This window comes from Oncorhynchus mykiss, chromosome 11 (assembly GCF_057628025.1).
Source record: "Oncorhynchus mykiss isolate SJ-2025 chromosome 11, ASM5762802v1, whole genome shotgun sequence".
Taxonomy (NCBI): Eukaryota; Metazoa; Chordata; class Actinopteri; order Salmoniformes; family Salmonidae; genus Oncorhynchus; species Oncorhynchus mykiss.
In genome coordinates, this window is record NC_143032.1 from 30,123,419 (window position 1) to 30,267,597 (window position 144,179).

A 144,179-nucleotide genomic window follows, 5' to 3' on the forward strand; every position below is an offset into this window, starting at 1 on the left:
CAGCTCTGTCCTCCATAGAGGCAAAGCAGGAGTCAGGTTAATACATAGAGCAGGGATTTAGATTGGAGAAACCATGTCAGATGATATCAGAGTCTCCTTGCTTTGTAGTTTGACTTTTTCTCCAAATGTTCAGCATTGATAAAATATTAATCGTACACTGAGACATGCATGATCATAACTAGTAGTTTAGTGGAAGGAGGTTTGTAAATGTGGGGCACACTGAAAAAACTACACTGAAAAAAATAAAGGTTCTTAAATGGTTCTTCCTCAGGTCTTAAAGGGATACTTCAGGATTTTGGTCAATGAGGCCCTTTATCTACTTCCCCAGAGTCAGATGAATACCATTTATATTTTTCTGTGTCTGGTATTAAGGAAGTTAGAGGTAGTTTCCTGAGCCACTGCTAACTAGAGTTAGCACATTAACTGGAAGTGTATGGGTATCTACTAGCATGCTACTTGAAGAACGCTTGCCTGACAAATCACTTTTGAGTTAAGTGTGGGGTTATTGATGTGGCATCTACAGTTCATCAGAATTCTGAAAGGTTCTTGAAATGTATAAAAGCCTACAGATGTGTCCCTTTCGTAGCACACAGCAAATTTGTCAGTGTAGATTTTTCAGTGTAATATTTCTAGTGTTGATTTAAGAGTTATATAACACTGTAAATAGTTCAATTATTACTCAGTGGTTTAATAAAAAGCAGTGTTGGTCTTAATAACCAGAGTTGAACTAAAACCATACCCATCATTATCATATTTCCCAGCATGCTCTATTGCAGATTGATTTTTAGAATAATTTCTTACAATGTCTATGTTTTTGCATTGATTTAAATAACATACATTTTTTTTTACTAATTCCAATCTGTTACATGCACCCATTACTGAAATGTTTTTTTCCAGGATAGATGTTTAAGGTATTCTCATATCTTAGTCTTCCCAACCTTGGTAGTCATCTGGAATGAAGTGTGTGGCTAATCCAGGTTGTGATGGAACTTCCAAATGTTGGAATTCCCCACTCTGGCTGGATTCCAATAGGAATTGCACATCAGTTTGCAAGCCAGCATAATGTGACTTGCAGGCCTGATGTGTCCCAAAAATTACGAGTTTCCGGCCACTGATTTAGGCTAAAACTAGGCACTCAAAAGAAGGCCTTAAGAAATATGTATTGTGTTAAAGCATTGTATTGTAATGACAACGTATGATTACATTTTTTTATTTCACCTTGTGGGACATTTTAGAACAAGTTCTCATTTACAACTGCGACCTGGCCAAGATAAAGCAAAGCAGTGTGACAAAAAACAACAGAGTTACACGCAGGATAAACAAAAGTACTGTCAATTACACAATAGAAAAATCTATATATACAGTGTGTGCAAATGGTGTAAGGAGGTAGGGCAATTCATAGGCCATAGTTGCAAACTAATTACAATTTAGCAAATTAACACTGGAGTGATAGATGTGCAGATGATGTGCAAGTAGAAATACTGGTGTACAAAAGAGCAAAAAAGTAAATAAAAACAATATGGGGATGAGGTAGGTAGTTGGATGGGCTATTTACAGCTGGGCTGTGTACAGCTGAAACGATCAGCAAGCTGCTCAGATAGCTGATGCTTAAAGTTAGTGAGATATAAGTCTCCAACTTCTGCGATTTTTGCAATTTGTTCCAGTCATTGGCAGCAGAGAACTGGAAGGAAAGGCGGCCAAATGAGGGGTTGGCTTTGGGGATGACCAGTGAGAGAACGTGCTACGGGTATGTAGCATGTACATAAGGTGTCACATGGTGAAGGCCACAGAACAGAACCACATCTCTGTCACTAACAAAAACAGTTATGGGTGGTCCTGGTAACTCTAAAATGCACTTGAAATGCATCAGGGGAAATTTGCAAAAATGCTTAAAACCCAGCAGCAAGGATATTAAATTCCTGGAAGGCCGAAACAGCTCTGGTTTTGGATTTTTGTGATGTTCTTCAAAGAACCATCACATTTATGGTTCTTCATAGACCTTAAATGGTTCCCCTATGGTATCGCTCTCAAGAGCCTTATTATCTTCCAACTTGCACCTTTTATTTTTAAGAGTGTAGGTTAAGCATAAAGTTTTGATCAATTTGATCTATAATCACTTAGGTGAATACATGCAAGCAGTTTCAGGCATGGTAAAAGGTTTTGGAAAATAAATATACTATTCTGTGTACTATGGTGTATAATGTTTGTGCAGTATGATTTGACTCTGATAAAGTGTTCTATAACGTCATGTGGAGTTAGTAGCATACCTCCCATGAAATATGTCTTTATCTGGTCCTCGATTTTGTGTTGTAGATATGTGGTAGTAGAGTAGAGGCCTGAGTGCACACACTTAATGTGTTGTGAAATCTGTTGTCAATGTATTGTAATGTTTATAAAATTGTATAACTGTTTTTTTGCTGGACGCTAGGAAGAGCTAATGGGGAAATCAATAAAATACAAATATTCCTCTTGGTGTGAAACTGGTAAGCCAATGCCTTATATTAGGAAAATACAATATGTATAAACTTCAGTATAAATGTACCAATGGAAAACACATAGAGGATATGAAATGGTAAACTAGGAGGGAAAAAAAGAAACAGTGAGTAAAGAAGGGTATGCCTTGTTCATTAAGTTACGTTACAGTTGTCAATGGACAAATCTTATGTATTTATTTTTTGACCTGTCATTGACTGCCATCCAGTGTTTATCATGGTGAACTGCTGGGATGCAAGCAAAGACAAAGGCATTTATCAGCATCATTTCCCTTGTTTGCTTTCACTAAAGGTTGCTTTTAATATTGTAATATTATGAAAGCAGAATAAATAACATAAACAATCACGGTTGAAAATCCTAGACCTAGCCCTAGGATCAGGTTGGCCCAGAACAGAGGGTTGACCCCGTGTGTCAATACATTTTCAGTCAATAGAAAAAGATGTCAACCAATTGATGCTTAAGTCAATACACTCAAATCAATGGGAAAAGATGAGACTTACAGACAGACAGACAGACAGACAGAAATGTATGTCTCTATCGCTATACGGTATTCTCTAATCCCCCACCCCCTGTCTCGCTCTTCTTTCTCCCACCTCAACAGACAGGATATTGATGCAGTCAGGCCGGCTGACCTCTCTCTATTCCACCTCTCCATATTCCCACAAGGAGTTGAGTCAGCAGTTGAGTCAGTCTCAGTCGGAGTTGCATTAGCCTAAGTAGGAATTTCCTCAAAGACTCTTCTTGATCCCTTGTATCCTCATTCTATCCTAACTCCCTGTCTTTTCATTGTTTCTTAGCTTCCTTTGATACTTTCCTAGATCCATTTCATTTCTTTCTATCCTACCTTGGTTTCATTTTCTCATTTCCTCCCCTCTCTTACCCTATTGGTTTTAGTGACAGGGTAGTTGGACTTGGGGGGAATCTGCATGCAATTATTGTATGGTTACATGGGGCAGCAGTGTAAAATGTCCATATTCTCTTCTCCTAATCAAAATAGTGATTCAGAGGTGAAGACCGACATGTGCATACTAAACTGCCAATGCACACTTTCTGCCAATATGAAAGTGATAATTATCTAATGTGTACAACTCTTGTGTACAACTCCTTTCAGCAAGAATAGGAGTAGCCTATCTGTAACCACACCTGTTAGCATATTCATCATATAATTATTACTCACATTTTCTAAATAAAAAAACTCAGCAAAAAAAGAAACAGCCCTTTTTCAGGACCATGTCTTTCAAAGATAATTTGTCAAAATCCAAATAACTTCACAGATCTTCATTGTAAAAGGTTTTAAACACTGTTTCCCATGCTTGTTCCACTTCCTGTCTGACTGACCTGCCCCAGGTAAACTGCCTGTTACTCAGGCCCAGAAGCCAGGATATGCATATACAGTGCTGTGAAAAAGTATTTGCCCCTTCCTGATTTCTTATTTCTTTGCACATTTATCACACTTAAATGTTTCAGATAATCAAACAGATGTTTGTATTACACAAAGATAACCCAAGTAAACACAACGTTCAGTTTCTAAGTGATCATTTTATTTATTAAGGGAAAAAACCTATTCTAACATTTATGGCCCTATCTCACAAAGTAATGGCACCCACCCCTTGTTAAATCATGAATATGCTGTGGTTAATCAAATTTTTTGGAAAGCTGAGTTCAATTTCACTAGCCACACCCATTACTGCCAGACCTGTTGAATCAAGAAATCACTTAAATAGAACCTGTCTGACAAAGTGAAGTAGGCCAAAAGATCTCAAAAAGCAAGACATCATGCCACGATCCAAAGAAATTCAGGAACAGATGAGAAACAAAGTAATTGAAATCTATCAGTCTGGAAAGGGTATTATAATGGTTAACCTTCCCAGGAGTGGCCAGCCTACCAAAATTACCCCAAGAGCGCAGCGACGACTCGTCCAAGAGGTCACAAAAGAACCCAGAAACAACATCTAAAGAACTGCAGGCCTCACTTGCCTCAGTTAAGGTCAGTGTTCATGATTTAACCATAAAAAAGAGACGGGGCAAAAATGGCATCAATGGCGAAAACCACTGCTGATAAAAATAACAAAGGCTCATCTCACTTTTGGCAAAAAACATCTTGATGATCCCCAAGACTTTTGGGAAAATATTCTTTGGACTGATGAGACAAAAGTTGAACTTTTTGGAAGGTGTGCATCCTGTTACATCTGGTGTAAAAGTAACAGAGCATTTCAGAAAAAGAACATCATACCAACAGTCAAATATGGTGGTGGTAGTGTGATGGTCTGGGGCTGCTTTGCTGCTTCAGGACCCGGACGACTTGCTGTGATTGATGGAACCATGAATTTTGCTCTCTACCAAAAAATCCTGAAGGAGAATGTCCGGCCATCATTTTGTGACCTCAAGCTGAAGCGCACTTGTGTTCTGCAGCAGGACAATGATCCAAAACACACCAGCAAGTCCACCTCTGAATGGCTTAAAAAAAACGAAATGAAGGTTTTGGAGTGGCCTAGTCAAAGTCCGGACTTGAGATGCTGTAGTGTGACCTTAAAAGGGCGGTTCATGCTCAAAAACCCTCCAATGTGGCTGAATTAAAACAATTCTGTAAAGAAGAGTGGGCCAAAATTCCTCCACAGCAATGTGAAAGACTCATTGCCAGTTATTGCAAACTCTTGATTGCAGTTGTTGCTGCTGAGGGTGGCACACCCAGTTATTAGGTTTAGAGGGCAATTACTTTTTCACATAGGGCCATGAAGGTTCGGATAGCTTTTTTCCCTTAAATAAAATGATCACTTAAACTGCATATTGTGTTTAATTGGGTTATATTTGTGTAATATTAACATTTGTTTGATCTGAAACATTTAAATGTGACAAATGTGCAAAAAAAAGATATCAAGAAGAGGGCAAATACTAAGTCACAGCACTGTAATTGGGGCTAGGGTCCTTTTTTCAGAACTTCTGCCTGACTGACGTTCCCAAAGTAAACTGCCTGTTACTCAGGCCCAGAAGCCAGGATATGCATATAATTGTAGAAATGTTAAAATAATGTATGAGACTATAACATAATTGATATGGTAGGAGAAAATCCAAAGAAAAACCAACCAGAATTTAAAACATTTGAGAGCCCATGCTTTTACAATGGAACGTATAGGGTCATATCCAAATCCAGCTCCTAGATTGCACTACCTATGGCTTCCACTAGACGTCTACAGTCTTTGTTCCAGGTTTCAGGCTTGTTTCTTCCCAAACGAGGAAGAATTCTGAGTTTAAAGCTTTTAACCGATATAAGACACTTGTATGTACCTAAATGTTAACTTCTTGGATATAGGGATCGCTATTTTAATTTTTGGATGAAAAACGTTCCCGTTTTAAACAAGATATTTTGTCACGCAAAGATGCTCTACTATGCATATAATTGACAGCTTTGGAAAGAAAACACTCTGACGTTTCCAAAACTGCAAAGATGTTGCCTGTGAGTGCCACAGAACTGATGAACTGACTAACCCTAACCCTAAACTGATAAACTGATGTTACCCTGAAAACCCTGATAAAAATCCAATCAGGAAGTGCCGCATTTTTTGAAACCGCCTCATGGCAATGACTCCTTATATGGCTGTGTAGGAGCTAGGAGTCAGCTTACGTTTTCCACGTTTTCCCCAAGGTGTCTGCAGCATTGTGACGTATTTGTAGGCATAGCATTGGAAGATTGACCATAAGAGACTACATCTACCAGGTGGTCGCTTGGTGTCCTACATCCTTGAGGATTGATTCTAAACAACGTTTGCCATGTTTCTGTCGATATTATGGAGCTAATTTGGAAAAAAGTTTGGCATTGTAAGTGACTGCATTTTCCGGTGTTTTTCTTAGCCAAACGTGATTAACAAAACGGAGCTATTTTGTCTACACAAATAATATTTTTGGAAAAAATGAACATTTGCTGTCTAACTAAGAGTTTCGTCATTGAAAACATACGAAGTTCTTCAAAGGTAAATTATTTTATTTGAATGCTTTTCTTGTTTTTGTGAAAATGTTGCCTGCTGAATGCTAGGCTTAATGCTATGCTAGGCTATCAATACTCTTACACAAATGCTTGTGTACCTTTGGTTGAAAAGCATATTTTGAAAATCTGAGATGACAGTGTTGTTAACAAAAGGCTAAGCTTGTGTTTGAATATATTTATTTCATTTCATTTGCAATTTTCATGAATAGGAAACGTTGCGTTATGGTAATGAGCTTGGGGCTATGATTACACTCCTGGATACGGGATTGCTCGACGCAGAGGTTAATATCCATCATTTTTATGATTATATAAAGTGGCATTGTTTAAAGTGGCTAGTGATACATTTTTATGATACATATATTACATCAATATTTTCAATATTGAAGTGGCTAGAGATGAGTCAGTATGTTGGCAGCAGCCAATCAATGTTAGTGATGGCTGTTTAACAGTCTGATGGCCTTGAGATAGAAGCTGTTTTTCAGTCTCTCGGTCCCCGCTTTCATGCAGCTGTACTGACCTCGCCTTCTGGATGATAGCGGGGTGATTGGTTGTTGTCCTTGATGATCTTTTTGGCCGTCCTGTGACATCGGGTGGTGTAGGTGTCATGGAGGGCAGGTAGTTTGCCCCCGGTGATGCGTTGTGCAGACCTCACTACCCTCTGGAGAGCCTTACAGTTGTGGGTGGAGCAGTGTCCATACCAGGCGGTGATACAGCCTGACAGGATGCTCTCAATTGTGCATCTGTAAAAGTTTGAGTATTTTCGGTGACATGCCAAATTTCTTCAGCCTCCTGAGGTTGAAGAGGCACTTCTGCGCCTTCTTCACTTGTCTGTGTGGGTGAACCAATTCAGTTAGTCCATGATGTGTACGCCGATGAACTTAACTTTGCTCCTTCTCTACTACTGTCCCGTCAATGTAGATAGGGGGCTGCTCCCTCTGCTGTTTTATGTAGTCCACAATCATCTCCATTGTTTTGACTTTGAGTGTGAGGATATTTTCCTGACACCACACTCCGAGGGCCCTCACCTCCTCCCTGTAGGACGTCTCGTCGATGTTGGTAATCAAGCCTACCACTGTTGTGTCGTCTGCAAACTTGATGATTGAGTTGGCGATGTGCATGGCCACGCAATCATGGGTGAACAGGGAGTACAGGAGAGGGCTGAGAACATACCCTTGTGGGGCCCCAATGTTGATGATCAGTGGGGTGGAGATGTTGGTACCTACCCTCACCACCTGGAGGCGGCCTGTCAGGAAGTCTAAGACCCAGTTGCAGAGGGCGGGGTCAAGACCCAGGGTCTCGAGCTTGATGACGAGTTTTGAGGGTACTATGGTGTTAAATGCTGAGCTGTAGTCATTGATCAGCATTCGTACATAGGTATTCTTCTTGTCCAGATGGGTTAGGGCAGTGTGCTGTGTGATTGTGATTGCGTCGTCTGTGGACCTATTGGGGCGGTAAGCAAATTGGAGTGGGTCTAGGGTGTCAGGTAGGGTGGAGGTGATATGATCCTTGACTAGCCTCTCAAAGCACTTCATGATGAAGGAATTGAGTGCTATGGGGCGATGGTCATTTAGCTCAGTTACCTTCGCTTTCTTGGGAACAGGAACTATGGTGGCCCTCTTGAAGCATGTGGGAACAGCAGACTGGGATAAGGATTAATTGAATATGTCCATAAACACACCAGCCAGCTGGTCTGCGCATGCTCTGAGGATGCGGCTGGGATACCGTCTGGGCCGGCAGCCCTGCGAGGGTTAACACGTTTAAGTATTTTATTCACGTTGGCTGCAGTGAAGGAGAGCCCGCAGGTTTTGGTAGCGGGCCCGCAGATTTTGGTAGCGGTCCGTGTCAGGGGCACTGTATTGCCCTCAAAGCGAGCAAAGAAGTTGTTTGGTTTGTCTGGGAGCAAGACTTCGTGGTCCGCGACTCGGCTCGTTTTCCTTTTGTAGTCCGTGATTGACTGTAGACCCTGCCACATACCTCTTGTGTCTGAGCCGTTGAATTGCAACTCTACTTTATCTCTATACTGACACTTAGCTTGTTTGAATGCCTTGCGGCGGGAATAGCTACACTGTTTGTATTTCGTGATGTTTCCAGTCACCTTTCCCTGATTAAAAGCCGTGGTTGCCGCTTTCAGTTTTGTGCGAATGCTGCCATTAATCCACGGTTTCTGTTTGGGGAATGTTTTAATAGACGCCGTGGGTACTGTCACGGCCCCTCCTCTGCACTGCAGGGGCGGTTCCTCCTGCAGGCAGAGGAGGGTCGTTAGTGATTGGAGTCACCTGGGCTCAGGGTATTTAAACTGCTTCACTAATCACTCTTGTCTCTCTCTCTTTCTCTCTCTCCTCCTCCTCTCTGTTTTGTTTGTTACTTTGTAGTTTTGCATAGTTTTCACTCATTCATTCCCACGCACAGATTCACGCATCCCTGCACTTTACATACACCTTACATTAGGATACTTTCACACCTAATTCCTTTTTCTTTGTTTAAAGTTAATAGTTTGGTTTATAATAAATAACCTTTTTGATTGGCCTATACCTGTTCGTGTCCCCTCATTTTTGCCACAGGCTATGAGCTGGCCTGTGACAGTACTACATCACTGATACACTTTCTAATTAACTCGCTCACTGAATCAGCGTATTCATCAATGTTGTTGTCCGATGGTATGGGGAAAATATCCCAGTCCACGTGATCAAAGCAATCTTGAAGTGTGGAACACACAATCCCTTCATCAGTTCTCAGACTGTCCACAATAGGCTGAGAGGGGCTGGACTTGTAGGCCTGTTGTAAGGCAGGTCCTCACCAGACATCACCGTCAACAACGTCGCCTATGGGCACAAACCCACCGTTGCTGGACTAGACAAGACTGGCAAAAACTGCTCTTTACTGACGAGTCGTGGTTTTGTCTCACCAGGGGTGATGGTCGGATTCCCGTTTATCGTCGAAGTAATGAGCGCTACACCGAGGCCATATTCTCTAGAGCGGAATCGATTTGGAGGTGGGGGGTGCGTCATGGTCTGTGGCAGTGTGTCACAGCATCATTGGACTGAGCTTGTTGTCTTTGCAGGCAATCTCAAAGCTGTGCGTTACAGGGAAGACATCCTCCTCATTCATGTGGTCCCCTTCCTGCAGGCTCATTCTGACATGACCATCCAGCATGACAATGCCACCAGCCATACTGCTCGTTCTGTGCGTGATTTCATCAGTGTTTTGCCATGGCCAGCAAAGAGCCCGGATCTCAATCCCATTGAGCACGTCTGGGACCTGTTGGATTGGAGGATGAGGGTTAGGGCCATTCCCCCCAGAAATGTCCTGGAACTTGCAGGTGCCTTGGTGGAAGAGTGGGGTAACATCTCACAGCAAGAATTGGCAAACCTGGTGCAGTCCATGAGTAGGAGATGCACTGCAGTACTTAATGCAGCTGGTGGCTACACACATTATTCAATTTCTGTTAGTCACATGTCTGTGGAACTTGTTCAGTTTATGTCTCAGTGGTTGAATCTTGTTATGTTCATACAAATATTTACACATGCTGAAAATAAACACAGTTGACAGTGAGAGGATTTTTATTTTTTTGCTGAGTTTGTATTGTAGCATATTCAGGGAGAAGGATCCGACTGCGACCCGAATCCAGAGAAACTCCAGGGAAGAACCACTCAGGGAATCTAAGCCCCCTCTTCCTTCTCTTTCTGCAACACGTGTCACCCCTAACTAAACACACAGATGTGTTTGAGCATTTCTAATTATGCTAATCATTTACAAAATTGTTGATTTGGAGCTGTCAACCTGGGTACATGACCAATGGAAACAAATTAAGGTCATTAAGAACTGCCCAATAATGTCATATACTCATTATTTAGGCTGTGGGCTTGGTTTCTGGAAATATGTTAATAGAACATGCAGTGAGGCTGTTCAATATTTACTCAAGCATATGTTGATATGATTGTCTGAGGAGTTTTGTGAAGGGGTCCTAGAGAAGAATGGTACTTTTTAGATTGGGCCAGTCAGCATAAATCCTGCAGGGTGGACCTTCGAGGCTCTGAATGACTGCATTTAAAGAAATCAATGTCAGCAAAGATGGCAAGGAACACACATTCAAATAAAAAAACTCTTTGGTAGAAAATAAAAGCATAGTACTGTATCAACTTTAGAGGGAAGCAAAGTTAATCTTAATGATAAAATGACCTGTTCAAGCAGGTTTGCAGTTAGTTTACCATACCTAAACAGCTAAAAACTTTAGGTTGGACTCCGTGGGCGAAAATGTGACTTGCATCACTGATCCAATTTGTATTAATGGTATCATTAATATTATGAATAAATGAATGAATTTGATTTCATTAATCGAGTGTCAACAGTTCACCCATCCAAAAGCTAACTTGAACTGCTTACTTTGACATACATGCACATTACTACTACTACTACTACTACTACTACTATATCCTGGAATTACATTCCTGAATCAGACTTGACCTTTCCTTCAACCCATAAAAGAGAGCCCTTTTCCAAACAACCGACCAGAGAACACTTATGTCAGAGTACGAGTGCTCACAGCCTAAGGGAAAATGTCAACATCTATCCTGCCTCATCAAAACTCATACCGCCAGTGGTACACAAAAGACTCAAGTGTGTGGTGTGTGTGCATAGGTGCAGACCGAGTGTTAAGATCACAAATTCAAATGGGGATGAAAGAATTACCCCCCCACACATTAAATTCTGAGGTGCCTTTTTTATGATGCCAGTGTCATATATTAGACTACACAATGACAAAGGGTTACCACCCTCTACAGCTAATGCCTGCAACTACACCTTCTGGCCATTACCAGCATATTGTGTTCCAGAGGTTGACTCTGATTCCATCTCTGACAGTAGTTAAGCTTCATTCTCATTAGCGTATCCAAATAGGGCCATTATGTGTTCAATTAACCAGGCCAGACAGAGCACAAACCACACAATATCACTGTGCACAGAGCTGGCAGAGCTGAGAGCCATCAATTATATAGACACTGAAAACAGTGGACAATAAGCTGTCATATGCCCCTCGGTATGCACCTTTCAAGGCCGTCACCGCAATTGACTTGAGCCAGTGATTCCCTCCACCCCCCACCATTTTGAATCGAGCCAATAACCCTAACCACCCCCACCCCAACTCAAATCAAAGAGGCTATCAACCCGTGCACAAAATAACCTGCCACCCTTCTGTGTAAGCTATTTTATTGTGCGGCTGTCCTTAACCTATCATGAAGCCCACCTCCTACAGACCAAACTGAGCCAAAATGAAGGAACAGATTGACTGGGGCACACAAAGAACTGCAGTGTTCTTCAGGCAACTAGCCAGTGCGAGCGAGAGGCAAATGAGAGTAAGGGAAAGAAGGGGTTTGCATGGGGATAAAAAGGATTTGGTGGGAGAGCCAAACCGAGAGGAATAAAAGACTGGAGGAGAGGAGGGGGGGGGGGAGTGGGGGAGAGAGAGAGAGAAGGGGACAATAGAGATAAAGAGAATAAGAGCGAGCGAGAGAGAGAAGATGGAGGGAGAGAGCTTAAATAATGAGAGACAGAGGGAGAGAGACAGAAGGGGGAGAGAGAAAGAGAGTTTGGTGTCTGCTGTGGGGAAGCCAAATGTCTGTGGGCCAGCAGCCAAGAGGAGAGGCCAGTCATGTGGACAGAAAGCCAAGACAATGTTGCCTTCCTGCCAGGCTTTAATGCCAGATAAAGAGCTCTGCTGGTCTCCAATAGTTCTGAGGCCTCCATGTGTGTGTCCAAAATTGTATTCATTAAGGTAATCTGATTAATTTGAAGTTTCCCTTTTATTTTTTTATTTTTTTATTGCACCTTTATTTAACTAGGCAAGTCAGTTAAGAACAAATTCTTATTTTCAATGACAGCCTAGGAATAGTGGGTTAGCATTTGCCATAAGCCTATTTTTTTTCTCATGTTTTTGATGTCAACACTTTGATATCTCGAAAATGTAAGTCTGTTTAAGTCTATCAAAAGTGTACGCATTTGAGCATGTGTCTATGGAACTGCGTTAGGTCTATGGATTTTTTTTTAAACAGCACAAATTAGATTGAGCAATAAAAGCCCAACTCATTGTCTTCTTAAATAAAATAAAATGTTTTACCGTTTGAGGTACAACACCACGGAGGAGTTTAGCAGGCAGGAACTCCCTCAAACATTTCCATAGGCTGGAATCTGCACTATGCAGCTGTTGCAAGAGCGCATTTTTTATTGGCTGTCCATTGTTCACAAAAACAATGGTTGTTAGGGAGTCTAAACTTTTTCAATTCTACCATTATTGGGTTAAAATACAAGTTTATTCAAGTTGAATAATCTTTGGATGTTTACAGCATTTGCACCATTGGAAGACATATCTTACACAGAACTCAATCAGGCTGAGCGCGTGCGCCATCAGGCATACATTTATTTTGTCCCCCCAAACCAAACGTGATCATGACACGCAGGTTAAAATATCAAAACAAACTCTGATCCAATTGCAATAATTTGGGGACAGGTCGAAAAGCATTAATAAACAGTTATGGCAATATAGCTTGCACTTGCAAGCTAATTTGTCCTATTTAGCTAGCTTAGCTTGCTGTTGCTAGCTAATTTGTCCTGGGATATAACGTAATTTCACCCCATTCCATACAAATGTGCGCAAGCGCGACATTCAAACGAGGCTGCAAAGAAAACTAATCGGACTGTAGTGACTGTGTTGAGTTCAAAATCTGGGATGTGAACTACGTTCCTATTCAAGCATTGATCGACATGGCAATGGCTCTATAGTATTGGAGAAAAGTTGAAAAAACTGACCCTCCGTTACATTGTGACGTGTCATGCTGTAACATACAGCACGCATAAAGCAACTATTTCTGTCTTACAATCTCTCTCCACTTCTCTCATTGTTTAAAACAAGAAATGGACAATGACGGGGTAAGGTGGATATCTAGTCATTTTTTGCGTCATCACTGCAAGCGATCGTGACTCTCAAAAGCCTTCTGTTTACTTCTGAAGATCACTTTAGCAACGCCCTAAAAACCCGATTCAAATTCAACAAACCTTCAAATAGGTATGTAATGACACATTATATAAACTCTTTATAGTGTTTTATTTACATTTTAGAGGTGATAAGGTGATAAGTTAGACAGATCGAGGGAAAAAAAGCCATTTCCCCACACTACGTCTCTCCTTCTCTATCACGCGTTAGTTCCACTTCCCCATCCGCCATTTAAAAAAAAATACCTGACAGAGCTCATTGCCTTCTTGAATCATGCAGAAACTGGCAGCGTGGAGCTCTCGGCATGGATTTTGTTGGAAAGAGGAGAAATGATGCTGATGATACGTTTTTTGGGCGCTAAAATAAGGTCAATTGTACGGACCAAGGCGATGTACAAAAGTGTGTGAGTTTACGTTATAAACATTGAGTTGTTATTTTACCTGAAATACACAAGGTCCTCCACTCCGACAATTAATCCACACATAAAATCGTTTCTAGTCGTCTCTCCTCCTTCCAGGCTTTTTCTTCTCTGGACTGGGATTGGCAACTTTCATAAATTAGGTGCATTACCGCCATCGACCTCGTTCGTCTTTTCAATCACCCACATGGGTATAACCAATGAGGAGATGGCACATGGGTACTTGCTTCTATAAACCAATGAGGAGATGGTAGAGGCAGGATTTGCAGCGCAATCCGCATCACAAATAGAACTGACTTCTATTTTAGCCCTTGACAACACAGACGCTCTTGAGCAGTGTGGGTGCAATAATGAATAATATAGATTACAAAATGTATTTTGCAATGCTCGCGCACACGATGCAATCTGTGTCGTAAGGGTATTACTTACAATGTAGCCTACATAAGCCTACTCCAGCTCTTTTCCCATGATCCATCATACACATATGGTGTGTCATCATAGTGGTCTCTGATCAGACTCGCTCAAGCAGAACAATTTCAAACGTACACCTTTTTATGTTGATTTGAATGTCATTGAGAAAATTAAAAAGGTGTCAAATAATTGTTGCACAAACATCCTTTCTAAATTTGAAAGTAATCCTGCAAGTAAATATCTCATTTTTAAAAAGTATCTGTAATCGGATTTAAAATATTTTTCTTGGTAACATAACTGATTACAATTTTTTTATTGTTATCGATGCCTCCCAACCCAGAGTGTGTAGGCCTCGAGTCATGCATTAGGTCGCATTACCATGGGAACGCGCTGGCGACTAGCAAAAAAACAATTTGCAGGGTCAATTTTGATTCTACATACGGGTGTTGGGTCGATTGTTTAAATCATGATATTTCATTTAACTTTTTAAATAAATAAATGTGTATATATATATATATACATACACACACACACACACACACACACACACACACACACACACACACACACACACACACACACACACACACACACAGTACCAGTCAAAAGTTTGGACAAACCTACTCATTCAAGGGTTTTTCTTTATTTTTTATTATTGTACATTGTAGAATAGTAGTGAAGACATTAAAACTATGAAATAACAAATTTTTTAAAATATTTTTTTATTTCACCTTTATTTAACCAGGTAGGCCAGTTGAGAACAAGTTCTCATTTACAACTGCGACCTAGCCAAGAGAAAGCAAAGCAATGTGACAAAAACAACAACACAGAGTTACACATGGGATAAACAAATGTACAGCCAATAACACAATAGAAACATATGGTGTCATGTAGTGACCAAAAAAGTGTTAACAAATCATAAAATATTTTATAACTGAGATAATTCGAAGTAGCCACGTTTTACTGTGGATATAGATACTTTTGTACCCATCTTCATCTTCACAAGGTCCTTTGCTGTTGTTCTGGGATTGATTTGCACTTTTTGCACCAAAGTATCTTCATCTCTAGGAGACAGAATGCGTCTCCTTCCTGAGTGGTATGACGGCTGTGTGGTCCCATGGTGTTTATACTTGTGTAATATTGTTTGGACAGATGAACATGGTATCTTCAGGCATTTGGAAATATCTCCCAAGGATGAACCAGACTTGTGGAGGTCTACAATTTCTTTTCTGAGGTCTTGACAGATTTATTTTAATTTAAGCATGATGTCAATGTAACGGTTGTCGTCCTCTTCTTCTGAGGAGAAGGAAATATCGGACCAATATGCAGCGTGGTAAGTGTTCGTCATATTTATTTAATGAAACCAAGCGAATAAAGAAAAACCGAAACAGTCCCGAAAACAGGCTACCTATGGTTCTCAATCAGAGACAACGATTGACAGCTGCCTCTGATTGGGAACCATACCAGGCCAAACACATAGAAATATAAACACAAGAACAAAACATAGAATGCCCACCCCAACTCACGCCCTGAAAAACCTCAAATAGAAACATACAAAAGGAACTAAGGTCAGGACGTGACAATCAAGCAAAGAGGCACTGAATTTGAAAGTAGGCTTTTAAATACATCCACAGCTACACCTCCAATTGACTCAAATAATGTCAATTAGCATATCAGAAGCTTCTAAAGCCAAGACATCGTTTTCTGGAATTTTCCAAGCTGTTTTAAGGCACAATCAACTGATTGTATGTGAACTTCTGACCTACTGGAACTGAAACACAGTGAATTTTAAGTGAAATAATCTGTCTGTAAACAATTGTTGGAAAGATTACTTGTGTCATGCACAAAGTAGATGTCCTAACCGACTTGCCAAAACTATAGTTTGTTAACAAGTCATTTGTACACTCAGTGTCCAGCATCTTAGGAATCTGCGTCCCATCAACGGGACAGTTGTAAATCATGCAGTGTCTTATGTCAAGATCGCGGATTTTAGAGAAACATCAAATGTCGGTTCATATAGGTGTCTTATACTGCCTTAAAGTTTAAATTCTTGTTAATATAACTGCACTGTCCAATTTACAGTAGCTATTACTGAGATAAAAAAAGCCATGCCATTGTTTGAGGACAGCTCCTAACAACAAAACACTTTGTTCACCGCAATAGGTTTGATAAATTCACCTCTGAAGGTGAAATGTGTACATACATTCTGAAATCATCCTCTGATTTATCATCCAAAGGGTCCTGGAGATAACATGAAGTGTCATTTTTTAAATCAAATCCTTTTTCATATCTTAAAAAGGTCCATATTGCATGCATGATTGATTTTGTATTTCCACTCTTTCAAAATGCTAAGAAAGGATTCTGTGAAAATCTCACCCTAAACGTTGTTTCAACAAGCCAAATCATGTCCGTATGTATTCCTCAGAGATCCTAGAACGTAACAAGACTTCACTACATCATTAGGGGTGTAGTAAATCTTATAAGACACCATATTTGGTCAGAGAGCAACGCCTTCATGGCACGCCGTTGACGCGGACGGTCATCACTTGAATGACTATCTTTGTCAAATAAGCACCAATCGGGAGTATCCGTAAACCATGTATATGTCGTAAAATGTAGCTAATAAACTTGTACAACAGCATTCCTTTTCATTTGACAAAAATAAGGATATTCAGAGTTATGAAAATTGGTTGTTTTGCAAATGTTGAACTTATAATATGGCTACTAATACTTGGAAAGCTAAATCAAAGTCCAAGTATACAGATTTGATGATATTCTTGCAGAAAAAAATGTAATATGAATGCGAATGTCTCCTTCACGATTGCCCAAATGTACCTGGGGACTTCACACTAAGTCTTGTAGTTCACTCATAGTTCAAGTTATCTGAAAAGTTGCATATACACTGCTGCCATCTTGTGGACACTATTTGAAATACAACTAGAGTGATGGTTAGAACAGACACCTTTCTATTGCATTTCAAAGATGGTGGTAGAAAAAAAACTTTTTTTTTTTTTGTATTTTCCTCTACCAGATCTATTGTGTCATATTCTCCTACATTCAATTCACATTTCCTCAAACTTCAGTGTTTCATTTCATATGGTACCAAGAATATGCATATCTTTGCTTCAAGGGCCTGAGCTACAGGCAGTTAGATTTGGGTATGTCATTTAGTTTAAAATTGAAAAAAAGGGGGCTATCCCTAATAAGCAATAGCATGTCCTTCCCAGAAGATGGTGCCACATACTGAGCATTGCCGTTATTCCCACACTGTAAACTGTGGTTAGGCCTATCATCTGATAGAAATACCAAGTATTACTGAGATTAGTACAGTATAATTGTGTTACCTTACCATAACAAAGAAAAAGGCAGGCTGTTAGGCATAGGCTATATGTGTTCACCTAAACACATACAGTAATTTACAATTAAGGTTGTTGATTTTTCTGCAACAAACTGCCTGTCATCAACTTGCCAATGACGGGCTCTTGCTATTGGACCAGCTAGTGATATTTGCAGCTGTGGGACTAGATATGGAGGTTGCATGGTAATTTGTGCCAAGCAATGTTTTGGCTATTTAAACAGCAATTTCATTATTCATCCATTTGCATCTCTCCCCCATTCATATTATATTCCCTTTATTTTCTTGTTCCCCCTCTTTTTTTTTCATACACTTTCAGCATGACATCCTCCCTGTCAAAATAATGTGCAACCAGCTTTAGCTGGGAATGGCATGATTGGCATGTAATTGTCTCCGTAATCATCTGAAATGCGATGAATACATATCACTCCTGCATGGAGAGCAGCACACACTACAAAAACAGCAATTACAATCTTCCCCCTAAGAAAATTGCCCAGATGGGCACCAATTGGTTTGGTAACTAAGACGCCTATTCAGAAGTTTCTTATGCCTGTAATTATAACAAACCACTCAGTGTGCCCACGATTGATATAGTCCCTCTGTATTGGAGAGTAGTGTCTTTTATTTATTTTTAGCGTTCTCGTCATGTCCTTTCCACACGCACATACCTGAAAGAATCAGGTGATTTCAATGTTAGTAATGTTTGTACATGACATAACCAAAGATACGTCCCAATTGGCACCTTATTCCCTATATTAGTGGACTACTCTAACTAGGGCACATCGAATGCAATAGAGTACTCCAAGGGCTATATGATTCATACAGTTACTTCAGATAGAGAATTAGCTCAGTGTCAAATACAGGGGATTCATAATGTAATAGGGTTAATTTGTCGGAAATTACCACTTTCAATTACACTGAATGAGGATTATTCCCAATATGGCGTAGCAGTGAAGACGTGTTTTGTTCGCGTCTTGTGTACTTTTGTATTTTTCGTATATATTTCAATTTTATTTTCCATCTCTTTTTGATTTTTAATTCGATTATACCTTCCGGTACCCTGCCTCACCCAATGTGATACGGTATCGCTATTATTTTAAATTTTAGAACACATTCAAGAACCTCCAGAAGCTAACCAGCTAATTAGCTATTCAGTCATTGTTAGCCACTGCTAGCGGCTTTTACCTTCTGCACAGATACCAGCCCTGTTCTTAGCCTGGATAATTCCCTACTGTTAGTGTTCAAATACTGGAGAGTTGAGACCAAATCACGGACGCTGGACAGAGTGGATTTCAGTTGTAACGAAAGACAGTTTTAATGAGTCAGAGATATCTTGTCCCGCAGTTTTACGTGCACGGACCTAGTTCACATAACTCGGCAAGGAGCCAGGTGAAAAAGAGACCTATACAATGGTTACATACATTTTTATACATAGAATAAAGTAGGTGGAGTCTTGTCGTTTCGGTCTTCTTGACTGGTCGGAGGGTTGGAGGCGGGCCTTGCTCTAGCCAGAGCGGGCCCCATTGGTGCACAGCAAAAGTGCTTTGCTCTTGGGACCGGCCAGTTAGAGGGAGATGAGATGTGTGTTTATATAAGGAAGAGGGGGTCAGTCTTATGGCTGGGTGTATGTGTTCTTACGACGGAATGTCTTTGTTTATATGAGCTATGTGTATGAATATTTATATAACAAATCCCCCTCTTCACGTCTATTAGACGTGAAAACTATAGCAGAAAGGTGGCGGTTGCAATCGTGGGTATACATAAGGTGGTGCTCCTAACCTTGTCTGGTTTGCATGGTGGGTCTGTAGGTGTAGTGCTACGTTTGGGACGGGAGTGATTGGAGGGAGTGATATCAGGAAAGGAGTTAGGGACATGTGTAGGGGTTGGTGTATGCGATGTGGCAGGGTGAAATAGTTGTTCAATTAACCATGTGAAAGTCCTAGGGTTACTCCAAATATCAGTAGGAATATCACAAATAAGGGACCAGATATCCCCAGCCTCACCCAGAGAGGGAGAAATTTCCCTCTAACTGGGCGAGGTTCCCTTCTCAGGGGAGGCGGAGTTTGATGCCGCATCACCTGAGGAAGGAGTGTCTTCATTTGGAATCGAATTTAGGCCGCTCAAATCAGCTCTGACTTCAGTCAGTGTTCTAGAAGGAATTGGGGCTGGGGTGCAATGTGTAAGGCGGTGCCAAGGTGTGCCTGATTTACCTTTGACCTGGACTGAGTGTGAAGTAACCTCCTTCACTTCGTACGGTCCAGTCCACCTGGGTTCCAGCCACTTTCTCTTGTGGACTGTAACCCACACCCCGTCACCAACCTTTACCTTCAGTAGTGGCGTGTCCCCCGGCAGCTCCCCCTCCTGGACCTTGTGAACCTGGGTAGAGAGTGCTGCAGAGAGAACCGTCAGTTTTTTCACATAATTAGACATTACAATTTGTTGTACATCAAGTGCGGGCATATGACCTCCCTCCCTTGGTGGACCATGCATGACTCTACCAGTCATTATCCCATGAGGCACATACTTTAGCTATCTTAGCTTTTGCTTTTGGTTTGACGTTCCACCAGATTTTGGGATTGGGGCCTGTACACAGATCCAAATCTGTGGGTTATGCCAAATCTTTCTTCCACCTGTCTCAGGTGTTTGTTAAATGTAAGCCATTTGTCAAAATTGATTTGTCTTGGGATGCCATACCTGGGTATTAGTCTGGTTTGTAGCCACTTAAAGACTGACCTAGCATCCTCCCCTTTTGTTATTATTTCCTCTACCCATTTGGAGAACCTATCTACTATGACTAGGAGATAGAGTTTGCCTTTAGATAAATTTTCGGGGCCCATGTCGGTGTAGTCTATACTAATATCCTGAAAACATGCATTAGGTATTACGTATGAGCCCATTGGTGTTTGATATGGTTTCTTTGGGTTGTGTCTGTCACAACCATTGCATTCGTCACAAAATAAATCATCGTCATAAAATAAGTCAGTCATATTTTTTATGTGAGGGTGCCACCAGATGTGCGAGGCCTTTTTGGAGGGTCTTTAGTTTGCCTTTGTGTGTGGGGCCATGTGTTTCTCATAAAAGTTCTGGGTCCATCAGTGTGGCCTGCTTCATGGGCATGGGCTGAGTCTGTATAGATATTCAGTCTTTCCTTTTCCTCTGATGAGGACCTGCGTCAATCCGATGATTTCAGCTAATTTGGCCGATGCTGGTTGAGGGATGATGGCTGATTGAAGGGTGACATCACGAGGTGAGCTGTTTTTTCAATAGCTTTTGCTACTGCAGCAACGTATCTGGAGCATGTTGACTGTCCTACCTCAATGTGGTCAAGTTTGAAGAGTAGTACATCAAGACCCTTCTCTCCCCCTCTTGTTTCTGGAATAGGACGGATGAGGTGAATCCTTCCCTTCCAGAAACATCCAAATGGAACTTGTTCTTGTAGTCAGGTGCCGTCAGAGCTGCTGCCGCTGATAGATCTGTTTTCAGGAGTGCTATGGCTGTTGATGCTTCAGCCGTCCAGGCCAGGGGTGCATGGAGGTTCCTTGATCGTAGGATGACCGGTGCTGCCACCCCCTCTGGGCCACACCCAATGGTACAACACCTGATAGGTGGGGTCAGGTGCATCATGTCTTCGTCCCAGTCTGCAGTGTAGAGGCAGTCATCAGTTTCTGTTGCATTGAGTGTGCAATGGATCTCAGCTTGGGGAGTCTTATATGGGTGCAGAGTGTAGATTTGAGCTTTCAGTTGGTTGAACTTAAACTGGATGTGAGGGGTGGCAGGCCCTGTGGGTAGGCATTTTAGCCAGTACACTTCTTGGGCTTCAGACAGTGTGGTCATCGGCAGGAGTGGCATCCTCATCATTCTTACTGGGTGATCAGGTGTTGAAGTGGGAGGGTTGGTTGTAATCTTGCTGCTCCTGCTGCATGTGTCTAGGAGAGGGTCCTCTTCCTCTTCCTGGTGCCCCTCCACGTCCTCTTCCTCTTTCTCTCCATTGCTGTTGCTGCAGGGAGAGTGGTTTCGTGCAATATCTGGCATAGTGACCGGGAATTCCTCAGTTATACCACTGGTAGTTTCCCCCTCTGTATGGTACAGTGTAGGGGCCTCGTTGAGCCCGTTGCCGTTGCAGGATATACCGCTGTGGGGGAGGGTAATGGGGTGGTGGGGCTCCCTGCTGTTGGATCATCTGAGAGACAGTCTGTGCCACGATCTGAGTGTTATCTGGCTGCTCCCCTTGGTCTTGAGTTTCTACTGCAATCATTTGTTTGGGCGTGATGGCTGCAGACATTTTATCTAAGTCGTCTGATAATGTGTATAATGCGTTATTTAGGTATATTCAATCCTTACTATGTGGTGTTTATTTCTATCGTTGTATGCTTAGCCTGTCCCTGGTCGAGACAAAGGGGGTTATCAGTATGTGACGCCCGCCACGTGTGTATTTCACCGGTATTTTATTTGAATTTGTTCAGCGATTCGTTTAGGTATTTTCTATAAATGATTCTGCGATTTCCTTTTGGAACAATATATCAGTGAATATATGCGGTTCTATAACAATTTTCAGAGTAATTCTAGCTCTTTAGGAAATATAGATAGAATAGAAAAACCCAAAAATCAGTGTGTAGCTTTTAGCGTCTGTCAAACAAAGTCTGTACTAAGCTCGGCGGCTTATTTAAATACTTTCTAGAAACAATTCAGTAAGTTCCTTTATGAACTTATATCAGTAAATTCCAGCGATTCTATAGCAATTGTCAGAATAATTTTAAACTTTAGGCAATATCAACAGGAATGAAAAAAAACGAAAATCAGTATTCCATTCGATACTAAGGTGGCTTTGTCTACCAGCACGTGTGCATAATAGCCCAGTTACGTATCCCAACCTACTCCGCGACAAACGTTTCTTTCAATTTAATTTCCCCCATCTCCAAATCATGGAATGTCAACTCTGGTTCATCTTATGTTTATTGTTTGATGTGCAATAGCCACATCATTCCCGATCTCTGTCTAGTGGAAGGCCAAACTTACATATCCTATATCTATTCGACTACACCTCTAACATAACCAATTAAACAGTTTACAACTCATTCAATAGGATCTTTTACATGCAGATTCAGTCGATCTATTAATTAACTAAATCTCTAAACACAACCAATTAAACAGTTTAGAACTTATTCAATAGGAACTTTTACGTGCATACTACACTTCTAAACAAAACCAATTAAACAGTAAGCACTTATTTAATAGGAACTTTTACATGCATACTACACTTCTAATAATAGGCCAATTGATAAAAAATAAAAATACAAATAAAAAATAAAAACGAGCAAAACAAGATCTCCCCGATCAATGTCTTAGGTTCTTATGTAAAAAATTTGGGCACCGATTCATACTCACGCCCAGTACTTTCTGATCAAAATTTGGTTTAGGCTATAATACAATATGCAGATTTCGATATAACGGGCTCTGCTCACCTTTATATAGAGCGCTCCGATCAGATTTCCTGAGGCAAGATGAATGGCTGGGGAAGTCACTCTTCCGTCTGATTTTTTAGCCGTGATCAGTCTCGTCCTCTCACACTAACTTATAATAGATCGAATTCAAGAACAACCATCCTCTGCTACCAATTCTGTTAGTGTTCAAATACTGGAGAGTTGAGACCAAATCACGGACGCTGGACAGAGTGGATTTCAGTTGTAACGAAAGACAGTTTTAATGAGTCAGAGATATCTTGTCCCGCAGTTTTACGTGCACGGACCTAGTTCACATAACTCGGCAAGGAGCCAGGTGAAAAAGAGACCTATACAATGGTTACATACATTTTTATACATAGAATAAAGTAGGTGGAGTCTTGTCGTTTCGGTCTTCTTGACTGGTCGGAGGGTTGGAGGCGGGCCTTGCTCTAGCCAGAGCGGGCCCCATTGGTGCACAGCAAAAGTGCTTTGCTCTTGGGACCGGCCAGTTAGAGGGAGATGAGATGTGTGTTTATATAAGGAAGAGGGGGTCAGTCTTATGGCTGGGTGTATGTGTTCTTACGACGGAATGTCTTTGTTTATATGAGCTATGTGTATGAATATTTATATAACACTACCAGTATCGGACTGTCTCTTCACAATAACGCCGGATTCCTGCCGTAATCCCTGGACCACTACTTCTGATCTTCACAGCTAGCTTGGAGCTAGCTAGCTCACAGCTTGCAGCTAGCTAGCTCACTGTGGCACCCAGTACCGAAGCTATCCCTGAGGCCCACCTCCCGGCCTACTCAGCTGTTCACCCGAAACCCATTCATACATGGCTAGAGCCCGATACTCCACCGGATCCTTGCTGTAAACTCAGGACCTTGGCACCGGATAACCACTGCTACCGATTGGCTATAGTGGCTAACGCCACTGCCACGAAGCTAGCACCAGTCAGCCATGAGCCAGGAGCATCTCCCGGCCAGCAAACTAAATTCTACAATACCTCTTTCGTCATTTGGCTTGGATTCTCTGTCGACACGGCGCCCCACCGCACCACCACGACTGGTCTGCCGACGAATACTCCATCCGCTGTGCCTTCAACCGGCCTCCGTCGGAGGGCTACTAACTTTAAATGCCTTGTCGCTTGCTAGCGTAGTGGCGGGTTCCCTGTTCCATCTACTGCTGTCCCCTGGACACTATGATCACTTGGTTACATAGCTGATGCCTATTGGACTGTCCAATAATCACGGTACTCCATTCTGTTTATTTATTTTTTATCTGTCGGCCTCAGCCGCGAACTCAGGCTCTGTGTGTAGTTAATCCGACCCTCTCTGCCTAGTTAACGCCATTTTACCTGCTGTTGTTGTGTTAGCTGATTAGCTGTTGTTTTAGATAGCTCTCCCAATCAACACCTGCGATTACTTTATGCCTCGCTGTATGTCTCTCTCAAATATCAATATGCCTTGTATACTGTTGTTCAGGTTAGTTATCATTGTTTTAGTTTACAATGGAGCCCTTAGTTCCACTCTTCATACCTCTGATACCTCCTTTGTCCCACCTCCCACACATGCGGTGACCTCACCCATTACAACCAGCATGTCCAGAGATACAACCTCTCTTATCATCACCCAGTGCCTGGGCTTACCTCCGCTGTACCCGCACCCCACCATACCCCTGTCTGCGCATCATGCCCAGAAATCTGCTCCTTTTATTTTTTGTCCCCAACGCTCTAGGCGACCAGTTTTGATTGCCTTTAGCCGCACCCTCATACTACTCCTCCTCAGTTCCGCGGGTGATGTATAGGTAAACCTAGGCCCTGCATGTCCCCAGGCACCCTCATTTGTTGACTTCTGTGATCGAAAAAGCCTTGGTTTTATGCATGTCAACATCAGAAGCCTCCTCCCTAAGTTTGTTTTACTCACTGCTTTAGCACGCTCTGCCAACCCTGATGTCTTTCCTTGTCTGAAACCTGGCTTAGGAAGGCCACCAAAAATTCTGAGATTTCCATACCAAACTATAACATTTTCCGTCAAGATAGAACTGCCAAAGGGGGAGGAGTTGCAGTCTACTGCAGAGATAGCCTGCAAAGTAATGTCATACTTTCCAGGTCCATACCCAAACAGTTCAAACTACTAATTTAAAAAATGAATCTCTCCAGAAACGTCTCTCACTGTTGCCGCCTGCTACCGACCTCCCTCAGCTCCCAGCTGTGCCCTGGACACCATTTGTGAATTGATCGCCCCCATCTAGCTTCAGAGTTTGTTCTGTTAGTTGACCTAAACTGGGATATGCTTAACACCCCGGCAGTCCTACAATCTAAGCCAGATGCCCTCAATCTCACACAAATAATCAAGGAACCCACCAGGTACAACCCTAAATCTGTAAACAAGGGCACCCTCATAGACATTATCCTGACCAACTGGCCATCCAAATACACCTCCGCTGTCTTCAACCAGGATCTCAGCGATCACTGCCTCATTGCCTATATCCGCTACGTAGTCAAACGACCACCCCTCATCACGGTCAAACGCTCCCTAAAACACTTCTGCAAGCAGCCCTTTCTAATCGACCTCGCCCGGGTATCCTGGAAGGATATTGACCTCATCCCGTCATTTGAAGATGCCTGGTCATTCTTTAAAAGTAACTTCCTCACCATCTTAGATAAGCATGCTCCATTCAAAAAATGCAGAACTAAGAACATATTCCTGCCCTTGGTTCACTCCAGACCTGACTGCCCTCGACCAGCACAAAAACATCCTGTGGCGGACTGCAATAGCATCGAATAGTCCCCGCGATATGCAACTGTTCAGGGAAGTCAGGAACCAATACACGCAGTCAGTCAGGAAAGCAAAGGCTAGCTTTTTCAAGCAGAAATTTGCATCCTGTAGCTCCAACTCCCAAAAGTTCTGGGACACTGTAAAGTCCATGGAGAACAAGAGCACCTCCTCCCAGCTGCCAACTGCTCTGAGGCTAGGTAACACGGTCACCACCGATAAATCCATGATAATCGAAAACTTCAACAAGCATTTCTCAACGGCTGGCCATGCCTTCCTCCAACAGCTCCGCTCGGCCAACAGCTCCGCCCCCCCCCCCCCCCCCCCCCCTCGCAACTACTCGCTCAAGCCTCCCCAGCTTCTCCTTTACCCAAATCCAGATAGCAGTTGTTCTGAAAGAGCTGCAAAACCTGGACCCGTACAAATCAGCTGGGCTTGACAATCTGGACCCTCTATTTCTGAATCTCTCCGCCGCCATTGTCGCAACCCCTATTACCAGCCTGTTCAACCTCTCTTTCATATCGTCTGAGATCCCCAAGGATTTTAAAGCTGCTGCAGTCATCCCCCTCTTCAAAAGGGGAGACACCCTGGACCCAAACTGTTACAGACCCATATCCATCCTGCCCTGCCTATCTAAGGTCATCGAAAGCCAAGTCAACAAACAGATCACTGACCATCTCGAATCCCACCGTACCTTCTCCACTCTGCTATCTGATTTCCGAGCCGGTCACAGGTGCACCTCAGCCACGCTCAAGGTACTAAACAATATCATAACCGCCATCGATAAAAGACAGTACTGTTTAGCCGTCTTCATCGACCTGGCCAAGGCTTTTGACTCTGTCAATCACCATATTCTTATCTGCAGACTCAGTAGCCTCGGTTTTTCTAATGACTGCCTTGCCTGGTTCACCAACTACTTTGCAGATAGAGTTCAGTGTGTCAAATCGGAGGGCATGTTGTCCGGTCCTCTGGCAGTCTCTGTGGGGGTGCCACAGGGTTCAATTCTCGGGCCGACTCTTTTCTCTGTATATATCAATGATGTTGCTCTTGCTGCGGGCGATTCGCTGATCCATCTCTACGCAGACGACACCATTCTGTATACTTCTGGCCCTTCCTTGGAAACTTTGCTATCTAAGCCTGTTAAGGATATGGCAGACATACGCCCCCTTTGGAGAGATTGGGTACCCCTAGTAAACTGGAAAAAAAATCTGTCAAAAATGGCTAATATATGCAAATAAAAATCATTATTGGATAGAAAACACTCTAAAGATTCTAAAACCGTTGGAATTATGTCTGTAAGTATAGCAGAACTCACAGGGCAGGCATTCTTCCAAACTAGTTTTTGTGGCCATGAAAGTTGGAGCAACTTTGACGTCATGGCCCCCACCCTTTCCAACCAGTTATGATTCTGGGGACACTTTCTATCTCTTCCGCTAGATGTCCTCTTTCATTAGAGCTTTGAATCGTTCAAATCCCGCGAGAATTGACCCTATGGGAGTGAAATTAGTGCGTGCCACGAAAGAATAGGCTGTGCGTATGGGCGCGAATTGGTCCCAGCCATTCCTTTGTTCCAGCACTCAAGAGAAGGGCAGACGATGGCCGATTGAATTGAAGTTTGTTTTGCGTGTCTAAAACATCATAAAGCTTGCTTCTGCACTTAGTTTGACCCGTTTAGTCGACATATAATATGTAATTTTGAAGTTTTGATGCGCAACTTTTCCGGACCAGAGGACGTTTTGGGTGCATTTCAGCTGCTGTTATTAGCAGTAGCTAATACAAAGACGCAAGACTTGAAACCAAACGATGTATTGGTTAAGTATGAAGCCTTCCAGAACATTCTGAACGAAGACCATCGAAGGTAAGGGAATATTTATGCTTAAATCTGTGTTTCTGTTGACTCCAACATTACGTGGAAATGTAGCTTGGAACTGAGTGCTGTCTCAGCATATGGAATAGTGTGCGATTTCTGTAACGTTAAAAATAAATCTAACACAGCGGTTGCATAAAGAAGCAGTGTATCTTTCTAACTATATGTAGAACATGTATATTTAGTCAAAGTTTATGATGTCTATTTACGTTATCTTGCCGCGCTACATAGATTTCCTGCGGGCATTTTTGAGTAATTTCTGAACGTGAACTCACTGTAAATGGACATTTATGGATATAAATGGCATATCATTGAAAAAAAAAAATATGTACTGTGTAACATGTCATATTACTGTCATCTGATGAAGATTTTCAAAAGGTTAGTGAGCGATTTATTTTTTAATCCTGCGTTTGTTGATTGCATGTTTTGGCTATTGAAATGAGCTGTGTCTGGTGGTGGTTTTACATATATATGTGCTATTGGGGATCAACCCTCCCACGTTCAGCTGAAACGGCGGCGCATGGAACGCAAAAATATTCTTAAAAATATTTAACCTCCACACATTAACAAGTCCAATAGCTCAAATGAAAGATAAACACCTTGTTCATCTAGCCAGCAAGTCAGATTTCTAAAATGTTTTACGGCGAAAACATAGCACATATATATGTAAAACCACCACCAGACACAGCTGGTGTCAACAAAACAAATGAGCTGATCATGCACTTGAGGAAACAACAGAAGAGCACACCCCTTTCCACATCGATGGGATCGCAGTAGAGCAGGTGGAAAGCTGCAAGTTCCATGGCATACACAACACTGATCTAAAATGGTCCACCCACACAGACAGTGTGGTGAAGAAGGCGCAACAGTGCCTCTTCAACCTCAGAAGGCTGAAGAAATTTGGCTTGGCACCTTAAACCCTCACAAACTTTTACAGATGCACAATTGAGAGCACCCTGTCTGGCTGTATCACCACCTGGCACGGCAACTGCACCGGCCGAAACAACAGGGCTCTCCAGAGGGTGGTGCGGTCTGCCCAATGCATCACCGGGGACAAACTACCTCCAGGACACCTGCAGCACCTAATGTCAACACCCAGTGTTGCGAGGGTTAACACCTTTAAATGTTTTACTCACGTCAGCCACGGAGAAGCGACGGTGGCACTGTATTATCCTCAAAGTGGGCAAAGAAGGTGTTTAGTTTGTCTGGAAGCATGTCCGTGACATGGCTGGATTTCATTTTGTAGTACGTGATTTCCTGTAGACTCTACCACATACGTCTCATGTTTGAGTCGTTGAATTACGACTCCAACTTGTCCCTGTGCTGCCTCCATCCACTGTTTCAGGCTAGGGTAGGTTTTAATAGTCACAGTGGTTACAACATCTCCAATGCACTTCTTTATCCTGTTAGTGATCCCTTTGCGCGCCAATCCCTTTAGCAGGATCGAATTGACAACATCAAGTGAAATTGCAGAGCGCCAAATTCAAACTACAGAAATATCAATATTCAAGATTCACGAAAATATAAGTATAACACATCAAAATAAAACTTAACTTAATCCAGCCGCAGTGTCAGATTTCAAAAAGGCTTTATAGCGAAAGCAGACCATGCAATTATCGGAGGACAACGCCCTGCATACAAACACATGAAAATCATTTGCATCCATGCAGATGGCTACACAAAAGTCAGAAAAAACGATATAATAAATGCCTTTGAAGATCTTCTTCTTTTGGCACTCCAAAATGTCCCAGAAACATCACAAATGGTCCTTTTGTTCAATAATATCCTTCTTTATATCCCCAAATTGTCCATTTATTTGGCGCGTTTGATTCAGAAATACACTGGTTCCAACTCGCCCAACATCACTACAAAGTATCTAATAAGTTACCTGTAAACTTGGTCCAAACATTTCAAACAATGTTCCTAATCCAACCTAAGGTATCCTAAAATGTAAATAATTAATCAAATTGAAGACGGAATAAACTGTTTCTAATACCGGATAAAAACAACGTGATGCACGTTCCAGTTCACGCGCACCAAAAGACTAAAGCCCTTCAGAGTGACACCTACAAAGAACAGCCCTACTTCTTCATTTCTCAAAAGAAAAACGTTGAACAATTTCTAAAGACTGTTGACATCTAGTAGAAGCCATAGGAACTGCATCAGATTCCTATTAAATAGGGCTTCCCATAGAAACCCAATGGAAAACAGTGACCTCAATTTTTTTCCCCTGGATGGTTTGTCCTCTGGGTTTCGCCTGCCAAATCAGTTATGTTATACTCACAGACATTATTTTAACAGTTTTAGAAACTTTAGAGTGTTTTCTATCCAAATCCTAGCTTCTGGGCCTGAGTAATAGGCAGTTTACTTTGGGCACGCTTTTCATCCGGACGTGAAAATACTGCCCCCTATCCGTAAGTAGTTATAAACGCACTCACCTAGTCAGTGCATAGGTTGCTGTTGTTCTCTGAGGCTGACCGGAACATATTCCAGTCTGCGTGATCAAAACAATATTGACGCTTGTCTTCCGATTGGTCGGACCAGCATGGAATGGTTCTCGTGACAGGTACATCCTGTTTTGAGGTTTTGCCTGTACAACGGAAGGAGCAAGATGGTGTCATGGTTGGATTTGCCAAAGGGAGGGCGGGGGAGGGCTTTGTATGTATCACAGAAGTTAGATTAGCAGTGGTCAAGGGTGTTGCGCAATATGCTGGAAGAATTTAGGTAGACTTGTTCTCAAATTTGCTTTGTTAAAATCCCCAGTTACAATAAATGCAGCCTCAGGATGTATGGTTTCCAGTTTGCATATACAGTGCCTTGCGAAAGTATTCGGCCCCCTTGAACTTTGCGACCTTTTGCCACATTTCAGGCTTCAAACATCAAGATATAAAACTGTATTTTTTTGTGAAGAATCAACAACAAGTGGGACACAATCATGAAGTGGAACGACATTTATTGGATATTTCAAACTTTTTTAACAAATAAAAAACGGAAAAATTGGGCGTGCAAAATTATTCAGCCCCTTTACTTTCAGTGCAGCAAACTCTCTCCAGAAGTTCAGTGAGGATCTCTGAATGATCCAATGTTGACCTAAATGACTAATGATGATAAATACAATCCACCTGTGTGTAATCAAGTCTCCGTATAAATGCACCTGCACTGTGATAGTCTCAGAGGTCCGTTAAAAGCGCAGAGAGCATCATGAAGAACAAGGAACACACCAGGCAGGTCCGAGATACTGTTGTGAAGACGTTTAAAGCCGGATTTGGATACAAAAAGATTTCCCAAGCTTTAAACATCCCAAGGAGCACTGTGCAAGCGATAATATTGAAATGGAAGGAGTATCAGACCACTGCAAATCTACCAAGATCTGGCCGTCCCTCTAAACTTTCAGCTCATACAAGGAGAAGACTGATCAGAGATGCAGCCAAGAGGCCCATGATCACTCTGGAGGAACTGCAGAGATCTACAGCTGAGGTGGGAGACTCTGTCCATAGGACAACAATCAGTCGTATATTACACATCTGGCCTTTATGGAAGAGTGGCAAGTAGAAAGCCATTTCTTAAAGATATCCATAAAAAGTTTTGTTTAAAGTTTGCCACAAGCCACCTGGGAGACACACCAAACATTTGGAAGAAGGTGCTCTGGTCAGATGAAACCAAAATTGAACTTTTTGGCAACAATGCCAAATGTTATGTTTGGCGTAAAAGCAACACAGCTGAACACACCATGCCCATTGTCAAACATGGTGGTGGCAGCATCATGGTTTGGGCCTGCTTTTCTTCAGCAGGGACAGGGAAGATGGTTAAAATTGATGGGAAGATGGATGGAGCCAAATACAGGACCATTCTGGAAGAAAACCTGATGGAGTCTGCAAAAGACCTGAGACTGGGACGGGGATTTGTCTTCCAACAAGACAATGATCCAAAACATAAAGCAAAATCTACAATGGAATGGTTCAAAAATAAACATATCCAGGTGTTAGAATGGCCAAGTCAAAGTCCAGACCTGAATCCAATCGAGAATCTGTGGAAAGAACTGAAAACTGCTGTTCACAAATGCTCTCCATCCAACCTCACTGAGCTCGAGCTGTTTTGCAAGGAGGAATGGGAAAAAATGTCAGTCTCTCGATGTGCAAAACTGATAGAGACATACCCCAAGCGACTTACAGCTGTAATCGCAGCAAAAGGTGGCGCTACAAAGTATTAACTTAAGGGGGCTGAATCATTTTGCACGCCCAATTTTTCAGTTTTTCATTTGTTAGAAAAGTTTGAAATATCCAATAAATGTCGTTCCACTTCATGATTGTGTCCCACTTGTTGTTGATTCTTCACAAAAAAATACAGTTTTATATCTTTATGTTTGAAGCCTGAAATGTGGCAAAAGGTTGCAAAGTTCAAGGGGGCCGAATACTTTCGCAAGGCACTCTATTCCAGTGAAGTTCATGATGGCCGTCATGGTGTCTGCTTGAGGGGGAATGTACACCTCTGTGACTATAACTGACAATAATTATCTTGGTAGGTAAAATAGCAGGCACTTGATTGTAAGGATACTTTAACAACTGTATTAATATCTCAGATGACGTACAAGTTTGTTATTAAGGCACATGACAGTTAAAATGTTCCAGAAGGCATTTTTGCCAAAAAATGCATCCCCTGTGAAGTTGTGATTTGCGACATATGCCTAGTTTTCTGAAACGAGTCACAATTTGTAAAAATTTCCAAACATAAATCAGTTGTACAGTTAACTGCCAAAATGAAGGAAATTAAATAATTACAGGGTCTTTAGAAAGTATAAAGATTTTCCACATTTTGTTACGTTACAGCCTTATTCTAACATTTATTTAATAGTTTTTTCTCCTCGTCAATCTAAACACAATACCCCATAATGACACTGCAAAAACAGTTTTTTTTAGAAATGTTTGTAAATGTATGTATGTGTATATATATATATAAAATGAAATCACATTTATGTAAGTATTCAGACCCTTTACTCAGTTGAAGCACCTTACAGAATCAAGTCTTCTTGGATATTGTGCCACAAGTTTGGCTCACCTCTTTTGGGGAGATTCTCACATATTTCATTTTTTACCTTTATTTGACTAGGCAAGTCAGTTAATAATAAATTATTATTTACAATGACAGCCTACCACGGCCAAACCCGGGAAACTGTGCACCGCCCTGTTGGACTCCCAATCACGGCCGGATGTGATGTAGCCTGAGATGCAGTGCCTTAGACTGCTGCAGATCCTGCAGATCCTCTCAAGCCCTGTCAGATTAGAGTGGGAGCATTGCTGCACAGCTATTTTCAGGTCTCTCCAGGGATGTTCGTTTGGGTTCAAGTCCGGGCTCCGGCTAGGCCACTCACGGACATTCAGAGACTTGTCCCAAAGCCAGTCCTGCATTTTATTGGGTGTGTGCTTAGCTTCATTGTCCAGTTGGAAGGTAAACCTTCACCCTCGTCTGAGGTGCTGAGCACTCCGGAGTAGGTTTTCATCAAGGATCTCTCTGTACTTTGCTCTGTTCATCTTTGCCTTGATCCTGACTAGTCCCCCAGTCCCTGCCGCTGAAAAACATCCCCACAACATGTCACAACCATCCTTCACCGTAGGGATGGTACCAAGTTCCCTCAAGACGTGACACTTCACCTTTATTTAACCAGGTAGGTAAGTTGACAACAAGTTCTCATTTACAATTGCGACCTGGCCAAGATAAAGCAAAGCAGTTCAACACATACAACAACACAGAGTTACACATGGAGTAAAACAAACATACAGTCAATATTCAATAGAATAATAAGTCTATATACAATGTGAGCAAATGAGGTGAGATAAGGGAGGTAAAGGCAACGCCTTGGTGGCGAAGTAAATACAATATAGCAAGTAAAACGCTGGAATGGTAGATTTGCAGTGGAAGAATGTGCAAAGTAGAGATAGAAATAATGGGGTGCAAAGGAGCAAAGTAAATAAATACAGTAGGGGAAGAGGTAGTTGTTTGGGATAAATTATAGATGGGCTATGTACAGGTGCAGTAATCTGTGAGCTGCTCTGACAGCTGGTGCTTAACGCTAGTGAGGGAGAGTGTTTCCAGTTTCAGAGATTTGTGTAGTTTGTTCCAGTCATTGGCAGCAGAGAACTGGAAGGGGAGGCGGCCAAGGGAGGAATTGGTTTTGGAGGTGACCAGAGAGATAAACCTGCTAGAGCACGTGCTACAGGTGGGTGCTGCTATGGTGACCAGCGAGCTGACATAAGGGGGGACTTTACCTAGCAGGGTCTTGTAGATGACCTGGAGCCAGTGGGTTTGGCGACGAGTATGAAGCGAGGGCCAGCCAACGAGAGCGCACAGGTCGCAGTGGTGGGTCGTATATGGGGCTTTGGTGGTAAAACGGACGGCACTGTGATAGACTGCATCCGATTTATTGAGTAGGGTTTTGGAGGCTATTTTATAAATGACATCGCCGAAGTCGAGGATCGTTAGGATGTTCAGTTTTACGACAATCCTACAATACCATAAAGGCCTGATTGGTGGAATGTTGCAGAGATGGTTGTCCTTCTGGAAGGTTATCCCATCTCAAAAGAGGAACTCTAGAGCTCTTTCAGTGACCATCGGGTTCTTGGTCACCTCCCTGACCAAGGCCCTTCTCCCCCGATTGCTCACTTTAGCCAGGCTGCCAGCTCTAGGAAGAGTATTGGTGGTAGCTAACTTCTTCCATTTAAGAATAATGGAGACCTCTGTGTTCTTGGAGGCAGTCAATGGTACCCTTCCCCAGATCTGAGCCTCGACACCATCCTGTCTTGGAGCTCTACGGACAATTCCTTTGACCTCATGGCTTGTTTTTTGTTTTGCTCTGACATGCACTGTCAACTGTGAGACTTTATATAGACAGGTGTGTGTCTTTTCAAGTACATTCCAATCAATTGAATTTACCACAGGTGGACTCCAATCAAGTTGTAGAAACATCTCAAGGATGATCAATGGAAACACCTGAAACACCTGAGCTCAAATTCGAGCCTCATAGCGAAGGGTCTGAATACTTATGCAAGGTATTTGTTTTTTATTTGTAATACATTTGCAACATTTTCTACAAACCTGTTTTCACTTTGTCATTTTGAGGTATTGTGTGTAGAATGCCGAGGAATTTTAGAATAAGGCTGTAATGTAACAAAATGTGGAAAAGGTCAAGGGGTCTGAATACTTTCCAAAGGCACTGTAATCAAACTACCATGGCTAGTGGAAGAGATCTCAGTGACTTTGAAAGAGAGGTTGCAAAGCAGCATATGAGGTTTAAACAGTTGTGGTGTGTGAGTATGTTTTTCTCAACCTGGCACAGATTCAGTCTTCAGCTCTCTCGCACTGTAAAATCCGAAGGTGACCGTAGAATTGCTGGGGCTATTTTTCATCAGGACACTGAGTATCTTCATCCTGACTGTGCATCCCTGGGTGTTAGAAAATTGGCTTAGCTGAGTCATGGGGTATGAAAAGCACTGAGAAGGCACTGTGAAGTTTAGAGGGGTAGCGTTAGGAAAGAGTCAATATATGTTGCCTATGTTTTACTAGTGCGCCATATCCCTAAAATGTGACAGTTTAAAGTATAAAGGGCTACCTCAGAGCTGCAAATAGAAAATAAAATGTTCTATTCTCAGAATATTGAAAACCATGGTCAATGCAAAATGCAATAAGGAGAGATTAGACTATCCACCAAACTGATAGCTAATGCTTGTGCACCTTGCTTGCAAAAATGCCCCCTTCCTAGTAAACCAAACGCTTCTCTTACCTTGACTGGTCCTTCTAAAAACCAACCAACCTCAGAAAAGCCCATAACTCAACATTCCCAATGACTAGCACGGCAGTGTCTTTAAGAATGCATTTATTCTTATGAACAGATGAGTCTTGCGTTTAACAGGACCATTGGCTTCCATGATGACTCGCTTGATTCATCGTTAATTTCCTCCTCCAGGACGCATCGCTGGACGCACCTCTTAGCTCCACTCAAGTGTGAGTTCAACCTCTTAACAGGGGGAACAAAGGTTGCATCCCAAATGACATCCTATTTTCTAAATTGTGCACTACTTTCGACCAGAGTCCTATGGCCCCTGGTCAAAAGTAGTGCACTAAATAGGGAATGGGATGTAATTTTTTAAGTTACCACTGACGGAGAGAGGCATTCCCACTCCCCATAGGACCCCTCCATGCCTCAGGTGGTCCGCCTTACCTGACACAGCCTGTCACATCCCGTCCACATGCCAATACTTTACCTGAATTATTGATAAATATGGCCTAGGGGGTCCTTACCCATCTCTGAAAACATTGTTTCCCTCTGCCATTCTTGAACCTGATGTATTATACAATGTGACATGGAAACTGACAATCGCTTGTTCTCGTCAACTTCACAGTAGGTATAATAGCATCCCAAATGAAGAAAGTTTTGGATGTAGTTATTTCAACGTGCTTGTGGTCTATTGTTTACGCTGTGTAAGGTAGGTCAAACTGTGAGAAAAAAACAGGGGAGGATAACACAGAAGAGGAATACCTAAGCTGTTCATCAACATTGATTACAGCTCAGCTTTCAACACCATAGTGCCCTCCAAGCTCGTTACTATAAGCTCAGGACCTAGAGACTGAACTCCTCACTGTGCAACTGGGATCTAGACTTCCTGACAGGCCGACCCCTGACAGCTAGAACCTAGGTGGTCAGAGTAGGCAACAACACCGCCTCCACGCTGATCCTCAACATGAGGGCCCCCCAGGGATATGTGCTGAATACCAACAACGACGAGACAGTTTACAGGGAGGTTAGAGCCCTGACGGAGTGGTGGCAGGTAAATAACCTCTCCCTCAAATTCAACAAAACAAAGCAACTGATCGTGGACTACAGGAGACAGAAGAGGGAGCATGCCCCCATCCACATCGACGGGGTCGCAGTGCACTGAGGACCTGAAATCACTGAGGACCTGAAATGGTCCCACACCGACACCGTGGTGAAGAAGGCACTACAGAAGGTCCAACACCCCTAAGACCCTCACAAATTCTACAGATACACCATTGAGAACATTCTGTCGGGCTGCATCCCTGCCTGGTATGGCAACTGTACTGCCTTCAACCGCATGGCTCTCCAGAGTGTGGTGCGGTCAGGCCAATGCATCACAGGGGGCACACTGCCTTCCCTCCACTCTGCTACCATCTAGTGGACAGAGACAGTACAGGCGCATCAGAGCCAGGAACACAAGCCTGAGAAACAGCTTCTATCACCAGGCCACCAGACTGTTGACTGGACCTACCTGCACCTTGAGACTAATTCCCCATATATATAGACCAGTGGTTTCCAAACAGTTGGGAAGCAGTAGGGGTGTGGTATTCCCGCTCCCCCCTTTTTTAAAGACCTCAGTTGGGATTTCAACCTACTCTTGAAAGTTGTAATAGTAAAATGCACAATGTGATGTAAGTGAGGCCAGAGTGAAAAAGTTTGAGAAACACTGATATAGTCATTGAACATTGGTTACTTGATATTCTGTTTATATACTGTTGTCTACTCACTGTGTATGTACAGTATACAAAAAAAATAGGGGTTCAACAATGAACCTTAGGGTTCTTGGCACTGAAAATTGCCCCCAAAGGGTTCTTCCAAGAACCCCATAGGAGGTGGGGTTCTTGCAGGAGCCTAACTGCCCAACTGAAACATTTGGATTTGGATTTCAAAGGTCAGCAGGTGCAGGCACAACTGAAAAATGAAAAGATATCATCAATTTAATTTTTGTCCCTTGAATGATGTACATTTTTACCTTTATTTAACTAGGAAAGTCAGTTAAGAACAAATTTTTATTTTCAATGATGGCCTAGGAACAGTTGGTTAACAGCCTTGCTCGTTTCACCTTGTCAGCTCGGGGATTCGATCTCGGAAACTTTCGGTTACTAGTCCAATGCTCCACATTTATCACAAAAACCAAGATACTAAATCTGTTGTGTGCATGTTTTGTTAAACATCTGTATAATTACTATTTTTTGAATTCACAGACTTCACCCTCCCTACACCTGTTATGAAAATAACAGGAAACCTGTTCTATCACCATGCACTGCAAAATCATTCTGGCTGTGGAAACGGAGAACATCAACACGCTGGGAGTTCATCTCATCTTTGTCTTTTTTTTATCTGCTTTGCCACTAAAATCATAATAAATACTGAGTTGTGTAATTATTTGTGTAATGTTTTACCCCTTTCATCTGTGTCTGGTGTTATCTAGTTACTGGCTAGCTAGGTCTTCAGTCAGCACGGAACAAAAGAAGGGGCCACGATGTTCAAAACTCTAAAACAGTAACGTCAACACATCCGTCAGTGCTGCTGTGAATTGTATCACAAGAGACATGTCAAACAGATGCATACCTTTTTATTTTTATTATAGGTGATATTATAGTTACAAAAAGGCTATTTTACTTGGGAGTCAGAAAAACAGTTCATGACATTTAGTTTTAATGACATGAGTGTAGCAAAATGCTTGTGCTTCTAGTTCTGACCATGCAGTTATATCTAACAAGTCATCTAACAATTTCACAACAACTCCCTTTTACACACAAGTGTAAAGGAATTAATAAGAATATGTACAAATAAATATATGGATGAGCGATGGCCAAACGGCATAGGCAAGATGCAGTAGATGGTATAGACTACAGTATATACATATGAGATGAGTAATTTGGGGGGTGCTCCCGCTGCTGTTTCCTGTCCACGATCATATCCTTTGTTTTGTTGACGTTGATGTTGAGTGTGAGGTTATTTTCCTGATACCACACTCCGAGGAGGGCCCTCACCTCCTCCCTGTAGGCCATCTCGTCGTTGTTGGTAATCAAGCCTACCACTATAGTGTCGTCTGCAAAGTTGATGATTGAGTCCTTATCTCAGGTACAAAAATTGTCTGAGTTGGTTTCCCTAGACTGCATATCTAACTAGCACTAACACATTTGAAGTCTTTCGTTAATGATATCTCGCATGTACAGAATTTGTTTCATGTAAGATTTGGTATGTGGAGTAGCACTGTATTCATTAATTAAATGGCAACTTATTTCTACATGTCTTCCTCAGTCATTTGCAGAAAGTTAAAGTGGATTTAAGTGGAATGCAACACATTGAGTAAAAATCAACAAATTTTTTTAACACATCTGTTTGTCTAGTTATTGATGACACATGTGTTACTTTTAACGTAATGATTGTGTTAAAGAATGTACATAAATGCAACACAACATACCGTCCCTGACTAGACACATAGATAAAAAACACAACATATGTTCTAAGAGAGTAGATGCATGATGACTTTGGATCTGCAATTTGACTGGTTGATACTGTATGGTTTTCAGCTTTTAACACATTAATTCCAGGAATTGACACGAAATGTGTTGAAACATTTATTAAAATCATGTTGTGCCAACACAGTGATTGTCTTAAAAGTAACACAACATGTGTCATCCCTAATTAGACACAGATGTGTTAAATTTTTTTTACATATTTTCCGAAGGTGGATTTCCATCGCTATTTGAAAATCAAGCCATGGACAATTCATTGTGCCCCATATTACCAGGGTTGTGTCCCAAATTTCACCCTATTCCCTTTTGTAGTGCAATACTTTTGACCTGATGTGGTAAACTATACAGTATAGAGAATAGGGTTCCATTTGTGACTTAGTACAAATCTTAAGGTAATGGCCAGTAACCGTGTGTCACAAATATCACCGAAGGTGGCTCCCCTTCCCGTTCGGGTGGCGCTCGGTGGTCGTTGTCGCCGGTCTTCTAGCTGCAACCGATCCCTTTTCGTTTGGTTTTGTCTAATTTGTTTCACCTGTTCCTTGTTGCGGTTTTTGGGTTGGGGTTATATAAGTTCGGTTAGCCCGCCTACGTTTGTGTGGGCTTGTTACTGTTTACGTTAAGAGGTGTTATTGATTATTGTTGGGTTTTTCCGCTGGCAGGTGAGGTACCAGTTTGTACTTGGGTATGTGTATTTACGCCTGTGTTCGGTGTCACCCATTGTACGTTTTCCTGTTGGACATTAAAGTATTTTTCCCAAAACCTCTGCTCTCTGCGCCTGACTCCACACCCATCACTCTTCCAGCGTTACACCGTGTTAAGTCTTTGAAGTCACCTTGGCTTGTCTCTCTGCCCGAACATACTCTAGTATGGTCCGGTCTCTCAGTAGAGTCATGGAGTCCCCCTCTTTATCCTGAGCCTACACCTCAGATTGTGCTACAGAGATAATACATTCCTGGATATAGCAGTCATCAGTTCAATTTAAAAGGCAAAGGTAGATTGTTACTTGATTTTTACTCACTGTGTTTACAAGTAAATGAAACACATTATAAACTCAGGACCCTGTCTTTCAAAGATAATTTGTAAAAATCCAAATTACTTCACAGATCTTCATTGTAAACGGTTAAAACTCTGTTTCGTACGCTGAACAATGAATGAACATGCACCTGTGGAATGGTCATTAAGACACTAACAGCTCCTTGCTGCAAGGAGGCATGAGGAATGCAGATGAGGCCAGGGCAATAAATTGCGATGTCCGTACTATGAGACGCCTACAGGGAGACAGGATGGACAGCTGATCGTCCTCGCTGTGGCAGATCACGTGTAACAACACCTGCACAGGATCGGTAAATCTGTACATCACACCTGCGGGACAGGTACAGGATGGCAACAACAACTGCCCGAGTTACACCAATCCCTCTATCTGTGCTCAGACTGTCCGTAATAGGCTCAGAGAGGCTGGACTGAGGGTTTGTAGGTCTGTTGTAAGGCAGGTGCCTTGGTGGAAGAGTGGGGTAACATATCACAGCAAGAACTGGCAAATCTGGTGCAGTCCATGAGGAGGAGATGCACTGCAGTACTTAATGCAGCTGGCGGCCACAGCAGATACTGACTGTTGCTTTTGATTTTGCCCCCCCTTTTTCAGGGTAACATTATTCCATGTCTGTTAGTAACATGTCTTTGGAACTTGTTCAGTTTATGTCTCAGTTGTTGAATCTTATGTTCAAACAAATATTTAAACATGTTAAGTTTGCTGAAAATAAATGCAGTTGACAGTGAGAGGACATTTCTTTTTTTGCTGAGTTTATATGACTCCCACAAGGTCCATAGCAGTCAACATGTGTATGCTAAATCAATATACCATCTTGCTGGAGGAATAGTGTTAGCATTAGATGAGAATGTTATCTACCCATGTTGTTTTTATTTTACCTTTATGTAACTAGGCAAGTCTGATAAGAACAAATTATTATTTACAATGACAGCCTGGCAACAGTGGGTTAACTGCCTTGTTCAGCAGCAGAACAACACCTTGTCAGCTCAGGGATTTGATCTAGGAACCTTTCAGCTACTGACCCAACGCTCTAACCACTAGGCTACCTGCCACCCCATAAGCAATGGCACTTCAATAGGATTACAAATTATTCTATTGTGAAACTATCCATGACCAACCTCACAGATAACCTTCAAAGTTTCAGATTGTGGCTGGTGTAAGGGGATGATTGAGTTTGTTACTGGAGTGATTTATGTTTGTAACTCTGAGAGCTATACATTGGATTCATCCCAATTGGCACCCTATTCTCTATCTACAGTGCCTTGCGAAAGTATTCGGCCCCTTTGAACTTTGCGACCTTTTGCCACATTTCAGGCTTCAAACATAAAGATATAAAACTGTATTTTTTTGTGAAGAATCAACAACAAGTGGGACACAATCATGAAGTGGAACGACATTTATTGGATATTTCAAACTTTTTTAACAAATCAAAAACTGAAAAATTGGGCGTGCAAAATTATTCAGCCCCCAAAGTTAATACTTTGTAGCGCCACCTTTTACTGCGATTACAGCTGTAAGTCGCTTGGGGTATGTCTCTATCAGTTTTGCACATCGAGAGACTGAAATTTTTTCCCATTCCTCCTTGCAAAACAGCTCGAGCTCAGTGAGGTTGGATGGAGAGCATTTGTGAACAGCAGTTTTCAGTTCTTTCCACAGATTCTCGATTGGATTCAGGTCTGGACTTTGACTTGGCAATTCTAACACCTGGATATGTTTATTTTTGAACCATTCCATTGTAGATTTTGCTTTATGTTTTGGATCATTGTCTTGTTGGAAGACAAATCTCCGTCCCAGTCTCAGGTCTTTTGCAGACTCCATCAGGTTTTCTTCCAGAATGGTCCTTTATTTGGCTCCATCCATCTTCCCATCAATTTTAACCATCTTCCCTGTCCCTGCTGAAGAAAAGCAGGCCCAAATCATGATGCTGCCACCACCATGTTTGACAGTGGGGATGGTGTGTTCAGCTGTGTTGCTTTTACGCCAAACATAACGTTTTGCATTGTTGCCAAGAAGTTCAATTTTGGTTTCATCTGACCAGAGCACCTTCTTCCACATGTTTGGTGTGTCTCCCAGGTGGCTTGTGGCAAACTTTAAACAACACTTTTTATGGATATCTTTAAGAAATGGCTTTCTTCTTGCCACTCTTCCATAAAGGCCAGATTTGTGCAATATACGACTGATTGTTGTCCTATGGACAGAGTCTCCCACCTCAGCTGTAGATCTCTGCAGTTCATCCAGAGTGATCATGGACCTCTTGGCTGCATCTCTGATCAGTCTTCTCCTTGTATGAGCTGAAAGTTTAGAGGGACGGCCAGATCTTGGTAGATTTGCAGTGGTCTGATACTCCTTCCATTTCAATATTACCGCTTGCACAGTGCTCCTTGGGATGTTTAAAGCTTGGGAAATCTTTTTGTATCCAAATCCAGCTTTAAACTTCTTCACAACAGTATCTCGGACCTGCCTGGTGTGTTCCTTGTTCTTCATGATGCTCTCTGCGCTTTTAACGGACCTCTGAGACTATCACAGTGCAGGTGCATTTATACGGAGACTTGATTGCACACAGATGGATTGTTTTTATCATCATTAGTCATTTAGGTCAACATTGGATCATTCAGAGATCCTCACTGAACTTCTGGAGAGAGTTTGCTGCACTGAAAGTAAAGGGGCTGAATCATTTTGCACGCCCAATTTTTCAGTTTTTGATTTGTTAAAAAAGTTTGAAATATCCAATAAATGTCGTTCCACTTCATGATTGTGTCCCACTTGTTGTTGATTCTTCACAAAAAAATACAGTTTTATATCTTTATGTTTGAAGCCTGAAATGTGGCAAAAGGTCGCAAAGTTCAAGTGGGCCGAATACTTTCGTACATTAGTACCCTACATTTGACCTAGGCCCATAGGGCTCTGGTCAAAGTACTGCACTATGTAGGGAATATTGTGCCATTTTGGGTCAAAAGCACTGGCTGTATTGGATTTCATTCCACTCGTCTCAAAATATGCATGCAGATACATTATCCATAATTGGGAAAATAAATTAAATAAAGTATTTTTTTTGTCCACAAAGAGAAAGTCGAGAGTTATTGATCATTACAGTATATGTAAAGTGGAACCTCCCTAGCAATACTCATATTGCTAATATATTACTGCCATCTGATTTACATTGCACCATAGTGGCTAACAATAAATTGAGGTGGTGGTTGTAGCTCATGCCTAGTTTCCCATACTTCAGATGTGAAAACGTTACATTTACAATGTGTTTTGTCAGCTGAATATTGTGGAACTTCTATATTATCAAATTCCACTGATATGATGTATCAACTTGTATTTTATACAACTGTGTGATTCATAAAATACTACTAATAAAACTTGAAACTCTATGAAAAATTTATGAAAATGTGAAGTTTCTTAATTTTTTTATTAAGAAAAGAAGTATAAAAATATAAATATAAAACAATATAACTTGGCATTCAAACAACATGAATTCAGTGTGTGACAGTTACCCTACAACGTACACGTCCTTATTACATCATACACCTACAGTATATGATGAAATGGATCCACAGAATAAACCTAACCAACCATTAACATGAACATTGCTTGCCAAACAAAGATGGCGAATAGGATATAGTATGTCCATCATGGAAAAGCAGTTCATACATGTATCTATTTCAAATTTACTTTGCCCGAAAAGCATTTTTTTTCTCCAATAAACATTGATAGTATACAAGACTACTATCTCACTCCTCAGTTACAAAACACATTGTCCATACCATTGTTCACAACATTTCTTAAAATTCAAAGGCATCTTTACTGATTATAACCAAAAACAGTAAAACTGTGAGGAATATCACCACCAGTAGTGAGTTTAATGTTTAATTGATGAATTCTACTTGACCAGCCATATGAATCAATGGATCGGTTGCAGGATAGTGTGTGAGAGAGATTATCAATACATGTCATTGATGATGGGCTCCGGTAGTACAGCCCTAACTGTAATCTAGGTTTCTCTCTCTGTGTCCTTCCCTATATACATATCCGCTAGTTTTTTGAACGCCGGTCCCCAGTTGCTTAGGTAATCGTACTCCTGGTCCCCCTCCGTAGCTCCAGACTCCAGGGAGCTGAGTGACTCGGCTAGCGAGCCGCTCCCCTCGTAGGCGTAGGTGGCAAGGGAGTCGTACGGGGGCGCGGTGGGGTCTGAGTCGTTCTCATGGAGCCTCCCGTGAATGAAGTCTCTGACGTCGGCGTTATCCTTTATAGGGGATGTCCTCCCGAAGGGAAACAGCATCTCTGGGATGATGTCCCTGCGCAGCTTCTTAGCGTCCATCACCTCTGGATTGCGCAGTGTGCCAATATCAAAGGCCTGGGTGTCCTCCTCTCCGCCCCCCTCATCGTTGTAGCTGACAACATTGTCTCTCACATCCTCTTTGGAGATAATCAGAGGCTCCTTCTTCCTCTGCTGCCTCCTCAGGGCAGCGAACAGCACCACGATCACTACACACACAGACAGATAGAGAGATTAAAACTTGAGTATGAGATGGGAGAGAAGAGGAGTGTGCTCCGTCATTCATTAAGTAAACTCAGGAATACACACCAGAGAGAAAGACATTTGCTATCAGTGATAAATACGCTGCACTGTCTTGGGCACTCACCTCCTTTTATTAAAGATTGAGCAGAACAAGCTTTTCTTTCGCTTTTCCCCTTAACATCAAATTCACTGTTGAAAATCTGTAGCACTTGAATTAGCCCTTTGTTTTTCTCATTCTCAAGACAGGCTACCCTTACTCACATAATTAAATGCATCTTATTCAATTTTAATTTCTGAGCAAGACTTGAAATCCAAACTTGCCAGCTGAAGGAGGAATGTGCATCCAGTGGCACTATGAGAGCATTGGATTTATGTTGTTGCTCATTATTTTCATGAAAAAGGAGCAAATCGAGAGGAAAAACAATTCCCTTACATTTGGGCCTCCTCCTCATCCCCCTCCTCCTCCTCTTTCCCACCCCTCAGCAGGTGCTGTAGTACTCTACCTGCCTCCCACCCAGGTGTTAATTACAAAGGTCTCTGAAGGAGTGGCTCTTTAGAGGCCCAGTTACCAGGCCTTTCTGACTGATACCCCAGTGTTGGGTGGTGTGGGTTGGCATGGAGGGGTGTGGTGCAGTGTGGAGGAGGAGCGCAAACTGTTCCAGCTCAGCGCCTACTGCCTGCCTGTCAGAGGCGTAGTGGAGGTGAATTAGACAGCCTGTCAGAGGGGTTCAAGCGAGAAAACCATTGGATAATGAGCAGATGTCATGATATTTCACTCAAGAGGCGAACATGGGGTTCAACCTTCAGCACTTCCAATCTGAGTGAGCCAGAAGCCAGAGCTACAGTAGAGCTCTCTCCAGTGTCAGACAGAAAAGTGAATGGGGACTGTGAGAAGGAACAAGCACAGCATGCAGTGGAAGAAATGTCAATAGTTAATTTGCTAGCGAGGGATCAGTGACTAGGCAAGGATGTGAGCAAGATTCAAGTTGGGTGGAGATCATGGAACAGGAAGAGAAAGGAAGAGAGCACAGATGAACAGGTGAACACATCAACAGATGAACTGGGTCTGCATTATTGAGTGAGGAGGAGGAATAGCACACACACTCATTTAAGCAATAAAACATGAGAACCTGTGCATTATCATGAATAACACTGGGCTAAGGGCTGTTCTTAGCCATAACGCAAAGCAGAGTACACAAACAAAACTCAGTGGATTGGTATTTATGTTGCTATTAAGTCACTCATGACCTTTAATTGGATAATTTAATATTTCAACATCCTTAATAGGCTCATGGATTATGCTGTTTAGATGGCACTGGGGTTATGCTTGGCCAAGTGCAATACCAGGCTCAAAGTCATCTTTTTGCCCATTACTTATTGATATCCCCTTGAACATAAGCACTACGTATCTTTTGCTTTTTGCCGGGGAAAAAGACATGCACACTTTATGTTTTGCACTTTGTGCTTTTACATACTGCATTAGCTCACAAAGGAGGCTGAAGTGGTGCTTTAGGATGCCAGGAAATAGGATGTGACCTACTTTAGCAGGGAAAAACACAAATACCTTTTTGTCAAGTGGATATAACCAATAATAAAAGCTTTCATCCTGCTGCACCATTTTCATGAGGAGAAACACTATTTACACATGCAGCCAGCAAAGTAATGTCTCAGTGAGTGGCCCTAATTTAAACTTTCTTTAGTTGAAGAAGTTTGATGATGAAAGGAATAACACAAAAGAATAGCACAGAAGTAGCACAGAGGATTTAAGTGCTGTCGAAGGACTCACAGCAGAGAAAAAGAAGGAGCTAGCCAGTGCATACCGGGTGCAAATGAAGTCCTTTCTCACTCCATAGGGTGTTATCACATTATATTCCAGGATATTTGTGGCTACAGACCAGTTCGTTACACGTGCAGTGTAGTTTATTGTGGTAGAGTCCAACACAGCCTAGAATAATTGCTTCAGCTTTGTAATAAGTGACTTGGATTGCTGTGTGCTACTGTACAGTACTGTATGTTCAGAATTAAGAATAGTACTTAAGTTCTCTGACTTTGATTTGGGCGTCTCCCAAATGGCACCATATTCCCTATATTGTGCACTACATTTGACCAAAGCCTTACGGGCTCAACACAGTGTGACGACCTTCCCACTCTGTCTGCCGAATTCTTTCTCTTTGCTCTTGTTTTCCCTAATAGGATGTCGGTGGGTGGAGCCGGGAGGGTTGTCAGCGAAATGGGACACTACCTGGTCCCGGGTGTGTCCCGGGGATAAATACACCTTTCTCCCCATAGATTGTGTGGGAGAGTCTCCTCAAACACACTGGTGTTTTTTGTTGTGGCATTTTTGGGTGGTGTTTCTTGCGTGCGTGAACACCCCTCAACACCCCTCATTATCACAATCTTTGAACACATCCTCTCACTTACACTATTGACTACTGACTACACACACACCATTGTTATTTGGACATAGTTTACTTTGTTTAATAAATACGTTTGTCATTTCTTTATTTCTGTGTTGTCTCTCTCTTTGTTACTGGCTACGAGCTGGTTCGTAACAACAGGGAATAGGGTGAAATTTGTTATGCAACGGTTTACTTTACCAGTGTGATTGATAGTGATACTTACTCAAGAGGATGATGACACAGAGCAGGATAGCCACCAGAGCTCCAGTGCTCAGCCCGGCAGACAGCAGAGCCTCTGTGTTGCAGGATTGCACGTTCCCCCGGCTGTCGCAGGCACACACGTTCACAGTCAAAGTGCTGGTGCTGCTCTGGATAGGGTAGTCATTGTCTGAGATCACCACGGGCAGTAGGTATGTATTCATCTCACGCTGGCTAAATCCTCCCCTTCGGGTGATGATCCTGGCTGTGTTATCTAAGGGGTGGATCGCAGAGGGAAGAAAAAGGGGATATGAGAAATTTAAGGGTGTTTCTAATGTTTAGAACAAATGTTCCCAGTAATGATTGTGACATTGCAGCTCCATAGGTTACAAAAAAGTAAAATTGTCAATACAACTCACACAACTAAGACCAGATAATGGCCAGATAAAAAGCACAAGGCTAACATTAGCTACCTTCATTGTCAATGATGGTGAAATTTGGATTGGAGAAGCTCATACTGAAGACAAACTTATGTCCAACAAGGGGCTCATCCGTGTCAACCGCACTTATTGTCTGAATCAGCTGTGGATAGTGAAACAAAAAGGTATGGGAAAACACATGTTTCTTCAGGCTTTTCTTCGCCATTTGTAGTATTATGATGTCATACATCTACTGTACCTGTCCAGATTTGACATTTTCACAGACAAATGTCTCGTAATACATGGCAAATTCAGGTGCATTGTCGTTTACGTCCAAGACCCGTATGAACACTGGGACTCGAGTGGTTTGGCGAGGGTTACCTAAACAAGAAGTTTGAAAATGTGTTAGTTGGCCCATAGAGTAGACCCCCTCAAATTCATATCTGGACCTCAAAGCCAGTTACAATGCTTTTTAAAAATTTCTTCCCTTCTAATCAGGGACTGATTTAGTCCAGTGACACCAGGTGGGTGCAATTCATTATCAGGTAGAACAGAAAAACAGAAGTAGTCCGGAGCTCGTAGGGTAAAATTGAAATATCCCTGAAGTTAACATTAGAAAGTTAACAAAAAAACAACGTACAGGAAAGTATTCCGACACCGACATTCTTCACATTTTGTTACGTTTCATCCTTATTCTCAAAGAGGATAAACTCGTTTTTTCCCCTCATCAATCTACACATAATACCCCATAATAACAAAGCAAAAACTGGTTTTTAGAAATGTTAGCAAATTTATATATACCGTAATTTCCGGACTATAAGCTGCAACTTTTTTCCCACGCGTTGAACCTCACGGTTTATACAATGACGCGGCTAATTTATGGATTTTTCCCGCTTTCACAAGATTCATGCCGAAGGCGATCGATCTGGCTGTTGGAAAAGGAAATAGAGCTGCTGACAGCGTGGAGCATTGTCAAAAAATCCACTATCATCAACGGGTTTCGAAAGCCTGGACTGCTGCGTGTTGAAGAGGGCAGCGATCCAACATCGGATGAAGCAATTCTGAGGCTATTCAACTCCGACACCGAAGGAGATGACTTCAGTGGTTTCAGTGCACAGGAGGAGGAAGATAGTGACCAATGACTTTCTTGGTAGGCTACTGTTTAATTTTTGCTACAATCCGTGTTTCATTAAAGCCTATTTATTTTTGTTACAAGCCGTGTTTCGTTTAAAGGCTGTGTAAAGTTCATTTGTTTCAATGTACCGGTAGGCACCTGCGGCTTATAGACATGTGCGGCTTATTTATGTACAAAATACATATTTTTTAATAATTCAGTGGGTGCGGTTTATATTCAGGTGCGCTTAATAGTCCAGCAATTACGGTATATAAAACACATTGACATAGGTATATAGAGCCTTCACTCAGTACTTGAATTTTGGCAGTGATTACAGCCTTGAGTCTTCTTGGGTGTGATGCTACAAGCTTTGCACACCTGTACTTTGGGAGTTTCTCCCATTCTTCTCTGCAGATCCTCTCAAGCTCTATCAGGTTGGATGGGGAGTGTCGCTGCACAGCTATTTTCATGTGCTTCCAGAAATGTTTGATCGGGTTCAAGTCCGGGCTCTGGCTGGGACACTCAAGGACATTCAGAGACCTGTCCTGAAGCCACTCCTGCGTTTTCTTGGCTGTGTGCTTAGGGTCGTTGTCCTCTTGGAAGGTGTACCTTCGCCCCAGTCTGAGGTCCTGGAGCATGTTTTGATCAAGGATCTCTCAGTACTTTTCTCTGTTCATCTTTCCCTCGATCCTGTGACCTTTTGCCACATTTCAGGCTTCAAACATAAAGATACAAAACTGTATTTTTTTGTGAAGAATCAACAACAAGTGGGACACAATCATGAAGTGGAACGACATTTATTGGATATTTCAAACTTTTTTAACAAATCAAAAACTGAAAAATTGGGCGTGCAAAATTATTCAGCCCCTATACTTTCAGTGCAGCAAACTCTCTCCAGAAGTTCAGTGAGGATCTCTGAATGATCCCATGTTGACCTAAATGACTAATGATGATAAATACAATCCACCTGTGTGTAATCAAGTCTCCGTATAAATGCAACTGCACTGTGATAGTCTCAGAGGTCCGTCAAAAGCGCAGAGAGCATCATGAAGAACAAGGAACACACCAGGCAGGTCCGAGATACTGTTGTGAAGAAGTTTAAAGCTGGATTTGGATACAAAAAGATTTCCCAAGCTTTAAACATCCCAAGGAGCACTGTGCAAGCGATAATATTGAAATGGAAGGAGTATCAGACCACTGCAAATCTACCAAGACCTGGCCGTCCCTCTAAACTTTCAGCTCATACAAGGAGAAGACTGATAAGAGATGCAGCCAAGAGGCCCATGATCACTCTGGATGAACTGCAGAGATCTACAGCTGAGGTGGGAGACTCTGTCCATTGGACAACAATCAGTCATATATTGCACAAATCTGGCCTTTATGGAAGAGTGGCAAGAAGAAAGCCATTTCTTAAAGATATCCATAAAAAGTGTTGTTTAAAGTTTGCCACAAGCCACCTGGGAGACACAACAAACATGTGGAAGAAGGTGCTCTGGTCAGATGAAACCAAAATTGAACTTCTTGGCAACAATGCAAAACGTTATGTTTGGCGTAAAAGCAACACAGCTGAACACACCATCCCCACTGTCAAACATGGTGGTGGCAGCATCATGGTTTGGGCCTGCTTTTCTTCAGCAGGGACAGGGAAGATGGTTAAAATTGATGGGAAGATGGATGGAGCCAAATACAGGACCATTCTGGAAGAAAACCTGATGGAGTCTGCAAAAGACCTGAGATTGGGACGGAGATTTGTCTTCCAACAAGACAATGATCCAAAACATAAAGCAAAATCTACAATGGAATGGTTCAAAAATAAACATATCCAGGTGTTAGAATGGCCAAGTCAAAGTCCAGACCTGAATCCAATTGAGAATCTGTGGAAAGAACTGAAAACTGCTGTTCACAAATGCTCTCCATCCAACCTCACTGAACTCGAGCTGTTTTGCAAGGAGGAATGGGAAAAAATGTCAGTCTCTCGATGTGCAAAACGCGACTTACAGCTGTAATCGCAGCAAAAGGTGGCGCTACAAAGTATTAACTTAAGGGGGCTGAATAATTCTGCACGCCCAATTTTTCAGTTTTTGATTTGTTAAAAAAGTTTGAAATATCCAATAAATGTCGTTCCACTTCATGATTGTGTCCCACTTGTTGTTGATTCTTCACAAAAAATACAGTTGTATATCTTTATGTTTGAAGCCTGAAATGTGGCAAAAGGTCACAAAGTTCAAGGGGGCCGAATACTTTCGCAAGGCACTGTATATGCAGATGCAGAAAGGCTGCAGCAGAACACTATGTATATCACCCAAACCGATGCCAGGTTGACGAAGCCAGGAAGTGTAGCAGCACTGATACATCCCAGGTCAGTGGGCTGGTGCCCGCTACCCAGGAAGATTTTAAGCAGACTTACTCTATTTTATGTAGTGGAAGATACACCAATTATAGTGCCGGCTACAGTTCCACATTGGACTTGCTGAAGGGCTTGGTTGGTTGGCTATAGTGCTAATATTAGCTAAGTTATGTGGTAATTTAGCGTTATTTGCACATTTCACCATTTTTACTTCAATATTGCATAGATTCCCTTTGTTGTTGTTATTTTATAAAGTTAAAACTATTGATCATTTTGCACATTCTTGCCGGAGCGCACAAATCTGTGGGACAAGGGGCTGGCCAGGTGGCCCTCAGCTGCCTGACATTTGGCAATAGTTGGCAGGATTGTGTTTTTGGAAGCAGTGTTCAGTTACTCAAAGGACAGGTTTTAGGAAAACAAATATGATGATGCCATTTTACCCCAGGGCACGCTGGGTGCCTAAGTGTAAATGTCCTAATGGTGATTTCAAGTATGGCTAATGGAAAGAGTATAACCTGTCTAAGATATTGGTTTCCAATTGGGAATCAACCCTCCCACGTTCAGCTGAAACGGTGGCGCATGGAACGCAAAAATATTCTTAAAAATATTTAACCTCCACACATTAACAAGTCCAATAGCTCAAATGAAAGATAAACACCTTGTTCATCTAGCCAGCAAGTCAGATTTCTAAAATGTTTTACGGCGAAAACATAGCACATATATATGTCAAACATTTCTCCTTTGCCAAGATAATCCATAAGACCTGACAGGTGTGGCTTATCAAGAAGCTGGTTAAACAGTATGATCATTACACAGGTGTACCTTTTGCTGGGGACAATAAAAGGCCACTCTAAAATGTGCAGTTTTGTCACACAATGCCACAGTTTTGAGGGAGCGTGCAATTGGCATGCTGACTGCAGGGATGTCCACCAGAGCTGATGACAGAGAATTGAATGTTCATCTCTTTACCATACTTCACAGGGGAGCCGTTTGAACGCAAACTTCTTTATTTTTATCAAAATGTGTTTTTTTGGCAGAAATGCCCTCTAGAACATGTGAACGTGTATACCATCTGTAAATACGAATCAAATTGTTAAATTACGAGCCTAGTTGGTTTAGCCACAGAAAAAGTCAGCAACTTTCCCGCTAGCCATGATTGGCTGAGATAATGAAGGGCTGGACATGCCGAGAGATGAGTTTGGATTGGTCTAACATATAGCACACTTCCGTCTATTTGAGCTGATCAGTAAGTCTAGGTAATCCTGTCTAACGCGGCTTTTTATAAAATGTATTGTGTAGTAAAACTGCATAAACCTAATGTCAAATTAAGTTAGCTAGCTAATGTTAGCTTGCTGGCTCATTGGCTAACGTTACGTGTGTGCTCTCCACTTTCTGGAGGACAGAGTTTTGAAGTCAGTGGAATTTGAGTATGTTAACTAAGGAGATGGAGAAAACACCTGTCTCCGGATTACATTTTCAAACTAAGGACAACCATGGCATCTGACAGGAGACGCCTCCATCCATAATATGTATGGGTAAGATAATCTAGCTAGCTACATTTGCAGATATTGCAAGTTTATCATTTTGACATAGTCTTTTCATTTCAAGTTAAAGTGTACTGCTAGCTAACGTTAGCTGGCTGGCTCGCTAGCTAACGGTACATGTATGTTCTGGTAATTCGTATCTCAGAGCCACTAGTTATAGCCTAATGTTAGCTAGCTTGAACCTGGTTGGTTAGCTACCTGCAGCTGCATGTGGGGTAGTAATGTCATGAGTTGGGATTATGGTTAATTTAACACCCGTTAAATATGGCCGGTGTCAGTAAACGTTGGCAAAAAGCGTAATTCAATTGTTGCCAGCAGCACAGTTACAGTCACCAATGCTCTGGATAACATGAAAACAGCCTAAGCAGATCTGCTGGGGCGAGTAAAATGGTCAGTGTTATCTCATTGTGCATGGAAGTAGCTAGCAACCTGGCCAATGTTAGCTTGGGTTCTCACCTGCTGTTGTTAAGACCCCTACTCTTACGATAAGTGCCATGGGATCTTTAATGAACGCAGAGAGTCAGGACACCCGTTTAATGTCCCATCCGAAAGACAGCACTCTACACAGGGCAGTGTCCTCAATCACAGGCCTGGGGAATTGGGACATTTTTTGACCAGAGGAAAGAGTGCCTCCTACTGGCCCTCCAACACCACTTCCAGCAGCATCTGGTCTCCCATCCAGGGACTGACCAGGACCAACCCTGCACAGCTTCAGAAGCAAGCCAGCATTGGTATGCAGGTTGGTATGCTGCTGGATAACATAACAGCCTAACCAGCTCTCTTAGGGCAAGTAATGTTCAGTGAGCTGTTCTCTCATTTGTCTGGAAGTAGCTAGCAGCTTGACTGCTGTTGTTAGTACAGAACTCTCGGATCAACCCTTAAATAGATGCTGAAGATTACAAGTTCATCAACTATTAAAGCAAAATTACTTTCCCGTTGTTCCTCAACTGTAGTGTGTTATATACCATTTTGTAGCTCTGAGTCTCTACTTTTATCCAATGTAAAAACATAATTTCAAGGATGTGTTGTCTGTAGCCTGCAGAAATACAGAGTAGATGCCAGGGCCCCCCTTAAACCGCATTCCAGTGTCCTTCCCCCTGGAAGTGATTGTCCTAGACTTCCCTTCCCTCAGTATGCCCCTAGTTACTTATCAAAACATATTGGTCATGATTGACATGTTTACCTGATATACATGGGCTGTCCCTACTCGTGATCAGACAGCAAAAACCAAAGTCGGAACAGCATGTTCCCATGTAGTCGAGACATTTTTGTTGCCCCTCCCATTTCCACTCTGATGTGAGCACTCTGATGTGAGGGACTGTCACCAAAGGCTGACCTTTTGATTATGACTTAGCCAAAAAGAAAATGGGGGACCCAGCTTAGCAACACAATAAGGACTATGACTGTAAAACACAAGCTTTATCTCTACTTCCAAGTGAGTGGGTGTGGGTGCGAGACAGGAAGAGAAAGGGACAGGGTGAGCACCTGAACAGGAACCTACACCCATAGTTGAGGCAGAGGCTGGAGTAGACCGCCATTCTATATTTTTTTTTATGTTGTCCCTGCTGCTGAGCCCCATAGACCAGATGAAGCAGATGTTATAAACCGGCACCTGCTCGGGCTAACCTTGGACATCCACCAGCTCACTATAGAGAACAAGACATGGAATGTGCCAGGGACTGGCTACATTAAAGTTTTGGGGTGGATGTCATGCTGCTGTGAACAATAAACTTTGATTTACTGTGGAATTGGAAAGACTCACATTGTTGCAGACTGATTATCCTACACTGAAACATTGATGAATCCATGACATTGTATTTGCATGTTTATTTTAGTTCTTCCAAATACTCGCTCCCGCCGTGAACACTGAACTTCCTAATGAGAATCCCATCAGACAATTGGGTCTGATAAGTGACTCTTTGATGTGGACCTATTGGGTTGGGACAAGGATTGTCCATCCTGGTTGTGACTGTATATATGCGGATGTGGAACGACTGGAGTGGAATGCCTTGGACATCACTCGGAGCCGACGCCAGATTGACCAAGCAAGCCAGCCATCCTGTAGCCTGAAGTGTATCAGCACTTGTGTATGAAGGCAAACTACACACATCCTGGTCCGATCGGTTGGAGCCAGCTACCCAGGAAAATTGTAAGTAGACTTTGTCAATTCTATGTAGTGGAAGATGAACCGATTATAGTGCCGGCTAAGGGGTCCTTGCAGGATTGGCTGCTGGGCTCGGTTGGTTAGCTATAGTGGCTAACATTAGTTATGTGGTGATTTAGTGTTATTTGCACCGTTTTTACTTGAATATTGCACAGATGCCCTTGTTTTTTTTCTTTTTTTTTCTTGATTTTATACATTTAAAAACTTTTGCCAACTTTGCACACTCGTGCCAGTGTGCACATATCTGTGGGACAAGTCGCTGGCCAGTTTTCTCTGCGTTTTAGAGCACGCAATCGCTACTGGGCTGCGGATGTCTTGTTGTCTTATCCTAATTTATCTGAGTTCCTTGGGCTTATAACCACACCTAGTTGGCGTCGTTTGGCCACATTACATTTAGACCTCGGCTGCCTGACACATGCATAGACATTTTTTGCAAAAGAAGGTAAAGAAAAGGGATTATAATCTTACTTATTTCAGTTGCAACAACAGAGATGTTATGCCATTTGGACATCTCCCTGTCGAGGGCTTTCAGTGTTGTAATGGTGCCATTTACAGAATCAATGTTGAACAGTCTTTCCAGATCGGTATGGCGGTCAATGGAGTATCTGCAGAGAAATACAAATACATAATTTTGATTGTGTAAAAATATCTATTTTTTTATATACACATAATCTGGAAAGAATCTGGACATTATTTATTTCCCCATACAGTACACTATTTGCACAAGGCTGTCCCTGTTTCTTGTGATCCATTACATTAGAGAATAATAACACACGACTCTATGAGAAAATACATTACAAATCACACATTTTTGGTCCCCACAGTACATATCATTCCTCTCCTTCTGTTTCTTTTGTCAAGAAATTATGAATCCTTATATACTGCTGTCTCATTTATCACTGTCAACTTACATATTCCACTGACATTTCATAATTTGCAACACAATCCTCCCATGCTGCACAAGCAGAGACCGGGTTGTCTCCATGAGGGAGACAGACAGACAGATACACAAACAGAAAAATACACAAACAGACAGACACGATATGTGTGGAATGGCAGAACAGAGCAGTGTGAATTGATAGAGCAAATGAGGCTCTTTCAGTTTGACTTTGTGCCGCTACCGCACTGGGCTAGTTTACATAATTATGTGGATATAAACAGTGTCTGTATTCTCTTCACAGTGCCACAAACTTCCGCTGGGAAATCACCAGGAGGGACCCATGAATAATTTGCTTTTCTTCCAACCTCCCTTCCTCTCTCCCTCACTCCACACTGACACTCGGATACACGGATGGATTAGATTTAGCCAAGCAAACCATATTTCCACCCCCCCAAAAAACGTATTAGAGGAAACTTTGAATTGTTGTTACAGACTTGATACCACACCAATAATAATGTGTTTCTCTTGCTGCGTTTATTCTTACACCATATCCATCCATTAGGTCATAAAACAATCAAATGACCTCAAACGGCTTTATTCAGCAGCAGAACATCAAATCTACTGAAGAGCCCTTTTCCCAACAATGCAAAGTAAAAAAGTACAAAGAGTAAAAAATAAAAATAGTAACACAATAGATAACAATAACAAGGCTATATACAAGGAGTACCGGTACAGAATCGTTGTGCAGGGATACGAGTTAATATGTTCATGTAGGTGGGGGGAAAATAACCAGGCAATTAGGATAGATAATACATAGAGTAGCAGCAGTGTATGTGAAGTGTGTGTGTGTCTCTGTGGAGAATCATTTTGATGTGTGTGTGTGTGTTTGTGTGTGTGTGTGTTGGAGTGTAAGTATTTTTATTTTTTTTTCACCTTTATTAATCCGGGTAAGCTAGTTGAGAACAAGTTCTCATTTGCAACTGCGACCTGGCCAAGATAAAGCATAGCAGTTCGACACATACAACAACGCAGAGTTACACATGGAATGAACAAAAGATACAGTCAATATACAGTGAGTGCAAATTAGGTCAAATAAGGGAGTTAAGGCAATAAATAGGCCATGGTGGCAAAGTAATTACAATATGGCAATTAAACACTGGAATGGTAGATGTGAAAAAGATGGATGTGCAAGTAGAGATACTGTGGTGCAAAAGGAGCTAAATAAATAAATACAGTATGGGGATGAGGTAGATAGATGGGCTGTATACAGATGGGCTATGAACAGGTGCAGTGATCTGTGAGCTGCTCTGACAGCTGGTTCTTAAAGCTAGTGAGGGAGGTGGGAATCTCCAGCTTCAGTGATTTTTGCAGTTCGTTCCAGTCAGTGGCAGCAGAGAACTGGAAGGAAAGGCGACCAAAGGAGGAATTGGCTTTGGGGGTGACCAGTGAGATATACCTGCTGGAGCGTGTGCTGCTATGGTGACCAGAAAGCTGATATAGGGCGGGTATATCCTCAGAATTTAAGTATATGTGAATGTTTGGGTAGAATCCAGTGAGTGTATAGTCAGTGCAAGAGAGTGAATGCAAAAAAGGATGAAATCAAATTTTATTTGTCACATACGCCAAATACAATAGGTTTAGACCTTACTGTGAAATGCTTATTTACAAACCCTTAACCAACAATGCAGTTCAAGAAATAGAGTTAGGAAAATATTTACTAAATAAACTCAAGTAAAAAGCAAAATAAAAAGTAAAAATAACGAGGTTATGTAGAGGAGGTACCGGTACAGAGTCAATGTGTGAGGTTACAGGTTAGTCAATGTAATTTCTACAAGTAGGTAGGGGTTAAGTGACTATGCATAGATAATGTCAATGTAAATAGTCCGGTTGACCATTTGATTATTTGTTCAGCAGTCTTATGGCTTAGGGGGTAGAAGCTGTTAAGGAGCCTTTTGGACCTACACTTGGTACTCCGGTACCGCTTGTCGTGCGGTAGCAGAGAGAGCAGTCTATGACTTGTGAAACTGGAGTTTTGACAATTTTTTGGGCCTTCCTATGACACCGGCTAGTATATATGTCCTGGATGGCAGGAAGCTTGGCCTCAATGATGTAGTGGGCCGTTCGCAATACCCTCTGTAGCGCCTTACGGTCAGGTGCCGAGCAGTTACCATACCAGGTGGTGATGCAATGGGCCAGGATGCTCTCAATGGTGCAGTTGTAGACCTTTTTGAGGATCTGGGGACACATGCCAAATCTTTTCAGTCTCCTGAGGGGGAAAAGGTGTTGTCGTGCTCTCTTCACAAGTGTCTTGGTGGGTTTGGACCATGATAGTTTGATGGTGATGTGGACACCAAGGAACTTGAAATTCTCGACCCGCTCCACTGCAACCCTGTCGATGTTAATGGGGACCTGTTCAGCCCTCCTTTTCCTGTAGTCCACGATCAGCTCCTTTGTCTTGCTCACATTAAGGGAGAGGTTGTTGTCCTGGCACCACACTGCAGTGTGGGTGAACCGGGAGAACAGGAGGGGAATAAGCATGCACCCCTGAAGGGCCCCAGTGTTGATGATCAGCGTGGCAGATGTGTTGTTGCCTATCCTTACCACCTGGGGTGGCCCGTCCGGAAGTCTAGGATCCAGTTGCAGAGGGAGGTGTTTAGTCCCAGGGTCCTTAGCTTAGTGATAAGCTTTGTGGGCAATATGGTGTTAAATGCTGAGCTGTAGTCAATGTATAGGATTCTCAAATACAGTTGAAGTCAGAAGTTTACATACACTTAGGTTGGAGTCATTACATTTTTTTTCCAAAAACTCCAAACATTTCTTTTTAACAAACTATAGTTTGGACAAGTCAGTTAGGACATCTACTTTGCATGACCCACATAATTTTTCCAACAATTGTTTACAGACAGATTATTTCACTTATAATTCACTGTATCACAATTCCAGTGGGTCAGAAGTTTACATACACTATGTTGACTGTGCCTTTAAACAGCTTGGAAAATTCCAGAAAATTATGTAATGGCTTTAGAAGCTTCTGATAGGCTAATTGGCATACTTTGAGTCAATTGGAGGTGTACCTGTCAATGTATTTCAAGGTCTACCTTCAAACTCAGTGCCTCTTTGCTTGACATCATGGGAAAATCAAAATGAATCTGCCAAGACCTCAGAAAAACAATTGTAGACCTCCACAAGTCTGGTTCATCCTTGGGAGCAATTTCCAAATGCCTGAAGGTACCACGTTCATCTGTACAAACAATAATATGCATGTATAAACACCATGGGACCACGCAGCTATCATACCACTCAGGAAGGAGACGCATTCTGTCTACAAGTGATGAATTACTTTGGTGAGAAAAGAGCAAATCAATCCCAGAACAACGGCAAAGGATGGCAAAGGATGCTGGAGGAAAAAGGTACAAAAGTATCTATATCCACAATAAAATGAGAGTCCTATACTGACATAACCTGAAAGGCCACTCAGCAAGGAATAAGCCACTGCTCCAAAACCGCCATAAAAAAGCCAGACTACGGTTTGCAACTGCAGATGGGGACAAAGATCATACTTTTTGGAGAAATGTCCTCTGGTCGGATGAAACAAAAATGGCCATTATAAAAATGGTTATGTTTGGAGGAAAAAGGGGGGCGCTTGCAAGCCGAAGAACACCCTCCCAACTGTGAAGCGCGTGGGTGGCAGCATCATGTTGTGTGGGTGCTTTGCTGCAGGAGGAACTGGTGCACTTCACAAAATAGATGGCGTCATGAGGTAGGAAAATTATGTGGATATATTGAAGCAACATCTCAAGACATCAGTCAGGAAGTTTAAAGCTTGGTCACAAATGGGTCTTCCAAATGGACAATGACCCCAAGCATACTTCCAAAGTTGTGGGAAAATGGCTTAAGGACAACAAAGTCAAGGTATTGGAGTTGCCATCACATAGCCCTGACCTCAATCATATAGAAAATGTGTGGGTAGAACTGTAAAAACGTGTGCGAGCAAGGAGGCCTACAAACCTGACTCAGTTACACCAGCTCTGTCAGTAGGAATGGACCAAAATTCACCCAACTTATTGTGGGAAGCTTGTGGAAGGCTACCCATAATGTTTGAACCAAGTTAAACAATTTAAATGCTATCAAATACTAATTGAGTTTATGTAAACTTCTGACCCACTGGGAAGGTGATGAAAGAAATAAAAGCTGAAATTAATAACTCTACTATTATTCTGACATTTCACATTCATAACATTAAGTGGTGATCATAACAGACCTAAATCAATGTATTTTTTACAAGTATTAATTTTGAAAAACTGAGTTTAAATGTACTTGGCTAAGGTGTATGTGAACTTAATCCTCTGAATGAACAGCATATATAAAAAAAAGATGCTGATACAGATTAGTTCAGTATAATATGTGTAACCGAGTTGGATTAGTAGCATCGCTCCTCTGCATGACATGCCTCCACATGTGCCATTGAATTGTTAGCTTTATACTGTTAAGCAAGCAGCGTGACCCTCATCACACAATCACTTACTTGACTGGGTTGTTGTCAGCATCGAGGTCCTTAGCTGACACCACACCAACAAAGCTACCTGCGGCTGTATCCTCATGCACCTCGATGATGTAAGGGTTCCTGCTGAACACTGGCGGCTCGTCCACATCCTCTATTGTCACCCGCACCATGGCGTCATCTTTGAATGGAGGGTTGGGACTGTACATGAACCTGGGATCCAGATAAGTGTTGGTCACCTCCACTTTAAATGAGAATGTCTTTTTTCTCTCATAATCCAGTTGCTATGAAGAAAATGAAACAGATGAAACAATAATTATTCAATAGAATGAATATACTATCCTAACCGTAAGTCCTTTCATAACTGTAGGATTATACTTTAATTGATAAACTTGGTGGATTCTTGGTTGAAGTAAAAAAATGAGTGAATGAGTAAAGTACAGTGGAGTTCCCCCACCCACAGTGGCTTGCAAAAGTTTTCATCCCCCTTGGCATTTTTCCCATTTAGATTTTGGGGGGGGATTTGTATCATTTGATGTACACAACATCCCTTCCACTTTGAAGATGAAAACTATCTTTTATTGTGAATAATAACAAGAAATAAGACAAAAAATTGAAAACTTGAGCGTGCATAACTATTCACCCTCAAAGTCAATGCTTTGTAGAGCCATATTTTGCAGCAATAACAGCTGCAAGTCTCTTGGGGTACGTCTCTATAAGCTTGGCACATCTAGCCACTGGGATTTTTGCCCATTCTTCAAGGCAAAACTGCTCCAACTCCTTCAAGTTGGATAGGTCCACTGGTGTACAGCAATCTTTTAAGTCATACCACAGATTCTTAATTGGAATGAGGTCTGGGCTTTGACTAGGCCATTCCAAGACATTTAGATGTTCCCCTTAAAACTTCTTATGGCTGAGATCCCGCTAACGGGATCGATATGACAACAGCCAGTGAAATTGCAGGGCGCCAAATTCAAACAACAGAAATCTCATAATTAAAATTCCTCAAACATACAAGTATTTCACACCATGTTAAAGATACACTTTTTGTTAATCCCACCACAGTGTCCGATTTCAAATAGGCTTTACAGTGAAAGCACCACAAACAATTATGTTAGGTCAGAGCCAAGTCACAGAAAAACACAGCCATTTTTCCAGTCAGAGTGGAGTCACAAAGATCAGAAATAGAGATAGAATTAATCACTAACCTTTGATGATCTTCATCAGATGACACTCATAGGACTATGTTTTGTTCAATAAAGATCATATTTATATAAAAAATCTCAGTATAAGTTGGCGCATTATGTTCAGTAGTTCCAAAAACATCTGATAATTTTGCAGAGAGCCACATCAATTTACAGAAATTACTCATCATAAATGTTAATGAAAATACAAGTGTTATACATGGAACTTTAGATACACTTCCCCCTTAATGCAACCGCCGTGTCAAATTTCAAAAAAACTTTCAGTAAGGCGCTCAGAGACCAAAACAACCCAACCAGATATCCACCACGTTGGAGTCAAAAGAAGTCAGAAATAACATAAATATTCATTTACCTTTGATGATCTTCATCAGAATACACTCCCAGGAATCCCAGTTCCACAATAAATGTTTGTTTTGTTCGATAATGTCCATCATTTATGTCCAAATTGCTCCTTTTGTTAGCACGTTCAGTTCACATATCAAAATTCATGAAGCACGTTCACTAGGAACACACGAAAAGTCAAAGTTCCGTTACAGTCCGTAGAAACATGTCAAACGAAGTATAGAATCAATCTTTAGGATGTTTTTAACATAAATCTTCAATAATGTTCTAACCGGAGAATTCCTTTGTCTGTAGAAATGCAATGGAACAGAGCTCGCTCTCAAGTGAACGAGCGTCACCAGCTCATGGCTCTCTGGTAGACCTCTGACTCATTCCCCTCTCATTCCCCCCTCCTTCACAGTAGAAGCATCAAACAAGGTTCTGAAGACTGTTAACATCTAGTGGAAGCCTTAGGAAGTGCAACATGACCAATATCCCACTGTATCTTCAATTGGGAATGAGTAGAAAAACGACCAACCTCAGATTTCCCACTTCCTGGTTAGATTTTTTCTCAGGCTTCTGCCTGACATATGGGTTCTGTTAAACATTCAAACAGTTTTAGAAACTTCAGAGTGTTTTCTATCCAAATATACTAATGATATGTATATATTAGCTTCTGGGACCAGGTAGCAGGCAGTATACTCTGGGCACCTCTGGGCACCTTATTCATCCAAGCTACTCAATACTGCCATAAGAAGTTAAACCACTTGGGTGTTGCTTTAGCAGTATGCTCATGGTTATTGTCCTGCTGGAAGGTGAACCGCCGTTCCAGTCTCAAATCTTTGGATGACTGAATCAGGTTTCCCTCAAGAATTCCCTATATTTAGTTCCATCCATCATTCCTTCAATTATGACCAGTTTCCCAGTTCCTGCCGATGAAAAACACCCCCAAAACATGATGCTGCCACCACCATGCTTCCCTGTGGGGATAGTGTTCTCGGGGAGATGAAAGGTGTTGGGTTTGCGCCAGACATAGCGTTTGCCTTGATGGCCAAAAAGCAACATTTTTGTCTTATCTGACCAGTGTACCTTCTTCCATATGTTTGGGGAGTCTCCCACATGCCTTTTGGCGAACACCAAACATGTTTCCTTGTTTTTTTTCTTAAACAATGGCTTTTCCTGACCACTCTTCCGTAAAGCCCAGCTCTGTGGAGTGTATGGCTTAAAGTGGTCCTATGGACAGATACTCCAATCTCCGCTGTGGAGCTTTGCAGCTCCTTCAGGGTTATCTTTGGTCTCTTTGTTGCATCTCTGATTAATGCCCTCCTTGCTTGGTCCGTCAGTTTTGGTGGGCGGCCCTATCTTGCCAGGTTTGTTGTGGAGCCATGTTCTTTAAAAAAAATTGATTTAATGGTGCTCTGTGGGATGTTCAGAGTTTCTGATATTTTTTTATAACCCAACCCTGATTTGTATTTCTCCACAACTTTGTCCCTGACCTGTTTGGAGAGCTCTTTGGTCTTCATGGTTCCGCTTGCTTGGTGGTACCCCTTGCTTAGTACTGTTGCAGACTCTACGGCCTTTCAGAACAGGTGTATATATACTGAGATCCTGTGACAGATCATGTGACACTTATATTGCACACAGTTGGACTTTTTAAAAACTAATTATGTGACTTCTGAAGGTAATATGTTGCACCAGATCTTATTTGAGGGATTCATATTAAAGGGGGTTAATTTTTTGAAATAAGTAATTTTTTAACATTTCACTTCACCAATTTGGACTATTTTGTGTATGTCCATTACATGAAATCCAAATAAAAATCCATTTCAATTACAGGTTGTAATGCCACAATTAGGAGAAACGCCAATTGGGATTTATATTTTGCAAGGCACTGTATCTTTATACACTATTTAGGTTTATATTGTTCATACTCACAAAATAAGTGCACTGGACCTTTGCAACTCCTGTTTTAATGGACCAATATAGAGTGCCACAGTACGAGTCATAATACCCATAAAACTTTGCGGTCAAACAAGGAAATGGTTCCAATTGTTTCTCCACCATTAATTTTTCCCATAGGGGATTTTAGAACCACTTCAAATAAAGGCTTTGTATCGTGTAGGCTAACCATGGTGGGACGTTTTGATAACCATGTAAATATCTCTAGGACAAGTTGACTTTTATCTGCCACCCTAGGCGAGACAAAATTATTGCCGTATCTTGCAAAACAAGAAAAGTCTCAGTAAGCAAATTACGTTAAAAAGATTTCTAAAATACTAATTTTCCAGAAATTGAAGTTAGGTTCAATTTAGGTTTTTATTGAAAGTCGAAAAGACGTCTTCAGACATTGAAATCAGGTTCATTTTCGGTTCTGAATCGATGTTGAAATTATGTACATTTTCAGCTCTGAATGAAAGTTGAAAACAAGTCATTTATCTGTTTGGACCAAATCTGAACTAAACATACTGTAGATGTTTATGTTTGGGTCAAACCAAGGCTTGTCCAGACCGGACCAAAAAAAGACTGCTTGTTTGGACAGGACCAAAAAAAGAATGCTAATTTGGACAGGACCAAAAAAAGACGTCCAAAAGATGTTGATGCTGATTCCTGTGACCAATCAATTTGGCTGTTCAAGCTCTGAATATCAGCTACCCAGCTACTGTACATCAGGAGTTATCCTGAGCATATTTGCAATGTGTTTACATAGCAGAAAATGTAGAAGTAATTTTTTTCCTCACTGTGTCAGATCATCAACAATTGACGGAAACAAACTAGAAACCAATGATCATGACAATTTATCCCACGGGGTGAAACTCCTGGAGAGCAGTTGTGAGTAGCCTGATTATCCATTAAATATTGACCATTTTACTTCAAAGTATCCTGTTTTTAGAATATGTTGTTTGTTAACATGTCATCACATTTTTGATTTGATTGGGTGCCATTTAGGTGTAAGTCTATTTGAATGGTGCAAACTGTATGATGGGCTTCCGAGTGGCGCAGTGGTCTAATGCTTCGAACACACCGACAGCGTCATTGCATTTTGGTACACCAGAATTACATTAATTTCCAATGAAACGCTGTGTTTCCCTTGCAGCATTGAGTTGTCGAGGCAGTTGCAGTGCGTTCGGTGTGGTGCATATGTTAGATTTATTGAAAGTTTGCGTCAAACTGAATGCATAGACGGCTTGACAGAAATGGTAGCAGAAGGTGAATGTTGGTGAAGGTGAAACTTTTGTTGCATACATTTCCAGATGATGCTACGTGCTATTTTGCACAATGACACTGTCGGTGTCTTCGAAGCGTAAGGCACTGCATCTCAGTGCAAGCGGCATCACTACAGTCCCTGGTTCGATTCCAGGCTTTATCAGATCCGGTCGTGATTGGGAGTCCCATAGGGCGGAGCACAATTGGACCAGTGTCGTCCAGGTTTGGCCAGGTAGGCCATCATTGTAAATAGGAATTTGTTCTTAACTTACTTTCCTAGTTAAATAAAGGTTAAATAAAAAAATATGCAAAAAGTGCCTGTCTCATAACATTGTCATACATTTTATCTCCAGCCTACTCGGCCAAGGAAACCCATTTCATGAAGCTCCCAACGAACAGTGGTTGTGCTGACATTGCTTCCAGAGGCAGTTTGGAAATCTGTAGTGAGTGTTAGACAATTTTTATGCACTACACGCTATAGCACTTCACACACATCAACACTTGTGCGGCCTACCACTTTGCGGCTGAGCCGTTGTTGATCCTAGACGTTTCCACTTCATAACAACAGCACTTACAGTTGACAGGGCCATCTCTAGCAGTGCAGAAATGTTACAAACTGACTTGTTGGAAAGGTGGCATCCTATGACGGTGCCACGCTGAAAGTCACTTAGCTCTTCATTAAGGCCATTCTACTGCCAATGTTTGTCTCTGGAGATTGCATGGCTGTGTGCTCGTCACCAACGGGTGTGGCTAAAATAGTTAAATCCACCAATTTGAAAGGGTGTCCACATACCTTTGCATATATGTAGTGTATTATTGGACAAATAAAGCCCTCTGCAGCTCCGGAAACCTTTTGTTTTCTCTCATAAAAGTGGTGCACTGAAAGCCATGCCCGAACTAAGCCACGCCTCCGACATAATTTGTATGCCTTGCCTTTTCAAGTGAATTGTAGAGTTACCACAAGACATGTTTTCTCCCCCTACTTTCAGCCTCATGTTACCTGTAAACCATGAGATTCAGGACAATGTATCATGTTAAACTCAGCCTCAAATAAGGCTTTATGTTGTATTATCATTCAAATGAAACTGTTTATGACAACATTTGCCTACGAAACTCTCATTAACATTCATTGTTGGTAACTCTACAATTCACTTGAAAAGGCACACTGACAAATTATATTGGAGGCATGGCTTTCTATTAGTTATTTATGGCCATCCTTGACTGGAAGGGTTGTACCAGTTTAACTGGACCATGGTAGATCTACATTATATTGCAGGTGTGGCTTAGTGGGGGGGTGTATTTTTCAGCAAGTTATTTTTGGCCACCCATGAGTGGAAGTGTTTTACCAGTTTAAATGGTCTATGGTAGAAGTACGTTACTGATAGAGCTCCAGAGTCCATCTGTGGAGATGGGAGAAACTTCCAGAAGAACAACAATCTCTGCAGCACTCCACCAATCAGCTCTTTATGGTGGAGTGGCCAGACGGAAGTCACTCTTCAGTAAAAGGCACATGATAGTTCACTTGGGGTTTGCCAAAAGGCACCTAAAGGACTCCGAGATCATAAGAAAAAAGATTCTCTGGTCTGTTGAAACTAAGATTGAACTCTGTGGCCTGAATGCCAAGCGGCACGTCTGGAGGAAATCTGGCACCATCCCTACGGTGAAGCATGATGGTGGCAGTAGGGACTAGTCAGGATCGAGGGAAAGATGAACGGAGCAAAGTACAGAGAGATCATTGATGGAAACCTGCTTCAGAGCACTCATGACCTCAGACTGGGGCAATGTTCACCTTCCAACAGGACAATGACACGAAGCACACATCCAAGACAATGCAGGAGTGATTTTGGGACAAGTCTCTGAATGTCCTTAAGTGACCCAGCCAGAGCCCGGACACGATCGAACATCTCTGGAGAGACTTGAAAATAGCTGTCCAATGACGCTCCCCATCCAACCAGACAGAGCTTGACAGGGTCTGCAGTGAAGAATGAGTGAAACTCCCCAAATACAGGTGTGCCAAGCTTTTAGGGCCATACCCAAGAGGACTCAAGGCTGTAATCGCTGCCAAAGGTGCTTCAACAAAGTACTGAGTAAAGGGTCTGAATACTTATGTATATGTGATATTATAGTTGTTTATTTCTAAGAAATTAGTAAACATTTCTAAAAACCTGTTTGTGCTTTGTTATTATGGGGTATTTTTTGTAGATGGATTAAAACATGCATTCTTCTCATCAATTTTAGAATAAGGCTGTAACATAACAAAATGTGAAAAAAAGTCAAGGGATTGTTAGGGAAGATTCAGAATTTGTTGGTAACATATGTAAGATGTTTTATATTTATTAAATGTGTGTAAGTTAATTCTCATCAGAATGGTATTTTTGTGTTATTCTGTGGTGAGGGTTGCAGTATCTGTTCTATGTCAAGACTAAGTTGCATGGCCGCTGAGAGGGGAGAGGTCAAAGTGTCATCATGTGTAAACATATCTTTCACTCTCTACCTTTCCCATAGTGGGGAAAGGAAGGTTGCAGTGTCTGGAATCATTCTATGCTCCCTCTTATGTTGTTTCTATCTTAACCTATAGCCTCACCCTCCTCTCCGTGAGTTTGTCCAGGAGTTTGTATTTAGAGTGGGTTGTATCTAAATGACAATTTGATATATGCCTGTTGTAATGGAGGATTGGTTTATGGTTTGGGAAAGGAGACAAAGCTGAACGATGAGTTATGTCTATGCTGTCTGACTATGTGGGTCTTTGCTATTAAAGGAACTCAGTTGCATTGTAAGGGGGCTCTCAGAGAATTCACTGAGAGACACTGAATTTATCTGAGAGTCACAGGGTTGTGATAGAGCTCATATAATTAAAGATGGACTTTTATAACTAACTCTGACTTGTGTGTGTGGTTTGCTCCCATGATTTGGTAAATAGAGGAAATTTCCACGACAGGATCTGAATACTTTTCGAATGCACGGTCTGTGTAAAAAACAACATGTTTTTACACCTCATTGTGTACAGTTAGGGATGTCACATTACTTTTAACATAGTCATTGTGTTGAAAAATAATTTACACAACGTGTTAAATGTGACAACACAGTGACTGTGTTAAAAGGAACACGTCGTCCCTAACTACAAAGAGATGTGTTAAAAAATAACACAACTTGTGGCGTTTTTAATACATCTGTTCTAAGAGAGTAGATGCATGTTGACTTTGGATCCACAATTTGATTGGTCAATTAACACATCTAGGGTGGCTTGTATGGTTTTCAGATTTTAACACATTAATTGCAGAAATTTACACAAAATGTGTTGAAAAATGTACACATCATGTTGTGCCAACACGGTGATTGTGTTAAAAGTAATACATCTGGGATGACATGTTGTATTTCAAATAACTGTGAGTGTACTGTATCAATAACTGGTGGTCAAGTCGAAAAATCTTTATGGCACTTTCAGATATGAAGGACTGCTATCATTTTTCATCTGAGCCTGTGTATTCAGTACGTACGCACCACTTAGGTTCTTCAATTTACATAATTCACTGAGGCTCTGAAAAGCATGGCCCTGGCTAAGAAAGGAAAAGCTAAACCTGGATTTCAAAAGTCTCAGACTCTTTATTCAAATCCCAAGGAGGAATAAGGGTCTCTTAACAGTGAAAAGAATTAAGTACTTTCGTGAAGATGATGATAATAATAGAAGACGGGTTTAGTTCAGAGAGAGGATCACTCTGTCTGCACACAAAGTGGTATCTTGTGATTTGAAGCAGTGGGGTCATAGGCAATTAAAACATGAGAGCGTTGCACTCAGGAGTTTAGGGGCTACCTTTTTCACTCTGATAATGCCCTCCTGTGTATTTTGGTCAGTGATGATGGTGAATATGTCCTGTCCGTCTCGATCGACGATGCTATACTGCATCTCAGCATTCCGCCCCACATCCGCATCGTTAGCCTTGATCCGGCCTATGGCAGCTCCTACTTCAGCTGACTCCAGAGTGCTCAGACGAAATGTATCTGGGGAGATGAGGGAAAACTATGATTTAAAAAAAGAACAGAATAAGCACTGCCATTTTTTGTGCAATTTTCCTTGTGTGGGAATGTTTGGCAACGTTTTCATTAGTTGTGGGAATCCTTCAGAAAGGATTATTTCGTACAGATGGTTCTCTTTGGGACTATGATGCCAGTCCTAACCATAGGCTACATACAGTGCATAGAACAACATCTGCTTTTTGAAAGGACATTAAAGGTTCAGTACAGTGGTGGGAAAAAGCTTATTGGTTATGTCTTAAAACCTTATCTGATATTGACTAGACAGAGATCATAAGTTATTGTTGATAGGCCTACAAGCTAGAATAACCTTTGTTGACTTGGTTCAAACAGTTTTGCACAGTTATAAAGCACATACATGTACTGTACAGTACAGCATTGTGTGCGCCTAAATGAAAAACAGGTCAACAAGGAGAGCGGAATTGAGTCTTACGGTTGGCAAAGCGGGGTGGGCTGTCGTTCTCATCAGAGAGAGTGATGCTGACCGTGGTGGTTCCTGATAGTCCACCCATCTGGCCAGCCATGTCTTTAGCCTGGATCACAACCTGGTAGTTCTCCTTCGTCTCCCTGTCCATGTTGGGCAGGGCTGTCCTGATAGTACCTGAGTTAGAAAATAGACTACTATCAGTACAAATAAGTATGACTGGTGTATGATTGGTCAGGTTTAACGTGAGTTAAAAATAATTTACAAGGACAAGATCTACTTCATTTAGAATAAACAATAATCAGTATTGCCAGTAATAAGTATGAACACAACATATTACAAATCTTGTTGAGTTATCAAATGAAGGCATCAAAAGCTGAACACCAATGTATACAGCTGAAGTCGGAAGTTTACATACAATTAGGTTGGAGTCATTAAAACAAATTTCCACACATTTCTTGTTAACAAATTATAATTTGGCAAGTCGGTTAGGACATCTACTTTGTGCATGACAAGTACTTTTTCATACAATTGTTTACAGACAGAATATTTCACTGTATCACAATTCCAGTAGGTCAGAAGCTTACATACACTAAGTTGACTGTGCCTTTAAACACCTTGGAAATTCCAGAAAACGATGTCATGGCTTTAGAAGATTCTGATAGGCTAATTGACATCATTTGAGTCAATTGAAGGTGTACCTATGGATGTATTTCAAAGCCTACCTTGTGGACCTTGTGACGATGCTGGAGGAAAAAGGTACAAAAGTATCTATATCCACAGTAAAACGAGTCCTATTTGGACATAACCTGAAAGGCCACTCAGCAACAAAGAATCCACTGCTCCAAAACCTCCATAAAAAGTCAGACTATGGTTTGCAACTGTACATGCTGAGAAATGTCCTCTGGTCTGATGAAACAAAAATAGAACTGTTTGGCCATAATGACCATCATTATGGTTGGAGAAAAAGGAGGAGGCTTTGAAGCCGAAGAATACCATCCCAACCATGAAGCACGGGTTGGCAGCATCATATTGTGGGGGTGCTTTGCTGCAGGAAGCACTGGTGCACTTCACAAAATAGATGGCGTCATGAGGTAGGAAAATTATGTGGATATATTGAAGCAACATCTCAAGACATTAGTCAGGAAGTTAAAGTTTGGTCATAAATGGGTCTTCCAAATGGACAATGACCCCAAGCATACATCCAAAGTTGTGGAAAAATGGCTTAAGGACAACAAAGTCAAGGTATTGGAGTTGCCATCACAAAGCCCTGACCTCAATCTTACAGAACATTTGTTGGCAGAACTCTGCGAACTGTGTGCGAGCAAGGAGGCCTACAAACCTGACTAAATTACACCAGCTCTGTCAGGAGGAATGGGACAAAATTCACCCAATTTATTGTGGGAAGCTTGTGGGAGGCTAACTGAAATGTTTGATCCAAGTTAAACAATGCTACCAAATACTCATTTAATGTATGTAAACTTCTGACCCACTGGGAATGTGATGAAAGAAACTAAAGTTGAAATAAATCATTCTATCAACTATTATTCTGACATTTCACATTCTTAAAATAAAGTGGTGATCCTAACTGACCTAAGGCATAGAATTTCTACTAGGATTAAATGTCAGGAATTTTGAAAAACTGAGTTTAAATGTTTTTGGCTAACGTGTATGTAAACTTCCGACTTCAGCTCTATTTACACCACACCAACAGTTCACAGCAGACATTAACCCGCAAATAAATGATCATTGCTTGATTCAGACAAGAGAGGAAACCTTTGATTCACCTCAACTCACTTCTCATTCACAAAAAAACACCCCATCTGAGTGGTGCTGAATCTTTTTTTGCAGAGAGATAATATGCGCACAAGATACCTCATTTCAAGTGTTTGCATGCCCATTTTGCTTGTTGGGAATATTTTACCATTGTCTGAATCCACTGAGAAATAGGGTTGACCCTGTAGAATACTGTACACAAGCTTGGCACTGTTCCCGTATGTTTGATCGTCAGCATCTGTCGCAGTGACTTGTATAACTGACGTGCCTGTGGAGGAGAAGATAGAGTTCATGCACATATCCATAATGGGGAACCCAACCCAACTCAAGTAGCTGTGCCCCTACACAGTCATGTGAAATCCATAGATTAAGGCCTAATTAAATTACTTCAGTTGACTCATTTTCTTATATGAACTGTAATTTGAAATTGTTGCATATTACTTTTACATTTTGTTCAGTGTTGTTAGCTAGGGTTTGAAGTAAGTGTATCTACCTGCCAGTTATAAACTAATTTACACACCACACACACACACACACACACACACGAGAAATTGAGATTGCGTGCTACTGATTAAACACAGACAAATCGAAAACTGTCTTGTGCTTGTGCAGCATCTCCCCTCTCCCCACACATGACTCAAGTTCAGTCAAAATAAACAACATTTCTGACAAAATAAAAATCTATTGAAAGCATTGTTTACTAATGGGGAATGCAGTCAGATTACAGTTCCCCCAGTTCTCTCTTTGCTGAAGTCATATGTGCACGTTTCAGTGCCCAACAGGTCATAGATCTGATTTTTTTCAGATGTCCAGGAGGAACAAGAGAACGATGATTTAGAAGAGGAAGAAGAAGAATATGGGGAAGAATACAACCCAGAGCATGATGCATCATCTTCAGATGAAGAAGAAATCCCCCAAGCTGAATGAGAGACATTTTTGCCAAAGAACAGCAAAACATCATGGTCCTTGTCACCATATGACAACCAGGGCAGGATGGCATCACACGATGTCATAAGGGTGACCCCAGGGCCCACAAGACATGCAGGAACCCATGCCCAGGACATTGTAACGGCATTCCTCCTCTTCTGAGGAGGAGTAGCGAGAAGGATCGTAGGACCAATGCTCAGCGTGGTAAGTGTCCATAACGTTTATTATAAGATATAAACTGAACACTATGAAATATAAAACAATAAACGTGAACATGAACGAAAACCGAAACAGTACCGTGTGGCAACAAACACTCACACGGAAACAAACACCCACAACTCAAAAGTGAAACCCAGGCTACCTAAGTATGATTCTTAATCAGAGACAACTAATGACACCTGCCTCTGATTCAGAACCATACTAGGCTGAACTCAAAACCCCAACATAGAAAAACACACAGACTGCCCACCCCAACTCACTCCCTGACCATACTAAATAAAGACAAAACAAAGGAAATAAAGGTCAGAACGTGACAGACATTGCCTCAACATTCTACATATTCATCACATCAGCCATCAAAAAAATAATCCTGGAGATTACACATTTTTAGGGTTTCCGTAAACATGGATACAATTGGAAAAGGATGGATGAGATTGACCAGCGTCCCTACATAGGGCTACTAATCTTAGTGAGTATGTATAGGTCCTGAAGCGAGGCTACATGCAGTCTCTGGGATGCAGAGATTGGAAGGGTGATTTTCCGTGCCACGATGCCACTGAAAGTCTTTCACACTTTGTCAAGACCTGCAAGACGTGTGAGAGAATCTGGCGGCCATAAGAGTGGTCTGGGAGAAGTGGGTGGAGCGTCTGCCATACCTCTACAACTCTGGGCCTGAAGTAACAGTGGATGAGCAACTGGTTCCATTCAGAGGTACATTTGTATTTTCATACCTGTAATGTAAGTGATTTTCACTGTTAATTATATTATCTATTGCTGTAATATAATTGATTTATGTGATTGTTTTCTGGGACACTAATATTAATTACTGATAGTAATCTATTTTGTCAAAAAGTCACTGTCCTTTCCAGCAGTATATGTCCTGCAAGCCAGCAAAGTATGACATCAAGATATGGGTGGCCTGTGACGTACAATCCAGCTACGCTTGAAGATGCAAGTCTACACATGGAAGAACCATTGGATGTGGGTTTTGCTTAATGTGACAGATTGACTGAGGGGGTACAATGTCAGGTGTGACAATTTCTTCACCTCTCATGAACTCAGCCAGCAGCTCCTGAAGAGGAAGATCAACATGGTTGGCACAGTTAGAAAGAACAAGCCTAAGCTCCCCCTGCAATCCTTGCAACAAGGGGGAGAGAGGCCTTCCCATCAAAGTTTGCCTTCACCCCACTCTAGTTTATTACCTCCCAAAGAGGAACAATAATGTCGTCCTCTTGAGCACACTGCACAAAACAGCTGAGATCAGTGATCATGAGGACAGGAAGCCAGCCATCATCCTGGACTACAACCACAACAAAAGAGGCGTGGAAAACCTGGACAAGGTGATTGGAACTTACAGCTGCAGGAGGATGACTGCCCGCTGGCCCCTGGTCATCTTCCATAACATCATTGATGTGTCCTCATACAATGCCTTTGTGATATGGAACAAGATCAACCCTACCTGGATGCCAGATAAGCGTAACAAGAGGAGGGTGTTCCTGCAGCAGCTGAGAAAGGCACCTGTAACTCCACACATTCAAAGGATAGAGCGCCTCTCCCATACAGCAGCCTTTGCAGGGCTTATGAAAGCTGTTCAGGGGGCTGAATCTTGTCCTAATCCGCCTGAGGCTGCAGCTGGGGCAGGCAAGAAGAGATGACAATTCTGCCCCCAAAATAAGTAGTGTAAAACAAATACTATGTGCTGCACATGTGCGAAATGCATCTGCAAAGTCCATGCACACACACTTGCATACTGTCCTGTATGTGCTAATAGTCAATTGATTTATGTTCTTCACATTTTTTATTTGCATCTATTATCTTATTTTCTTCTTATTTAGTGTTGTTTTTTATACATCTTGTGGGTGGGGGCAATGGTTAAAAAAATGGGAGAAGACTAGTATTTTGTAGTTGAATTCCTTATTGTACAGTGTATAAGAATATATCACTATTTTTGCCAAAAATGTCAAGACTTCCTTTAATAAAATGCATTCAAAACTACTTTCTGCACATTTATGCTACTTTCTTAGGCTATACAAGTACTATCTCTTGCAAAACAAATATATATGTTTACACCTATGCAGTACCTTTAGAAATAATAATAAACCTCTGGAGAGACCGGGTCAGTAACTAATACTCTTAGTAAAAGTATTTATCTTAAACTTGCAATCTGTGGATTCTATTCGATCAGATAGATTAAAAATGTATGTTAAACGTCAGAGCATAGTTGAAAGATATGTGTTGCGTAGAAATCAGAACAGGGTGGCCAGGAGAGATAGGTGGGATGGTCTGAGGGAAGCTGAGGGTTGGGATGTGGAATTGGAGACAAGTGAGAGTGGAGTTGCTGGGCGCGGGATAGAATGACAGTCAAAGATAAAAGTACAAAAATTAAGTCAAAATAAAAAGTATGTTTGAAGGACACTGAGGGGCACTGTTACAGCTAATGCCTGTTTTCCTGAGACTGATGCCACACAGCTGTTTGTACACATGCATATACATACACTCTCATTCAAATGCACACACGTGCACATACATGGACACAAACACACATGTAAATAGTACCATACATGCACTCAAACATATTCAGTCGGCCTTGCTGTTAGGATTTTTGTTGTCCTTGATGTCTTTCTTTGTTGCATTGCTGTTTTCTGTTTTCCTTCGTCTTTGTCTTTTTTATATTTTGTTAATTTTGTTGGTTGTTGGTGCATGGGGGGGATAGTGGTGGAACTTACACACTCCAAAAACTATGCCTAGAGTTTCTTATTCTATCACTGCATAATTCATTTTTGCTTTGTTCAATGTCCTCGATGCGAAAATGATAGGCTTCTTTTCACCGGAAGGCATGGGACACGACTTCTCCTACACGATAGGGACCAGCATCCCAAGCTATTTGGATGGGCAATGACGGGTCAAAGTTTTGTCAGTGCAGATTTACGGAGTGTTTTCTTGGTTTTCATGAACACTTCCTTGCATTGTTTTGTCCATTTCCATGTTTTGTCCTGACAAAGCAACGGATACAGCAGCTTCAGCTTCGCTGCTAAGCTTGGGAGAAAGTGTCCATAGTTATTCAGTAACCCCAGGAAGAATGTAGTTGGCTCACGTTCTGAGGAGCTGGGACGTCCAAGATAGCCTTGACCTTGGACAAAGCCTTGTGAAAGCCTGTAGTGTCGATGACGTGTCCAAGGTATTTAACCCTGGATTGGAAGAATGCACATTTCTCCTTATAAACTCGCAGTCCATAGTCCTTCAATCTTTGTAGTGTTGCATCCAAGTTCTGGAGATGATCCTTTTTGTTCCTTTCCAGTAACAAGGATGCCATCCAGGTAGCATTGGTCTTCTGGCAATCCACTCAGAGTCTGTTCCATCTCCTTTTGGAACGGCGCTAGTGCTCTTGTGATTCCGAACGGTAGACGACAATACCTGAAGAGCCCATTTTGTGTCAGAACAGTCAGCAGCTCTTTTGACATTTCTTCCACATGCATCCGCAACTAGGCTTGGTAGTGGTTTATTTTGCTTTTGACTGCCGGCTAAATTGATGTATGGTAGCAGATACTGTTCAGCGGACAACACAGGGTTAACTGTGAATTTCAACAGTCTCCACATATCCTGATTCCACCATCCTTGTTAAGGACTGGTACGATGGGTGTCGCCCTAAACAGATAAAATATTTGACTAAAACATAATGATTTCAAAACTTGCCAAATTTGTATGCAAACATGTCTCTCTAATGTGTGGGAACACTGGGTAACAGAATATCATCATTAAAATCACATGGGGGTGATTTCCTGGTGTTTTTACAGCTTTTTATGGCCAACAATATTTTTAAAAAATATGCGGTGTATATATATTTTTTTTTCTCCGAAAATTTGGGGGGCCAAACAAAACCCTGCCTGCTGGCCGCCAGTTTGGGAACCCTGGACTAGAGCGTCCAAGTCAGCCTTAACTTTTGGTCTGATGGCATAAGGTACCGGTTGTGTTTTCAGAAACTTTGTTGTCTGGCTTAATGCTGAGTTTCACTCTAATATATTTTATGAAACCCAGCTCTCCATTAAATACTTCTCCATGTTTCTTTAAGATAGGCCTGTGTTTCCATGTGTCATTGTATGCACACGCATTTTTTCAGTTTGTCCCTTTATCTGAACTGTGACCTCAGTGATGCCTCTCATGGCGACAGGTTCACCCATGTAAGTCTTTAATATGATGTATGCTGGCTGAAATGCAAGGTGTTCCAGTGTCTTTTCGTCAAACTGTGTCTGACACAAGAGATACAACTGCCCGTGTCAATCTCTATATGCACCAGCTGCCCCTCTAGCAAGGGAGAGACATAGTAGCCGTGCAGCCCCCCAGCAACAGTCAGTATATTCAGTGTGACTTCCTCTTCTGATTGGTCACTTGCTCAACAGCCTAAACATGTCTATTTTTCCTGTGTTGGAATATCTCTTTCTTGTTTTCAGTTTTACGCGTTTTCTCTGAGCTCTTTTTGTTTCTGCAAGCTCGTTCGACAAGGCCCTTTTTTACCACATGCTCATCAATCTATGTCCTTACGCCAGCAAGTAGATGCCTGATATCCTGCTTTGACAAAGTGGAAGCATGTGCCTTGATTTCCCTCTCCTGATTTTCAGTTGGTGCACATTTCCTGATGAATCCAACTGTTGAGCCTCTTTTGCAGCTATTCCCATGGACACACTGACTGTAATAGCTTTTGCAAAGGTCCGATTACTTTCAGTCAATAGTCTCTTGTGTAGCTTCATGCCTTAGCTCACATACTAGTCTGTCTCTAATGCTGTCATTTAGAACATCAAACTCACAGTGCACTGATTTAATTTAGTGCACTATTTAATGCAGCAGCAAACACGTGTCTCTGATTCTCCCTATTCCTGAGTCCTTCTGTGGAACCCTTCAGCAATAACTAGTGATTTGGTGAAAATGGTCCTTCCAGTATTTCCACAAGATCTCCACACGTTGTGTTACCTTGCCTGTAGCAGACTGCGGAGTAAATTAAATTTCTTTGGCCCCATAATACTATATAATTTAGGCACAATTTTGTCCTCATCAATGTAATATGCAAGAACAAAATATTCAAACTGTTCTGTATATGAGCTCCACTGCTCAATGCTTTCATCAAATGTTTCCAACAATTCCAGCAATTCCAGCCACAATTTCATCAATGTTTTCAAACATTCCAGCAATTCCAGCCACAAATCCAGTCACTGTTAACCTCAACATCCTCTCTCTGGAATCAGTTAATGATTCCATCATTATGTGAACACGATAGAGGACCATTATTTGCCATATTGGCAAATAGGTTTTTATTTAACTTGCAATTACACATTCTATTAATTTGTGGGCTCATAATTGGAAATGTATTCCAGTTTGCCCTTTTGCCTTTTTAAGGCTTTTTTGTATTTGTGCCTACTGGTTCATCTATATTATCTTAATTAAGTTCAGTGCAATGAGGCAAAACCTTCACTAAAGATTAAACCTTCCACTATTACATATGGATATTATGGTGTCAATTACATGGTTTGATTTCCAGTTCATTATCTCTGCCTTTGTTAACTAAGTTTAAAAAATAATTGTCATTCACATTTCTTCATGGAAATACAGCACCACAAAAGGACCAACTCAGACAATGCAGTTGTTTTTACTCACCTACATCTGACATCTCTGGGACACTGGCGAAATAGATGTCTTTTGAGAACTTTGGCTCATTGTCGTTGATGTCGTGGATCTTGATGTTAAATTCAGTATCAGCCTCTAGTGTCTTGTTGGTCCTCTTGTCCACCACCTTAGCGTGGAGTGTGTATATGGCCCTCTCCTCCCTGTCCAACCGCTTAGTGGCGTGAATGTCACCTGAGTTCTCATCTATTAGAAACAAGCTCCCCACCCCGTCTCCAGTTAGAATGTACTTCACGTTACCTTCCCCTCGGTCCATATTGGAATGCAGCTGTGGATAGAAAGAAGGAAAAACCATGTGAGAGATTTCTTTTGAGATGGAGAGAGCATTCAGCATCAGTCAGGAAATTTGAAATGTACAAAAAACTAAAATGGCAAGTACAGTTGGCAGGTTTATGTAAATAACAGATTCAACACTAAATTCAACATCTGTTTACATTTGCCTTGGATTAGTCTCTCTGGACAGATATTCATATACAGCCAAGCTAGCTATAATAATAATAATAATAATAATATATGCCATTTAGCAACTATCTTGAGATTTTGATTATTGCTCACTATATTGGCCTTGGATACATTCAATTCACAAACATTTGATTTCAGAGATAATATACTCTTGGCTGACGATTACCATCCCTCACAATATATTTACTTAATTTCAGAAATGGAAAAACAAGAATGCTAGCACAAGCATGTTAGCTCAGAGACTGAAAGGCAATGGTTCTTGTTTGGATCTTATTTGGTTCTTGTATGGACCATATATTGCAACATAAATGGGCCTCACGGGTGGCGCAGTGGTCTAAGGCAGTGCTAGCCGTGCCACCAGAGATTCTGGGTTCGAGCACAGGCTCTGTCGCAACCGGCCGCAACTGGGAGGCCCATGGGGCGGCGCACAATTGGCGCACAAGTGTCGTCCGGGTTAGGGAGGGTTTGGCCATCAGGGATATCCTTGTCTCATCACGCACTAGTGTCTCCTGTGGTGGTGCAGTGCATGCTGACCAGGTCGCTAGGTGTACGGTGTTTACTCTGACATATTGGTGTGGCTGGTTTCCGGGTTGGATGTGCGTTGTGTCAAGAAACAGTGCGGCTTGGTTGGGTTGTGTTTCGGAGTACGCATGGCTCTCGACCTTCGCCTCTCCCAAGTCCGTACGGGCGTTGCGGCGATGAGACAAGACAGTAACTACTACAAATTGGGGAGAAAAAGGGGGTAAAATAATGAAAAAAAAAACATGAATGGTTGCTCAGAGACTGCTCTGTTTGGTACAGAACATCCATCTTGAATCTTGCATTCCAATGGATTCTTAGCAATGCTTCTTATCTTAATTGTAACTTGCCCCTGAAGTGGCCACACCGGGAGGCCCATGGGGCAGCGCACAAGTGTCATCAGGGATATCCTTGTCTCATCACGCCCTAGTGTCTCCTGTGGCGGTGCAGTGCATGCTGACCAGGTCGCTAAATGTACAGTATTTCCTTCGATATATTATTTTACCCCCCTTTTCTCCCCAATTGGTAGTAGTTACTGTATATTGATATATCGAAGGTGTGCCCTGCCCTGTCTGATCAAAATAATCATATTCTGTGGGTAATTTTAAGTGGACAACCCATGAGTCCTGTATTTGATGTTACAACACACACATCAACATACTCCCACATAAAAAAATACTATACTATTCACTCCAGTGTATTTGCAGATTTTAGTATTTATATTTATAATAGTATTTACAGTTAACTATAGAATGAATATTGTAGTATACTGTAGTGTTTTTGCAGACAATACTGTAGTGTTTACTATAATGTTTTTGCTTTATTATGTGCAAGCTTTCTCCTAGAGGAATATTCAAAGTCCACAATTTCCATAATCTGTAGCTAGCTCACAATAGGGTCTATTCAAGTAGTTCAACATTCCTGCACTTTTCTATAATGTGTAGTGTACACTATATATGGTCTACTTGGCATGTTTCTCACTTATGGATGACACAAATTGGGATATGGGGGAGGGGGCAGGGTATATGCAAATTATTACTGTAGTATTTAGTATAGTTAGAAAAGTGATGTGTTTTTGGTGACTGTAGTGTTTTTGCACACTTTACTGTGGTATTTACAACAGTGTTTTATTTTGTGGATGCTACTGTAGTATTCCTATAGGAAATTTGTAGTATACTACAAAATTCTATAGTAAGCACTTACATGATTGAGGGATACAAAAGTGTGTACGGTAGTATAGTTTTCCACAGTATGCTACAGTTTACTACAAAATTATATGGTAAACTATAGAATTGTTTCAAAAAATGCTGCAGGAAAACACTTACTTTCCTGTGGTATCCTTAAAATAAAATTTAAAAATTCAATTCACCCTTCTACTATCTAGAAGTCATCAATAGCCGGTCTCCGCCCAGTAGCCTGCCCTGAACTTAGTCACTGTTACTAGTATGCTACCACCCAGTACTCTACACTGCACACTAGCGATTGCTGCCCTATGTATATAGTTATTGAGCACTGGTCACTTTAATAATGTTTACATACTGTTTTACCCATTGCATATGTCTATACTGCATTCTAGTCGAGGCTCATCCTATATCACTACTGATGTACACACCTTTCTATTCATATACTGTCTTTACTGTCTATACAGTGCCTTGCGAAAGTATTCGGCCCCCTTGAACTTTGCGACCTTTTGCCACATTTCAGGCTTCAAACATAAAGATATACAACTGTATTTTTTTGTGAAGAATCAACAACAAGTGGGACACAATCATGAAGTGGAATGACATTTATTGAATATTTCAAACTTTTTTAACAAATCAAAAACTGAAAAATTGGGCGTCCAAATTATTCAGCCCCCTTAAGTTAATACTTTGTAGCGCCACCTTTTGCTGCGATTACAGCTGTAAGTCGCTTGGGGTATGTCTCTATCAGTTTTGCACATCGAGAGACTGAACATTTTTCCCATTCCTCCTTGCAAAACAGCTCGAGCTCAGTGAGGTTGGATGGAGAGCATTTGTGAACAGCAGTTTTCAGTTCTTTCCACAGATTCTCGATTGGATTCAGGTCTGGACTTTGACTTGGCCATTCTAACACATGGATTTGTTTATTTTTGAACCATTCCATTGTAGATTTTGCTTTATGTTTTGGATCATTGTCTTGTTGGAAGACAAATCTCCGTCCCAGTCTCAGGTCTTTTGCAGACTCCATCAGGTTTTCTTCCAGAATGGTCCTGTATTTGGCTCCATCCATCTTCCCATCAATTTTAACCATCTTCCCTGTCCCTGCTGAAGAAAAGCAGGCCCAAACCATGATGCTGCCACCACCATGTTTGACAGTGGGGATGGTGTGTTCAGGGTGATGAGCTGTGTTGCTTTTACGCCAAACATAACGTTTTGCATTGTTGCCAAAAAGTTCAATTTTGGTTTCATCTGACCAGAGCACCTTCTTCCACATGTTTGGTGTGTCTCCCAGGTGGCTCGTGGCAAACTTTAAACAACACTTTTTATGGATATCTTTAAGAAATGGCTTTCTTCTTGCCACTCTTCCATAAAGGCCAGATTTGTGCAATATACGACTGATTGTTGTCCTATGGACAGAGTCTCCCACCTCAGCTGTAGATCTCTGCAGTTCATCCAGAGTGATCATGGGCCTCTTGGCTGCATCTCTGATCAGTCTTCTCCTTGTATGAGCTGAAAGTTTAGAGGGACGGCCAGGTCTTGGTAGATTTGCAGTGGTCTGGTACTCCTTCCATTTCAATATTATCGCTTGCACAGTGCTCCTTGGGATGTTTAAAGCTTGGGAAATCTTTTTGTATCCAAATCCGGCTTTAAACTTCTTCACAACAGTATCTCGGACCTGCCTGGTGTGTTCCTTGTTCTTCATGATGCTCTCTGCACTTTTAACGGACCTCTGAGACTATCACAGTGCAGGTGCATTTATACGGAGACTTGATTACACACAGGTGGATTGTATTTATCATCATTAGTCATTTAGGTCAACATTGGATCATTCAGAGATCCTCACTGAACTTCTGGAGAGAGTTTGCTGCACTGAAAGTAAAGGGGCTGAATAATTTTGCACACCCAATTTTTCAGTTTTTGATTTGTTAAAAAAGTTTGAAATATCCAATTAATGTCATTCCACTTCATGATTGTGTCCCACTTGTTGTTGATTCTTCACAAAAAATACAGTTTTATATCTTTATGTTTGAAGCCTGAAATATGGCAAAAGGTCGCAAAGTTCAATTGGGCCGAATACTTTCGCAAGGCACTGTATATAAATACAGTACCAGTCAAACGTTTGGACACACCTACTCATTTAAGGGTTTTTCTTTATTTGTAAAATTTTCTACATTGTAGAATAATAGTGAAGACATCAAAACTATGAAATAACACATTTGGAATATTGTAGTAACCAGAAAAGCGCTAAACAAAGCATTCTCTCAACCAGCTCCATCTGGAATGCTTTTCCAACAGTCTTGAGGGAGTTCCCACATATGCTGCTTTTCCTTCACTCTGCGGTCCAACTCATCTCAAACCATCTCAATTGGGTTGAGGTCATGCAATTGTGGAGGCCAGGTCATCTGATGCAGCACTCTGTCATTCTCCTTCTTGGTAAAATAGCCCTTACAGAGCCTGGAGGTGTGTTTGGTCATTGTCCTGTTGAAAAACAAATGAAAGTCCCACTAGTCGCAAACCAGGTGGGATGGCATATCGCTGCAGAATGCTGTCATAGCCATGCTGGTTAAGTGTGCCTTGAATTTTTAATAAATCAGTGACAGTATCACCAGCAAAGCACTGCCACACCATCACACCTCCTCCTCCATGCTACCAGGCAACCATGCGAAGATCATCCGTTCACCTACTCTGCGTCTCAAAGACACAGCATTTGGAACAGAAAATCTCAAATTTGGACTCATCAGAACAAAGGACAGATATCCACAGGTCTAATGTCCATTGCTCGTGTTTCTTGGCAGAAGCAAGTATCCTCTTCTTATTGATGTCCTTTAGTAGTGTTTGCTTTGCAGAGATTTGACCGTGAAGACCTGATTCACATAGTTTCCTCTGAACAGTTGATGTTGAGATGTGTCTGTTATTAGAACTCTGTGAAAAATGTATTTGGGATGCGATCTGGAGGTGCAGTTAACTCAAATGAACTTATCCTCTGCAGCAGAGGCAATTCTGGGTCTTCCTTTCCTGTGGTGGTCCTCATGAGAGCCAGTTTCTTTATAGTGCTTAATGGTTTTTGCATCTGCACTTGAAGAAACTTTCAAAGTTTTTAACATTTTCCGCATTGACTGACTTTTATGTCTTAAATTAATGATGGACTGTCATTTCTTTTAGCTTATTTGAGCTGTTCTTGCCACAATATGGACTTGTATTTACATTTTTTAAATACTTTTTTTTGGTTATTGCATGGTTCCATATGTGTTATTTCATAGTGTAGTGTCTCACTATATTCTACAATGTAGAAAATAGTAAAAATAAAGAAAAACCCTGGAATGAGTAGGTGTGTCTAAAATGTTGACTGGTACTGTATATACACTGCTCAAAAAAATAAAGGGAACACTTAAACAACACAACGTAACTCCAAGTAAATCACACTTCTGTGAAATCAAACTGTCCACTTAGGAAGCAACACTGATTGACAATAAATGTCACGTGCTGTTGTGCAAATGGAATAGACAACAGGTGGAAATTATAGGCAATTAGCAAGACACCCCCAATAAAGGAGTGGTTCTGCAGGTGGGGACCACAGACCACTTCTCAGTTCCTATGCTTCCTGGCTGATGTTTTGGTCACTTTTGAATGGTGCCGGTGCTTTCACTCTAGTGGTAGCATGAGACGGAGTCTACAACCCACACAAGTGGCTCAGGTAGTGCAGCTCATCCAGGATGGCACATCAATGCGAGATGTGGCAAGAAGGTTTGCTGTGTCTGTCAGCGTAGTGTCCAGAGCATGGAGGCGCTACCAGGAGACAGGCCAGTACATCAGGAGACGTGGAGGAGGCCATAGGAGGCGCAACAACCCAGCAGCAGGACCGCTACCTCCGCATTTGTGCAAGGAGGAGCAGGATGAGCACTGCCAGAGCCCTGCAAAATGACCTGCAGCAGGCCACAAATGTGCATGTGTCTTATCAAACGGTCAGAAACAGACTCCATGAGGGTAGTATGAGGGCCCAACGTCCACAGGTGGGGGTTGTGCTTAAAGTCCAACACCGTGCAGGACGTTTGGCATTTGCCAGAGAACACCAAGATTGGCAAATTCGCCACTGTGGTCTTCACCGATGAAAGCAGGTTCACACTGAGCAGACGTGACAGAGTCTGGAGACGCCGTGGAGAACGTTCTGCTCCCTGCAACATCCTCCAGCATGACTGGTTTGGCGGTGGGTCAGTCATGGTGTGGGGTGGCATTTCTTTGGGGGTCGCACAGCCCTCCATGTGCTCGCCAGAGGTAGCCTGACTGCCATTAGGTACCGAGATGAGATCCTCAGACCCTTTGTGAGACCATATGCTGGTGCGGTTGGCCCTGGCTTCCTCCTAATGCTAGACCTCATGTTGGTTGGAGGGTGTCAGCAGTTCCTGCAAGAGGAAGGCATTGATGCTATGGACTGGCCCGCCCGTTCCCCAGACCTGAATCGAATTGAGCACATCTGGGACATCATGTCTCCATTGCACCACAGACTGTCCAGGAGTTGGCGGGTGCTTTAGTCCAGGTCTGGGAGGAGATCCCTCAGGAGACCATCCGTCACCTCATCAAGAGCATGCCCAGGCGTTGTAGTGAGGTCATACAGGCACGTGGAGGCCACACATACTACTGAGCCTCATTTTGACTTGTTTTAAGGACATTACATCAAAGTTGGATAAGCCTGTAGTGTGGTTTTCCACTTTAATTTTGAGTGTGACTCCAAATCCAGACCTCCATGGGTTGATACATTTGATTTCCATTGATATTTTTTGTGTGATTTTGTTGTCAGCACATTAAACTATGTAAAGAAAAAAGTATTTAATAAGAATATTTAATTCATTCAGATCTAGGATGTGTTATTTTAGTGTTCCCTTTATTTTTTTGAGCACTGTATATTCTGGACTCTGACATTGCTCATTCAGATATTTCTTGATTTTCATTATTTTATTAGAATTTTTTTTTTTTTAATTTATGTTGTTCGGTATTACTTCACTGATGGGAGCTAGAAGCAGAAGCATTTCGCTGCACCTGTGATAACATCTGCAAGATTTGATTTGAGTTCAGATCATGGAATTCTGAACACATCATGCTTCTACGCCTACATTTAAATGTGTCTATGGTGTTATATTTACATGCCAGGATGCTTAGGTAAAATATGATAATAGCAAAACAACAACTGACAGTAGCTAGCTAACTGCTGTAACCCAATAACCTCTGTAGCTAGCCAGGAAGCTAGCTAGCAAAGTTAAAGGGATTGCAAACAGGTTAGCATAACCATCTATATACTGTTTCTAGCCTAACAAACTTTTGTTTTTCTAAATATTAGCTAACTGCATAGCATTTATTAGACCAGCAAAAACATGAATCATACACTAGGAAGGTATTTCCTCCAATGTTATAATGAAAAGGTGCCTCTCACTCCCAAATAGGGGAAATCATTGCATCACAAGAACACAATACAACATATATTCTTGTACTTTTGTTTCTGCTAAGCTTGGTCCAATGTACCATCTAAGTGCCTCTTTCTAGACTATTCATCGTCTTGAAATAAATTAGCATTACTTCAAGTAACTATGATGAGTGACTGGCTTGAAGCTCATTACTGCACTGCTGATACTACAGTGTCATAGGCTTATATTTAGCACTATATCTCATGGGCCATCACATCCTAAGTGACAAGCAGTGAGGGACACAGCATCATAATATTCATGAATATTAATATCAACACACTGAGGGAGAAACTCATTATTTTCTGCAATCTGAAAACCAGGATCAACAACAATGCAACTTTGGGAAGAAAGTGAGAAATATGCAAATGGTCCCTATTCCATATTTAGTGCACGACACTGGTGAAAAGTAGGAATAAGGTTCCATTTTGGGACGCTGATTATGAATACAGCTACAGTCTGAATAGTTTTACTCCTGATGTTCATTGCTGAACATTGAAGAATATGATAAGCCAATATAATAATTTCTACATAAAATGTACAGTGGCTACTCTTCAATTGTGTACAGAATCTCCTAAAGTACTTTGTTTTTACCCAGTGTTCTTTACTTTCCCACTGCACATTCCGCTGATGACTCTTGCAGTCTGTTTGTGTCCCAAATGGCACCCTGTTCCCTACATTTTGACTACTTCTGACCAGGGATATTTAGGACATATGGTATGCTTCTCAGACTCAATGGTTAACCCCAATAAGAGAGAGAATTGACAGAAAGAAAACAAAGAGGAGACCATCAAATGGAAGGGAAGAGAGAACTCCATACAATGGAGCCATGCGCTGTCAGGTCTGCCAGCTAATTGGAGTTTGACAGTCGTCAGACAACACAAGACTAGGGGATTTACTATATACCTGCTAGCACTTATTGAATTAGACAAGTCAGAAAATACACAACACGCTCAGACGGTAAACACTAAAAGGTAATTATTGGAGGTCCGTTTATGGGCAATCTCACAAGCCACAGTGTAATCCGCTGTTTACAGTACACTGTCTGTCTGCCAGTCTGGATAACTGGCAGGCTGGCACACCAGTATGGAGTGGGCAATATACCCCTGTGCTGCATGTATTCGTGTAGTATTATTGAGTCCAGTGATTTATGCAGATTTATACAGTCGATTCATGCAAAATTTGAATCTATTCAATGCAGCATTATGAAATTGATTAATTAAGTATTATACAGTCAATTCTTGCAGCAGTATGGAATCGAATCAAGCAATTTATGCAGTATTATTGATTAATCTAGTAGTATAGAGTCGATCCATGGATCCATGAGTAAAATAAGTGACATAAAAGTATGAATTGCTATGATATTTCCTATCTATGACCTAATGCCCCACATAGGCTATGCAGACACTGTAGTTTTTATGAACTTGTCCTTCAGAAATGCAATATTGTTTAATGAGTTTAGCAACAAAATAGAATACATATAATTCAATATGGTTGCATTGAATGCGATTCGAGGTAGGCACAGATAACTAACATACAGTATTGTATTTGCCCAAGTAAGGCTTGGTCGATTACAACCAAATTATGATAAGTGTACATATTCAAATCAAATTTTATTTGTCACATACACATGGTTAGCAGATGTTAATGCAAGTGTAGCGAAATGATTGTGCTTCTAGTTCCGACAATGCAGTAATAACCAACAATTAATCTAACCTAACAACTTCACAACAACTACCTTATACACACAAGTGTAAAGGGATGAAGAATATGTACATAAAAATATATGAATGAGTGACGGTACAGAACGGCAAGATGCAGTAGATGGTATCGAGTACAGTATATACATATGAGATGAGTAACGTAGGGTATGTAAACATATAAAAGTGGCATTGTTTAAAGTTGCTTGTGATACATGTATTACATAAAGATGGCAAGATGCAGTAGATGGTATATAGTACAGTACATACGTAAGAGATGAGTAATGTAGGGTATGTAAACATTATATTAAGTGGCATTGTTTAAAGTGGCTAGTGATACATTTTTTACATACATTTTTCAATTATTAAAGTGGCTGGAGTTGAGTCAGTATGTTGGCAGCAGCCACTCAATGTTAGTGGTGGCTATTTAACAGTCTGATGGCCTTGAGATAGAAGCTGTTTTTCAGTCTCTCGGTCCCTGCTTTGATGCACCTGTACTGACCTCGCCTTCTGGATGATAGCAGGCTGAACAGGCAGTGGCTTGGGTGGTTGTTGTCCTTGATGATCTTTATGGCCTTCCTGTGACATCGGGTGGTGTAGGTGTCCTGGAAGGCAGGTAGTTTGCCCCCGGTGATGCATTGTGCAGACCTCACTACCCTCTGGAGAGCCTTGCGGTTGTGGGCAGAGCAGTTACCGTACCAGGCGATAAAACAGCTGACACCACACTCCGAGGGCCCTCACCTCCTTCCTGTAGGCCGTCTCGTCGTTGTTGGTAATCAAGCCTACCACTGTAGTTTTGTCTGCAAACTTGATGATTGAGTTGGAGAAATGCATGGCCACGCATTCGTGGGTGAACAGGGAGTACAGGAGAGGGCTCAGAACGTACCCTTATGGCGCCCCAGTGTTGAGGATCAGCGGGGTGGAGATGTTGTTACCTACCCTCACCACCTGGGTGCGGCCCGTCAGGAAGTCCAGTACCCAGTTACACAGGGTGGGGTCAATACCCAGGGTCTCGAGCTTGATGACAAGTTTGGAGGGTACTAAATCCTGAGCTGTAGTCGATGAACAGCATTCTCACATAGGTATTCCTCTTGTCCAGATGGGTTAGGGCAGTGTGCAGTGTGGTTGCAATTGCGTCGTCCTTGGACCTATTGTGGCGGTAAGCAAATTGGAGTGGGACTAGGGTGTCAGGTAGGGTGGAGGTGATATGGTCCTTGACTAGACTCTCAAAGCACTTCATGATGACTGAAGTGAGTGCTACGGGGCGGTAGTCATTTAGCTCAGTTACCTTAGCTTTCTTGGGAACAGGAACATTTGTGGCCCTCTTGAAGCATGTGGGAACAGCAGACTGTGATAAGGATTGATTGAATATGTCCGTAAACACACCAGCCAGCTGGTCTGCGCATGCTCTGAGGATGCCGTCTGGGCCTGCAGCCTTGAGGGTTAACACGTTTAAATGTTTTACTCACGTCGGCTGCAGTGAAGGAGAGTCCGCAAGTTTTTGTAGTGGGCTGTGTCAGCGGCACTGTATTGTCCTCAAAGCTAGCAAAGAAGTTGTTTAGTCTGTCTGGGAGCAAGACATCCTGGACATATTGGACCACAAAAAAATATAACTTTTACATTACCGTGTAGTTCACCAATAAAATGGTCTGACGATGATGTGGACATACTCGGCATTCATATCCAGAAAGAAAGAAATTATCATGACAATACATTTTGACCCCTTTTTCTCCCCAATTTTGTGGTATCCAATTGTTTTTAGTAGCTACTATCTTGTCTCATCGCCACAACTCCCATACGGGCTCGGGAGAGACGAAGGTTGAAAGTCATGCATCCTCTGATACACAACCCAACCAAACCACACTGCTTCTTAACACAGTGCGCATCCAACCCGGAAGCCAGCCGCACCAATGTGTCAGAGGAAACATCGTGCACCTGGCAACCTTGGTTAGAGCTCACTGCCCCCGGCCCGCCACAGGATTCGCTGGTGCGCAATGAGACAAGGATATCCCTACCGGCCAAGCCCTCCCTAACCCGGACGACGCTAGGCCAATTGTGCGTCGCCCCACGGACCTCCCGGTCGCGGCCGGTTACGACAGAGCCTGGGCCTGAACCCAGAGTCTCTGATGGCACAGCTGGTGCTGCAGTACAGCGCCCTTAACCACTGCGCAACCCGGGAGGCCAAAACATTTATTTTTAATGCTCTAATTACATTGGTATCCAGTTTATAATAGCAATAAGGCACCACGGGCGTTTGTGGTATATGGCCGATATACTATGGCAAAAGGGCCTTATCCAGGCACTTTGCGTTGCTTAAATGTACTAATTGATTAAAAAAAAAAACATATTCTGAATAGATGTTTAAAAAGGTATAATCTTTGTAAATTATATCATACATGCAGCTAACAAAAATATCTGGAAATGTCTTCTCTATTCAAAATTACAACCAACTAATTGCAGCGCTACTGCAAAAATTGAAGTATTTGATCACCTACCAACCAGTAAGAATTCCGTCTCTCACAGACCGGCTCTCACTGTTAGTTTTTCTTTAAGAAGCCCTCCTGTTCTCCACTCATTACCTGTATTAACTACACCTGTTTGAACTCGTTACCTGTATAAAAGACACCTATCCACACACTCAATCAAACAGACTCCAACTTCTCCACAATGGCCAAGACCAGAGAGCTGGGTAAGGACATCAGGGATAAAATTGTAGACCTGCACAAGGCTGGGATGTGCTACAGGACAATAGGCAAGCAGCTTGGTGAGAAGGCAACAACTGTTGGCACAATTATTAGAAAATGGAAAAGTTCAAGATGACGGTCATTCACCCTCGGTCTGGGGCTCCATGCAAGATCTCACCTCGTGGGGCATCAATGATCATGAGGAAGTTCAGGGATCAGCCCAGAACTACACGGCAGGACCTGGTCAATGACCTGAAGAGAGCTGGGACCACAGTCTAAGAAAACCATTAGTAACACACTACGCCGTCATGGATTAAAATCTTGCAGCGCACGCAAGGGCTCCCTGCTCAAGCCAGCGCATGTCCAGGCCCATCTGAAGTTTGCCAATGACCATCTAGATGATCCAGAGGAGGAATGGGAGAAGGTCATGTGGTCTGATGAGACAAAAATAGAGCTTTTTGGTTTAAACTCCACTCGCCGTGTTTGGAGGAAGAAGAAGGATGAGTACAACCCCAAGAACACCATCCCAACCGTGAAGCATTGAGGTGGAAACTTCATTCTTTGGAGTTGCTTTTCTGCAAAGGGGACAGGACAACTGCACCGCATTGAGGGGAGGATGGATGGGGCCATGTATCGCGACTTCTTGGCCAACAACCTCCTTCCCTCAGTAAGAGCATTGAAGATGGGTCGTGGCTGGGTCTTCCAGCATGACAACGACCTGAAACACACAGCCAGGGCAACTAAGGAGTGGCTCCGTAGGAAGCATCTCAAGTTCCTGGAGTGGCCTAGCCAGTCTCCAGACCTGAACCCAATAGAAAATCTTTGGAGGGAGCTGAAAGTCCGTATTGCCCAGCAACAGCCCGAAACCTGAAAGATCTGGAGAAGGTCTGTATGGAGGAGTGGGCCAAAATCCTTGCTGCAGTGTGTGCAATCCTGGTCAAGAACTACAGGAAACGTATGATCTCTGTAATTGCAAACAAAGGTTTCTGTAACAAATATTAAGTTCTGCTTTGCTGATGTATCAAATACTTTTGTCATGTAATAAAATGCAAATAACTTAAAAATCATACAAATGTGATTTTATGGATTTTAGATTCCGTCTCTCACAGTTGAAGTGTACCTATGATAAAAATGACAGACCTCTACGTGCTTTTTAAGTAGAAAACCTGCAAAATCGGCAGTGTATCAAATACGTGTTCTCCCCACTGTAGCACTGTTGGGTGATATGAAAAGAAATAGTCAAATCAATCAAGAATATAATAACTTTCTGAAGAAAAAAAATATCTTTAATATACAATCTGTGGAAACTATGAGAATAGAACGGTTCAGAACTTTTTTGAAACATCACAGCACAGTTGAAAAATACATGGCAAATATAAATAAAAAATGGATTGTATTATTAAAGAGAAAGATGGCAGGGGTTGGGTAGAGCTGAAGCGTAGAACAAAAAAACTACAAGATAACTAATATAAAATATACTGTGTTTGTATAAGGAATATAGCAGGAGTTTCGACATATTCTGAGCACTAGTTGGCTGTGTTTCCTTCACTTTGTGGTCCAACTCATCCCAAACCATCTCAATTGGGTTGAGGTCATGTAATTGTGGAGACCAGGTCATCTGATGCAGCACTGCATCACTCTCCTTCTTGGAAAATAGCCCTTACAGAGCCTGGAGGTGTGTTGAGTCATGTCCTGTTGAAAAACAAATTATAGTCCCACTAAATGCAAACCAGATGAGATGGCGTATCACTGCAGAATGCTGTGGGTGCCATGCTGTTTAAGTGTGCCTTGACTACTAATTAAATCACAGAGGGTGTCACCTGCAAAGCACCCACGCCATCACACCTCCTCCTCCATAATTTACAGGTGGGAACAACACATTGCAGAGATCATCCGTTCACCTACTCTACGTCTCACAAAGACAAAGTGGTGGAACCAAAAATATCAAATTTGGACTCATTAGACCAAACGGCAGATTTCCACCTGTCTAATGGCCATTGCTCGTGTTTCTTGACCTAAGCAAGTTTCTTATTCTTAATGGTGTCCTTTAGAAGTGGTTTATTTTCAGTAATTTGACCGTGAAGGCCTGATTCACGCAGGCTGGTAACTAATGAACTTACCCTCTTCAGTAGAGGTAACTGGGTCTTCCTTTTCTGTGGCGGTCCTCATAAGTGCCAGTTTCATTATAGCGCTTGATGGTTTTTGTGACTGCACTTGAAGAAACATTCAAAGTTCTTGAAGTTTTCCGCATTGACTGACATTCATGTCTTAAAATATTGATGAACTGTCATTTCTCTTAGCTTATTTGAGCTGTTCTTGCCATAATATGGACTTTTACCAAATATCTTCTCTATACCAACCCTACCTTGTTACAACAAATGATTGGCTTATTCTAAAATTGATTTAATGTTTTTTTTTTTTTTTTTCCTGGTCAATCTACAAACAATACCTCATATTGATAAAGCATAAACAGGTTTAGAAATGTTTGTGTATATATATATATATATATATATATATATATATATATATATATATAAATATATCACTAACAGTTGAAGTCGGAAGTTTACATACACTTACGTTGGAGTCATTATAACTAGTTTTTCAACCACTACGCACATTTCTTGTTAACAAACTGTAGTTTTGGCAAATTGTTTAGGACATTTACCTTGTACCTTGTTTACAGACAGATTATTTCACTTATAACTCAATGTATCACAATTCCAGTGGGTCAGAAGTTTACATACAACAAGTTGACTGTGCCTTTAAACAGCATGGATAATTCCAGAAAATTATGTCATGGTTTTAGAAGCATCTGATAGGCTAATTGACATAATTTGAGTGAATTGGTGGTGTACCTGTGGATGTTTTTCAAGGGCTACGTTCAAACGCAGTGCCTCTTTGCTTGACATCATGGGAATATCAAAATGAAAATTGTGATTTTCATGGGAAAATCAAAAGAAATCAGCCAAGACCTAAGAAATAAATTGTATGTTGTATGTTGTATGTATGTTGTGGTGGTGCTTTACTGCAGGAGGAACTGGTGCACTTAAGAAGATAGATGGCACCATGATGGAATATTAGGTGGATATATTGAAGCAACATCTGAAGTTAAAACCTCTTGGCGCACCGGTTTCTTTTGGGGGATCATTTTCGTCAACATCTGCTGAATTGCAGAGCGACAAATTAAAATTAAATTGCTAAAAATATTTAATTTCCATTAAATCACAAGTGCAATATACCAAAACACAGTTTAGCTTGTTGTTAATCCTTCTGGCGTGTCATTTTTCAAAAAAGCTTTACATCGAAAGCTATCCAAGCGTTTATGTTAGGACAGCTCTCTCAGCAGACAAAACATTACAAACAGCTAGCAGCAAAGTAGATTGGTCAAGAAAGTTAGAAAAGCAATAAAATTAATCGCTTACCTTTGATGATCTTCAGATGTTTGCACTCACGAGACTCCCAGTTACACAATAAATGTTCATTTTGTTCCATAAAGATTATTTTTATATCCAAAAATATCCATTTGGTTGGTGCGTTTTGTTCAGTAATCCACAGGCTCGTGCAGGTCACGACGGGCAGACGAAAATTCCAACGTTATTATAATCAATCCTCAGGTTGTTTCTACAATAAATAATCCACAATATTTCAACCGGACGATAGCTTTTTCAATAGGAGAGAGAGAGAAAAGGTCTGCTCCAAGCTGCTCGCGCATGCAAAACTCTGGGGGGACACAGCTATCCACTGACGCGATGTGATCATTCTCACTCATTTTCCAGAAGAAAAGCCTGAAACTATGTCTAAAGACTGTTCACACCATGGGGAAGCCATAGGGAAAGGAATCTGGTTGATATCCCTTTAAATGGAGGGAAGGCATGCAATGGAACAGGGAGGTTTCAGAAAAACAGTACTTCCTGGTTTGATTTTCCTGGTTTGGTTTTTGCCTGTAATATCAGTTCTGTTATACTCACAGACAATATTTTGACAGTTTTGGAAACTTTAGAGTGTTTTCTTTCCTAATCTGCCAAATATAGGCATATTCTATCTTCTGGGCCTTGGTGCGTTTTTCATCCAAACATCAAAATACTGCCCGCTACACTCAAGAGGTTAACGACTACAAAGTCAAGGTATTGGAGTGGCCATTACAAAGCCCTGACCTTAACCCTATAGAAAATTTGTTGGCAGAACTTTAAAAGCGTGTGTGAGCAAGGAGGCCTACAAACCTGACTCAGTTACACTAGCTCTGTCAGGAGGAATGGCCAAAACTCACCCAATTTATTGTGGGAAACTTGTGGAAGGCTACTCAAAACGTTTCACCCAAGTTAAACAATTTAAAGGCAATTCTACCAAATAGACTCAATTAGTATGTAATCATCTGACCCACTGGGAATGTGATTAACGAAATAAAAGGTGAAATAAATAATTTTCTCTACTATTATTAACATTTCACATTCTTAAAATAAAATGGTGATCCTAACTGACCTAAAACAGGGAATTTTTACGAGGATTAAATGTTTAAATTGTGAAGAAAAAAAAAGTTCTCTTCAATCAGTTATTTAAATGGAAACATTTTTTAACTGTAGTGTATGTCTTTTTTACGTAAGTATTCAGACCCTTTACTCAGAACTTTGTTGAAGCACCTTTGGCAGCGATTACAACCTTTAATCTGTTTGGGTATGACGCTTGAAGCTTGGAAAATATTCTTCCATTCTTCTCTGTAGATCCTCTCAGGCTCTGTCATGTTGGATGGGGAGAAATGCTGCACAGGTGTATTTAGGTCTCTCCAGAAATGTTCGATCAGTTTCAACTCCAAGCTCTCTCATTCAGAGACTTGTCCCAAAGCAACTACTGCAATATAACTTAGAGGCCTCATTTGCTTAGTTCAACTGTCGTACCCAATCAGAACCCAAAATATACGCTAGTTTTACACCAATGTTTGTGAACAACGTAAGTGTAAGCAAAACTGTATAGCCTCAAAACATGGTTATCACTATACATTTGATATACTGGATGGTCAGTCTTTGCATCCATAGCCCTATGAAATTTCTCTAGCCCCATCCCTTAGCTTCTTCGCATAAACAAGGGCTGGGAGAAGGCTTTCTTATTGTTTCAATGAAGGATTCTAGCTTTAAGTCCCCTTGCACAAACACAGAGGAATAGTCAGTAAAGCAGCAAAGTCATTGGCAATTCTTGTCAGGTCTCTAGTGAGCATTGTTTAGTGCTGCAGAGGGGAGATAGGAAAATAGAACCCCAAACGGATACAGAATAATTATATTCTCTCTCTCTCTTTATTGTTAGTTGTCCTTGTTCTCCAGGATTATACACATTCAGTAGTGTTTTTTCAGTTTCTTCAATTTTTCCTATGATCAGTACAGTGCTCAGGGGAACTGGAGAGCGGCAGCGTTTGTTTACAAAGCATCACAGACTACCAAGAGGTTAAAGGGGTTTTGTCCACATCAATAGCTGGGATGGAACAGCTTTTTATGTGAGTCACTGCACCCCTACAGAAAGAAACTCCAGACACAAGCCTTCTGATTGCATTGCATTGCAAGTGTTCACACTTCAGAGCCATACTGAACAAGTATGCCTCCCTCCACGAGGACTTGGCTTGTTAAATGCCCTCCCTCATGCTAATGGCTGTCTGAAATGGCTCGCTGAAGATCAGGTGATAGTGAATCAGCAACGCCAAGAGGCGCGTCTTGTGGAGTTTGACAAAAACACACATGGCCCATTTTCATAATGCTGATTTAGTATCAGGTCCCCCGTCCTTGTAATTATATTAATTGATTATCACCTCAAAGGAAAAACTGATCTTATATCAGCAGTCCTACTTTGAGACACTTCGTGAATATGGGCCATTCTATGCACGGTATATAGTTCAACTTGAAGAGAAGCCATTTCAGTTCCATGTACAGTTCCACCCTGTAGTCATCAATATAATCCTTTATGACATACAGTATGTATAATGAGCCCTAAAAGCATGTCATATATTATGCAGTGTTAATTTTGGCGGCTATTTTAGATTTAGTTTTAGGCTTAAAATACCTTTTGGTTTTAGTCACATTTTCGTCATTTCAGCCTTCGTCTAGTTTGAGTCACAGCAATTAGTCACATGACAGTCCGTGCATTTTTTTCTATTAAATAATAGGCTACCTCTAACTTCCATCATGTGCATGTTCAGATAGCCTTGTCCAAGTAGGCCTTTTAACCTTTTACATTTTAGTAATTTACCAGACGCTCTTATCCAGAGCGACTTACAGTTAGTGCATTCATCTTAAAATAGGACAACCACATCACAGTCATAGTAAATCCTCAATAAAGTAGCTATCAGCAAAGTCAAAGCTAGTCAGGGGTGGAGAAAAGTCAAGTTCTAGTGTTCATTCGCAAAATGCTTTTTTAGGGGGTGGGTGCTATGGGAAGCTGGGTCCACCATTGGAATGCCAGGACGGAGAAGAGCTTGGACTGGGCTGAGTGGGAGATGCCCTCTCATAGTGCTAAGAGACCAGAGGTGGCAGAACGAAGTGCTCGGGTTGGGGTGTAGGGTTTGAGCATAGCTTGAAGGTAGGGAGGGGTTGTTCCTCTTGCTGCTCCATAAGCAAGTACCATTGTCTTGTAGTGGATGTGAGCTTCGACTGGAAGCTGGTGGAGTGTGCGGAGGAGCAGGGTGACATGAGACAACTTAGGAAGGTTGAACACCAGACAGGCTGCAGCATTCTGGATACATTGCAAGGGTTTGGGATTAGTGCCTGGATTAGGACCTGCTCCACTACCTGTGTGAGGTTGGTTCGAACTATACGGATGTTGTAGAACATCAACTTGCAGGAGTGAGTCACTGCTTTGATTTTTTCAGAGAACAACAGGGTGTTTTCCAGGGTCACACCAAGGTTCTTTGCACTCTGGGAGGGAGACACTGTAGAGTTGCAACCGTAATGGATAGGTCTTTGAGTAGGCAGGCTTTACAGGGTGGAAGAGCAGCTCTGTCTTGTCGTGGTTGAGCTTGAGGTGGTGGGCCGACATCCAAGCTGAGATATCTGCCAGGCATGCAGAGATGTGTATCACCTTCTGAGTGTCAGAAGGGGGAAGGAGAAAAGTGGCTTAGTGTCATCCACATTCTATGATAGGAGAGACCTAGTGAGGATATGACGGAGCTGAGTGACTTGGTGTAGAGAGAGAAGAGGGCCTAGAATCGAGCCCTGGGGTACACCAGTTGTGAGAGAATGTGGTACAGACACCTGGTGGGTGATAGATAAGAACAATGTTAGTTTGAGTAGACAAGTGACAGTGACAGCATGGAAATCAAATAAGGAGATGGACAGGTGAGAGAGTGAAATAATGTAATATCTCCACTTAGGAGAAATTAGTAGCCCTGTGCCACCTCCGCAATGACCAGATGCTCTCTGATAATGACAGAAAACATAGTCAGATGAAGAGAGAGCAGCTGGAGCAGCAGTGTTCTCTGGGGTGATCCATGTCTCCTTCAGGGCCCGAAAGTCAAGGGACTGAAATGCAGCATAGGCTGAGATTAATTTAGCGTTCTTGACCGCAGAATCGGCAGTTCTAAACGCTGCCAGAGACCAGGAAATCCACATGGATTGTGCTTGCAGGGTACACTAAATTAGAAGTGTTGCAGCCAAGGGGGGGGGGGCAGGGAGTCTGAAAAGTCTACATGTAGAGGAGAAAACTGAGATAGAAAACAGACAGTTGCAAAAGTTATAACAGAGCAAAATTAGATATTCTGAAAATCACTAGGTAAGGTACTCAAGTAAGAGTGGTGTGGAGCCTTTCTCTCTTTCCTTCCTCAAATAACTCTGCAGAACCATCGCTGTTTCGTTGACGGTCTTAGTTTTGCGACACAGCCACGGCTGAGAAAACAGAGGAGACTGAAGTACAAATACTAATTGCTAAATGCCTTGAAAAGGTGAAGTGTACACCTCCCGGTACTAATTGCTGATTTCCTAGGAGAGGAGAAACCACTCCCCCTCCAATAAAGCCACTGATTATGAAAACAATAAGTCACAAATTGCCCTGTCCCTTAATCCTGGTTGATGTGTCAACAATCATCTGCAAGTTAATAGCAGTAAGCAGTTCACAACACCAAGTAGGCTACTAGGAAGACAGGTAGAACTTTAAAGCAGATTCCCTTGTATACCTTAGCTTGCAACATTGATATTATGGCAGATTGTAACCAATACCAACCATAATTAACCATTTAGGCTATAATAAAGCCTTGGCTGCAGGTTAAACAATTAACAGCTCTGATTTTCTCCATCATCGCCATCAAGGAGGGCTAAATTATAGGGGTATCCTTGAAAAGGGGAGAATTGAATTTAAGCTTTCCAAAAATCCCAGAAGTACTGTATTAATGTACTAATATTCAACAAATAGCATTTGTTTTTCCTATAGTAAAAACACAACCACAACTAGCATTTGCAGACCGTGGCGCCAGAGTGGCAACACAGATGAATGAATAACAGAACACATGGGGAAATAGAGATTCCAGTGTGCTCAAATCAAAAATAGCCTACTTGAAAGAAAGAGAGTGTAAACATTATTGTTTCAGGTTGAGGTTAGTTACATGTGAAGGGTCTTGGCTCCGCATCAGTTCAAAAGACTGACGAATGACTCACGTGACAGCCTGAGAGCAGTGTTGGAGCTGGGCAGAATCAGATCACAAAACTGAAAGATATCAGTTCTGCAACTGAGAGGATTGCATGCATGCATACTTATGATTGGACAAAACAAATGTTATCGTCATAGTTTTAGTCAGGAAAAATAGGTTGTTGACAATATTTTTTTGTCATAGTTATTGTTGACAAAATGAACACTGATACAATGGTTTAGTAACCATTAGTTGTTAGGATGTGCCCAGAACCTCACACCGCTTTCATATTAGACACACTTTACATACATTATTTAATGTTTCTTATTTATTTATAGAGTAATTATTATTCAACATGTCCTCACCTAGGATTTGAACTGACAACCTCTTTGTTCACTGCCTTCCGATCTTCCTACTATGCCACCATATCTGTGTCAATAACTGATTTCACCTGTATTCCTAGACTTTGGACTTTGTTAAAAATACACTCAAGAAAAACTATTATAATATCATAGTGATTCAGGATTAACATTGAAAATATAATAGTATGCCCCACCAACATTAGACAACCATACAGAAAACCCTCAAATTGCTTAAATAGGTCAATTAAATCAATGACAGTCAGATTAACTGATAACTAAAATAGCAGTGCAATTGGCACTCTTTTGCTTTGTGCAGAGATGTATTATAGGTATTGAATCTGTATATTGAGTTCTGAAAAAGCTACAGACTTTGTAGCACAGCAAAACATTTGTCGTTTCACATGTGAAACTTGATTGAATGTGAAATAAATAAGCCCAGCTTGGTGCCTGGCCTTTAAGTGTCTGTCCTTATGCCCAAGCTTTTCACCGCTCCTTCTCACAGACAACAATTCCAGAGTGAAGCTGATGGAATTAGCGATAGCAATCAACACTAGCTTCTTCAGTAAAGCCAGCGTGTGGGTGTTTTTTTTCTCCCCCTTTATTTATTGCGGCCTCATGTCATTCTGGCAGTTTGATTGTGAATGATATTGGACACCGGGTGAGTCGATGGCCAGCGCATGTGATTGCTGTCATGCCAGGAAACTTGCCAGTATGCCAGCCAGAGACCATCAAATAGTCAGGAAGAAAGCCAGAATGCAGCAGTCACTGACAACATCAGTGGATAGCCTCAATGGATAGCCGGGACTGTTTTGTTGCCTCATCACGTATAACACAGTGAAGTGAAATATCATTGGCCTGGCTTGATTGATTCATAATTTCTCTCTCCAACACCCCCTTTCCCTCCATCTTTTTCTTTTTGTTGTTCCCCTGTCTCTCTCCATTGCGTCAGGACGACGCTATCTGCCAAGCTGGTAGTCATATCCTTCTACTCCACCCTGTACCGTGACACTTGTTTACTCTTGAGGATGAGGCATGTGATGAAAGCCAGCTTCCTCTGAGAAAATAGGCTTTCGACAGTCACCTTGTTCCCCTCCCTCAGGATGATAAATGTAGCGTCATCTCTAACACTGTGACTAGCTCTCTTTTTAGCACTAACATGGATGGCTTGACAAGTCGCTCCTCTGATCTAAAGTAGGGGGTTATAGCTCTGAGAAATATTTATGTTTTTGCGCTGTCTTATCAGTTAAAGAGCTGTGTCAACATGACAGAGGAGGCTCAGGCCATTGGCGATGTGAGGTAGTGGGTCAGTGATTTTGTCTAGCCTCATGATGTAATTTGATAATGCTGTCTGTTGTTAACCCTCACAAATGGGAACATCTATTCCTCCTCTATATGTCATGTTAAATTGCTAATTTAAGTGATTGGTTCTTCATTTAGATTTCTTTATTCCACTGTTGTTTTTGAATTGTTGTGTGAATGAGAGACTGGAATTAGTTGCGCGTTGCTGGGAGATGGAGCTTAACAAGCTGATCTTTACATTAAGGGAGTTCTCAGGTGATGCACTCCTCTCTAATTTCTATGTCCTATCTATTGAAAGTTATGTCAATACAACAGGAACAGTCCTTTTGACTGAGTGTACTATGACACAATCGATCATCTCTAGGCAGCCTACAAAGAATGTCCCATAAAAACAGCACATAAAACCCTTACCTTGCCAACATACTGGTTGTCATTCCCGGTGTACTCCTCTAGAAGAAAGAATTGATTCCACATCCATCCTCGTTTGGCGCGCTGGAGTATCTTTCCATCATCCTTCTCCGGTGATGTTCCCAACAGATTCACAGTATTTCCAGGTGCCATGGGCAGGGCAGTGATTGGCCGCAGAATGGAGACCATAAATATAATCTGCAAGTGATTGGTTATCATGGTATCCAATCACGTGGGGAAGGAGTTCTGTATGACTAATGTGTTATGGTAATGAGCTTCTGGTAGGATGCACGCTGGAATGCAACGCCACCAAATCATGCATTGTAGTCCTTTTCCCTTTGATAGCCTATTGATCCCTGTGAAGAAGAAAAATGAGGGTGAATCAGAGAGATAACACAACAATGATATCGAATTCAGGTAGACATAATTTGTTTCAATATCTGCCCAAAGGTAATATCGCCTGCCTGTGTCCAATATTAAGAGAAAATTGGCTTCTAAGCTGTTTAGCGTTGCCATTATTTTAATTGCTACTGTTTTTTTCCATAGATAAAACATTATGAATTATATGCTCTGCAAGATGAAATTACACATTTCTTCAAATGCGTTCATTGATTCTCTTAGTAAAGGAATTCTAGTTTCAACTGGCAGTCTGCCATTTTATCTCGGATTTGCTCTGATATGCTAGCTCAAACCTGCTAGTTCCAGTAAAAAAAACATATCACAGTAGTTTTAGTTCATGCAAACATAAGTTACTGACTCATTCCTGCATACAACCATTTAGCTGGCTAGCTAGCTGGATGACGTGATTTGCGGTTTTGTTCATCGTTTTTTTGCTTTGATTAAACAGTTGTGAAATGACAACACGTGTATAGTTTCTAGAAACAAAAGGTAGCGATAAAGTAAATAAATACAGCCAGCTAGAATTAATTTAAAGGAAATTAGCTAGCTTGCTAGCTACTTAGCTACATATATACAGTAGAAGTCGTAAGTTTACATACACCTTAGCCAAATACATTTAAACTCAGTTTTTCAAAACTTCTGACATGTAATCCTCTTAGGTCAGTTAGCATCACCACTTTGTTTTAAGAATGTGAAAAGTCAGAATAATAGCAGATAAAATATTTATTTCAGCTTTTATTTCTTTCATTACATTCCCAGTCGGTCAGAAGTTTGCATACATTCAATTCGTATTTGGTAGCATTGCCATTAAATAGTTTAACTTGGGTCAAATGTTTCGGGTAGCCTTCCACAAGCTTCCCACAATAAATTGGGTGAATTTTGGCCCATTCCTCCTGACAGAGCTTGTGTAACTGAGTCAGGCTTGTAGGCCTCCTTGCTCGCACAGTTTTTCAGTTCTGCCCACACATTTTCTATGGGATTGTGATGGCCACTCCAATACCTTGACTTTGTTGTCCTTAAGCCGTTTTGCCACAAGTTTGGAAGTATGTTTGGGGTCATTGTCCATTTGGAAGACCCATTTGCAACCAAGCTTTAACTTCCTGACTGATTTCTTGAGATGTTGCTTCAATATATCCACCTAATTGTCCTACTTCATGATGCCGTCAATTTTGTAAAGTGCACCAGTCCCTCCTGCAGTAAAGCACCCACACACCATTTTGCTGCCACCCTCGCGCTTCACGGTTGGGATGGTGTTTTTCGGCTTGGAAGCATCCCGCTTTTTTCTCCAAACATAACAATGGTCATTTTGGCCAAACAGTTCTATTCTCTTAATTATTTCATTTGCATTTGTGGGATAATATTCATTTATATGTGGTGGTGCTTCAGTTCCATCAGTGGAAACTATAATACTTTTTGTTCACAGAAAAAAACAGGGTTCTTTGTATGTTCAAATCTAATGCCTTCGTTGACATTAGGGTTCTTTTTTCAGATTGTTGAACAAAAGTGGTGGAATTATCAAATCTGGTCCTTGTTTGTTCACGGTCCCTCGTTATATACACAATGAATGCTTGTCAGGATGGCACTGGCACTATGGCCTTTCCACTAGCCTCCCACTAAATGGGCTCTTTTAGAAAAGGAGGACAAGATTTATTAGGATTAACTTCCCAAAGACCATAAATTATGTATGAATCCCCAAATTACCTATCAAGTCAGGCCCTGATGGGGACTTTACTTCATCTAGGTACTCTATCGAACATGCCATGAAGCCAATAATACAGTACCTTTAGATGTCACTGCCAGCAAGCCAATTATTCTTATCAAGCATGGGATACTTTTTGTATATATATATATATATATATATATACATTGTGTGTGTGTGTGTGTGTGTGTGTGTGTGTGTATATACAGTATATATATATATATATATAAATAGGGGGGTATTTTTAAGACAGTTTGGAAACAAGAGGAGGATACAGGTAGGTGGAGCCCATTTAGTGAGAGACTGGTGGCAAGGCCTTCATTGTGTATCTAATGAGGGACCTTGAACAAACAAAGACCGATTTTACAATTCCCCCACTTTTGTTCAACAAAAATAACCCTAATATCAATGAAGGCATTAGATTTGAATGAACAAAGGACCCTGTTTTTGTCTGTGAACAAATTAGTATTATGGTTTTCATTGATGGAACTGAAGCACCGCCACATGTAAATTAATATTATCCCATGAATGCAAATCAAATAATTAAGCTAATGAGATCCAAAAATGAAATATTAAAGAGTCTTAAAGAGCTCTTTAATTCATGTCATTAGAGATTGAGCTAATGCCTGTACTGAATCAAACCATGACTCTCATACAGACAGGTTATGTCTTGTATCCAAATGTTAAAAGGTTATGACAATATCAGAGAGAGACAGTTAGGATTGGGAATACTGGTACGGTCTCAGCTGTCATCCAAGGTCAAGACTTCAAAATATTAAGCGGGACTAGACCATTCATGGTCATTTAGAGTCAGCAAAACCACCATCTACCAGTTTTCCAGATGTCTAACCTCAGTAAAACAGCAGAACATACAAAATCCCTAAATTCAGAAAAATTGGCAATCCATGAGGACAAATTCATAATTTTCACAAAGCATGAGATCGATAACATGTATGAACCAAGAACATTTGATATCGACTGTGGTTTTCCCTCCATACCCCCAGATACAGAATGAAACCAAGAACATTGGGGATGTCATGGGGTGCCAGTAAGCCATAAACTGATGATGATGTACTGTTATCACTTCACTATGTGCCCAGGGTTTGTCATGACTATGACAGGCGGCAGGCGGGCGCAGCATCCCAGAAATCGGGAAACATTGGCTGGAAATTAATCTGGGCTGATTCCCGTGATTGCATTTTCTAATTATCATTCAAGGCTGTCCTTGAGTTTTAATAGCATTCTGGATATTAAGCTTTGATGCACCATGCCTATTAAGCATTAGGCCAGTGTGTCTTTTTAGAATTCCTCCAAACCCTCCATTAAAGGATGAGCAGAGTGTACTGACTGGATTTCTTGTCCAGATGCTATAGACTCCGCTCACTGAATTATCTAGACTTGATTAGTCCATTAAATGCCTACAGTGTATAAAAAAGTTGTTTATGATTAGATTAGGTGGTAGAAAGCTTGAGAGGCTTGGCATGCAAACAGACAGAGAGAGGCATGAAAGGACAAAATCGTTAAATATGCTCTTACAAGTTAAGTCTTTGAGTAGAGCGTTTAATTTGTGGTTGTCCATTCTGGCAAAAGCAAGTAGAATAAACACTATTTCACACACACACACACACACACACACACACACACACACACACACACACACACACACACACACACACTTGGAAGTTTTTAGACTCCTAACAGACATGGTCAGTGGAATTGCACTCTCCCTTTATACTGTATGAGTATCCTGGGTGCGTTTCTCCTGAAATCCAAAAACCTGTCTGCAACAGCAGCCTTAATTGGGAATATATAACCACTTGTAGCCCAGCTCGGTCCATTCCATTTTACAATCGACTGCTCCCTAGACCTTTACAATAATGTGGACACTGATGATCACATCTCCCTCTGCAATAATCAAACTTAATATCATACATACTGTATCTTACTTTGCCATCAACAAACTCATTGAAGGGCACTAAGGGACCCATGACCCAAAATTTGAGAATGTTGTGTTTATGACATTACGTCATAAAAAAAAAATTGGTCAAATACAACATATTCGATATTTGGTTTATATGATGTCCCTGTGGATGTTTTGAATACATATTTGACAAAAACCAAATGTGGTACTTGAAAATCTAAACATTTATAAAAAATGTGCACTTGAGGTTTAGGCAGTTGTGGTCTATTGAGGTCAAGGGATATTTATAATAACTATTAATGTCTGTTTTGTGATTTACAGATTGAGTGGCTCTTGCCTACTGATTGCACACTCACAGACCACCACAGAGCCTAGTCTAACAGTAGGGCGGTGATGCAGCTGTGAAAAAGCAGCAGACCTGTAAAAGTGCCCACTTGGTGGAGCCCTAGACCTTTCCAACATCGCTAGCATCACGGCTGCCGGCTGCAGTCTTTGGCAAGGCTTGACAGCCCTTTATAGATGCTCTGAAATCTGCCGCAATTTTGAAATGCTCTCTTCACTTTGTAACTTGAAGACTGGGGGTAGACTTCTAACATATGTGAGGCCATAAACAGACATTATGATTCCCATTGAATAAATCATCACTGTAGATAGTTATAGTTAGAGCTGTAATTTTGATCCGAATGTGACACAATAAGGGGAAGGTTATAATTTAATTCAAATTTTCTTTACCAGTCTATTTATGAGTTTATTGATCATATTTTAATGTTTTATGTGTTTTGAATGAGCCCCAGTACACAAAATTCACTACAGGATCCCAGCAATTTCGAACAATGACATCCCACATGATATATCTTTTTTACAGAGGTTTTTTCCTAACTATATCTAACATGTTAATTTAGGGATCATCCGTTATGTTTACATTTGAGGCTGTTAATAGATTTGGTTTAGTGTTTGTATGAGAGCCATGCAGTTTTTGTGTGTGGGAGGACAGGGATTTGCTATTTTTTATTCCAACACTGAAAGGCCATTACATATCTGACAATAATTTAGGGAACATGTTAGTGTTTAATTTGTGTTAAACAATAATGGCATTACACAAACGACCGAGTACAAAATGCACCCTTATAAATCGCCTGTGTGACTATAAAGCTGTCTCCACCAAGCCCCACAAAACACAGCAGCAGAGAGAATGAGAGGAAGAGAGGGAGAGAGAGAGCAAAAAAGAGAGAGGGAGACAGAGACGGACGGACAGAGAAGTGCGTTCTTTGCTTCAGGGTACATATGACATCCTAACATACTCATTAAGTGCAGTGCTCAAAACCCCATGATCAACCCCTTCACCCTTCCATGCATTTGAGCTGAGATAGGATCAGTAGTACAGTGCCTCACCATCAATTCTGCTCACACTTAATTACAGGTAACGTTTTGCCATCTCTACCACACAAACACACACACACAAATCCCTCTGGCAGCTGACATAAGTCTGGTTATCACTTAGCTTATTGGTGAAAGGCCGTTCATTAAACACTTCTAATCAGAGTGATACACTGGAGGAAGAAAACTGCCGTTAGCGTTCACATCTCTAAATCCCCTGCATGCGCAAACACATTGCCAGTCCTATTTTGTTTAGGAAAATAATCTGAATGTGTGTAGCTACTGCCCTTCACATCTGTAAATCTGTCACACGAGCACTGTGTCCATCCGATTTTGTTTAAGAAAAGTATCTGAATACATGTAGCTACTGTCCTTCTTCTAGCACTTTCTATTTTGGAGTTTCCTAAGACTGCAGTGGTTTTACAGAGATGGAGAGGAAAGTTGACCACAGAGATTTGGTCGGATTAAAACTTCATAAAATATTCAACACAGAGGTTCCAGATATCAACCCCTTGATTATATGTTATTTGTAGCATGGCAGGTGCCCAAAGTAAAGAATTCTGCACGTTAACAACATGTAATGCATTGATTTACCTGTTCGCAACAATCCAGCACCTATCTATTGCAGGTGGGTTATTTCACCACACCATCCAGAAAAGTGAGACAAAATATCCTTTAAAACAGAGAACAGAAAATCCGAAACCTTACCTTTTGTATTTACAGCTTAGTAGTGTCCATCTGTGTTTCTGAGTGTCGTGTTACTGTGTCCCTACTCCTCACGTAGCAGTGCTTAGAGGTGGCGCTTATTCTGAATCCTCTCGGCTGCACTTACATTCCAAGACTGACAACAGTGCTGCGAGAGCGAGTGTGAGCGTAAGTCTCTGTCCAGCCTGCTACTCTCCCTCTCCCTTCCTCTATTTCTCCACCCCCTTCCTCTCTTTTTTCTCTTCCCCCCACCCTGTCTTTCCAACTTCTCTTTCTCTCTCTCTGCCTCTCTCTCCCCTCGCATCACATCTTGCTGTGGATGTCGGGAAGACTGAAGCGGAGAAGAAAAAAGAGAGAAAAGAAAAAGGAGCAATGGCAACAAGGGGACAAGGAAAGGAGAATGACCTTACTCCCAACAGTTGACTATAGCAGCAGTAGAATTGAGGATGGGGAGGTTAGGAGGCTGAAGGGGGGTGGACTCCTGGGTGGCACAGAAAGATCTCCATGTGAACGCAGGGAGAAAGGGGGAAAGGCAGCTTTGTGGAGAGGAGGATCACTAGTCTAAGCTAGGATGTTGTAAGCTACTCTTATGGATTGAATCTGTGATGTTTGATGTCTAAAGCAATCGTCCCGATCTAATCTCCTTTCAATGACAGTGGAATCAAGGAGAAACCAGGCATGAGTTGTAAATAACCCTCTCAGAGGGAGGATGTTCCTCCATCTCCATCGCCGCCTGGTGACTTGGCCAACCGGCCAGCAATGAAACTTAGTGCGTGCGAGCAGGAAGTCTGTCCAGGCAGGCAGCACTCCATCATATATTTTCATTATTTCCCTTTTGAAAGTGATACAGCATTTTAATTTAGTAGAGGGAAATGGAGAGAGATAATATACCATCACAGTGGTGTTTGATGCTGAGGAGAGAGAGTGAGAGTGAGAGAGAAAAGGCATTACATGCCAATACACATACATGTATCTTGAGCTGATAAATGATGTGATGGAGAAATTTTGAAATGCATGGGATGTCCCTCAGGATCTGCAGACAGTCCACTAGCCATCATCCTAGCACAAGTTGTATCTCCCACTATCAGTGTGGATAGATGATTAACTCAACGTCTCTATGGGCCAAAAGTTGTGCACTATGTTGGGAATAGGGTGCCACTTGAGATGCAGACAAATTGTACCTAATACATAAATAAATACAAATGCAAACAGGCTAAACTAATTAACACAGGCACTGAGGTAGCCTTTCTCTGATGTGAAGCCAAGTCCACATCCTTCATCATTTACAGTTGTGTCGTTTCTGCTGTCATGAGAGATATATAGGGTAAGTGTGTGTGTGTGTGTGTGTGTGTGTGTGTGTGTGTGTGTGTGTGTGTGTGTGTGTGTGTGTGTGTGTGTGTGTGTGTGTGTGTGTGTGTGTGTGTGTGTGTGTGTGTGTGTGTGTGTGTGTGCGTACGTACGTACGTGTGCCTGAGCATGTCGTATCGATGTGTGCCCATTTGTGTGTGTATGTAACAAGCCAGTGTAAAAAACAGGCTATTTTGTACATAAACAGCATAGTTGTTTTAATTGTCTTGTCATTTACATCCTTAAATATGTTGTTATCAGTACCACCCATTACTATGTTTACTGGTGACAGAGACATGGTTGATGAATTCATTCATTTTCAGTCTGTGCCCTTCCCCAAATGAGATTCTACTTGAATACCTTGTAATTAAAATTGAATTATTTAAGACAATAGAATGTGTATTTCATAAGGCCTTATTTTATGTGCATAGTTTTACCCTAATACAGTGCCCTGAAACTCATCTTATTGGAATCCAGCCAGAGTTGGGATATCCAACATCTGGAGGAAATAAATCACCTGCAACCTGCACTCAAAATGACTGCCAGGGTTGGGAAGACTAAGATATGGGACTACCTTGATTAAACATTTAAACTGGAACAACAATTTCAGTAACGGGTGCAATAAACCCAAGTTACAGATTGGAATAGTTTAGAAAAATACGTGTTACTGATATTTGAGCAGCATAACATTAATTAATCAATCAATGTACATGCAAAAACAAAAAAAATAAAAAAAACTGCAATATACCAAAACTCTCTCACACACACCGCCAACAAATCACTCACCTTGGTGCAGTACTTACAGTATAGCTCTAAGTACATCAGTAGCTAGCTTAGTAAAAGTATTCCACTGCCTGGCAAACAGTTTTCTTTTCCAATCCATGTCACTTGCCCTCTACTCTTCTAACACCTCTTGGTACAGTGTCTTCACTTACTACTACGTAGTGAGGAGTATTTGTTGCATTTAATCAATGTTTTTTATTCCAGGGGCAGCAACAGCTATCTCAAGTAAGTGCATTTCAGGGATGCTATTCCAATTGTCCTCTACAACTCAAATGGCACACTATTCCCTATATAATGCAAGACTTTTGACCAGAGCCCTATGAGCCTACATTAAAAGTAGTTCACTATAAAGGGAATAGGGTGCCATTTGGGTAGCAGACGCTGTGTCTGCTCCTATCAGTATCCTATCAGCTTGCACTCCCATTCACCTCCACAGAGCTCCCTGATCCTTATTGAAGCTGTGATCTTTCATCAGACCTCGCCAGGAGTATATGCCAGGAGGTAGTGTGTAAGGGCCAATGGCACTCGATTCCCTATTTGACCAGGACCCATAGGGTTCTGATCAAAAGTAGTGCACTATGTAGGGAAAGGGGTTCCATTTGGGACACAAAAAGGGTCTGTAGAGAAAATATAGAACCACACAACGAACTGAGCTTTCAGTGAAATATCTACAGACCATTGTTGGCACCTTATTTATAGTGCACTACTTTTTATGTATGCTCGTAGGGCACTGCAGTGAAATGGAAGAATATTTTCAGCAGCTTCTGGGTAGGTACCTTGACTTATTTATACAGTAAATAACATTATTGCTAGCCAACATTGAATTACTGCATGTTTTCTTAGCTAGCCTGCTCTAAATTGCTTGTAAATATCTTGCTGTGCAACCTAGAAAAAAAATCTGGTCTGCAGCCTCTGAGTGCCATAGAGAATAAACTGAGCATAGATTCATGACCGTTCTGATTTCACCATTACTACAGACAAAATGTCTTGTTTCTAGCAGTTCAAAAGATATGTGTCACGACTTTTACCGAAGGTAACTCTAGGCGTCGCCGGATTACTAGCCGCTACCGATCCCTTTTTCCTTTTCTGGTTGTTTTGTCTGTGTTCCTTTTCACACCTGGTTTCAATTGCTTTTATTTCTGTGTGTATATAGGGCACCTATTACCTGCCTTAATTCGTGCAGGATTAAGCTTGTGTGTATTTGCGTTCGGTATTCTATGCTGTTTATTGTTTTCGCATTTACGTACGTGTATGTAGTGTCCATGTATTGACACGAGTTCCTTCGAGAGTGCAGTTTGGATATTCATCTGGGCCAATTTTGTATTGGTGGACTATGTATACATATATCTATATTAAACACACTTCTCAGAAATCCCTGCTCTCCTGCGCCTGACTCCTACACCTCTCACCGAGACGCACGTTATCACAGAATCCTGCACCCGTAATTAAGGAGTCAGCAGGAGCAGACGCACTCCCAGGGTCCGTGGAGGAGCGAGTTCAACACCACACGGCAGTGTTACACCGGCTGGGGACCGCCATGGATCAGGTGATGGCGACGATGGAGAGAGGTGTGCGTCCCAAACCGTTATCAGCCACCCCCCAACCAGTACCACTACCCTCTCCTTCATTGCCTGAGCACAGTGGGATTCGACTCGCCCTCCCGAGGGAGTACGATGGGACGGCGGCCGGGTACCAGGGCTTCTTACTCCAGATGGACTTATACCTGGCGACCGTTCGTCCGGCTCCTTCGGGGGGTGAGAGCGTGAACGCCCTCGACATACATATCGGAATCTCTGGGGCAGGGGTTCATTCGGCCCTCCATCTCACCTGCCTCCTCGAGTTAATTTTTTTGTGAAGAAGGAGGGAGGTCTGCATCCGTGCATTGACTATATAGGTCTAAATTCCATCACGGTGTGGTATAGTTACCCGCTACCTCACAATGTCACAGCGATTGAGTCATTTCACGGAGCACGGTTTTTCACAAAACTGGATCTCAGGAGTGCATATAACTTGGTGCGCATCCGGAAGGGAGATGAGTGGAAGACAGCGTTTAGTACCACATCCGGCCATTATGAGTACCTCGTCATGCCGTACGGGTTGAAGAATGCTCCAGCAGTCTTCCAATCTTTTGTGGACGAAATTCTCAGGGACCTGCACGGTCAGGGTGTGGTGGTTTACATCGATGATATTCTGGTCTATTCCGCTACACATGCCGTGCATGTGTCTCTGGTACGCAGGGTACTTGGGCGACTGTTGGAGCATGACCTGTACGTCAAGGCTAAGAAATGCTCGTTCTTCCAACAGGCCGTCTCCTTCCTTGGGTATCGCATTTCCACATCGGGGTTGGTGATGGAGGATGACCGCATTGCAGCCGTGCGTAATTGGCCGACTCCAACCACGGTAAAGGAGGTGCAGCGGTTCTTAGGGTTTGCCAACTACTACCGGAGGTTTTGGTCAGGTGGCTGCTCCCATTACGTCACTGCTGAAGGGGGGGCCGACGCGTCTGCGATGGTCGGCTGAGGCGGACAGGGCTTTTGGTCGCCTGAAGGCTCTTTTTTACCTCGGCTCCCGTGCTGGCGCATCCGGACCCCTCTTTGGCATTCATAGTGGAGGTGGACGCATCCGAGGCTGGGGTTGGAGCCGTGCTCTCCCAGCACTCGGGTGCGCCACCGAAGCTCCGCCCCTGTGCTTTCTTTTCTCGGAAGCTCAGCCCGGCGGAGCGAAACTATGACATGGGGGATCGGGAGCTGCTAGCTGTTGTCAGAGCCCTGAAGGTGTGGAGACATTGGCTTGAGGGAGCCCAACACCCTTTTCTCATCTGGACTGACCACCGTAATCTAGAGTACATTCGGGCAGCGAGGAGACTGAACCCTCGTCAGGCAAGGTGGGCCATGTTTTTCACCCGATTTAGGTTTACCATCTCCTATAGACCAGGCTCCCAGAACACTAAGGCAGACGCACTGTCCCGACTATATGATACGGAGGAGCGGGCCATTAATCCTGCGCCCATCCTCCCGGCTTCTTGTCTAGTGGCACCTGTGAGGTGGAAGGTGGACGCAGACATTGAGCGAGCATCGCGTGTTGAGCCACCACAGTGTCCAGCGGGACGGGTGTATGTTCCGCTGGAGGTTAGAGACAGGTTAATTTGGTGGGCTCACACGTCCCCCTCCTCTGGTCACCCGGGGATCGGTAGGACGGTGCGATGTCTTAGTGGGAAGTACTGGTGGTCCACTTTAGCCAAGGACGTGAGGGTTTATGTGTCCTCCTATACAACACTCCTTCCGTGTTCTCCAACTGCTCTTAATAACATCTAAGTTAGTAGATTCATTTAAATACTCCTCTCTAATTTGTATGTGTTTGTGTGTTTCAGTGTATGTGTATGTGTGTGTGACTGTTTCCGTGTCTGTGTGTGACATTGTCAATGTGTATGTGTGTGTATAACTACATACAGTATAACATATGGATTTGCAATAGTATACAGATTGTACAATAGTCCCTGCCATTCTGGTTGCTCAGTCACCTATTTCTGCTGCATGGGGACTTTTGTATATTCTCTGGTCAGAACCTTTCCGAAATTGTTGAGTGCAGCAGCAAATAAATATGTAAAGCCCCAAAAACATAACTTTGTTTGTAGTTATAGGTAACCAGATCGTGACTACAACTAAGTTGCAAAGTCTATGACCACACTGTGTTGTTACTTTGGTGAATAAAGACTCATGCTTCCTACGCTTTAAAAGGTCCCGAACAGTCATTAGGATCCCAATGTAAATTAGCCTTTTAATAAGTTAAATCGAAAATAATTGGAGGAACTTATTCAAGAATTTATTACAAAAACTCAGTGAAATGGATTGAAAATTGTGAAAAAAGCACTGCATTTTTCTTAAATCTTCAACATAGAAATGCTATCAGGTACTCAGCAGGTTAAATAAAGATAAATAAAAATGTCCCATTACTTTTAACAAAGTTTCATTTTCAATTAATGGGATGCTAGCGTCCCATCTGGCCAACACCCAGTGAGATTGCAGAGCGCCAAATTCAAATACAGAAATACTCATTATAAAAATTCAGAAAACAAAACATATTTTACATAGGTTTAAAGACGAACTTCTTGTGAATCCAACCACAGTGTCAGATTTTTAAAAATGCTTTACGGTGAAAGCATACTTTACGATTATTTGAGAACATAGCCTAGCAGACAAATCATTACAAGCAGTAACCAGCCAAGTAGAAGAGTTACAAGTCAGAAATAGAGATACAATTAATCCCTTACATATGATGATCTTCATATGGTTGCACTTAGAAGACATTCATTTACTCAATAAATGTTGCCTTTGTTCGATAAAGTCTCTTTATATCCAAAAACCTCGTTTGCGCGTTTTCTCTAGTAATCCACAGGCTCAAACGCAGTCAAAACAGGCAGACAAAAAATCCAAGTTGTATCCGTAAAGTTCATAGAAACATGTCAAACGATGTTAATATTCAATCCTCAGGTTGTCTTTAGCCTAAATAGATCGATAATATTTAAACCAGACAATAACGTCGTCAATATAAAAGGTTTACAAGAAAGGCCCTCTTTCGGGATTGTGCATGAAAAAGCTCTTTGACACGGCAGGGTCCACTCATTCAGACTGCTCTTACTCCCTCATTTTTCAGAATACAAGCCTGAAACAATTTCTAAAGACTGTTGACATCTAGTGGAAGGCATAGGAACTGTGATTTGAGTCTTAAGTCAATAGATACTGTAGTGGCATTGAATAGAAAAATGAAATAGAAAAAAAAACTTCCTGAATGGATATTTCTCAGGTTTTTGCCTGCCAAATTAATTCTGTTATACTCACAGACACTATTTTAACAGTTTTGGAAAGAGTGTGTCCCTGAAACAGTTTGAGAGTGTTTTCTATCCAAATCTACCAGTTATATGGTATATCATATCTTCTGGGCCCGAGTAGCAAGCAGTTTAATTTGGGCATGCTTTTCATCCACAATTCCGAATGCTGCCCCTTACCCTAGATAAGTTTTAAAGAAACCATACATAACTAGGTCCAATTTCAATTTTATCCTCCAGAAAGGCCAGAACAAATATTATGGTTAACTCAAATATACTGATAGATTTAAAAAAAATATTAATTGGAATAAAGAGATGTGTAATATGTCACATTTGTCACATATGCAGCTATCGAAAATATATGGGAATGCTTGCTCAATCCAAAGTTACAACCAACTGATTGCTGCATTACCACAAAAATGGAGGCAGATGGAAGAGGGAGAAAGTAGAAAACTTATTTGTCTGAAATATACAGTATTAGGGATACAATTGTCTGAAATGATAGCTGCGCCATACATGTTGCAAAATAATTAGGAAGACATTTTTGATGTTCCGATTCTGTGGCACATGGTACAGTATATGAACTGATACAAAAAACAACACTTGATTAAACACTACACACACGTCCCCATATACAGTACCAGCCCAAAATGTGGAAACACCTACTCATTCAATGGTTTTTGTTTATTTGAACTTTTTTGTACATCGTTGAATAATAGTGAAGAAATCAAAACGATGAAATAAGATATATGGAATCATGTAGTAACCTAAAAAGTGTTATAACAATCAAAATATATTTTAGATTCTTAGAAGTAGCCACCCTTTGCCTTGATGACAGCTTTGTACACGCTTGGCATTCTCTAACCAGCTTCATGAGGTAGTCAAATGGAATGAATTTCAATTAACAGGTATGCCTTGTTAAAAGTTAATTTGTGGAATTTCTTTCCTTCTTAATGCGTTTGAGTCCATCAGTTATGTTGTGACAAGGTTGTGAATTTATTTTCATTCATCTGATGACTTATTTATTTAATCCACTGACTACAGTTGTAGTCAGAAGTTTACAAACACTTAGGTTGGAGTCATTAAAACTGTTTTTTAAACCACTCCACACATTTCTTGTTAACAAACTATAGCTTTGGCAAGTCGGTTAGGACATCTACTTTGCGCATGACGCAAGTAATTTTCCAACAATTGTTTACAGTCAGATTATTTCACTTATAATTCACTGTATCACAATTCCAGTGGGTTAGAAGTTTACATACAATAAGATGACTGTGCCTTTAAACAAATTGGAAAATTCCAGAAAAGCATGTTATGGCTTTAGAAGCTTCTGATAGGCTAATTGACATCATTTGAGACAATTGAAAGTGTACCTATGGATGTATTTCAAGGCCTACCTTCAAACTCAGTTCCTCTTTGCTTGATATCATGGGAAATTATAAGGAATCAGCCAAGAACTAAGTAAAAAGATGTAGACCTCTACAAGCCTGATTCATCCTGGTTTGGTTCAATATCCAAACGCATGAAGGTACCAAATTAATCTGTCTAAACAATAGTACGCAAGTATAAACACCATGGGACCAAGCAGCTGTTATACCGCTCAGGAAGGAGATGCGTTCTGTATCCTAGAGATGAACATATTTTGGTGTGAAAATGCAAATCAATCCCAGAACCATTGCAAAGGACCTTGTAAAGATGCTGGAGGAAAGAGGTACAAAAGTATCTATATCCACATTAAAACAAAACCTGAAAGGCTGCTCAGAAAGGAAGAAGCCACTGCTCCAAAACTGCCATGAAAAAGACAGGCTACGGTTTGCATCTGTTCTGATTAAACGAAAATAGAACTGTTTGGCCAAAATGACCATTGTTATGTTTGGAGAAAAAAGCGGGATGCTTCCAAGCCGAAGAACACCATCCCAACCGTGAAGCACGAGGGTGGCAGCAAAATGTTGTGTGGGTGCTTTGCTGCAGGAGGGACTGGTGCACTTTTCAAAATACATGGCATCATGTGGTAGGAAAATTATGTGGATATATTGAAGCAACATCTCAAGCTTGGTTGCAAATGGGTCTTCCAAATAGACAATGACACCAAGCAAACTTTCAAAGTCGTGGCAAAATTATTTTGTTGTCCTTGATGTTTTTAGTTTTTTGCATTGTTGTTTTCTGTTTTCCTTTGTCTTTTTTTCCCTTTTGTTCGTTTTGTTGGTTATTGGTGATTTAGGGGGGGGGGGTCTTGGGGAATGGAATTATTGTATTTATTTATTTTTCTTGTGGGGGGGGGGGGCTGTGGGAGGGGGTCTTGGATGGTTGAGGGACAGCTCTTGGGGAACTTTATTGGGAATCTTGGAGGGCTGGCGGAAGATCTGTCGACGTGCCCTTGAGCAGGGCGTTGACCCTGGTTGCTTCTGTATGTCGCTCTGGATGGGAGGCTGTTAGATGACTAATGTGATGTAGTTGTTGAGCGGCTTCACTGCAGGTATATTGTATGCTTTAAATATTCAATAAAAATAAAAATGTTTACGTTCAATAGTATCTCCTGTGAAGTGGTGACGCGCGACACACACCTAGTTTCACGAAATTGAGTCACATGTTTTACACTTTTTATCAAGCTGTTGGTGCTTGCTTCAACTTATACCAAACCATTTGACAGCTGTAGGTTGAAATTCTTGTTTCCTAATGTTATTGCTTTACAAGAGCATATACCCATGACATCCCAGATTATAGTAATTCAGTTCCCATGTCTGTCACTCAAATGTGTGTTTTGGTTTAGATTGGCAAAGTGTGAAACATATCAACGAGAGAAAGAAGCCAATCAATCTTATCCTATAAATATTCTTCAGTTTATGAGCTAGCACTCCTTATGCCATGAAGGAGAAAATAATCCCAATATTAAACTTTTGAATCATGACATCGTAAAAGTTAAAATAATTCTGATGCAGATTCATGTTTGTCCGACAAGAGGAAATCTTAACACTTCTCACAGATCACATAGGCCTAAACAAAACATATAGAAAACACAACAGGAACCAAACAGCGACAGTGAAACACATACCTTTCCTAACCTCCAATCCCACAACACCCCTATAGTGCTGGCCACTGGAATGAAACTCCTTCCGAAATGTGCAGTGCTCCTCATTTAATTGTCTGATTTCTTTGAGCTGAGGGGAGATCAAAGCAGTGGTAAAGTGGGTGGTCTAGGCTGGAGTATATTGGTGGGTGATGTGGTGGGGTTTGTGCTGTATAGTGCATTAATTCAATAGGTGAGGTGGATCCAATGAGTTTTGACACTGTGTTTTGTTTTTTACAGTAAGCCAATAGGCTACTCCAGTGATATGTATTAGCCTACACACTTTAAGTTTATACAAACCTTTTAGAACATACAGTGAAATTACAAAATGTACACTGGCTTGCGAAAGTATTTACCCCACTTGGCATTTTTCCTATTTTGTTGCTTTACAACCTAGAACATGCCTACCACTTCTAAGATGCAAAATATTTTGTATTGTGAAATAAGACAAATTAAAAACTGAGAACTTGAGCATGCATAACTATTCATCCCCCCAAAGTCAATACTTTGTAGAGCCACCTTTTGCAGCAATTACAGATGCAAGTCTCTTGGGGAATGTCTCTATAAGCTTTGCACATCTAGCCACTGGGATTTTTGCCCATTTTTCAAGGCAAGACTGCTCCAGCTCCTTCAAATTGGATGGGTTCCACTGGTATACAGCAATCTTTATGTCATACCACATATTCTCAATTGGATTGAGGTCTGGGCCATTCCAAGACATTTAAATGTTTCCCCTTAAACACCTCAAGTGTTGCTTTAGCAGTATGCTTAGGGTCATTGTCCTGCTGGAAGGTGAACCTCCGTCCCAGTCTCAAATATCTGGAAGGCTGAAAAAGCTTTCCCTCAAGAATTTCCCTGTATTTAGCACCATCCATCATTCCTTCAATTCGGACCAGTTTTCCAGTCCCTGCCAATGAAAAACATCCCCACAGCATGACGCTGTGATTTTCGTCTCATCTGACCCCAGTACCGTCTTCCATATGTTTGGGGAGTCTCCCTCATTCCTTTTGGCAAACATCTAATGTGTTTATTTTTTTTGGTGGATTGTATTTATCATCATTAGTCATTTAGGTCAACATTGGATCATTCAGAGATCCTCACTGAACTTCTGGAGAGAGTTTGCTGCACTGAAAGTAAAGGGGCTGAATAATTTTGCACGCCCAATTTTTCAGTTTTTGATTTGTTAAAAAAGTTTGAAATATCCAATAAATGTCGTTCCACTTCATGATTGTGTCCCACTTGTTGTTGATTCTTCACAAAAAAATACAGTTTTATATCTTTATGTTTGAAGCCTGAAATGTGGCAAAAGGTCGCAAAGTTCAAGGGGGCCGAATACTTTCGCAAGGCACTGTATATGCACCCACCACATTTCAGTTATTTAAAAAAAAGTTTTTGTAAGAAGTCTTTTTTTTCATTTCACTTCACCAATTTGGACTATTTTGTGTATGTCCACAGCATGAAATTCGATTTTTACGCGCTATTCGCTTCAGCAGTCAATGGTTCCGTTCTGTAAGCTTGTGTGGCCTACTATTTCACAGCTGAGACGTTGTTGCTCCTAGACGCCTCCACTTCACAATAACAGCACTTACAGTTGACCAGGGGCAGCTCTAGCAGCACAGAAATTTGAAGAACTGACTTGAAAGTCACTGAGTTCTTCAGTAAGGTCATTTTACTGCCAATGTTTGTCTATGAAGATTGCATGGCTGTGTGCTTGATTTTCTACACCTGTCAGCAACGGGTGTAGCTGAATAAGCATACCGTCATAAGACCCTAATTATTTGAATGTGTCATTTGGAATTATAATCTCAGAGGACCAGTGCGAGTGATGTTGTTAGACTAGCTTACATATTACCGTTTCCTCTTCAGAGATCACTGGTGCACAAGTGATAGGCTACAGTGCCTTGCAAAAGTATACACCCCCTTTGGTGTTTTTCCTATTTTGTTGCACAACCTGTAATTTAAATAGATTTTTATTCAGATTTCATGTAATGGACATACACAAAATAGTCTGTCTTCGGTTGCAACACTCACTACCAAGTTCCAAACGTACTCTGGAATAAACATTAGCACAATGACTGTTCGTTGGGAGCTTTATGAAGTGGCTTTCCATGGCCGAGCAGCTGCACACAAGCCTAATATCACCATGCGCAATGCCAAGTATCGTCTGGAATGGTGTAAAGCACTCTGGAGCAGTTGAAACACGTTCTCTGGAGTGATGAATCACGCTTCACCATATGGAAGTTCGATGGACAAATCTGGGTTTGGTGGATGCCAAGTGAATGCTACCTAACCCAATGCATAGTGCCAACTTTAAAGTTTGGTGAAGTAGGAAAAATGGTCTGGGGCTGTTATTCATGGTTCGGGCTAGACCCCCTATTTCCAGTGAAAGGAAATCTTAATGCTACAGGATATAATTCTTAATTTTTGTTTTTAAATTCACAAGTTCTCATGTACAACTGCGACCCGGCCAAGATAGAGCAAAGCAGTGTGACATAAAAAACACAGAGTTACACATGGGATAAACAAATGTACAGTCAATAACACAGCAGAAAAGTATATATACAGTGTGTACAAATGTAGTAGGTTTAGGGAGGTAAGGCAATAAATAGGTCATAGAGGAAAAATAATCACAATTTAGCAATTAAACACTGGAGTGATAGATGTGCCGAAGATGAATGTGCAAGTAGAGAAAGAACAAAAAAGAACAACATGGGGATGGGGTAGTTGGGTGGGCTATATACAGATGGGCTATGTACAGGTGCAGTGATCTGTGAGCTGCTCTGACAGCTGATGCTTAAAGTTAGTGAGGGAGATATAAGTCTCCAGCTTCAGGGATTTTTGCAATTCGTTCCAATCATTGGCAGCAGAGAACAGGAAGGAAAGGCGACCAAATGAGGAGTTGGCTTTGGGGGTGACCAGTGAAATATACCTGCTGGAGCACGTGCTACGGGTGGGTGCTGTTATGGTGACCAGTGAGCTGAGATAAGGCGGGGCTTTACCTAGCAAAGACTTACAGGTGATCTGGAGCCAGTGGGTTTGGTGACAAATATGAAGCGAGGGTCGCAGTGGTGGGTAGTGTATGGGGCTTTAGTGACAAAACAGATGGCACTGTGATAGACTACATCCAGTTTGCTGAGTAGAGTGTTGGAGGCTATTTTGTAAATGACATTGCCAAAGTCAATGATCAGGATAGTCAGTTTTACGAGGGTATGTTTGGCAGCATGAGTGAAGGATCCTTTGTTACGAAATAGGAAGCCGATTCTAGATTTAATTTTGGATTGGAGATGCTTAATGTGAGTCGGGAAGGAGAGTTTACAGTCTAACCAGACACCTAGGTATTTGTAGTTGTTCATATATTCTAAGTCAGAACCGTCAAGAGTAGTGATACTAGAAGTGCGGGCGGGCGAAGGGAAGAGATTGGTTGAAGAGCATGCATTTAGTTTTGCTTGCATTTAAGCAGTTCTGGACCAGTTCCGACTGTCTTTTTGATGTACAAAGTGAACGTCGTACGGTCCTGTGCCTTATAGTTCAAGAAAGCCCCAACTGTATGCTCTCCTCTCCCACTGTCTCAGCAGAGCTGACTTGAAGTGTCAGGTTTCAGACTTCGTATTTGCATAGGGAGTGATGTGTCACATTTTCTGGCTTATCCAAACAAAGATTCGATTTTCTCTTCCTCTGAGCGAGTGAGCCAAGAAAACAACATATGGATGGTAGCAGTCTAGCAAAACCATCTCGCTGTGATTTTCTCAAACAAATTTAGAGCTCTTAAGATGAAAAAATACTAAATAATTTCATAGACTTTAAAAAAAATACCACTTTCTCTTGGTGACACACGCACTAAACCACTTTGTGCTTAAAGCTAAAGTTGGTACGAGTCTGCACACATTTGAATGGTGTCTCTGTGCCTCTCAGTGGACATTTAGAAGAAAATTATGTCGTTGGTTATAATAAATAGTGACCAATATTGTACTGTCACTAAGTTTGATTACATTATTTTACAGTTATATGAAATGTGAAATCTTTTACTATATTTCAAAAGGTTTTCAGTAATTCCAAGCCCTATTGCCCCACATTTGTTGAATAGGAATATTTTTATAATATTTGTTTGTACCATGTACTTCAGTTATGTCCTCAAGTGAGTACACCTCAACAAATCATAACTCTTTTTTATATACGTGGGGTGGTGATTTATACAGTATTTACAGTTTCTCAATTGCGTACAAGCATTTTTGGGATCTGTGTTGAAACATATTGACACGTTCGTTATAAAGATCGGACCAAGACGCAGCGTCGTATGCGTACATTCCTATTTGAACACTGAACAAACGTGAAGCTATACAAACGAGTGCTGACAGGCAACTACACATAGACAAGATCCGACACCAGAAAGTGGGAAACAGGCCTGCCTAAATATGATCCCCAATCAGAGATAACGATAAACAGCTGTCTCTGATTGGGAACCATATCAGGCCAACATAGGAAAAACGCCAAGGGGATGATAATAATATTGCGCCGACAGAGATGCTCACCTCGTTTTGCATTCTTAGGTAACTATGCAGTATTTCAATTTATTATGTATTATTTCTTACATTGTTTCCCCAGGAAATATTAAGTCTTATTACATACAGCCGGGAAGGACTATTGGATATAAGAGCAACTTCAACTAACCAACATTACGGCCAGGAATACAACTTTCCCGAAACGGATCCTATTTGGACCACCACCCAGGACAATGGATTTAATCCCAGTAGCCGACCCAAATCAATTGCGTCGCAGAAGGGGCAAACGGAGCGGCCTCCTGGTCAGGCTCCGTAGACATGCACATCGCTCACCACTCCCGAGTATGCTACTCGCCAATGTCCAGTCTCTTGACAGCAAGGTAGACGGAATTCGAGCAAGGGTTGCCTTCCAGAGAGACATCAGATTTTGTAACATTCTCTTTTTCACGGAAACATTGCTCACTCGGGATATGTTATCAGATTTGGTACAGCCACCGGTGTCTTCAAGCATCGAACCAACAGAAACAAACATATCTCTGGTAAGAAGAAGATCGAGGGTGTATGCCTTATGATTAACGATTTGTGGTGTAATCATAACAACATACAGGAACTCAAGGCCTTATGTTCACCTGACCGATAATTCCTTACAATCAAATGCCGACAGCATTATCTACCAAGAGAATGCTCTTCGGTTATAATCAAGGCCGTGTATATCCCCCCAAGCAAACACCTTGACAACTCTATGTATACTGGAAACCATATATCCTGAGGCTGCATTTACTGAAGCTGGGGATTTCTTTTTCAGATTCTAATCTGAAAACAAGGCTCCCTAAATGTTATCAGCATATTGAATGCGCGACTCAAGCTGGCGGCATTCTGGATCATTGCTACTCTAACTTACGCAATGCATACAAAGCCCTCCTCCGCCCTCCTTTCGGCAAATCTGACCTCAACTCCATTTTGTTGCTCCCTGCCCATAGACAGAAACTAAAGTCAGGAAAGGCCCGTGCTCAGGTCTGTTCAATGCTGGTCCGACCAATTGGATTCCACGCCTCAAGATTGCTTCGATCACGTGGACTGGGATGTGTTCCGGATAGCCTCAGATAACAACATTTATGTATAAACTGACTCGGCGAGCGAGTTTATTAGCAAGTGCATCGGTGATGTTGTACCCACGGAGACTATTAAAACCTTCCCTAACCGTGGATTGATGGCAGCATTCGCCCAAAACTGAAAGGCAAACCATTGCTTTTAATAATGGGAAGGCAACCGGAAACATGACCGAATTCAAACAGTGTAGCTATTCCATCCATAAGGCAATCAAACAAGCTAAGCGTCAGTATAGAGACAAAGTAGAGTCACAATTCAACGGCTCAAACATGAGACGTATGTGGCAGGGTCTACAGTCAATCACGGATTACAAAAAGAAAACCATCCCCGTCGCGGACACCGACGTCTTGCTCCCAGACATACTAAACAAAATCTTTGCTCGCTTTGATGACAAAGCCTGTGGGCTCTCCTTCATCATGGACAATGTGAGTAAAACATTTAAATGTGTTAACCCTTGCAAGGCTGCTGGCCCAGACGGCATCCCTAGCTGAGTCCTCAGAGCATGCGCAGAATAGTTGGCTGGGGTGTTTTCGGACATATTCAATCAATTCCTATCCCAGTCTGCTGTGCCCACATGCTTCGAGAGGGCCACCGTTGTTCCTGTTCCCAAGAAAGCTAAGGTAACTGAGCTAAATGACTATCAAGGATCATATCACCTCCACCCTACCTGATACCCTAGATACACTCCAATTTGCCTTACCCCCCCCCCCCCCCACCAATAGGTCCACAGACAACGCAATCGCAATCACACTGGACACTGCCCTAACCGATCTGGACAAGAGGAGTACCTTTGTAAGAATGCTCTTCATTGACTACAGCTCGGAATTTAACACCGTAGTACCCTCCAAACTCGTCATTAAGCTTAAGACCCTGGATCTCAACCCCGCCCTGTGCAACTGGGTCCTGGATCTTCTGACTGGCCGCCCCCAGGTGGTGAGGGTAGAAAAAACAACATCTCCACCCTGCTGATCCTCGACACTGGGGCCCACAAGAGTGCGTTCTCAGCCCTCTCCTGTACTCCCTGTTCACCCACGACTGCGTGGCCATGCACGCCTCCAACTCAATCATCAAGTTTGCACATGACACTATAGTGGTAGGCTTGATTACCAACAACGGCCAGACGACCTACAGGGAGGAGATGAGGGCCCTCGGCATGTAGTGTCAGGAAAATAACCTCTCACTCAACGTCACCAAAACAAAGGAGATGATTGTGTAGTTTAGGAAAAAGCAGATGGATCGCCCCCCTATCCACATTGACGGGACAGTAGTGGAGGGGGTGGAAAGTTTTAAGTTCCTCGGCGTACACATCACGGACAAATTGAAATGGTCCACCCACACAGACAGCGTGGTGAAGAAGGCACAACAGCACCTCTTTAACCTCAGGAGGCTGAAGAAATTTGAATTGTCCCCGAAAACACTCACAAACTTTTACGAGAGCATCCTGTAGGGCTGTATCACAGCCTGGTACGCAACTGCTCCGCCCACAACCGTAAGGCTCTCCAGAGGGTAGTGAGGTCTGCACAACACATCACCAGGGGCAAACTACCTGCCCTCTAGGACACCTACATCACCCGATGTCACAGGAAGGCCAAAAAGATCATCAAGTACAACAGCCTCCCAAGCCACTGCCCCGCTATCATCCAGAATATGAGGTCAGTACAGGTGCAACAAAGCTGGGACCAAGAGACTGAAAAACAGCTTCTATCTCAAGGCCATCAGACTGTTAAACAGCCATCACTAACATTGAGTGGCTGCTGCCAACACACTGACTCAAATCTCTAGCCAATTTAATAATTCATAATTGGATGTAATAAATGTATCACTAGTCACTTTAAACAATGCCACTTTATATAATGTTTACATGCCCTACATTACTAATTTCATATGTATATACTGTACTCTATACCATCTACTGCATCTTGCCTATGCCGCACGGCCATCGCTCATCCATATATTTATATGTACATATTCTTATTAATCCCTTTACACTTGTGTGTATAAGGTAGTTGTTGTGAAATTGTTAGATTACTTGTTAGATGTTACTGCACTGTTGGACCTGGAAGAACAAGCATTTCGCTACACTCGCATTAACATCTGCTGACCATGTGTATGTGACCAATAAAATTTGATTTGATTGTGATTTGATACTTTTGCAAGGCACTGTACATGACCAAAATTGATACTGTCGCAAGGCACTGTACATGACCAAAAGTATGTGGAAACCTGCTCGTCGAACAACTCATCACAAAATCATGGGCATTAATATGGAGTTGGCCGCCCCTTTGCTGATTTAACATCCTCCGATCTTATGGGATGGCTTTCCACTAGATGTAGCAACATTGCTGCTGGGACTTGCTGCTGGGACATTGCTGCTGGGACTCCATTCAGCCACAACAGCTAGGCTAGGGTCTATTTTTCTCAATTTTTGCCTGACTGACGTGCCTAAAGTAAACTGCCTGTTGCCCAGGCCCTGAAGTCAAGATATGCATATAATGGGTAACATTGGAAAGAAAACACTCAGAAGTTTGTATTAATGTTAAAATAATGTAGGAGACTATAACACAATAGATATGGTAGGAGAAAAAACAACCAGAATGTATTTTGTTTTTGAGAGCCTATGCTCTTACAATGGAAAGCATACAATGGGGCATATGCAATTCCAGCTCCCAGATTGCAATTCCGATAGCTTCCACTAGACATCAACAGTCTTTTCAAGGTTTCAGCCTTCTAACTTCAATAATGAAGAAGTATGAGTTTTAGTATGAAGACACCAGTTTGGAAATCTGCGCATCTGCTAATTTTGCTTTCCTATTGAACATTTCATTTTAGGGTACCTGGATATAATTAGAAACGTATTTTGACTTGTTGAAACAAAGTTCAGGTGTAGTTTTTTGGATTCCTTTCTCTGCATGTTGAACGAGTGGATTACTTAAATTGATGGCGCCAACTAAATATACTTTTTAGGATATACATGTTGTAGCTGGAAACCTTTGGATTGCAAATCATAGTAAGATTTTCAAAAAGTGAATTAATATTTAGTCGCTATTTGTGAATTTATGAAACCTGTGCTGGTTGAAAAATATATGGGGCGCCTTCCTCAAACAATCGCATGGCATGTATTCGCTCTAAAGCCTATTGTAAACAGGATGATGCAGTTAGATGATCAATAATTTAAGCTTTTAGCCGATATAGACACTTGTATGTACCTAAATGTTTAATTTCCATATTTTTTATGATTATTTATTTGAATTGCATGCCCTTCCATTTTCACCGGAAGTTGTCGACAGGTGTACCGCTGGCGGGACGCATAGCCTTAAACACATTAAATTGAAATTGTATCATCGTTCTGTACTACGAAAATCACGTCGAGACACACATTTTTGAAGTTTTTAAATCAGTGGAATTAGAGTATGATATCTAAAAATATGGAGAAAACACCTGTCTCTGGATTACATCTTCAGACTAAGGGCAACCATGGTATGGCATTCCTGACAGGGAGACACATCCATGATGCATGTTGATGTATGCAGGTAGGATAGTCTAGTGTTAGCTAGCTACATTTTCATATTCTAATTTTGACAGAAAGTGGTTTCATTTCAAGCTAAAGCTTACTGTTAGCTAGCTAGCTAGAAAACGTTAGCTGGCTGGCTCCCTAGCTGACATTATTTGTTTCCAAGAGCCATTTGATTTTCTAGTTATAGTCTAATTTTAGCTAGCTAAGATTGTTCACGGTTGGTTAGCTCCCAGCACTGTGGCATTGTTGCCACTTTGTTCATTTTTGTTTAACTAGATAATGTTAGCTGGCAGGCTCGTTAGCTAACGTTGCATAACGTGTGTGAGCTTAAATGTTGTTTACCTCGTTAAGTTCATTGTTTACCTCGCTAGCTAGCTATATGTCATAAGATAAAGTGTACTGTTAGCTAGCTAGCTAATGTTAACTGGCTGGCTCTATAGTGGACGTTATTATTCGTTTCTCAGAGCTGGTTGCTTTTCTAGATAGAGCCTAATATTAGGCAGTGTTGGCACTTTCTTCATTGTTGTTTAACTAGCTAACGTTAGCTGGCTGGCTCGTTAGCTAACATTACCTGACATGTGTACAACACCAGTTGAATATGGCCAGTGTCAGTAAACGTCTGCAAAAAAGTGTAATGAAATTGTTGCTAGCAGAGCTGGTTAGGCTGTTTTCATGTTTTCCCGACGTAAACAAATCATCGGCCAGAGCATCAAGTATGTGCTCCGAGAGCGAAACAAGATGGGTGGGTCTAAAGCTTAATAAGAGGGTGTGAACAATGCTGAATGGGTGTAGACAAAGAAGAGCTCTTCACTAGAAACCATAAATATTCAAAGGCGATTTTCTCAAAAGTGAGTTTACAAGTTGATCAACTTTTAAAGTAGAATGAATTTCCCATTGTTCCTCAAATGCAGTGTATGATATATAATTTCTATACTTTTATCCAAAGTAAAAAGCACCATTTTACATTTTGCTACGTAAGACCGAATCCAGGCTGTGAGTCACAATTTAGAATGAATTTAGTCAAGGAGCAGAAGGGACATTTTCACTCATCCTCAACTACTGAGGAAACCCTAAATATGAGTCTTAAACATGTGATGTAGTCTATTTGATGTGTGTATGTATATATTTGTGATATGTTGCACATCAAATCAAGTGCATGTGCTCTTGCACTAATTTTGGTCTCAATTGATAATATTGGAAGAAAAAGTACAACAAATTAAAGATCTGTGCGGCCCTCTGAATGACTATCTCAATCCAAAATGGCCCCCTTTCAACAAGTTGTGAGTAACACTGATGTAGGGAATAGGGTGCCATTTTGGACACATCCCCAGTCCCTCTGCTGCATCCATGCCTCCTTACTGCTTCCTGTATTTAGTTTTTCTGATGTATTTGAGTATCCTGTGTTTTTGAAGCTTTAGTTTAAATGTAACTGTGCATTTTGAATAATTCAGTCTCGTGGACTGCAAGCATGCATGAAATAAATCAAATAATGTGTGGATAGGCTGTTTTCACAAGGAGGATGTGAGCAATGGTGTAGGAATGGAACAAATTGAAGCAGATTGTTTATACTATGACACGTTAATGAATTCTGAAGTCCTTGTTCTCATGCCGATCATGAGAAAAACAAAAACAATTGTATAATCTGAAAATGATGTGATAATGTATTTTATACTCTGTTGACTGCATGACTTCTAAGAGGGAAAAAACTCTCATCCCCTCACTGGACCATGAGTGAAATACAGCAACAGATCTGGAAAGATATGATATTGTTTCACAAATTGTTTCACAAATAATTTCATGTCACATTAGGTGTAAAACCGGATATAAAATTGAATGGACACAGTGAGTCAGATGAGTATACATTCTAGCACTGATTTCCCACATCAGTTTAACATTAGCAATCTGTTCAATCTGTGGTATTTTGTAATATGAAATTATCTCCATAACTCAGAATAAATACAAATAGATGAGTTTATAAAATCCGTCGTTGGCATCCCATATTTTTCAGGTAGTTAGCAATGAGAAGGTGAAGTAACTTTGCTGAAGGATGCTGGGCAAGTGGCATATGCAAAATCATTCTCATCTCCCACAATTACGCTCACCTCCAGGACTGGCAAGATAAGAAAGCTGATAAAATTCTAGTCATGCTGTCTTATCGCTGCTACAATTAGTGATTTATAACTTCAACATTACCTTGAAGACAACATCTCCTCAATGGAGTCTATTCTCTAGTTCCATTATGTCCTCTTGCTATTTTTCTGTTGCCATGGTCATACACATCCTCCAAAATTACCCTTACATTCACACTTGCCATTTTGATAATTTAGCACACGCATATCCAGAATGACTTATTCCCTTACAACTACATTTCCACAATGCCATCCATTGTCTACTACCTTGATGTCCTTTTGCTATTCTTCTGTTGCCATGATCATACTTTATCCTTCCTTCAATTCAACATATTCTCTGCTACTGATTTAGCAGATACAGTGCCTTGTAAAGTATTCACCCCCATTTTTATTTGGATTTCATGTAATGGACATACACAAAATAGTCCAAATTGGTGAAGTGAAATGAAAAAAATTACTTGTTGCAAAACATTAAAAAAATGTAAAACTGAAAAGGGGTGCGTGCATATGTATTCACCCCCTTTGCTATGAAGCCCCTAAATAAGATCTGGTGCAACCAATTACCTTCAGAAGTCACATAATGAATTAAAAAAGTCCACTTGTGTGTAATCTAAGTGTCACATGATCTCAGTATATTTACACCTGTTCTGAAAGGCCCCAGAGTCTACAACACCACTAAGCAAGGGGCACCACCAAGCAACCGGCATCATGAAGACCAAGGAGCTCTCCAAACAGGTCATGGACAAAGCTGTGGAGAAGTAAATATCAAACTTTGAACATCCCACGGATCACCATTAAATCCATTATTAAAAAATGGAAAGAATATGGCACCACAAAAACCTGTCAAGAGAGGGACACACACCAAAACTCACAAGCCAGAGATGGAGGGCATTTTAATCAGAGGCAACAACGAGACAAAAGATAACCCTGAAGGAGCTGCAAAGCTCCACAGTGGAGATTGTAGTATCTGTCCATAGGACCACTTTAAGCCGTACACGCCCGAGAGCTGGGCTTTACGGAAGAGTGGCCAGAAAAAAGCCATTGCAGAATAAGCAAACACATTTGGTGTTCGCCAAAAGGTATGTGGGAGACTCCCCAAACATACGGAAGAAGTTACTCTGGTCAGATGAGACTAAAATGTAACTTTTTGGCCATCAAGGAAAGCCTGTCATAGCCTGTCTGGCACAAACCCAACACATCCCATCTCCCCGAGAACACCATCCCTACAGTGAAGCATGGTGGTGGCAGCATCATGCTGTGGGGATGTTTTTAATTGGCAGGGACTGGGAAACTGGTCAGAATTGAAGGAATGATGGATGGACCGTTCCTGGCCTGCTGAGGAGTAACAGACTCCATCCTAGTTGGAGGGGTGCTTTCATCTTATCTAAAAACATAGACTGGGCACTAACTCCCCTGTAACTCCCCTGTCGAATAGCCAGACAGCAGGCTGTTAGCCAGCCTGCCAGCTTAGTCTGCCACTAGCACAGTCAGTGTAGTCAGCTCAGCTATCCCCATTGAGACCATGTCTGTGCCTCGATCTAGATTGGGTAAAACTAAACATGGCGGTATTCGCCTTAGCAATCTCATTCGAATAAAGACCTCCTCCATTCCTGTCATTATTGAAAGAGATTGTGATATCTCACATCTCAAGATAGGGCTACTTAATGTTAGATCCCTCACTTCCAGGGCAGTTATAGTCAAATAACTAATCACTGATCATAATATTGATGTGATTGGCCTGACAGAAACATGGCTTAAGCCTGATGAATTTACTTTGTTAAATGGGGCCTCACCTCCTGGTTACACTCGTGACCATATATCTGGCGCATCCTGCAAAGACGGAGGTGGTGTTAACATTTACGACAGCAAATTTCAATAAAAAACGACTGCATTTTCATCTTTTGAGGTTCTTGTCATGAAATCTACGCAGCCTACTCAATCACCTTTTTATAACTACTGTTTACAGGCGTCCTGGGCGATATACAGCATTCCTCACTGAGTTCCCATCGGACCTTGTAGTCCTGGCAGATAATATTCAAATTTTTGGTGACTTTAATATTCACATGGAAAAGTCCACAGACCCACTCCAAAAGGCTTTCGGAGCCAGCATCGACTCAGTGGGTTTTGTCCAACATGTCTCCGGACCTGCTCACTGCCACTATCATACTCTGGACCTAGATTTGTCAAGTGGAATAAATGTTGTGGATCTTAATGTTTTTTCCTCATAATCCTGGACTTTCGGACCACCATTTTATTACGTTTGCAATCGCAACAAATTATCTGCTCAGACCCCAACCAAGGATCATCAAAAGCAGTGTTATAAGTTCTTGGACAACCCAAAGATTCCTAGATGCCCTTCCAGACTCCCTCCACCTACCCAAGGACGTCAGAGTACACAAATAATTTAACCACCTAACTGAGGAACTCAATTTAACCTAAAAACAAAAAACATTTGTCATCTCCCTGGTATACAGAAAATAGGAACGGAAATGACGCTACACCAAACTGGAAGTCTTCCGACTTGCTTGGAAAGACGGTACCATGTAGTATCGAAGAGCCCTCACTGCTGCTCGATCATCCAATTTGTCCAACTTAATTGAGGAAAATAAGAACAATCCAAAATGTATTTTTGATACTGTCGCAAAGCTAACTAAAAAGCAGCATTCCCCAAGAGAGGATGGCTTTCACTACAGCAGATATTCCAGCTAAACTACTGAAAGCTGCTTCCTGTGCTTGGCCCTCCTATGTTGAACATAATAAATGGCTCTCTATCCACCGGATGTGTAGCAAACTCACTAAAAGTGTCAGTAATAAAGCCTCTCTTGAAAAAGCGAAACCTTGATCCAGAAAATATAAAAATTATCGGCCTATATGAATCTCCCATTCCTCTCAATTTTTTGGGAAAAAGCTGTTGCGCAGCAACTCACTGCCTACCTGAAGACAAACATTGTATTCGAAACGCTTCAGTCTGGTTTTATACCCCATCATATCACTGAGACTGCACTTGTGAAGTTGATAAATTACCTTTTAATGGCATCAGACCGAGGCTCTGCATCTGTCCTCGTGCTCCAAGACCTTAGTGCTGCTTTTGGTACCATCGATCACCACATTCTTTTGGAGAGATTGGAAAACAAAATTGGTCGACACAGACAAGTTCTGGCCTGGTTTAGATCTTATCTGTCGGAAAGATATCAGTTTGTCTCTGTAGATGGTTTGTCTTCTGACAAAACAACTGAGATTTCGGTGTTCCTCAAGGCTTCGTTACAGGACAAATGTTGTTTTCACTATATATTTTACCTCTTGATGATGTCATTCGGAAAAATAATGTTAACTTTCACTGCTATGCGGATGACACACAGCTGTACAGTTCGATCAAACATGGTGAAGCCCAAAAATTGTACTCCCTGGAATCCTGTTTTTCAGACATAAGGAAGTGGATGGCAGCAAATGTTCTACTTTTAAACTTGGACAAAACAGAGGTGCTAGTTCTAGGTCCCAAGAAACAAAGATATATTCTGTTGAATCTGACAACTCTGGACCCTGATCTCTTTTTTGACTAACGTATCAAGACTGTTTCAAGGACAGCTTTTTTCCATCTATTGAAAAAATCTTAAACCTTCTGTCCAGAAACTATGTAGAAAAATGTATCCATGCTTGTGTCACTTATAGGTTAAACTACTGCAATGCTCTACTTTCCGGCTACCTGGATAAAGAACTAAATAAACTTCAGTTAGTGCTAAACACGGCTGCTAGAATCTTGACTAGAACCAAATGTTTGTATCATATTACTCCAGTGCTAGCCTCTCTACACTGGCTTCCTGTTAAGGCAAGGGCTGCTTTCAAGGTTTTACTGCTAACCTACAAAGCATTACATGGGCTTGCTCCTACCTATCTTTCCAATTTGGTCCTGCTATACATACCTACACGTACGTTACGGTCACAAGACTCAGGCCTCCTTGCTGTCCCTAGAATTTCTAAGCAAACAGCTGGAGACAGGGCTTTCTCCTATAGAGCTCAATTTTTATGGAATGGTCTGCCTATCCATGTGAGAGACGCAGACTTGGTCTCAAACAGTAAGTCTTTATTGAAGACTCATCTCTTCAGTAGGTCCTATGATTGAGTGTAGTCTGACCCAGGTGTGTGAAGGTGAACGGAGAGGCACTGGAGCATGAACCGCCTTTGCTGTCTTTGCTTGGACGGTTCCCCTCTCTCTACTGGGATTCTCTGCCTCAAACCCTATTACAGGGGCTGAGTCACTGGCTTACTGGTGCTCTTCCATGCCGTCCCTAGGAGGGGTGCATTACTTGAGTGGGTTCAGTCACTGACGTGATCTTCCTGTCCGGGTTGGCGCCACCCCTTGGGTTTGTCCCGAAGGGGAGATCTTTGTGGGCTATACTCGGCCTTGTCTCAGAATGGTAAGTTGGTGGTTGAATATATCCCTCTAATTGTGTGGGGGCTGTGCTTTGGCAAAGTGGGTGGGCTTATATCCTGCCTTGTTTGTCCCTGTCCGGTGGTATCGTCAGACGGGGCCACAGTGTCTCCTGACCCCTCCTGTCTCAGCCTCCAGTATTTATGCTGCAATAGTTTGTGTCGGGGGGCTATGGTCAGTCTGTTATATCTGGAGTATTTCTCCTGTCTTATCCGGTGTCCTGTGTGAATTTAAATATTCTCTCTCTAATTCTTTATTTTTCTCTCTCTTTCTTTCTCTCTCTCTCTCTCTCTCTCTATCTAGGAGGGCCTGAGCTCTAGGACCATGCCTCTGGACTACCTGGCCTGATGACTCTTGCTGTCCCCAGTCCACCGGGTCGTGCTGCTGCTCTAGTTTAAACTGTTCTGCCTACGGCTATGGAACCCTGACCTGAACCATGACCTGTCCCAGGCCTGCTGTTTTCAACTCTATAGAGACAGCAGGAGCGGTAGCGATACTCTGAATGATAGGCTATGAAAAGCCAACTGACATTTACTCCTGATGTGCTGACCTGTTGCACTCTCTACAACCATTATTATTATTTGACCCTGCTGGTCATCTATGAACATCTTGGCCTTGTTCTGTTATAATCTCCACAGAAGAGGACTGGCCACACCTCATAGCCTGGTTATAGCCTGGTTCCTCTCTAGGTTTCTTCCTAGGTTATGGCCTTTCTAGGGTGTTTTTCCTAGCCATCATGCTTCTACACCTGCATTGCTTGCTGTTTGGGGTTTTAGGCTGGGTTTCTGTACAGCACTTTGTGACATCAGCTGATGTAAGAAGGGGTTTATAAATACATGTGATTGAATGATTGATGGGGCTAAATATAGGGAAATTCTTGAGGGAAAGCTGTTTCAGTCTTCCAGAGATTTGAGACTGAGACGGAGGATCACCTTCTAGCAAGACAATGACCCTGAGCATACTGCTAAAGAATCACTTGAGTGGTGTAAAGGGAAACAATTAAATGTCTTGGAATGGCCTAGTCAAAGCCCAGACCTCAATCCAATTGAGAATCTGTGGTATGATTTAAAGATTGCTGTACACCAGTGGAACCCATCCAACTAGAAGGATCTGAAGCAGTTTTTTCTTGAAGAATGGGCAAAAATCCCAGTGGATAGATGTGCCAAGCTTATCGAGACATATCCCAAGAGACTTGCAGCTGTAATTGCTGCAAAAGGTGTCTCTACAAAGTTTTGAATTTGGGGGGTGAACAGATACGCAAGCTCAAGTCTTTTGCATCTTCAAAGTGGTAGGCATATGGTGTAAATCAAATGAAACAATCCCCCGAAAATGTATTTTAATTCCAGGTTGTAAGGCAACAAAATACGAAAGGCACTGTAGCTAGCAGCAGAGAGTAGCATATAAAACTACTTTCAGAACAACTCAATTTCCGCAATGTACCTTTCCACTTTCCTGTCTGACTAGCAGTGACAAGAGACTGCCAATCCTGTCTCACCCATTAATAAGAGGGTTGCAAATGTCCTCGCTATGGGCTGCCAGAATTCTGCTCTTAGTATTTTCTTTGAGAAGTCATATACAGATAAATCAAATCAGGAAGTATCGAACTACACTGTTCTTTCACACTGGCTGCTCTGACAATGCAGGAGACAAGCTAGGAAAGAGTGTGCATGGCATGTCTACTAGTGGAACAGAAGGTGGCTATGAAAAAGACTTCCCTTGCACTGCATATAGAGAGAGAGAGCATAAAGAAGAAAGATGTGGAGTGACTAAAAAATAGATAGAGGCTGGGTTTTGTGTTGGATGAGACCTCAGAGACAGTGCCTTTTTTTGTATTATGTTGAATGATGGCATTCCAGCCTGCCTGAAAAAAACAACTTTTTCGTTATTTTGATTTGCATAGGTACAGTGCTTTCTCGAAACTATTCGGATCCACATTTTCTTACGTTACAGCCTTATTCTAAAATGGATTAAATAAAAAAAATGTCCTTGGCAATCTGCACACAATAGCCCATAATGACAAAGTGAAAACGTGTTTTTAGAAATGTTTGCAAATGTATTGAAAATAAAAAACTGAAATATGGAAGTATTCAGACCCTTTGCTATGAGACTCAAAATTTACATCAGGTGCATCCTGTTTCTGTCAATCATCCTTGAAATGTTTCAACAACTTGATTGGAGTCCAACAATGGTAAATTCAGTTGATTGGACATGATTTGGAAAAGCACACACCTGTCTTTAAGGTCCCACAGTTGACATTGCTTGTCAGAGCAAAAACCAAGCCATGAGTTTGAAGGGATTGTCCATAGAGCTCCGAGACAGGATTGTGTCGAGGCACAGATCTGGGGAAAGATTCCAAAACAATTCTGCAGCATTGAAGGTCCCCAAGAACATTATTCTTAAATGGAAGAAGTTTGGAATCATCAAGGCTCTCTTACAGCTGGCCACCTGGCCAAAATAAGCAATTGAGGGAGAAAGGCCTTGGTCAAGGAGGTGACAAAGAATCCTATTTTCAGTCTGACAGAGCTCTAGGGTTCCTCTGTGGAGATAGGAGATCCTTCCAGAATATCTAATCTTGGTCTAATGAAACCAAGATTGAACTCTTTGGTCTGAATTCCAAGTGTCACATCTGGAGGAAACCTGGCACCATCCCTACGGTGAAGCATGGTGTGGGAATGGTTTTCAGCAGCAGGGACTGGGAGACTAGTCAGGATCGAGCAAAAGATGAATGGAGCAAAGTACAGAGAGATCCTTGAAAGCCCTCAGGACCTCAGACTGGGGCAAAGGTTCACCTTCCAAAAGGACAACGTCCCTAAGCACACAGCCTAGACAATGCAGGAGTGGCTTCGGGATAAGTCTCTGAATGTCCTTGAGTGGCCTAGCCAGAGCCCAGACTTGAACACGATGGAACATCTCTAAAGAGATTAAAATAGCTGTGCAACAACGCTCCCCATCCAACCGGACAGAGATTGAGGATCTGCAGAGAAGAATGGGAGACACTACCCAAATACAGGTGTTCCAAGCTTGAGCATCTTACCCAAAATATTCACGGCTGTAATCGCTGCCAAAGAAGCTTAAAGGGTCTAAGTGTAAAGGGTCTAAATGCTTGTGGAAATGTGACATTTCAGTTTTTTTGTAATAACAGCTGAAATTTCTAGAAACCTGTTTTTGCTCTGTCATTATGTGCTATTGTGTGTAGATTGATGAGATTTTAAAATAAAATATACATTTTAGAATAAGACCTAACAAAATGTGGAAAAAGTCAAGGGGTCTGAATACTTTCCAAAAGCACTGTACCTAATGTAAATCAAAATAACAAAACTATTGTTTCTTTCATGCTGGCTGAAATGCCATCCTTCAACATAATACAAAAAATAGGTACAAATATTTTGTTTTACCAAGATCTGGAAGAGATCCATGATCCATGTTCACGTGTAACCTAATACTGTGTAATACATGTAAAAAATATTATAGCCAATGTTTGGTCAAAAAGTACACTTGGCCCAAGCCAGAACAGCCCACAGCGCAGGAGCCTATCTTCTGTTTTTGTAGCCTAAAACAAAGTACACCAATAGCCTTACATTAATTTGGTTTAATTTCCACCAAATCGGTGCCTTTTGAGAGTGTTACGTGCTCCAAAAAACATTTGATTTCACCTCATTTTAACATTCTGTCGTAAAGAGCACATAATCAACTTCATTAAAACATGTTTGCCACCGTGAGTTTAATAAATAAAAAAGACAATAGTAAGTGCCTATAAGTAACAAATAAAGTAACAGGGTTGACAACAGTGTTGATGATTTCATCTTAAATCAATCATAAATCCCCTTGTGACAGAGGGAATGTAAACGTGTTGTGTGCAACAAGTAGGGGCAATCGAATGCAAGCTTCACAAACATTTCGAGCCTGTCTATCTATAGGCAACAGGGTTGACATGTTATACTCAACTACAGCTCTACGATGATGGTGAAAACTCAGAAATAGTGGGGTTCAGAGGGTTAAAATATTCCTAGAAGTCACAGAGGGTGCAAGGAGGTGCACTTTTTTCATATTGAAAATCTGATTTATTGATTTCCCCCTGTGGTCTATGTTAAAAGGCACTTAATTTTTTTTTATGACATGCTTTTAAAATTCCATAGGGACACATGCTTAAAATATCAAAGGGATGCAGAAGGCACTCTTTTTTTGGAACGACCCAATTATTGCCTATTGTGCCATAGTTTTCTGTCAAATGTGCTTCCCTGATTATGGGTGAATCCTGTATTAACCACAGAAGGTACTCAGGTGTTGTCGGATCCTGGATGTCTATCACTGGCTTAGAGACAGACCCCAGAGGGACCTCCCAAATGGTGTGTGTGTGTGTGTGTGTGTGTGTGTGTGTGTGTGTGTGTGTGTGTGTGTGTGTGTGTGTGTGTGTGTGTGTGTGTGTGTGTGTGTGTGTGTGTGTGTGTGTGTGTGTGTGTGTGTGTGTGTGTGTGTGGCACAGACTATGCCTGCTGGGAGGGTTAAGGCTCCTCACTCCTACACCAGATGCTTTCTCTGGCTGAGGAATATTGCACCAGTACTACTGGAATAACTCAGGCTTTTATATAATGATATGTTGCACATTATCATTCACAGCCTTGATTCTTAGAGCCTTCAGAGAGATAGGGAGAGTTTGCCTCATACTGTCAGATAGCTAATAAACTACTGCTGTGGATTTGTCTTGGAAGAAAATGACACAACATTATTGTTCAAGTAAATTAAGAGTAAGACAGCTCCAGAGTTGTGTCCTCGGCTATAAAAACGTTGCTTGCAGACAGAGTTCACCTCTGGTCCTTAAGCCACTGCAACCCTCCAAGCAGCATGAGACTTAATACATAGGTTCAGTCCCAAATGGTACCCTTTTCCCTACTTAGTGCACAAATTTTGACCAGAACCCTATGGAAAGTAGTGGACTAGTAATTTGGGTTACATTTGCAACAAAGCCACAGTCACCACAGTCCCCATCCCACTGGGAACAGTCTCAGTCATTACCAATGTGGTAGCCCTATACAATGTGTAAAAAACAGCTAGTGCCTCTCCAATTACATAAGGAAATGAATCATCCAAATATTTATCAACAGAGAGCATTCTTGTTAATTAGCAGATACAAGTGTTTATTTTATCATTTGGACCGCCTGCTAGTCATGGTGAGACATCTCCTTCGGAGACGGTTCCAAGTAATGGCTGCTTTTTTTCCATATTAAACGGGAGGAAAAGACTGAACATCAAATAATGATGCTAAAGTAATGAAGACAGCTACTGTATGTCACTGCATAGCAACTTCTTTCCTCGCTTTGAAGACAATACAGCGCCACTGACATGGCCCGCTACCAAAACATGCGGACTCTCCTTCACTGCAGCCGACGTGAGTAAAACATTTAAACGTATTAACCCTCGCAAGGCTGCAGGCCCAGACGGCATCCCCAGCCGCATCCTCAGAGCATGCGCAGACCAGCTGGCTGGTGTTTTTACAGACATATTCAATCAATCCTTATCCCAGTCTGCTGTTCCGACATGCTTCAAGAGGGCCACAAATGTTCCTGTTCCCAAGAAAGCTAAGGTAACTGAGCTAAACAACTACCGCCCCGTAGCCCTCACTTCCATGATCATGAAGTGCTTTGAGAGACTAGTCAAGGACCATATCACCTCCACCCTACCTGACACCCTAGACCCATTCCAATTTGCTTACCGCCCCAATAGGTCCACAGATGATGCAATCGCATCCACACTGCACACTGCCCTAACCCATCTAGACAAGAGGAATACCTATGTGAGACTGCTGTTCGACCAGCTCATCATTTAACACCATAGTACCCTCCAAACTCGACTTCCTGACGGGCCGCCCCCAGGTGTTGAGGGTAAATAACAACAACTCCACACCGCTGATCCTCAACACTGGGGCCCCACAAGTGTGCGTTCTGAGCCCTCTCCTGTACTTCCTGTTCACCCACGACTGTGTGGCCATGCACGCCTCCAACTCAATGATCAAGTTTGCAGATGACACTACAGTGGTAGGCTTGATTACCAACAACAACGAGGCGGCCTACAGGGAGGAGGTGAGGGCCCTCAGAGAAAGGTGTCAGGAAAATAACCTCATACTCAATGTCAACAAAACAAAGGAGATGATCATGGACTTCAGGAAACACCAGAGGGAGCACCCCCCTATCCACATCGACGGGACAGTAGTGGAGAGGGAAGTAAGTTTTAAGTTCCTCGGCGTATATATCACGGACAAACTGAATTGGTCCACTCACACAGACAGCGTGGTGAAGAAGGCGCAGCATCGCTGCTACCGTTCAAAATTTCAGACGCCTCACAAGTCCTCCACTGGCAGCTTCTTTAAATAGTACCTGCAAAACACCAGTCTTAACGGCAACTCCGGGTTTGCTGGCCTTGTAGGCAGAGTTGTAAAGGAAAAGCCATTTCTAAGACTGGCCAACAAAAATGTAATTTGAAGATGGGCAAAAGAACACAGAAACTGGATAGAGGAACTCTGCCTAGAAGGCCAAAATCCCGGAGTCGCCTCTTCACTGTTGAAGTTGAGACTTGTGTTTTGCGGGTACAATTTAATGAAGCTGCTAGTTGAGGACTTGTGAGGCGTCTGATTCTCAAACTAAACACTCTAATGTACTTGTCCTCTTGCTCAGTTGTGCAAGGGGCTTCCCAGTCCTCTTTCTATTCTAGTTAGAGACAGTTAGCGCTGTTCTGTGAAGGGAGTAGTAAACAGCGTCGTACGAGATCTTCAGTTTCTTGGAAATTTCTCACATGGATTAGCCTTCATTTCTCAGAAGACGAATAGACTGACGAGTTTCAGAAGAAAGTTATTTGTTTCTGACCATCTTGAGTCTGTAATCGAACCCACAAATGCCGATACTCCAGATACTCAACTAGTCTGAAGAAGGCCAGTTTTTTTCCTTCTTTAATGAGCATAACAGTTTTCAGCTGTGCTAACATAATTGCAAAAAGGTTTTCTAATGATCAATTAGCCTTTTAAAATAATAAACTTGGATTAGTTAACACAACGTGCCATTGGAACACATGAGTGATGGTTGCTGATAATGGGCCTCTTATGGAATATCTACAGTATATATGCGCAGAATAAAAAATCAGCCGCTTCTAGCTACCATAGTCATTTACAACATTAACAATGTCTACACTGTATTTCTGATCAATTTGATGTTATTTTAATGGACAAAACATTTGCTTTTCTTTCAACAAGGACATTTCTAAGTGACTCAAAACCTTTGAATGGTAGTGTATATAGATTCAATTGAGTACATTTTTATATTTTTTAAAACTTTAAACAAATCTGCAGGCCTAATATAGGCATTGTTCTCTCCCCTGGCTTTATACAGAGAAAATAGCACCTGTGGCAGCCAGACAGATAAGTGCAGTGTACAACCAGACGACTAATACATGAGTGTGCTGGAGAAATACACTCATAGATCACTGCCCAAGCTACAGTTCCTTCCCTCGAAAAACAATAGTCAATTTCTGTTTTCCCCTCCCTACTCCTCGTGTCACGTTTGCTTTATTTTTGTATACACATCTTTATTGCCCCAGCCAGATGACTGGATTGTGGCGATCACGGCGGGTAATTCATCATAATGCGAGATGGCAACATAAGTGTCCTAGATGGCTGCTCATACATCATTGCCATGTTTGCCTGTGGATGATTACATCCACAGGTTCCAACAGACGGGGCGCAGAGGGCCAGTAGAGTTGAATGTGTACGGGCATATGTGTGTGTGGGCGAGCGTGTGTGCATGTGTGCGAGCTTGCGTGCGTGCAAGCGTGCGTGTGTCATGTCCGAGGTGCAGGAGGTGTTGATTTGTGCCTTATTGCAGGAGATCCAGCAGGGGACACTGGAGAGAGCAGGGTAGAGAGGAAGTATTGTTTTCCAACACATTGTTACAGTAATGTTTTATCTATGTAGACACATACAGTAATTGGAATATTGATGGGATCATTCACCCATACATTTCCAGATTTTGATTAAATGGTGATTAGACGGATAAACCTGTAATAGGCTATCCTGATAGCTATTAGGGTGTTTTTTTTGGGGGGGGGGGGGATACATTTTTATTCACATTGTAAATTAAAACATTTCTAAAGAACATGGATTAAAAGTATTGATAATGGAAATGCCCCCACATATAATTGTATTTCCCAATAATAAGCAGTGCTTAAGGTAGTTCCAAATGGGTAGAAAGAGGCTCTGAAGGCCACCATGGACACGTCTAAAGTAAGCTGTATTTGTATCATTCATGCAGCAATCAAAAAGACACTGAAGACACTCATGACACTGATCCTGCGTGGTGCATCATTTTCACTAGAAGGACTGAGAGCTAGCTGGCTTAAATTTGACAGACTAATTACGTTTCTCTTGGCTCTCTTCCGGTGGAGACATCTCTCTGCCTGTCTTTTTATGGATTATTGTTTGCTGATCTTTCTCACAAACTCATTGACTATTCACAAATAATTGGTTTCCTTCTAAAGAAAAATCCACAAATGTGACTTTGTTCAAAGAATTCACTGTGTGTGCAGACAGACTCACCCCTTTGTTCATTTGCAGAGAGCTAAGAAGACCTTCTCAGTGTGAGGGCACACTGAATGTCTAAACGTTTCTCATTGCTACTAGTCTTGGAAGAGAGCGAAAAGTCCCCAGAATTGAAAAAGTATCATGCAAATGATATCATACACTCTCCAATACTCTTTTCAAATGTCGGACATAAAGAACTCCTGTCAGTTCGATCATTCAGGAAACGCAAAGTAACGAAAAAAAATCTATATATATATTTGTTTCTAAAGTTAAGCTGCCCTCCTCTTTATCCTCATTTACATTGACAGTTCTCAACAATGCTCTAACAACTGCAATGGATGGCATATTAAAAGAAACTGATTGGTAGTTTCTAATGAGCTGTCATAGAGCTTCCACTGTAATCCCCTCAGCACAGCCATGTAGCACAGAGATTCTGCATTAACCTGTTGATGACAGGATTTAGGTCACTGGGTGCTAATCCTGAATCCACATATTACCCATCATGGCCTCATGTAAAAGGTGCCCTTGTTAGACCAGAAGAGGCTGGCACAGTTTTGAAGTGTTTTTGTGCTCTTAAAATGTTTATTTTGGCAAAATGTGTGTTTACCGAGGGCAGTATTTTTTTTACATAAACTATGGCCTATCCTTTGAGTTTCCATAAGGCAAATTGTCCAGTGTTAAGTCAATACTAAAAGAGTGGGACCATATACACACTGGAACCAGTGTTAAAATAGCAATGCCATCGCTGAGCCATCTTTCATTTTCCATTGGTTTTGCCTTTATTTTCTGCACACCTGGTTTTCATTGTCCAATCACATGTTCATGTATTTAACCCTATGTTTCCCCCATGTTTGTTGTGAGTGATTATTTCTATGTTCGGTTCCTGATGGCTGGTTTTTCGATGGGTGCTTTTTTCACCCGGGTGTAAATATTACTGTTGTTTTTTTGGTCAAGTGTATTTGTTTACCTTGTGCCTTTATTGTTTGAGTAAAGTACATTGCTCACTCATTTTACTCTCCTGCGCCCGACTTCATGCACCAGCTACCCTCACCTTCTGACAGTGACAGAGACACGATTGTGGTGTTCATCAATTTCCAATCTTACGAGCTTCACCAAGTGAGATCCAGAGTGAATATGTTATCATAAATACATTTAATAGTGATGGTGAATCGAAACTTCCTGACACGTTGAGGTTTTCCTGACAATTCTGTTGAAAATACATTCATTACTCAAGGCTTTGGTCAACACAGTGTACACTTTTGACCTGCTGGTTAAAATAGTTTCCATTGACCACACATACCTTATGCTTGCTTTTGTTGCCTTTTTTTCCTTGTCTATTTTTGATTTAATAACTGATTTGATCACTTATGATTTATTGACTCAACATTTATTGAATGCCTTGCTTTAAACGTTTTAACATGATTGCAATCTGAATTATGTCAATTTATTATTAGTTTTTTCCAAAATTCATTACAGTTTACAATGTTAGACAACTTCCATTATTCATTTAAAATGACAAATAGAAGTAAACAATTCAAATTAGGCAAAGCACATGGTCATCCAAACAAAAACAAAACAAAAGCAGTCAATCAAAAACTATCTGCAAACTCTGTCAGTCCATTCAGTCAGTCAATCAGTCCATTAGTCTGTCTGTCCACAATGTGTTTGTGTGTTTATGTATGGGAGGGGAAGGGGTGAGGTCTGGGCTGGTAGTTGCTAAAAGGAATTGGTGCTTGTGGTTGTTCGGTGCTGTGTCTAGGGTTGGTGCTGATGTTGTGGCTTGGACCGGGACTGGAGGCCAAGGATTGTTGCTGGATGTGGTGCTGAGAACCGGGGAAAAAACAGGAACCGGGAACCAGGAACCGGGACTACTGCAGGTGCTGGATCTGGGTCTGTATAGGGGAGGAATGATAACCTGAGAAGCAAGCAGACATTCTCGGGAGCCACAGACCCAGAGGTCAATGGTGGTATTACCCTGTGGCCAGCTCACTCGGGTGAAGATTTGATCTTTGGTCCCTCCTTCGCGCCTGGTCTGGTGGTCTGTTCCTGGGACTGGCCATTGGGATCTGGATTGGTGAATGGGACTAGTGTTGGATCTGCAGAGGGGAGGAAGGAAACCTGCGGAGCGAGACACACCTAGAAGCACAAGACTCAGAGGTCAGTGATGGGACTCCGCTGTGGCCTGCTCGATCCGGGCATTGGTCTAGAGAGTTGGTCCTTCCTCCACGCCTCTTCTGGTGTGGTGATGAATGGTTCCCGGTTCTGGTTCTAAGTGTACAGGAAGGAAGAGGGAAAGGGATTGAGTGGGAGCAGGGGGGTGGGGGTGGTATATCCATCGGCCTAAGCTGGTGTTGGAGAAGGAGCTATGTGTCGGAAAGGCTGGGCGCTGGAAGACAGAGGGAACAATGGATGGGGCCCAGATCCACCTGGCCATGGTGAACTCACAAACAGTTGGTAGGTGTGTTCAATGCCTAAATGGGGGCAGATCTTTGTACGTACTTTGTGGCATCTATAGATGGATTCCCTAGTGGGGAGGCAACTATGAACAGCCATAAGGGGAAAATCCTTCTGTTTGGAGTGTATTCTCAAGGTCATGGTGATGGGTTATTGGGGGAGATGCCCATGTCTGGTGTTGGCTATGCCATTGCAGATTTAGAGTGCCTCTAGTGGGTAATTTGTGTTGGGTGGTTCTTGGCTATTCACTGGTCTAGACATGCCTCCCCACATACTGCCTGTTGAAAACCTGTATAGTCTTGGTGATGAAATGGGAGATGCTGGGAGGGGTGAAGGTGTTTCGGGAGGTTCCGAGGGGTCTGTATCTGAATCGCTAGGGAGCAGGCTGGAGAAAGTTAAGTTACAGCCTTATTCTAAAATGTATTAAATTACATGTTTTCCTCATCAGTACCCCATAATGACAAAGCGAAAACAGGTTTAGACATTTTTGCAAATGTATTATTAAAAAAATATATATATACCTTACTTACATAAGTATTCAGACCCTTTGCTTTGAGACTCGAAATTGAGCTCAGGTGCATCCTGATCTTTCAACTTCATTGGATGTCCACCTGTGGTAAATTCAATTCAATTGGAAAGGCACACACCTGTCTATATAAGGTCCCACAGTTGACAGGAATTGTCCGTAGAGCTCCGAGACAGATCTGGGGAAGGGCACCAAAAAATGTCTGCAGCATTGAAGGCCCC

At 41.7% G+C, this 144,179-nt stretch overlaps 1 protein-coding gene across 1 annotated transcript; it reads right to left on the reverse strand.

The window, feature by feature from the left end:
• Nucleotides 1–43,468: 43,468 nt before the first annotated feature.
• On the reverse strand, nucleotides 43,469–106,890 carry LOC110535566 (cadherin-10-like). Its single transcript, XM_021620631.3, has 12 exons — nucleotides 106,716–106,890; nucleotides 100,615–100,967; nucleotides 77,918–78,212; nucleotides 71,274–71,393; nucleotides 69,359–69,526; nucleotides 68,705–68,892; nucleotides 60,188–60,447; nucleotides 55,251–55,387; nucleotides 47,873–47,994; nucleotides 47,668–47,776; nucleotides 47,220–47,468; nucleotides 43,469–44,563 (listed from the first exon to the last, which is right to left on the reverse strand). The coding sequence occupies exons 2-12, from the start codon at nucleotides 100,828–100,830 to the stop codon at nucleotides 44,070–44,072; spliced, it is 2,358 nt and encodes a 785-aa protein (XP_021476306.3). The 5' UTR covers nucleotides 100,831–100,967; nucleotides 106,716–106,890; the 3' UTR covers nucleotides 43,469–44,069.
• Nucleotides 106,891–144,179: the final 37,289 nt, after the last annotated feature.

What these genes read in the sequence shown, in the direction of transcription:
- LOC110535566 (XM_021620631.3), bottom strand. Translation starts at nt 100,830, where the DNA reads ATGATAACCAATCACTTGCAGATTATATTTATGGTCTCCATTCTGCGG. An exon ending in CCCACCCCGCTTTGCCAACC is followed by an intron (nt 68,893 to 69,358) that starts GTAAGACTCAAT and finishes TCATCTCCCCAG; the next exon opens with ATACATTTCGTCTGAGCACT. An exon ending in CACCATCATTGACAATGAAG is followed by an intron (nt 47,469 to 47,667) that starts GTAGCTAATGTT and finishes TCCACCCCTTAG; the next exon opens with ATAACACAGCCAGGATCATC.